This window comes from Mastigoproctus giganteus, chromosome 5, assembly GCF_048544385.1.
Source record: "Mastigoproctus giganteus isolate SK-2022 chromosome 5, ASM4854438v1, whole genome shotgun sequence".
NCBI lineage: Eukaryota > Metazoa > Arthropoda > Arachnida > Uropygi > Thelyphonidae > Mastigoproctus > Mastigoproctus giganteus.
The window spans coordinates 18,224,797-18,368,975 of NC_143579.1; the positions used below are offsets into that span (position 1 = coordinate 18,224,797).

Below are 144,179 nucleotides of genomic sequence, written 5' to 3' on the forward strand. Positions count from 1 at the left end.
CCGCTTAATTTCCTGAGATTTCGGCTGCGAGGAAAAAAAAAAAAAAAAAAAAAAAAGAGAAAAAAAAAATAATATATATATATTTTTGGTAAATTCGATGAGGAATAACGCGAAATTTTTGAAAGGCCGAGTGTGTGAGCGAAAAACGTAATTTGGAGATGATTAAATCAATTCCGACGTGTAGGGCATTCGCTTGCATATGAGTAGGTTGAGTGGATGGGGAGACTGAAGCCTGGGGGGGGGGTGGAAAGACAGAAGTATGGAGTCGAGAGAGGATTGTTATTTGTTTGTTATTTGGTTTTTTAGGAGCATTAGCAACTAAGGCCATATTGCTCCGGGAATATGCGGTGGTCATTCCCTGACCTTTCCGCATCCTCCGTATTTGGTGGTGACGGGCTCGAACCCCGGTCTAATCAAGAAGCGTGTGCTACGCACTGCTGCTCCTTCCCACCTGGCTACGGAGGCGCCATTGTCGAGAGAGGAGGCAACCCCAGGTCACAGTGGGGCATGCATATGCCCCACCAGAAGGCAAAGTGGGAATGGCAAGGAGGGGAGGACACAGTAAGACCGTCTCCTCCCCCCCACCGGGGATAGGGATATTAAAGATGAAGGAGGCTAGGGCGCCCTCTTCAAGTCGCCAAATGGCGTTTGGCAGCTGTGCTGCGTTAAGTCTCTTTTCTTCAATGCCGAGTCGATTTTAGTCCACTCGCTCATGGGGTAAGCCCCATCCTTGTGTTTTTCACTTTCTTGTCTCAGGGTTTTCTCTGTAGTAACTCCACTGGATAATATTTTGTGGTCTTGTACAGTTTAACTTGTGGTGGTCTTTCGTCAGACACGATTCATGGTAATTAGCAGTTTTCTCCCCTCGAAGAGGTCCTGCGCATATTGAGAAAGTGCTCTGTATTCCTCTTCTGTGTCATTGAAGTGGGATTTCAGTCCTTTCGGAAGGTAGTGTATCTTTGTGATCAGAATGCCTCTGAGATCTTCATATTAGGGCAGTCGTAGACCAAGTGATTCCAGTTTTCGACCTCCCCACATGTGCAGTTGGGGTCCTCAGTGTGTTGTTGTGTTGTTCTGGCCGCTTTGCTACTATAAAGCAGCGATCACCAGGAAGGTTGCTTCCCAGTACCCGTCCACGCCACGTGGAGGCGGACCCAACTATATATGTACTAAACTAAATGTAATATTTCCAGCACCCATAGGAATAAGCGCGTCTTATGGGTGCAGCAGTCTCCTATAATCACGTACAGTGGTGAATACCACATCCACTGGAGAAAGTGCAATAGCAATGGATGCCAACAGTTTCCGTACTCAGGGAAGCCCAAATATGGGTACAAGCAGTTTAAAATCCCGTCTCTAATAAACTGGAGACCAGCGAATCCTGTCCTCTAAGGGACTATAAAAAAAAAAAAAAAAAACTGTTCCCAAGGGACAAGCATAATTAACAATTTTAGGAAAAGAAAATTAATGAACAAAATAATATTTTGCCCATTAATTTTTACATTTTGCAATTGTCTGTTCGTAATAATAATATTATTATTACGAACAGACAATTGCAAAAGTGGGCAAGCAAGATGACACGTTCAACAGAATTATCTGAACAGTTCAACAGAATTGATCACCTCAATAAATGCTAAACGCCGATTAATATGGCGCAAGGAGAGCTAATCCTGGACTGTAGAGCAGTGGAAAACAGTCCTATGGGCAGACGATTCGAGGTTCGCACTCTACCAGTCTGATGGCCTTTCCTGAGTGTGGAACAGTTCCTTCCTGACTGAATTCTCCCAATAATGAAGTTGGATGGAGGCAGTGTCATGGTATGGGGCTCCTTTCATGGTTTGGCTTGTGGCCATTAGTCATTATCGACAAAACTATGAATGCTGTGCAATACAAGGACAGCATGGACAATTATGCACTTCCAACATTATGGCAATACTTCGGTGAAGGCCCATACCTGTATTATCAAGACAACGTGCCATGCCATACTACTCGGGTCGTAACAGAGTGGTCATAACAGAGAGTGGACATACTGCTCGGGTTGTAACAGAGTGGTCATAACAGAGAGTGGACATACTGCTCAGGTCGTAACAGAGAGGCGCAGTGTGAAAAAAGTTGGATTGGTTAGTTCAGAGACTGATCTGAACCCTATTGAGCATCTTTGGGATGTATTGGATCGTCGAGTACGTGCACGTTGAGATCGCCCAAAGAACAAGGCCAAACTGGTGGCTGCGTTAAAGGCCGAGTGCAGGAACATGTCACCTGACATTTATTAAAAGCTGGTTTAGAGTATGCCGCGAAGATTGAAGGTCGTCATAAAAGCAAAAGGTTTCAGCACAAAATATTAAATAACACAATAAAATCGTTTTTTTTTTGTTTGTTTAAAGGCAGGTGTCCGGATATTAATGGCAGGGCAGTGTATGTCTAATGTGGACAGATATGTGGATAAGAGTGTTTATTATCCTATACACATTTTTAAAAGGTGTCATCTGGTGGTGGTGTCCACCGAGAATAAGTAATATAGTATTAATCTTTTATACTGGTGAAGCGTTGCTTATTCGAAGTAGTGCAATACGAGGCAGCTCGTTGTGAAGACATTCACATTAGATGTAACAAAAACATGCTATTTCACCTACTTCGGTGATTTACTACGAGCTAAAATGATGCTTTGCACTAACTTGCTAGTCCAGTAAATATCTCGTAGTTTCAAGCTTTCAGCCCTAAACCCTTTTTTAGTATTTTATTTTTGCTTAATTTGCTAAAAGGGATTTTCAACACTGAGTTGACAACACGTGGTGGTGTTATCAAATTACGTTAAAATGATGCTGAGGTCGAGTTGGATTAAGACATTTTGTAATATTATATATATTTTTTTTCCTTTTAAAACATTTTTATCAGTGTTATGTGTTGCTGGATAGACTGAACTGTAACTTTCAAGTGAAACGTGTGATGGTTTGTTATTGTTAATTTTTTTTTTTTAAATTAATTTTTTATTCATATGAGCATTTCTTTCACTGGCCATCCATACTGAATACGACGCGCATGCCAACTGTCATTCAACACTTACAATTATTATCAGCTGTACTAAAGAATTTTACTATTAATTTTTGGTGTTTCTGAACTTGTATGTCTGGAGATTTCAGATAATCTAGTCAAAAATTTTTACTCGTCATCTCGAGGTTTATGAACAGCGGTTTACACTCTTAAGTGAGCAGCTTTCAAAGGCGCAGTTGTGCAAGTGTACTTATTCAGTTTTAAAGAAAATGTGAAAGTCTGGACACTTAATTAAATGATTTTAAAAAGTAATAAAGCCAGTGGGTGGAAACTGTGCCACGGGAATGTACCAGAGGCGTAGTTTCCCACGTTATGGAACTGTACACTAGAAACTGGTATGTCTAGAATTTTTAAATACATTGTGTCCGGCTGCAGGTTTAACAAGGAGGAACCACCCGTTTACCGGATAAGTTGAAATTACATTAGCCTAAAGATAAATTAATGATGCCAACGGTTAACCTACAGGTCTACCGATTATAATCTCATGAACTCCTGATCTCATTGGCTTCACTTTTATTTTGTTAAATTTTTTAATAAACTAGTGTCAATATATAATAGGTAGGTGAAAGTTCAGATTTTTATTATTGCATATATTATTAAATATAAAGTGATTTATTTTCCATTCTCAGACAGGGAAAAAAAATAGTTTCTGCAAATTTTTCTTGTTTGCTAAGCAGATTTGACTGTTCTTTTCCCTTTACTATAACAGACAACAGTTGTGTTAATTTGATTGATTGTAATCAGATAAAACTTAAATGCTAATTATTTATCAGTTATGTATATTTGAGAGTCCCAGTAGCTTTGTATGACTTGTATGAATGTGGTAAGTGAAAACCATCCTAAGATTATATCAGATAGGATAAATATTTTTGTTCTTCACTGTCTGCTATTAATTTTGAACATCATTGACAAGGAAAACTTAAAAGATATGATTGTTTAAGATTGTGTGAAGTAACATTTTGAAGCCACAGCACACCATCTTTAACTATACCTCCATGCACTATCGGGGATGAGGGAGTGAGACAGAAATGTAATTACTAAAATGTAGTTTCCTAACAGTGTGATCAAATTCTTCAAAGGAATTTAAATATGATAAACTTGTCACTGTTATTTACAATGAACAAAGTAAAACTTTCGTCTTGAATTTGGTGAATTATCCATTTATTCTTCTTCTTGCAATATATATTTATATATTCTCTAGCATTCATTCCTTTTGGAAAGGAAAATGATGAATTGCTTGTGTGTGTTGGTTATGCAAGCAAATAACAAGGCAGTAGAATAATGTTCTTGTGAAAAGAGATGAAGGAAATACAAGTAGCACACTTGCAGGAAAATGTATCATCATAGATAAAAATAATTAACAAGTAATAATGAGTGCATAATGATATATAATAGCTTTATCATATTTCTATAAGTGTAAGACATTTTAAAAAAACTTTTTTTATATATTAAAAAGTTCTGTAGCACAATAGTTGTGGAATACGGATTTTACCCTTGAATATAGACACTTATTTTTGATACTAAAATCAGCTGCTGAAGTTATTAGTATTACTAACAGCCGCATGGTGCAAGAAAGCTTATGCTGCACCAACCAAAAAAAAAAAAAAAAAATCCGAACAAAACAATGATAAAAACAAAAAAAAAAAAATAAATAAATAAAATAAATAACTAAATAATAATAATTAATAAATAAAAAAATATATATATATAAATAAAATAAAAAAAATATAAATAAAAAGGAAATTAAACCTATCATCCTATGCGCTTCCCTTACCCGAAAGTACTATCCACTTTTTGTTGTTATACTGTGTTGTAAACACATGCTAGTGCCTTAAAAACTAATGATCTTTGTTTAATACATATAGGCTGAACAAAATCCTGTTTTGGAATAGAAAATTTGCTGAATAGGTCACTCATTTGGCATTATCAAAATTATTTTAAAGAAATATTTAAGAAAATAAACTGAAATTTATTTAAACAATTTTTATTTAGGATAAAATAAAAATATTAACCACAAGTTATATTAATACTGGAAATAGTGCAGTGATTATGATTATACAGGGTGATTATCAATTAATTTCCACTTTTGATTACTGAAATATAATTTGTATCAAAAAATAGTTTTTGCATTTTAATTTGTATATGCGGGATTTTTTTTAAACAATAAGGAATTTAAAATTTTATGACCAGGGGGCTAAGCTGTTTATTCTCTCCGGTAAATGAATTAATTTTTGCATTTGATATAAAAAGGAATGATTCTAAGATCAGAGAATTTGTTTGCTCATTATTCTTGTCCCCAATATAATAAGCTTGAAGGTGTAGCTCTAACTAAGTAACCAATGCCAGTTAAGTTTTTTTTTTTTATAAAAGTTCACCTAAAGATAAACACTTTTAATTAAAACTTTGTTACAAGAATGACAATAATGTTATAACAACCTTAGAGCATATCAAAGACAGAAAAATGTCTCAAGGCCTGTTTGTTTGAGAAGAATCATTATATGATGTGAGACATTTCAAAGGCTTCCTAAGCTTACTGGTTATCCCTTAGCATCAGAAAAAAAGTGATTAAAAGAATTTGAGGTGCAACAACAAGCCTGATCAGATTCGTTGAGATATCTAGTTCACACCATACGTCTCATGTGATGGATATTTCCCGTATTCAAAGACTTTAAAGGTTCCTCCACCTTTCCCTATAAAATTGAATATCTGTATCAGTTGGAACTGCAAGATCATCAAAGCTACCGTGATTTCACCCATTGGATGATTGACATGGTGCTGCTGCTGGAGCCATAATGGTTATTTAACATCCTATGAACAGATGAAGCATGCTCTCAACTTGGTGGATTTGCAATAGGCTTGAATTGCCAAATTTGAGGAATCACTCCACCCATTAAAAGTTATAGTAATGTGTGGACATAGCACATGCTGTTATTGGCTACTTTTTCTCTGAAATAATTAACAATTGGGGCATTTTGAACCTGCACAATTAATGGCATGTTATCCTAGCCCACTGTGGACCAAAATTATTCTAGAGATTTATTGATTTATATGGAAGCATAATTTTTATGTGGGATGGTGCTATGCCCCATATTGAAAATAATGTCAAACACCTCCTCTGAGGAACCTTCACAGAAGGTTGAATTATCAGTTACCATTTTCCGTGCCCTTGGCTTGGAAGATCACCTGACCTAATTCCATCAGCAAATCTTTGGTTGTGGGGATGTATGAAACACCATGTTTACAGAGATTTTCATTTAGTTCTGTCACATTTGAAGGATGCAATCTTTCAGGAGGTAGCATTCCATTATAAATTTTAGGCAGCCATTCAGGATGCAATGCCCCATCTTGAATGCTTATTAGCAAAAAATTCTGGATATGTGGGGATTTCATGTGTTAAAAAATTAGTTCAGAGTTGTTATAGATGGATAAAAAACTGTTTTTTTGATATTACCTATAGTTTGAGCTATTAATTTTTAAAGGTGGGAAAGGACATTATAACCACCCTCTATTTAAAAAAAAAATTACTTTTTTTAGTAAAAGGAAATGGATAAAATGATAGTAAATTTATGAAGCTCTGGCATAGACTTTGCATCCCTTTTTGGCTGCAACCAGGATGAACTTATCACAGTTATCAATGTGCATTGTATTTCAGTCCTCATCAAGAATCTTTCTTTCTCTCTCAGTGAAATGTTTGAAAACCTTGCAAAAACTTTTGTGAAAACCGACCACTCATTTGATTTATGACAGATTAAACTGTTTTGTGGTTGTCACTTACATTAGCTATGTAGTGCCACAACAAGATATATAGTCTCATCTGATAGATGAGTAGTCTGTACTTAAATTTTAACTTTCATTCTCTCATCTCATTCTAGCATCCATGATTTTGTGTTAGCATTGGGCCTTGTAAAAAGAGATGTCTAAGATTGATATTTCTTTGATGGAAAAATTAATATGATTGGGAACTCAATCTAATTCATGAAATGCTAGTGCAGTAAGGATTTTTTATGTTTGTCAACAGAGTGTTGGTGAATGTCAGTTTTTGTCACAAAAGTTATTGAGTACCTGTGTTCTTTAAAAATTTACATTGGTTTGTGTTATCTCTTGTATGTGTGGGAAGGAGATGTGATTGGTGAAAATTCTCAGAACTTGTAGATATGAGGATTAAAATCTCATATCCAAGCCAAAAATTTACAATGTGTGACATTGATTTTGGTGTAATAACATATTCATCATTGATATTTCAACTGACCAGGAAAATATTTTGTTTGGACTATGTTTAAGAGATGTTGGCAGGTTAGAAAAGTTTCTCACTTGAGCTAATGTATGAACCCAAAAATTTGCTTTTAGTCAGAGAGTAGTTGTTGTTGGAATGAAACTTCCATCTGGTGTTTTGGAAGTGGGTAGTTTGAATAAAGATAAGGAAGTGTTAGGTAGATTATTAAAGATGATCTACAAATGATGTGGCTTTTTTATGCTATGTAAGCTTGCTTCCTTGCATCATTTGGCACTGCTAATACTAATTTTCATCATTATGAATCAGGTTGTTGTATGATGATGATGGCATAGGAGTTATAATTTCTGAAGTTAAAGCAGCAAGGTAATTCCACCAAAAATTTTCATTTCCTCTAGTGTAACTGAGTGTTCACGTGTGAGGGCACAAGTTCATATTTTTTGAGTGACCATGTGTGACAAATAAATACAGTGCTGTTTCTCATATTCTACCTTGTGAACTCCTCTGACTATGTGGTTGTCCTGGAGTATGCAGAGAAAGTTAATTTTTTTTTGAAGTTTAGATGAATGTGTGAAACTTTGATTATCCATGCTGTAATCAATTTTGCATTTGATTATCCACACGGTTCTTTTTTTTTTTTAATATTGAACTCTTTTGCCCTGACATTACCATTATTATTATTATTTTTTGTTGCCCTAGAAACTATTGCATAGTTGAATGTTTGCTTGCCATAAAGCAAAAAACACTAGTTTATAGTATTTATTTGTATTTATAAAATAAATATATTTTAGCATTAGCAGTGGCATATGATGCAAGAAAGCAAACTTATACAGCATCAGCCAAAAAAATACCAATTTCTATTTACCTCTCCATCTGCTCCAAAAGTTTTTGTCTAGTTCTTCCTTGAATTTATTTAAGCTGTCTTAATTCCACAATGACAGATGGAAGTTTGTTCCAGCGATCAGCCACTCACTGGTGAAGGCAAATTTCTGCACATCTATTCTGTAACTGTCTTTCCTCAATTTGAATTTATGCTCCCTCAGGTTCATGATCTGAGCAAGAGGAAGAATCCCATCAGCATTGAGCTTGCGGAAACCATTCTTTAAAAATTCTTTAGGACCACAATGTTTGAATTTTTCCTTCCTACACCTTGTGCAATTGTTTTTGTTTAACCGGTTAAGTGTCACATTTGTTCTCTGCTCTGTACAAATCTCTCTTCATTTTAAAATGTTAAATAATATAAATGTGTCATTTTATATTTATGGAAAATTAGAACCAGTATATTGTACATGAAAACAGCTTCAACAGAAAAAATACAAAAGCTAATATCAGATTTTCTGTTTTTGTTTTAAACAACATGAAAAATTAAATTCATATATAGATAAATTTTTCTTGTAGGTGGTGTATATATAGTACTGTACATACAATTTGTTAATTTCCTGTGAATAAATTAATTTCTTTTGTAATTGAATATATATGCCTCTGCTAAAAATTGTGAATTTCTTGTGAATAAATTGTGTATTTGATTAATTGGCATCTTGCTCCCCATCATTAGCACAGATAATCAAGGTTCAACTGTATTTTAAATTAATTTTCTCTTTTTATAAAATCCTTAAGTTAAATGACATTAATTGCTTTCATCTTTAATACAAATTAGTTGACTCCCTATTTTAGGTATGAAGTTTTATTATTTGCTTGAGTTTGAATTGCTTCTAGTTACTTAGGTTGAGGGTACAGTATTATGATATTTTAAATTTTATATGACCCTGACATATCCACGAATGTCCATTTAATTAAATTGTTTTCTGGGTTTTTCCTCATTTTAATGCATATTTCTTTTTATTTATTATTATCTTATTCTATAAAACAGTTTTTTTTTTTCTAATAATAAAAAATTGTCATAAGTTTGTAATGAAGCAATAACTATAGGACATGTAAATATTTGATGTTAAGAACTTATTTTGTGCACAGGAAGTCTGCTATCTACAGGACATCTCATTATGAAAATATCAGATTTTCATGTATGTTGGCTTTAGCTCTTAGTCTTAATGTTTACTTAACTCTTTACATATAAATTTTCATAATGAAATTTATTTTTTCTGATAATGTTTTCTCTTTGTGTAAAGCATAATTTTTGAAGTTGCCATTCTAATTTTGAAGAGGGGCTAAGGTATATGTTGTTAAAATGTAATTAGTTTCATTTGTGATTAATTTGGAACCTTACTACCTTGTGTCAGCTCATGACAAGGGAGATTAGCACTCCTGACACCTCATGGTTCTGACGGACCCTGAAGGAGGAAGGAAGGAAACATTGTACCTGTAACACCCAATTGCACTCCAAGCTTAATATCCATGACTGCTGCAAATACTTCCTAGCTAATGCAGTTCCTCTGTGCAACATACTCTGCATTGAAATTGCTAAGATGTTCAACAGTAAAAAATATAGAGTACAAGCACTGTTGCATTCATTTTAACACGACCAAATTCTAATGGAGGTCTGCCATGGCAACATGTTCTTTTACTCTGCTGATTATTTCAACAGAACTAAAAAAACTCCTAGTGGTTAACACAAAAATAAATGTATACTCCTTCCAACTAAGTACAATTTTAAATTTGTCACTAAATGTTATATATAAATGGTTTATTAAGGCATCTATTGACTATAATACTGTTGTACGCAGTCTCATGTTAGTCTGTGCTTATATATCATGTTCATGTGATGCTGTAATGATTAAAACTGAATAAACGAAGTTCACTATTTTTATGCTGATTGTAGGATTACTGTTATAAAGTTTGCTCATTTGTTCCATTCACAAGATTAGTGAATGGACAAAAGGGTTGCTCTTACGATAAAAGCCTTAAGTTTTGCAAATTACAGTTTCTGAGACTAGGCACCTGCGAGGTGAACTGATTGAGGTGTATAAAGCCTTGAATAGTTTGAGCATGCTCAATGCTGATGGGATTCTTCCCGTTGCTCAGAATAATCGCCTGAGAGGGCATAAATTCAAATTGAGGAAAAACAGTTGTAGGATTGATGTGCGGAAGTTTGCCTTTAGCCAGCAGGTGGTTGATTGCTGGAACAAACTTCCATCTGTTGTTTGAGAAGTTGATAGCTTAAATAAATTCAAGGCAGAACTAGACAAACATTTGGAGTGAGTGATGGATGAAATGAGAAGGGTTTTTTTTTGCCTGATGCTATATAAGCTTGCTTTCTTGTATCATGTGCCTTTACTAATGCTAATAAAATAAATTTGCTTATAAATGCTTTATTTTCCTTAGAATTCCAAATTTATTTTTCTATAAAATTCAGTAAACATTTAATTATTATGGTCAGGAAAGGAGAAGGTTCAATGAGAGCATGAGCACTCAGAATATTTAATAATTTACTTATAAAATATTTGAGTAATATTTTTATTATTTGAATAACATATCTTATTGTATGAAAGAACATGGAGGGAGGGTTTCTGTTGGTGTGAAATTTAAGGTTCATTTTATGTTCTTAGTTCTCAGAAAACAATGCAAGCCTATTTTTGTTAGTTTATGAGAAAGCTCTTTGTATCTTGTGTGAGAGCTGGTGTGCATGCACACCAGCTCTCTCACTCGCACACACTGCTTGCATCACTGTGTGTGTGTGTGTGTGTACAAAAAAGGTACAAAATTTATGATTTATTTAACATTATATTTTATGATGTTTTTATTTGTAGATTATCAACTTAAAAGAAATGAAAAATCCCTCAGAGCACAATTATAAATCTCAAGGAGATTCTTCATCTGTACGAGCTATTTATCCATCATCAGTGTAAGTGTACATTTAAAAAGCTGTTTATAGTGGGCAATTAATTTTTATAGCAATGTATGGTTTGTAGAACCATACATTCATACAATCATTCATATAATAATAAGATGAAAGGTCAAATGGCATTTTATCATTTATCTATGGGAAGTGATAAAATTACATTTCTGTTTATTAAATAAAGGTTAAATGCTTTATTTCAGTTTTTATTTATTTATTTTTGTCTTACACTCCATGGGAGACATTGGCACTTCTCATTCATATTTGAAAAATTATAAGATATGAGAGATGTTTCAAACCAAATAAATATCAGTAGTATTTTTAGAGCATCATTACAATGAAATGGTGTTGAATGAGTTATAGTTTTGAGAGCAAGAGTTAGATGTGTGTGGTATCATATGTTGAAAAAAAACCCATTATTCTGTTTTTTCACAACTAAGGGAGAATTGTATTTTGAGTTTGAATGCAAATATATGTATTATTATAGTCAGCCTCACACTAAATATCATTGAGCCCACGGGGGTGGGGGGAGAGAGTATCATTTTCATAACATAAAGCATATGAGACATGTTTGTTTATATCAGTTTTATTTTTACAAATGCCACTTAAAAATAGCTGATATTTCAGAGTTTGACAAATAAGGAATTGTGGTCTGTGGTGAGATTTTCACATTTCATGTGGAATTATAATTAGTGACATTTATGGAATGTATTACAAAATATACTGATATCTGGAGGAAAATGGCCTTGTTTATTCTACACATGATCACCAGTTCAGAGGAGTTTACAATTATTTTGACAATGAATACAATCTTTAGCCATATTTACAGTTCCACAGATTTGAATCATGGTATGTTGCTGTGCTCTTGCACCTGACAACTCAGCTTTGTCATATGGATAAGCTCCACATGGTTCACCCATTAGTACATGACATCTGTTCTATATAAGGATTGATTAATATTTCTACAGGTGTTTGAGATACGATTACCCTTGTCTTTTTTTAAACCATTCTTGCAAAAATCTTTTGTTGGTATTCTGACTCTCCCTATCTTCAGAAATAGTATGAAATTTGCATTGTCATCAAAAATAAAATACTGTTGATGCCCGTATCAGGGATTCTTTTTGTATGACATTTTTTTATGTTTCAGAATTGGTTTCATATTCCAGCGACACATAATTTCAGTTTAATGGAGGATCAACCATGCAGAAACCTTTCAGAGAATGTCCACAGTTTATTTGTATATTCTAAACTTTACTACTTTAGGGAGGATTGCCAAAAAAAGACACATGATTCATTTGTTTTTGTCACTTACTGTTTTTATACAAAGTGAACTCTCTCTCCACATGTTATGTTTGCTTTATGGCTTAGGAAAAATGTGTTTTTTTATTTATTTTTTGGCATGTTTCCCATGGCAGAGTGAAAATGTAAGTTCTTACTGACTGCTGCTATAATAAGATTGGAAATTAACTGTAGCCTACAACTCCTAAACATAATGTAACCTTGACAATGCATCTTCATACACACCACTCGTACTGCTCCAGTCACTGTTTGGCAGAGTAGAGTCAGCAAGATTATACACTAGGTGGTCTAGATGCCTCCTAGAGAGTTTCCAGTAGGTTTGATCCAGTGGATTATCTAGTGGCTGGCCTGCAAACACCATTTTAGATCTGTACTCTTGAAATGTAAGGAAGATTAGATCTTTCCATGATGCCCACTGCAATTTCAAAAGACACCAGTCATACTGCATGTTGGAAGAGGTGGGGGTTGCTGGAGATTTTCTCTGGAGACTAAATATGGGTTTCACCACTTCAAGCCCCAATAAGCAAAGTAGTGGTATTGCTTTGGTTTATGAGCATCATCTACCACCTAGTATTGCCTGGTGGCACAGTGGGGGCAGCATTCCTCTGTGTGGTGTGGACATCACATCTCAGCCCCTTCTTACATTGAATTCATACCTGAGTGGTAACTTCTGGTAATGTGCAGTGTTTTGGACCTTGATATACCTAATGTTAATAACAGTGCCACCATTACCAAGGTGCAAGCAGAGGATTTTGTTATTGCAGAATGACTGGACTTTACCAAAATTTGGTCCATTAATGTGATTATGAACATCAATAAACACTTTTACATGCATAAGTAAATTGGGGTAATAGTAGAAACTCAGTTTACTGCAGTAGTATTTCAAAAATAATTATACACTAGGCTTAAAAATATGCCACTTTGGATTTTTACACCTGATATTGCTAAGAAAAGTCTAGCCTTCTTAATAGCTGATTTTTTTTTTTTTTTAAATGGTAAGAAAAGACAAAGGAGTTTTGGAACCTATAGTATTCTAATACCATGCATGTGGTGAGAAGGTTAATACATACTGGATTAATATCTACAGATTGTAATTTTCATCAGAAACTATTTATGAAAGAATTGATATGATGTTTTTAACTTGAATTTTTATTTTTATAATGAATTGTATGTTTATTTATCTTTATTGATGTGGTTTTCTTACCTTAGTGTTATTATTTATTTTTGCAGACTTACCCCATATGTTGCTATGCTCATTTTCAGCAAAGCATTTGTTGGCATTTGCTATTTTTTATCATATGACTTATTGAAAGTTGTCCATGTAGCAGAGTTTGTTTTTGTCACAAGAGCATTGTAAGTATTGTGAAATTTTTTTGCTAATTATTTAAAAATAGAGTGAATTCTGATTTATAGTGAAATTCCTATTTATTATTCCTGCATTTAGTGAAATCCTGTATTTAGTGAGTATTTTTTTTTTCTAGTAACAGCAGAAGTTCAATATAAACAATGTATTATTAACATTGTTTATATTTTAATAATACAGTATAATACAAAGCATCTATCCCTTTCTGCTAATTCAGAAAATTGCAGAATTCAGAGAGCTATTCAACTTCTTTAAACAGATGAAGAAGAATGGTTAAAAAGTAAACAAGAAATTCAGTTTGCAGTGAAATTTTATGCACAAAATTTTTCATATTGATTAAAGTAAATTAAGATTAACCATATTCACCCTTTCCATTCTTACCTACATATCCCTTTTTACTTCCTTCATATGCCATATTCAGTTTGTTAAACCTGTGTGTAATATATAGATATGCAAATGTAATTTACTTCTTATTGCTAAGAAACTTTTTACTCCTCCACATCAGAAATATTACAGTGCATCTGATCTGATGCTTAGCCAACAAGTTGAGTTACTTCTACATATTTATGTGATTTTATTAACTTCTTTACATTTTATTTTTCTACATGTAACATACTGTCCGTGGGTCGGTCTTCCTGTGTTGAAAGTAGGCTGCTTATTTCGATTTCTCCAAAATAAATTTTCCTTGCCCCATAAAGATCCTGGTTGGGAAAAACACTCATCACTGGTCTTGATTATGCTGTCCTTTATATGATTGCCACTTGCCCTAAATTGCTTTTGCCCTAAATTCACTTATTATAATTTAAATATTAACCATAAGTGAGCCCATTAATTTTTCCCATACAACAAAGTGATGTTGAGAATGAGTGCATTTTGTGGCCAAGGGAATCAATTCACCCTATCTACTCAAGTTATCACTTAAAAAGCTTCATGTAGTTTTCCATTTGAGATATCAGAAATTGCTATATTGTGTTCATGTATTCAGTATTTTTCATAAAAGAGGTTAGCCAGTAAATATAGTACATTCCTATGATATATAGGAATTTTGCTAGCAGGGAGAAGGAGGTGATTGTCCCTCTGTATAAGGCAATGGTCAGGCCACGCCTTGAGTACTGCGTACAGGTCTGGAGGCCTCATTTTAGGAAGGATGTAGATTTACTTGAGCATGTACAGAGAAGGGCAACAAGATTGGTGAGGGGAATGAAGGGATCCTCTTACCAAGAGAGGCTTAAGTTCTGCAAATTGCAGTGGCTGGAGATTAGGCACCTGCGCAGTGATCTGATTGAGGTGTATAAGGCCTTGAATGGGTTGAGCACGCTGAATTCTGATGGGATCCTTCCACTTGTTCAGATTACGAACCTAAGGGGGCATAAATTCAAATTAAGAAAAGACAGATGTAGAATAAATGTGCGGAAATTTGTCTTTAGCCAGAGGGTGGTTAATTGCTGGAACAAACTTCCATCTGTTGTTGTGGAAGTTGATAGGTTGAATAAATTTAAGGAGGAACTGGACAGACATTTGGAGGGAATGGTGTGATTTTTTTTTTTTTTTGGCTGATGCTGCATAAGCTCATACACTTGCTTTCTTGCATCACATGCCACTATTACTACTACCACTACTACAGTATTGGGCATGACCCCACACAATTTGTCTCATGTCAACTTTGAATTTTCTCTTTCAGCTTCATGTTATGTAAAGGGATTTTTATACCGCTGAAATAATTGAGTATTATTTCAATGGTATAAAATATTATTGAGTATATTCACCAAATGAAATGTAACTTCATCAATGCAGTATTATCACCATTAGTAAAAATTTATAGAATTATCTTTATTTTTGTTTACACATGAATGTGCAGTACTGCTGAAGGTTCTGTCCGAAATTTTTTGGTTGGGGGAGAGAACCCTTGTGCTTCCATTGCATTGATTCTTGCTTGGTTTGAGGATTTCAGTAATGAACCCATGTTTCATCACCCGTAACAATTCTGGAGATGAAAGTTTCAGGATCCCTTCCATAAAGCTATAAATTCTCCTTGCAACACCATACTGTGAATTGCTTCTGCACAAGGGTTAGAAATCTGAGGATCCACCTTGCACTGACCTTAATCATCCCCAAATGTTCATGGAGGATGGTTATAACTGGTCCCTCAGATATGTCATATTCCCTAGAGATTTAGGACACCTTTAAACATTTGTCATTCAGCACAAGGGTTTCCACAGCCTGGCACATTTCTGGAGTTGTTGCTATCACAGGCCTTCCTGAATGTGGATTACCTTCAGTGGACTCTCTACCCCACTTGAATTGTTTTTACCAGAATTTCACCTGATACTCTGAAGGTACACTGTTGCCATATATGGCCACTATCCTTTAATGAATGGCCCTGAGTGAGAAACTTGATGACTGAACAATGCTCCAATTTCAGCAAATCCATAATTTGATACAGTTGTCTTTCTTTCTGTTACAGCAGCACAATCTAAAAACATAGTGGGATCAAAATTAGTATGATTTAAGTTGAGATATGTAGCAACATGATAAATCAAGAATCATTGAAATATAACTATGGGAAATACCTTAGGTAGATAATTTATTGAATATCCCTTGTATTTAGTAGTTTATTAAAATGAATTCTGCAATCTCTATATAATTAAAATTATGTATTTAATAAATTATTTCCTCAATTCAACTTTTAGTGCCTCACTTGCTTTGGTTGCAATTCAGAAACCATTTTCTTCTGGAAAGAGTCTTGATGGACACCAGGTATGTTTGTTATTTGATAATTTTTTCATTTTGGGATAACTTTTTTAAAAATGAGTAAATATTTGCTATTGCGGTTGACATGATTATTTTTTTTTTATTATAATCTCAGTTGGTACAGTAGACTGTCAAAATAATGGCACCACAAATAATGGCACATTGAGATCGGATGTTTACTTACAGCACAGCCTTGCAGTGCTGAAAAAATGAAAATGGCAAGTCACGTGATTACTATATTTGTGTAAATTCACCATTTCGAAAGTGAATTCTGTACTGATATCATGGATTATACCGCTGTTTTACATTTGTTTTAAATTAAAAACCTGTCACTATGGCTCCTAAAGTTAATAAACCTCATACAGAGAAGAAAAGAAGCACAACATTAAAGTTTAGTGACAAACTTGATATAATCTAAACTATTACATTATGGTCACCCAGAAAGTTAATTCATATACCCATATGTATTGTGTCTGTACATTGCATGTGTTCTCTGGTCAATTTGCCTGTTTTTCCGGACAAAAAAAATCCCAGTTTCTGGGGGGGGGGGGTACCTTGCTATCTACGCCTGAGACAGACTAACTCAGCCATGGAGTGAAAAAAGCCCATAAAATTGTGCACAGGTAGCACAATACAGTGGTATTGTGCTACCTGTGCAGACTGGGTTTTATCTCATTGAGAATCTGGGTTTTAATCTCATTGAGAATGGAGGAGTGTTTTGGTCCATTTGCCCACTGCAATCAATAAAGAAAATAGAATGGAGTGTAAATAGGAGTATATTAATGGCACAATATAACATTGGATCGTCTACATTATATGATATTAAAATTCAAAGCACAAACTTTTGGAATTTACCGAACGTTCATTCTGGGTCTTATGTATCCAAATTAACTACCATCTGATGTGTCAAGTTGCCAAGATTTGCAATCCTTGTCTAAGCCATTCCTCTCAACAATTAATGCATTTCACTAATGTGGTTGCCCTTCTTTGATCCTTTTCTAGAAGTTCTGTATATTGTTTTTCAGGTCTTGGAGACCTGAATATGGTATTCCAGGTGCAGTATTACCATTGTCTTATATCAGAGATGGGCTGGTCTGAAAATTCTTTCATGTGGCCTGTGGAGACCTGCCGAAAAAAAATTTGTGTTAAGCTTATTTTTTTTTTTTTATTTCTCAGTTAAAATTTTAAGAGGTAGTGCCATATCCTCTACCAAGTTGAAAAAATCTGTGTTTTAATCTCATTGAGAATGGAGGAGTGTTTTGGTCCATTTGCTCACTGCAATCAAATTAGGGTTGCATGCACAAAAGTAATAGCATCTCATTAATATTAGAGCTTTTTGACATTAATTGAAATGCTTTAATTTGCAATTTTTGTAAGCATCTTTGCCATCCACACTAGTTAATTTCACAAATACAAGGTCTCAATTATAATCTCAGTAATATCCATTTATATCTACAATCATTACCAAGATCCACTCACTTTTTAGGAGTGTTAGCACATATGTATAAAACAGCTTTCATCTTCACCACATCTGTCTGTCTGCCTATCCATCTGCTTGTAATAACTTGCCTTTTAGTGGATAGATTTTCATAAAATTTTGTATTTAGCTCTAGAAATAGAATATTTTTTTAACCATCCTAAATTTCATTAAAATCAGACCGATAGAAATTTGGCAATTATTATTTCTTTCTGACTCTGAGTGGAGAGATTTCCAAGGAATTTTATATTTCATTCTTTTAGAGTTATTTGTTGCACATTAATTTCCCTCATTAAGGCTTACTTCATCAGCAAAACAAAGGGTGTAGGTATTTTATGTGAATGTTTTTTTATCGATTTGTGCATCACTTTGAAAAGACATATTGTTAGCATATCTTTTCATCTTCCCCAATTTCATTAAAATCGAACCAATAGAAATCTGGAAATTATTATTTTTATTTTTTGTTATAAATCATGAATTGTTATTATTTTCTAATGTGCCTGAAATTTAATGCACTGCATACATTAACTAACTTGTTTTGATAGAATGTCAATCATTTACCTCAACCACCATGCATCTCATGTTGTGATTATTTGCTCAATGATTCCTTCTGCTTTACAGGTGATACCTGTGTATATATCCACCATGATCCAATTTTTTAAATTAAATAAAATAAAACATAAGCCAGTAGTATGGCAAAAACTGTAGAGCAAAAATTAACATAAAAATAACCCAAATAAACAATTGAACGAAAAGAAAGAATAGATATAAATAGTAGCCCATAAACCCTTGTATAATTTCGAACTTTAAATCCAATTAAAACTATACAAAATTTAGACTAATGCCAATTATTTATTAATTTAGCGGTACCCCCCCCCCCACGAGAGGTACCAGTTCCGAAAGACGTGAAATATCACCAAAAGAGTTAAAGGAACTACCAGACGATAACAAAATCAAAATAAATTAAAATAAAATAGACTGACCATCATGCCCCATATCGACAGAGGACCACGAGGCTAATAATGGTCATGGAATCGCTGCATTTCAATCGCTATACAAATCGTCGCCATGGTGAAAAGATCGAAGTACCAATTCACCCTCCCTCCTCCGATCGATCCACCAATGCAGAGGATTTGCACGGCGGTGGTCCTTATGCAGCGAAAAATAAAATATAGAACAGACAGCACTCTAGAGCAGAGCCACACCACTGACATACTGTAAGCTGAATCAGCTTATATAGAAGAAAAAAGGAAAATAGATGGCAGCACAGGCGTTGCTAAATTAGCATATCGACCCATTACGGTTGAATTATATTAAATGTTGACAAAAGTTAAATTATAATAAAATAAATAATAAAATAAATAAATAAAAATAAATAAATAAATAATAAATAATTAATAATAATTAAATAATAAATAATTAAAATAAATAAAAAATAAATAATAATTAATAAAATAAATAATTAATTATTTATTTATTTATTTCATTATAATTTAACTTTATTTAATATAATTCAATTGTAGTATATATCCACCATGATATTCTTTGTCAAATACTTCTTAATATAGAATCCTCTCTAAGATTTCTTTACCTCTTTTGTCATATTAAATTCTCCTAATACTGAAAATGTTTTGACATCTTTCTTTGAAACTACTTTTTTCCACTCTAATTTTCCTTGGCAGTTTTAATATTCACAACTCCATGTTGGTTTTCTAGTTGTAGAGGGAAAACTAATAGGATGCTAAATCTTTTACTCAACAACCCTTCAAAGTTTCCTGACTGTGCTTGAGATCATGCTGTTGGTCACGTCTCCAATAGATCCTTCATCCAATGGCCATTTTCACCTCTGTTGCTTTGCATTACAAAAGTGCAAAAAATTAATGATCTCCTTATTTCTCTTCTCACCTTGGTTGGACTATTGTTTTAAATCAGATCCTGATATTTGTCAGATCATATCAGTGGAATTATTTAGGGATGAATTTCTTTATTCTTAATTCTAGTGAGCCCTTTTGGGTAGTTCAGTTGGTATAATCACCATCCTCCCCACACACCTGGTGGAAAAGAGCTGAGTTTGAATCCCATCAGTCATGAGGAATTTTTATGGGTCTTTTTCACATCGTGGTAGTGTTAGTTGGTCTCAGGTAAGGGTAGCATGTATTTTCCTTCCAGAAATGCAGGTTTTTTATCCAGCAAACAGCAAATCAACCACAGAACACACACAATTTACAGACATATTAAATACAGTGCAGTATGGCCTAAGTTGTTGATGTGTCTAAAACCCTGTAACAACCATCCAACAATTCTCATTCTAGCATGAACTTTCAACCTTTGTCTGAATCATTGCTTTCCAGTAAATGCACCACATCTGTTTGAGATGAGACTATAGCATATCACATTGGCTTGTATCCAAATCTCTCCCCATTTTGTGCACATTGTCTACACTAAAGCTTATTCAAATTCTGTTTTGAAGATTCTAAGAGCAGGAAACATTCTTGTCCAAATGGTAGTTGTGTTCTGGTCTTTTTTCCGAAGCTGTTGGTTCTAACTTTTTACCTTCCATACTTTTGTCTCTGTTGCAACCTGATAGTTATGTTGCATCCCCATCTAAAGATAAAGCTGAATTATTAGCATATTACATTTCCATTCATTCTTGCATCAAGAATTTATGTAAATCTCCTTCCTATCATACCAGACACATTCCATTCAATGCCTGCCTTGGTGTGTTCAGTACCTGGACACACACCAGTGCACATGCACACCTGTTCTGACACAATATATACATGATAAAGACCCCAGTGGACTGGCACACTATGGTCATCATAGTTTACAAGGTGTGTCTGAAAAGTTTTAGTACTGATTTTTTTTTTTTTTTTTTTTTAATGATACTGCTACCACCGTACATTGGCCACTGTTGAAACTATTCACTTTCAAGTCTGAACTAACTCTGTGCCAAGTTTCATCAGTGTGCATAAAGGTGTTATACTGGAAAGTCATGTTTAAGTTGGTGCACTAAATCTTGTTATGGATTCAAGGACTGAGAAAAGAGTGGTGATAAAATTTTGTTTTAAGTGGTGATAAAATTTTGTTTTTGTGTTGGGTCCGTTGTTGTTTTCGGTGTTTATGAATGATATTGATGATGGGATATCAAGTTTAATGTCCAAGTTTGCAGATGATACAAAGGTTGGCAGGGTCGTTAAGGACAATACTGACGCTATGCTGCTGCAACAGGATCTGGACAGGTTGAACAGATGGGCTGAGAGGTGGCAAATGAGGTTTAACATCGACAAATGTAAAGTGCTGCATATGGGAAACAGTAACCCCAGAGCAACGTATCAACTCTGCGGTACTACACTGACAGTGGTGGAGAATGAAAAGGACCTGGGGGTAATTGTGCAGCCAGATATGAAGTTCTCTGAGCAGTGCAGACGAGCTGCAAGAGTAGCTCATGGTGTCTTATCAATGATATACAGGAATTTTTCTAGCAGGGATAAGGAGGTGATTATTCCCTTGTATAAGGCAATGGTAAGGCCACATCTTGAGTACTGTATACAGGTCTGGAGGCCTCATTTCAAGAAGGATGTAGAGCTGCTGGAACGGGTACAGAGAAGGGCAACAAGATTAGTAAATGGAACAAAGGGTTGCTCTTACGAAGAAAGGCTTAAGTTTTGCAAATTACAGAGTCTGGAGACTAGGCACCGGCGAGGTGATCTGATAGAGGTGTATAAGGCTTTGAATGGTTTGAGCATGCTCAATGCCAATGGGATTCTTCATCTTTCTCAGAATAATCACCTCAGAGGGCATAAATTCAAATTGAGGAAGGACGGATGTCGGATAGATGTGCGGAAATTTGCCTTTGGCCAGCGGGTGGTTGGTTGGTGGAACCGACTTCCATCACTGGTTGTTGAAGTTGATAGCCTAAACAAATTTAAAGCTCAACTGGACAGGTATTTCGAACGAACGGAGGGGTGAAATGGGAGTGGGTTTTTTTTTTTTTTTTTTTGTTTTTTTTGGCTGATGCTGAATAAGCTTGCTTTCTTGCATCATATGCCTCTGCTAATGCTAATGCTAATGCTAAAGCTGGAAGAAATGCAGCTGAAATAGTTGCAATGGTGAGTTGAGCTTATGGGCTGAACAAACATTTGACAAACATTTTTCACTAGTATGGAAGATGTTCAGGATAATGCATGGTGTGGTTTCCCATCCCAGTCTCACATGGACTCGACCATTAAAATGTTTAGCAACTGTTAATGGAAGATCATTGCCTGTCTCTCCAAATGATAGCAAACCAGCTTCATATCAGTAAGGATACCATCTGCTCAACTGTTGTCAAAGATTTGAAAAAAAAGGAAAGTGTGCTTGCACTTTGTACTGCATGCATTGATGGTGAAACAGGAGGAGGAACGAGTTGCTGTGTTTCGAGATTTCATTGAGTGACAGACTTTTTTTTAAAAAATCATAACTGGTGATGAATCCTGGTGCTTTGCATACAAACCCAAAATAAAAAGACACTTAGCTGTATGGGTTGAAGAAATTTTGCTAAGGCTGAGAAATTCCAGTTCCAAAAGTCTCAAACCAAAACATTGTTGATTTTTTTGACTGGCATGAATTTGTACTGGAAGGACAGACAGGCAACTCTGAATTTTACAGAGGAGTCATGGACAGACTGTTGAAAAGAATTATTTAATGAATTCTGCAATCACTATATCATTAAAATTATGTATTAGGCTGGATGTGGCCAAGTCAGGTGAGTGGTTCTTATTATTTTATGTTCCCCAAAGTGAAATTCCACTTGAAGACATTTTGACAGTGTTTCAGAAATCCAAACCAGTGTGACAAGGGAGTTAAACAGGGTTCCACAAGATGAGTTCCACAGAGCCAACCAGAAGTTGTATGACCATGCAAAGAGGTGTCGAGTTACAAGAACATACTTTGAAGATTAAATGGTAATACATTTTTTTCCTTGAGATTTTGATTTATTATGAATGTAGTGCTAAAACTTTCTGGATGCACTTTGTATGTGCAAAATTTTCCAAAAGAACTATTTGATCCTTTGGAGATATGGCAGAAGAGTAGGCTAGTTAATCACAGTAATTGGCTGCCAGCCACCTGCACCATGGTCAGACAGGATGAATATATTTCAATTATAACGAATCCCATCTGCACTGCTTATGACAGGATCACATTACTTTTTTCTTTGGAAAAAAGTAATGTGATCAGCAAGAAACAGCATGATAAACAAAGTAAACTTTCATTTCAAAGTTAATTGAAATATTTGTTTTTGACTGATTGAGAATTATATAACTAATTAAAATTGCAGATTATGTTTCATCAAAAACTTCCCTCTGATATTCTTATGCGTTATTTTTGAAGTGAAAGGCAACTCTCGGTTTACGAATGTTCGATTTATGATCATTCGCTATAATGAACATCACAATTCATTCAAAATTTCTTAGTCGCCAATAGATAGATTTCCTTATAAAACGAAATGCCAAATGTATAGTGAATATAATTGTAAGATTTAAATAAACTTTTAAAAAATGTATTTATTACAATAATTATCATAAAATTATTATATGATAATTATACTATTCTTGGTTAAGAAAACTAATCTAGCCAGTAAAAAAATGGTGGTTTCCATGCTACGCTGCATACAATGTTAAACTCTGACGAAGATATTGACGAATAAAAGTTGAATACATATGTATGTACAGTACATACAGGGTGTTTCAGTTAAACGTTTCAGAACTTCTAAGAGGGGTAGGGTACATCCTGACAACTCGAAATCATATAGCAATGTGGGGTCGGAAATGCTTTCCTGAAGCGGTGTTGTACACAGAAGCACCATAAAGAAAAGAGACCGTAAGTGAGAAATCGTTTTAATAATACATGAAAAGAAGCAAAAGGTACATGGAAAGGTAAAGTAAGTGTTCGAAGTTTCTTCCACGGGCTACAATGCACGCCTCACATCTCCGACGCATGGACATCCGAACATTCTGGAATACTCCAGGCGAATTTCGAATTTCTTCGGCAGCTACTGCGATTCTTGCAACCAGCTCCTCAGCATTGTCAACAGGGGTATCATAAACTAGCGATTTCATATGACCCCAGAAATAAAAATCAAGACATGATAGGTCGGGTGACCGAGCAGGCCAACGCACGGGACCACCACGTCCGATCCACTGTTGACCAAATGTGACATCCAGGTAGTTACGAACATCTCCGCTATAATGGGCAGGGGCTCCATCGTGTTGGAACCACATTGTCTGTTGCGTCGATGCAGAAATCTGTTCATCTCTCAAAAGTTGTGGCAATACTTGCTGCAGAAAGATCAAGTAGATAGGTCCGGTTAGACGACACGGTAACAGGTAAGGTCCGATGAGGTGATCTCCCATAATACCGGCCCATTCATTGACCGAAAATCGAATCTGTGCTGCACGACGTCGCACGACGACTTCTGTGTACAATACCGCTTCAGGAAAGCATTTCCGACCCCACATTGCTATATGATTTCGAGTTGTCAGGATGTACCCTACCCCTCTTAGAAGTTCTGAAACGTTTAACTGAAACACCCTGTATATTATGTTAGTACTCATTTTCTTTATTTCTGTTTTGTAACTCTTTATGTTTTTAATTAAAATTAACAAGTACGACTTTTTTTTTTATTCTTTTCTTATTTTATTTTACATTACGTATCGTATACGATAAACCGTAATGCATACATACATTATAATAAAACGTATTGTGTAGACTATTCGATGTTTAGTACATGGTTTTAATGCTTTAAAATGGTTGCTAATGTATACGATGTGTATCATAAAAGCTTAGGAATGCAAGATACACATAATGAACAATGTCATGGAAAGGAACTCGTTCGTAAACTGAGAGTTGCCTATATATTAATATAATAGCATCCATTGTTGGGGAATCTCTAAACATCAATAATAGCTGATGCTATCTGAAGGAGATTTTGGTGTGATATCTATAACTGCTTTCCATAGAAATTTATTTATTTTTTCTTATTTTAGTGGTTTCGTGTTTTGCGACATGCTGTCATCAATTCTGTGATTACGCTTCTTTGGTTGTTTGGTCTTGTACAGTGTGGTCCCCTAAGAACAATTTTACTGATAGAGCACAAGGATTTAGTTGTTATCAGTGGAGCTAGTGCCCTATTTACTGGCACAGGAGGTCATTCTAAGGTAAGAAATTTTTGTAGTATCTTATGCAAAATATGAATTTATTTGTACACTGTAATACATGTACACATATATCACACCAAGCATTTCCTAATTCATTTCACAAATATACGTGGTCTCAACTCTAATCTCAACGATGTCCATTTCCACTTGCAGTCTGCCAAACCCCGTGTACTTTTTCTGACAGAATCTCAGTTATCGGTTGATTCAACTACTGCTCATCTCAGATGCCCAAATTATTCGCTGTATGATTCCTTTCGCCTCAAAGGTGGTACTTGTGCATATGTCCGTTCTGATATTCCCTGTCAGAGACTTGGCAATTTGGAATCTCCTCTCTTTGATCTTCTCTGGCTTAAATTTTCTCTACCACATTGTGTCAAATTCATCTGTTGTCTCTACCGTTCTCCCAACTCCACTAATCACTTGGAGCTCTTTGACTTCCTCTCTTTGCAACTTGACTTTCTCCAGTCCAACTTTCCAAACAGTGAAGTAATTTTCCTTGGTGATTTTAATGTTCACAACTCCAGCTGGCTTCTGTTTTCTAGTCACCGACCCAGCTGGTTAAGATGCTGAGGCTTTTGCAATTACTAATGACCTTGCACAGATTGTTCATTTACCTACAAGAATACTGGACAATCCTAATTATGCAGCCAACACGCTTGATGTTTTTCTCACAAACAACCCTTCTAAGTACACGGTCGAAGTGAGTGGTCCTTTAGGCATCTCAGATCACAACTTGGTGATCGTCTCTTCTCCAATGGAGCCTTTATCTCATGGCTATTCCCAACTTCATATTGTTTGGCATTACAAGAAAGCAAAATGGGATGACCTGTGAGATTTCTTTTCTTCTTTTCCTTGGTTGGATTACTGTTTCAAAACTTCTGATGTCAACGTTTGCTCAGATGGTGTCAGTGAAATTATTCATGTAGGAATGGAATCCTTTATTTCACACTCCACTTTAAAATCTCGTCCTTTATCTAAACCTTGGATTTCCAATAACTGTGCTAAGGCTGTTCAAGAGAAGAACGTTGCATATCGTAATTGGCTTGTTTTCAAATCTTCAGATTCATTTTCTGCCTACACCAAAGCTTGCAACAATTGTAAAGCAGTTATTAATCAGTCCAAACTAGATTTTGAGCAGGTTAAGAGTAGAAAACTTGCTTCTTGCCCTAATGGTAGCCGAGCATTCTGGTCTCTTGCCAAAGCTATTGGCTGCAACTTTTGCCCATCTGTGCTCCCACTCTGTCAAAACAAGATGGTTCTGTTGTCACTTCAGCCATGGATAACGCTGACCTGCTAGCATCCCATTTTTCTTTCAACTCCTGTATCAATGATCTTGCTAAAACACCTCCCACCGTTCCCAACACTCCATTCAATGCATCCTGTGGTCTTCTGTCAAAAGGATGTCTGAAGGATTTTGACGAATCTTGATGCTAAGAAAGCTCCAGGTCCCGATGGTATTTCTCCACTTGTTCTCAAAACCTGTGCTCCTGAACTTACTCCTATTCTTTGCCTTTCTTCACTTTCTTATTCCAAAGGTGTTTTTCCTTTTGCTTGGAAATTTGTTCATATCCAGCCAGTTCCTAAAAAGGGTGACAAATCCCTCCGATCAAATTATCATCCCATTGCAATTACTTCTATTCTTTCTAAAGTAAAGACATTTCTTCCTCCTCACGTTATTTCATATTTGTTTTTTTTAATCTATTTGAAATTTTGAATAATGTTTTCGAATGCTGATAGTTGCATCACGGTTGTATTGTGTCTGTAAATTGCTTGTGTTCTCTGGTCGATTTGCCTGTTTTGCTGGATGAAAAACCCCCGTTTCCGGAGGGGGGGGGGGAACCTTGCTATATACACCTGAGACCAACTAACTCGGCCACAGAGTGAAAAAAATCCCGCTAAAGTTTCTCACATCATCGACGGGATTCGAACCCGGGCCTTTTCCACTCAGTGTGGGGAGGACGGTGGTGATACCACTGTGCTACCTGTGCAGACTGGTTACAAAATATAGATGTGGAGCATATAATAGCTCTAATTACACTAAACGATTCCCTCAAATGCTGGGCTGTAGATTTTCGCACAGCCACTCACGTATTAATCGTTATGCTGATATAAGGGTATTTTCTCACAAACAACCCTTCTAACTACACAGTCGAAGTGAGTAGTCCTTTAGGCATCATGTGCGTCATGCTCAATTGCACTTGTGTCATTGCATTCAACAAGTACAACACATGCGCCCAAGAAAAGACGTTTATAACGTCAAGTACAACGCATGTGCATCGGGTTTCGTGATGATTTTATATGAAGATTTCCAGGTAACGTAATGCTTTTTTCCAAACAACACCGGTAAATACGATTTTAACATCAAAACTGTTTCTTACCGAACAATTTTGTCACTTGTTTATGTCTATCTATCATAGTTTAGAAGTTAAATGAGAGTGAAAGTAACCAAGGCGCAATGGCAAATGACCAAAATGTGAGCTTTTTAGTTTTTTCAAAAAAAATTATGTTAAATATCAAAATTTATAATTTTTTTTTGCATATTTGTCGATGGCATTATATAGCTGACAAAATAAGTATAAATTGTTTATACTATCCTCTATTAGTTTCAGAGTTATAACAGCGGTTAGACATTTCACTTTTCGTTACAGCCTGAGTGCCGTAGGGTACCCCCAGCATAGAAGTTATTCACGTCAAAATGTAGCTTTTATATCCCTACATTAAGTCATCTCATTTTGTTCATTTTCAATTCATGTATCATGATTAAGTTGTAGATAGTATGCTTATGTGACTTAGTTCTGAACTGTATTTTCACTTAGTTCTGCCTGTATTTTCACTTCATTTTCTGTTAGAACTGCACGAGCACAAGTGCATAGTGCAGTAAACTGTAAATTTGGACTTTCACTTTCTTTTCAACTTTTTAAATAATAAATAAATAAAAAAGTAGTGTTGTGCATTAATACATAGATAAGAAGAAGTTGGAGCCTAGTTATTGAGGATATGATTGCTAAAGTTTTAAGAAAACTGGCATCTGTAATGCCCTTAACAGAATCAAGGATGATGCTGTGTGAAGTGACCAGCGACAATCACAAATCTGAAAGTTGGATTTGAAGCAATGTCAGCTATGTGTCTTAAGTTTTCTCATTATGATTTATCCATAAAATGACATATTGGTTATGTTATATATTGGATTTGCAGCATTTTGAAAAATTCCCTTCATAACTATGGAAAATTTCTGTATATATGTGTGTATATTTAAAAAAAAATAGTAGAGTAATACCAAAGAAATAAAAATTATAAAGATATATGATAAGAGAAAAAGTGTGTAGTGACCACGAAATATAGCTAAAATTAAGAATTCAAAAGAATAGCAATGGCTAATAATAATTTAGAGCCAAATTATTAAAAAAAAGCTGTTGAAATAAAGCTACTGGCTTAACATAAAATAGAATAGAATGAAATATCACACAATTCAACAGAAAATTACACTTCAAAAGTAATGGGAATTTCAGTCAGTAGAAACAGCAGTTTGATTTAAGTAACTTAATTATGTGGAAGAAAAGTAATATCACCCATCATGGCTAAAAGTTAGAATTAAAATACAAAGATGTTGGGACCAGAACCATCTGATTAAGCAGAGAACTAATTTGTGAAATATCACTTATATAATAAACAGAAAAAGAAGAAAGAGTGATGAATGCTAGTCCATGAATCCCCCATACTTTTCAGATTGCTGCTGAGATATCATGACAGACAAATGACATTTTGTAAATTACTGAAATAAGCAATGAAACTACTTATACTTATGATGAAGAGACAACAGGCATCCCTATATGTTATGCCTCTCCTAGATTTAAAACTATTGTGCTATAAAATTAGTTTCATGCCGACTTTTGAAAATATCCATTTTTAGTATTTTTTTTTTTTTTTTTGCATTGCTTTCTTATGATGTTTTATGTATTTTCTTTCAGCATTTAATGTATACTAGATGTACCTGGCATAACATATACCATCTTTCTGATTATGGCGCAAATAGTTTAATCTAAATCCTTCAGTCTTCACCATTCTTGTTTAGTGGTGATATAATTCTACAGCAGTCACCTGTGGGATATATGCGTATGACTCTATTTGCAGGCGGTTCCCTGTCTTCTCTAACAAATATTGCAGCAACTTCCATTTTGGATGTAGGTGTATTATATCATCTCTTATCTAAGTCTGGGTCTTCTATAAATGCCATGTGCACATTCATTGTTGGATTGGCCTGGTTTTTTGATGCATTTGTTTATATGACTCAACAAATGGGTTAACTTGTTACAGCATCTCGTCCAATTGTTGCATTACTTCAGCCATGCACCCTTGATTTGATTGTTATTCAAGCCGTTTTGTTGTTGCTTCAGCAGAATCAAAAATATAAAGTTGTCCATGTCCTGGCTTGTTTGCCTCATTTAGATATAGTGGTGAGATCAAATGGTAAATCTGGTCATGTATTCTAAAACAGTATGGACCATTTGCAGGTTGTGATTTAATCTCTGCGCCCATTGATGCGAATGCCATTGCTGATTAAATAACTACAGAGAACACATACTCTCGTATATGTTCTCTGTAGTTATTTGCTTTAGATTTGTATCCTCCTGTAAGCAGCTCTCATAATAGAGTAGGTGTCTCAGACAGTGGGTCAAGTGAAATCTTTCCATCATGATAGCATTTAGTGTATTTATTCAATGTGTTTAACTCATGTCCCCAATATCTTGCATTGCAATACTCACAGTTGTAACACATTTCCTATGTCATGCTCTTCCACATTGATTACAGCTTGTTGATTATTTGCACCCTGTACTTCTATTTGATTAGTCTTACGGCATTTTGCTCATCTTCTCATTTCAAGTCTTGCTTCTCTTTCTTCAGTTTTCTTCAATTTTTCTTCAATTTTCTGGTTGTCTTCGTAGTCAGAGTCTCATTTCGGTCCCTTAGTCTATAGATCTCTCCTCTGTTTCATTAGCATTTCTTGTACATTTTCTCAAAGTTCTTACACACTGTTCAGCCATTTTACACTTCTTAAAACTTAGAACGGTTTATTAAAATTGAAGACAGATAAAATAGACTGTTAAAATAAACATACATCAATAGCTTTCAGGCATAGCTTGCCTTTCTTCAGTCGAAAAACGTTAGTACAAAAATTAATAAACAATGCTTGGTATGGTGGTCATGCGAGGTGAACCATGTGAACGGGTGCTGGCAACAATTAGCAGTTGGAAAATTTTGGCAGCATACCTAAGCGTTTTATATGTATAAATTCCTTCAGCATTTATTATAATCATATAATAAAAATGTTATTAGTGTTTTGTAATGTTTGATTTTGTATTTAATTATTAAATATAAAAAAAAAAAAACTGTTAATATAAGTGGAAAAAATTAAATTCTATTTCAAAAAATGCATAAATAGTGGTAAGGAATTGTTTTTGTGGTATGCTTCTCAGGAATCCATGCATCCCACAACCTTTAGCATTTTACTGTTTTTGCCACCCCCCCCCCCCAGCCAAAAAAGGTTTGACTTACCTGCATAAACTCATTCTGGCAAGTTTGAGTAAAGAAAGATGACTGGTAATTTTTCTGAACCATCATTGCCCTCTTAAAAAAGACATCCCTGTACTGATTATTTAAAGACACTTCAGAAATATAATTAACATATAAATCACAACCATATATACCCATAATAATAATAGAACAATAATAAATGTACTATAATAACAATAATAATCTATAAAACTTCCAAATTGACAAATAAATTGCATCAACAATGTGTTGGTGCAATTTATTTGTCAATTTGTGATCACCTTGTATGCTATTTATATATTATATAAAACTGGGTGTGCCGACCGGGCTAGCCGGGTGGGTAAAGTGCCTGCCTGGCAACCCAAAGGTCGCGGGTTCGAATCCTGCCTCGGGTTTGGATCAAAGTACTGCAAAAACCTTGGGAGGTGCATTATGGCCACAGAAGCCGATGCGCCAACAACTACCAAAAAAAAAAAAAAAAAAAACTGGGTGTGCTGGGTGTACATGCCTGCCATGCATGTTGAATGTGTTAAGTCTGAATGATACCATGAAAAATATTACATAATAACTAAATAATGAGGTGCAGACAGATTAAATATGCCAGTTGGGAAATTAAGCACTGATTGCATGAAGTCTTTTCACTAGAATTTCATTTGTCTTGTTATTATGCTAAAAAAAAAAAAAAAAAAAAAAGGTTAAAATTATTCAGATGTTTTCTGGAATAATTGTTTTCTGCTTTTTCAGTTTAGCTGAAAATTTTATTAGTTTTTTTATGAGGATTATTTTTCACCCACACTAAAGAAGCAGAAAAAATTATTCTATGAATAATAATATTGATCTGGTTACTACAATATATTAAGTAGTAAAAAAATTTAGTAAAAAAATTTAAACTTTTCAGGGCCAGTGCTTAATTTTCTGTCCACAGAACACATGACTAGTGTTAACCAAAATGGCTGCTGTAATAATGATGTTATTAACACTCCTCTTACTATTATCTCTTCCATAGTATAAACAGAAACATGCATATAGCGAAATTTTATTATCAACAATAAAATATGTAAAGTAAAATTTAAAATATTTATTGAATACTACTTGTTAAAATGTATTCTGTCTATTTTCAGTTCAGAGGTGCTGTATGCTTTTTAATAGGAGTTTTAGCCCTTTTGTTTCTTGACCATGATGATACTGAAGTAGTTCCGACAGAACATCGTATCCTTCATGGACTTGTTTTGTGTATGCTAAGAGTATGTGCCAGTGTATAACTTACATGCATAATTTTAATATGCATATATTTAACAGTTTTAATTGTAACATAAAATATTTCATGAAGATTATCCTTCCTTATATGAGGATTATATCATAGAGGTTCAGAACTATGGTGTAACACCCATAACCCCATTCCTCTGTGTCAGTATAGTGGGATCATCATTTGTCATTTATTTGAAGAAGTCTGGATTCAAATCCTTCCAGAGACAGGAAGTTGTGACATCCACCAAATCTACCAGCTTCAGTCGAAGCATGCTTAAACTGCTGCATTCAGCCTCTTATCCCAAACCAACTAAGACGTTACAAATTCCAGAAATTTTGTCACTTACAGACAGCATGCCATGAAGAGCCAACATGTTCAAACTGTAGGTGCAAAACGCATACACAAACAGAATGCAAGGCACCAACTCCTCAGTGTCCTAATTACAGGGGCAACCATCAGTATACTCTAAAAATCTGTTGTCAGATTTGAGCATTTGTAGTACAGAATGGCAAGCACTTCCAACATCTCTTCTAAAGCACACTGTCACTGTGACTTTATAGAACAAGTGTTCAAAGTGTAACTGGAGATATACGTAACTCTATGGATACAGCAATTTTAAAAACAAAATCTCCCAATACAAAATTTGCATAATTTATGAATTTTAGTGTTTCCCTTTTAAGTGGATTCCCACTGGTGATATACTGGATTATGTTACTCAGTTATGGACAAATTCAATGGAAAAGTTTGGTGAAACTCAAGCAGGTGCTCTTGACACTTCAAAGGCTTTTGATTGTGTTTGAATAAAAATAAGCAGCTAAGGTAAAGAAAGCCAACACGAGAACCAAGGGAAACTTTTACCGGTTAAAAGCATTTCCCGGTACTGCAGCTTCTCCCTGCAGTACCTGACATAAACGCGTGTCAGTATTACCCACATCCCCCCTAACTAGCAGTTTCCCTGAACCTTTAAGGTATCCTCAATAATACTGGCAAAAACTTTTGCACCACCTTTGTTTAAGTGTATCCCGTCTCTACAAAACAAATTTCTTCTACCTACAATTGTGGGCCATGCTGATAGAAATTTACCCCCTTAAAGCCTTGCAGATTCCTTCAAGTCTTGAGTTAATCCACAAGGCTCTTAACATATAATCCCTCCTATCGTGTCTGGGCAGAATTGCAGACACATAGACATTATGGCCTAGCTCGCGACATTTCCTCAGCATGGTCCTGTATTTTTCCAACAAATCGTCAGATCGTGTACGTTTAATATCATTTGTCCCCACATGAATAATAATATTTTCTTTACCCCCTTTAAAAACTGACAATCTGTTGGTGACATCATCAATAGTTGCTCCCGGCAGACATACCCTGGTTCTGCTCCACCTATCCTTATTACAAAAAATATTCCCCGTTTCCCTGACAATGGAGTCTCCTAATAAAACAATGTGTCCTTTTTAACCAGAGTATTTTGCACTTGGTTTTTCTGTTTTGAGGCTCGAATCGGGTGTGCATCACTTGGTAGATTGCTGGAGTTTTGAGTCCCTGACGAGCTCCCAGATGCATTATTTTCGAGGGCAAGCACTCATTTTTTCAGGGACTCAAATTGTTCCATCAGTGCACCAAATTATAATTTAAGATCGGTGCACTCCTTACATCGATCACAAAGAAAAGAATCCCCAGGTGAGGTAGGATTAGTCACCAGGTCAACCTTGGAAAACATTCCACAGGTTCCACAACGGATTAAATCATTACTCACCCGTAAATCGCCATCTGCTATTTCCGTGTGAGTCACGATACCCTGTGATGTGTTTAAGGCAGATCTCGTAACTACCATTATAAAATTAAATAAATATCAATGAAAGTAACTTTAAAAAATTATATCTATAATATTATTAAAATCAAACAGTTACAGGAAAACCTATAACAAAATAATCCAACAATATCTAAATAAATTAAATATTTAAAAGCACTATCCAAAAGTAAACCACTTAACTGAGGAGCCCTGTCCTAAAGGAGATGGATATTCAAACTAGAATTAAAGTGCCAGGACTGAATTTGTCAGTCCTGGCACTAAAAGAATATCTAGATAATGAATAAGAGAAACTTTTTATTTATAACTGATAGTCAAATAACTTAAGACAGTTTCTTAAGTAGGAATTCAAATGGCAGTTGTCAAGATATGCTATATCTGATATTTTAAACATGGAAAGATTATACAACTTCTTTGTTCTCAGGTTTTTAACAACAAATCAAATGGAAACAAGAATTGAAATTTTAACAAAACTTTGTCACCATTATCAGAATTTCGCTAAACAATAGTGACAGAAGATAAAGCATGGTGTTATCTTCATAACCTGCAGACAAAATACAGACCAATGGGATTTCCAATACATTCTTGGGGGGTGGATTCAGTTGTTTGTTGTTTGTTATTTGGTTTTTAGGAGCATTAGCAACTAAGATCATATTGCTCCGGGATATGCGGTGGTCATTCCCTGGCCTTTCCGCATCCTCTGTATTTGGTGGTGACGGGCTCGAACCCCGGTCTAATCAAGAAGCATGTGCTACGCACTGCTGCTCCTTCCCACCTGGCTACAGAGGCACCTGGTGGATTCAGATTGGCAGGTCTAAAGGTAAATTACGCTAGAACTATTTTTTCACTTTAAATGAAAAATTCATTATGAAATTATACCAAGAGGTCATACTTTGAATAAAACTATGTAGTAAGAGCCTGAATCAAGGAAGACACCTAATCTGTGGGCAAAAAAAAATTGGAAATTACTCCATGGGTGTGCTTTTGCTCTTTTTTTTTTTTTTTTTTTAACATGTAGCAATAATTTCTAAATAATTTCTATCTTACCAAATACTCTGTTTTAAAAACACACATGCTTATTCACCTGTCTTCGCTCATTTGAATTTTATTTTTCCAAAATTAAAGAACCCATAAAATGAGAATTATTTAAGTAAAGAATGTGACAACCACTACAACAAATAAAATTAGGAATTGAAAAACACACACATACACACACATGAAAAGATGTTTTTTTTTTTTTTTTGTATAATACTTAGATTATATAGTACTTAGTACTGTACATGAGCTAAAGGTTGAGATGATGAAAGAAGATACTTGTTGACAACTAATTTGAATTCCTGTAGATTGTAATTTTCAGGAAATACATGACATGTGAAGACGAGGCTGTTTCAGAAAACAGAAACAGGAATAAAATCATAAATCATAAATGAGGAAGAAGAAAAGTTGGTTGTCTAAGTTTGAAATTGGACAGTAATAGGATGGTGACTGGTTGCAGCATATGTATGCACTGGTTTGGAAGAGACAGGGAGAATTATAGAAGCCAATTCAAAAGAACAGTGCCCATGAAAGTATCTATAGAAAAAATCATGTAAAAGAAAAAGAATGTCTATGAGACAGAGTGGAGAGATGCCCTAACTACCCTCTTTTGAATGGAGTCTAGAAGTCAGAGAGGTTATGGGGGCACTGCCTCAAATATGGAAACAATATTTTTGGTAGGTTGGATTTCAGATTTGCACAGAATGAGCAGCTGTTCAGAAGAAAAGTAATGCCAAAAGTGAAATTCCAGTTTTTTAGATGCAGAGAAAGCAATGTTTGTGATATGCTTATGCAAAGAAAGATCACAAGTCAAGGAAATCACTAATAGAGTGATCTTGTCCACAAATCTGAGTACCATTGAAGATAAGCAAAGAAGCAGAAGAATCCTTTTTGCAATATATAAGACAGGACTGGGTTATAGAAGGATTGAAATTAACTAAATTATCTTTGCCCCACTGGAGAATTACCTAGAGATCAGCATTTAAGCATGGTTTTTAAAACTGTGAAGTCGACTGTAATGTGCTAACATCAACAAAAATATGGATGAGATTTCCAGTCAATGGAAGAACATCATTAGTAACAGTAATAGTATTTGCCATATAGTGCAAGGAAGCCAGGTTTTGCAGAACTGGTAAAAAAAAAAAAAAAAAAAAAAAAAAGTGGTAAAAAAACAAATTATATGCTTCCCTCCTCACACAGGTAAGTATCCAGTTGACCTTTGAATTTATTCAAACTGTCAGTCTCAACCACCTGCAAGGGCAACCTGTTCCAGCTATCAACAACTCACTGGCTAAAAGAAAACTTCCTAAATCTAATCTAAACATCAAGCTCTGTAATTTGAATTTATGACCCCTAGTTCTGGAATTCTTTAGAACAGAGAATTCCACCTTAATATACGTGAGGGGAAAAGAATGGGAGAAAGAACTGAACCTTGGGAACAGCAGCATTAGTGGAGAAGTTAGAAGACAAAGAGCGCTCTACCATTACCTGCAGTGAGTAATCTGAGAGAAAACTGGATACCCAATTACAGAAAACAGTTGCCAATCTATAAGATGGAAACTTATTTAGAAGCTTATTTTGTGAAGGTAAAGAAAGCCAACACGAGAACCACAGAAAACTTCAGGAAACTTTTAGCTGTCAAACGCGTTTCCCAGTACCGCAGCTTCTCCCTGCATTCTTGGTAAACAGATGGTGCATGTTATCAGTAATGACAGCAGAAGTCAATAATGATGCATTAACTAGTTTTTTCTCATTATCAAAGGCAGATTATTGGAGTTGACGAGTGTAATGCCTTCACGGCTGAAATTTACTTACGGGTACACCTTCCAGACTGCTTCAATCTTAGGGTGTTTAACCCCCCTTCCCGCTGTTTTAACCCAATAGGAAAACGACTTCAACTGCAACTATCGATAACACACACCATCTGTAGAAGTCGTTTTCGTACAGGGTTAAAACAGCGGGAAGGAGGGGATAAACACCCTAAGACTGAGGCAGTCTGGAGGGTGTACCCATAGATAAATTTCAGCCCACTCATGAACTCCGATAATCTGCTTTTAATAATAAGAAAAAACTAATTAATACATCGTTATGACTTCCACTACCAATAACATGCACCATCTGTTTTTTTTTGGCTGGTGCAGCATAAGCCATAGGCTTTCTTGCACCATGCGGCCGTTACTAATACTAAACACTAAATACTAAGTGATGTACATGATATTTTTGTGCTCCAAGTTTTGTGTTTTTTAAAAATAAGTTAAAAACGACTAAATGTTATATCACAACTCTGCATGTATCCTTCAACTGTAACCCTACTAACTGGAGTCTCTTGGATGTCCAGAGTTAATTATGAAAGTAATCATGAGTTTTAAGATTTGCACCTGTTTTTATATTGAAAGCAACAAAGTGCATCTTAGATTTGAAAGAATGTCTACAATTCAAAAGGTTATTCTGTTATTAGGCTTAAATGAAAGCAAATGCCTAAAAATGATTATTCTGCCCTCCTGTTTTCACGAGTTCTCGTGGTCAGAAACATTGAGGTGTATAAAGCCTTGAATGGTTTGTGCATGCTCAGTGCTGATGGGATCCTTCCTCTTGCTCAGAATAATTGCTTGAGAGGGCATAAATTCAAATTGAGGAAAGACAGATGTAGGATAAATGTGCAGAAGTTTGCCTTTAGCCAGTGGGTGGTTGATTGCTGGAACAAACTTCCATCTGCCGTTGTAGAAGTTGATAGCTTAAACAGATTCAAGGCAGAACTAGACAAACATTTGGAGCGGGTGGATGAATGAAATGAGAAGGTGGGGTGTTTTTTTTTTTTTTTTTTTTTGGCTGATGCTATATAAGCTTGCTTTCTTGCGTCATGTTCACTTGCTAATGCCAATTGTCAGTTCAGCCAAAAACACTCACTTTGAAATTTGTTGATGTTCATTTTTTAAATAAGTTATTAATGTTTATTGCAAACTTTTGCTTAATTTCACAAGTTTAATTTCAGTAAACCTCATTATTGCAGTACAATTTCTTAATTGAAAATTCCAGCAGAGGGTCACCATCACCATGGTATTAGCCATCTCTTTTATTACATTATTACCTGGTTAGGACTTGCCGATCACAAGGTAAGAGGTGTTCAATTCTATATATTGTCTTTAATTTTGAAATATTCATAAGTTTAGCAGCTGTTAAGCTGTTTAAAAATGAATGCCTTCTTTTAAATAAATTTCTTTTAATCTTAATTAAAAGAAATTTATTTAAAAGAAGGGGTGGCAACTAAATCATGTCCAATTTCCACAGACAGTAAAACTTTTATATTGATAAAATTTAGTTTCATTTTTTTATTAGTTATTATATAATCAATTGTTGATGAGTGGCCACAAGTTCCTCCAGGCCTGTGTGTTTTTTTTTGTTTTTTTTAAATTCTGTAAGAGAAAAAAAGGTGTGAGTGTGGTTGATCCTAAGTTCATTTATAGCACAACTGTTGAAGCTAAAAGTAAATAAGGTACTCAGGGCTGGAATTTATTCAATTATGTTAAAAGAAACCACAAAAGAGCTATGCAAACTTTTTGCCATAATTGTGAGAACATTCTTGGATCGAATTGTTCCTACATGATTGGAGATGTGCAAATGTTTCCCCTTACACAATGGAGAGATCAAAGGAGAAAGTGAGTAATTATAACTAATAAGCATGACTTCTGTTCCAGGGAAAATAATGGAGTCAATGGTAAAAGAGGTAGTGTAAGATAATCTTAACAGTAATGCAATTACATGACAATCACAGCACAAATTTGTCTGACCAATTTGATTAGCTACTATGACATCACACTGAATGAAAAAAATAATTTTGACATCATATATTCAGATTTCAGTACAGCTTTTGTTACAGTTCCACATGCAAGACTGCTCTACAAATTGGTGCAGTGCGGAATTAGGGGAAAGTTACTGCTATTGATAAAGAAATGATTGAGTGGCAGGAGACAGAGTGGTACCTAAGAGATACTGCTATTCATGGACTAGTGTTTATTAGTGGAGTCCCTCAGGGTTCTTTGCTGGGTCTCTTATTGTTTTCAGTGTTTATTAACAATACTTCTGAGGCATATAGAGTTAATGCAAACTTAATGTTTAAGTTTGCTGATGATACGAAGGTTGGCAGGGCAGTTACTGATAGGAACCAGGATATGCTGCTGTAACAAGATCCAGAGAAATTAAGCAGAGATGGGTCAAGAGAAGTAGTAATTGAGATTTAACATTTATGAATTCAGGGTACTGTATATGGATAGCACTAATCCCAGGATTAATATGGGCTCACACAAGTGGTCACTTCTAGTATATTCAGTATAGTGTTTTCACCTTGCATGTGGGAATTAGCCCAGAGTTGCTGACATACTTACCATTGAGGATGTAACCAGAGAGTCTGGTTGTTACAGAACAACCAGAGTTTGCTGAAATTCAGCCAACTTGACTCACAAGTAGGGCCCAAGTATCTGCCATCAGCATTTTAGACTTCTAGGTATCAGCCCTAGCTGTCATACCTGGAAGGATATCTTTTACAAAGTTCTATTAACAAATCTTTTCCATAAGACTATAGCTGGATGCCACTTATTGTGATCACTTTAAGCTTAAGTGATAAAAATAACTGAAGAAAGAAGGATGCAACTGTTTAATGTTGTTTATTGATACAGAGCAAAAATATGTACCTAAAATGGTGGAAGGACAGAAAGAAAATATGAAAATCAAGCAATATAAAATACTTTAATTTGACCATGTGCTATTTTTTTTGAGAAAGTCATTAATAAAAATGAAACTGGCATAATGTCAAAAAAAAAAAGAAAATATTAAAATCAAGACTTAGAAAAGGATTAATGCCCTATTGTAGTACAGGTTGGTAGAAGTACAGATACAGTACCTTTTTTCTTGGAGTAACAATACTGACAACTGTACAAAGCAACAGCAGTAACTAGACATGCAATGTGTTAGTGTTCAAGAACAAATCAGGATGTTATATTATTACCTCCACTGCACATGCACAAACTGCGATAAGGCAAAAAAAAATAATAACGTAAACTAAAGCGCTGATTGCAATAAACATTATTTTTTTCTATGTATTAGCATATGTCTGACCAGGACTTCATAAAAGTGATAACCTTACATGAATGATATTTGTGATTACAATATGCACCATACACTGTATATGTTACAGAATTTCCAAAATTCAGTACAGCAGAAACCTCCTTAAGTGTTATTATGTTCAGTGACTGGCCAGGCAATTGCTGATTTCTGTTCTAGGATCACGAATGACCTAGAGGCTGGCTGCTACATAATGGTCTTGTTCCTTGATGTTTCAAATCTTTCATTTCGTGACCTACTTTTCTCTGAAGTAGACCAAATAGGTTTTGATAAAATGTCAACTTACTCTTTAGTGATTATATGTTTGACCTTTCATTATTAAAATTAACCAATACTTATCTAACATGTGTAAGTATTACAGAGGAGTTTCACAGGACTCTCTTTCTGGACTAATTATCTTCATTCTTTTTATCAGCAAGCTTCTGCACGTTCTACTGGAAACTCACCTAGTTGAATATTTGGAGGATGTCTCAGTTCTATTGACGGACAAAACTCCTGGTGTACTTCCAATTAAAACAACTACAGTGCTCACCAAACTGGAGGAATGGCTCATTGAAATCAACTTATTTTCAATCCCAGCAAATCAAATTATATGGTCTTCAGGACAAGGAACCAACCCATAGACTTTGATTTCAAAGTTACTTGGGCAGTGATCTGGAAGTGGTCAAGGATACCAAATTCTCAGAGACTGGCTCAACAGCATGCTAAGCTTGGACAAATAATTGTATATTCGGTTTATGAGTTGAACCTCCCCTTTTTTACAGCCATCATTTGCATCTTGCATAGCGGCATTACAGTAAATCTGCTTTATGATATGCAGTGTACTTCTTAATTCAGTTATTTTTGCTTTTTCTTTTTAAGTTTCCATTCTGGTATTTTATTAATCTACAAAGTACCGTAAAGAAAGTGATGAGCGCAGATCGTAATTTCTTTCTGTAGGCCACAAAGCCAGTAGCTAGAGGCTTAGGTGATATTGCTCTTACTGAGGCTATATGTGGGTAGAAATGAGCCATTCTTCCTTTGACTGTTGATATTGTACTTCATGTTGGCCTCTCTGTAAACAAAATGTCTCAATATGGAAGTGTGTTTACTATAAGAAATTGACTGGAAAACTAAGCTTTTGAGAACTCAGAATAACTCCCATTAAATTCCTTGAACTGTTTTTGTCTGATGAAGAAGATGAACAGCTTCTTTGAATTTTGAAGTTGAGAAATATATATTTGTGTAAAAATATATATGTTCAATAAATTGTAAATATACTGGCATTAATTCTTCACATTTTTCTTAATTCTAGGCACATGCCTTTTTCAAGTTTCTAATTTTATACTTGGCATATAAGTGAACCTTAATTTTAGACAAGTTTTGAGTGTTTCAGAGGTTGACTAACTAAAATTGATGGTAATTGCTATTGGAAACCCCTCGATGTGGGCACCTGTACGTGGTGAGGGGACCTCCCAGTGACGCTGCTGGACTTCCAGACTAGCATCACTGGGATCCAACGCCCACAGCCCAGGTTCCAGGCTTACATCAATGGAATCCGGCATGTTTGCCGTGCGCTGCGACCCGTGGAAATTCGGAAAGGGGGATCCTGGTGGTTGAGGGGCCCAGCTTCAATACACCACTTTGGCCCCTGCTTCGACAAGACGGGTGGTCCTGGAAGGCCCGGCTAGGATCAATCGGCTAGTAGGCTCGCCTGCAAGGGTCAACCGTGTCAATGCCACGCCCCTACCCTCATGGTCCGAGGGACAGGATTCAGGCTGGCGGCGGTGCGGGTATAGTGTCTGGGTAGCCCTGGCGTTCCACTCCCGAGCGCATTTATTGCATGCCGGGTGGTGGGCGTCCCTTTGGGCTCTGTGGTGGGTGGGGAGCCCGGGCACTGAACAACTAAAAACCTATATGAATCCTGATAAACTTACTTCTTCAGGGGCCCCAACCCGGTCCCTATCTGAAAATACAGACGGAGAGACAGATAGCATTATTGCTACAAAGAGGCAGCGAACAGAAATATCATCTGGGCCTGTTCCAAGATTTTTAATTATTCATTCTACCACAGAAAAACCGATTGGCAAAATGTCGCCCTTCTTCATACAGAAAGGGTTAGATGGGTTAGCAGGGTCACCCAAATCGGTTAAGAGGCTCCGTTCTGGAGACCTCTTAATTGAAACCAAAACTGACAGGCAGTCTGAGCAGCTACTCCGTGCAACATCAATCGGAGGAATACCCATAACAGTAACACCACATAGAACACTAAACTCATCGAGAGGTATCATTTCGGAATGGGACCTTCTCGACGTAACCGAGGAGGAAATCTGCTTGGAACTGAAACCTCAGTGAGTTATAGCCGTCAAGAGAATTAGTGCACGTAGGGATGGGAAACTAGTTAAAACCAGGAGTGTTATCCTGACTTTTAACTCTCCCAAACCTCCTGATGAAGCTGGCTACATCAACTGTCCAGTACGTCCATATGTTCCAAACCCTTTACAGTGTTTTAAATGCCAGAAATATGGACATTCTTAAATGGCCTGCCATGGAGTCCTTGCATGCGCTCGATGTGGTGCAAAGGACCACGAAACAACAGCATGTTCAGCCGCAAAGTCCACCTGTATTAATTGTGAAGGTGAACACCCGGCCTATTCACGAGCATGTGAGAGGTGGAAAGAAGAAAAAGAAATTCAACGGCTGAAGGCAGAGCTAAACATATCGTACCAGGAGGCAAGGAAAGCAGTGAAACCTCTCAACATCAAAAAACCTACCTACGCCCAGAAGGTAGCAGGGAGGTGTTCCATTGGAACTCAGACAGACATGTCCATCCCTCCAAAAGAATCATTTACTCCCATCGCACGTTATCTCTTAAGCTCCCAAAAACCTGCACAGAAGGACCAATCAGCTGCCACTCCTATATCAGTACCTGCTAATGCTCCACAAATAACAAAAGCAATCACAAAAGAAAAGAATAAGAAAGGTGAAATACCACCTACAACCCAAGAAAACATGGATGTAGAGCAGAAGGAGGTACAAGAAGACTCAGTTTTAGAGCTCTTTGCTGAGGAGGAAATGGACACTGGACAGCGTCCGTACTTCCCCAGGAAGGATAAATCCAAGACTGAAAAAGGTAAGCCCTCAGCACCTCGGAAGCCTGGATTCCGGCGGAACAATGATGACATCAAGGCCCTTCTGCAAAAGCATGAGCCAGTCTGCTTTTGCTTACAAGAGACATACCTGAAGGCAAATGAAAACCCTTCGCTTCGTAACACTACTATCATTCGAAAGGACAGAACTGACGATGGACCTGCTCATGGGGGTGTTGCTATAATTCTGGGCAACCATACCCGATATCAAACTATTGCGCTCACCACCAACATAGAAGCGGTAGCGGTTCGCCTTACGGTAGGGTTCTTAATAACAGTCTGCTCAGTATATTTGCCACCTGGGGCTGATATCTCCCAGAGAGACCTTGATGATCTCATTGTGCAGCTGCCTACGCCTGTCTTACTCCTGGGCGACTTCAATGGACATAACACCCTGTGGGGTAGTGCAAACGTTAATGGAAGGGGACGTGTCATAGAGCATGTGCTCAATGACAATGACATGTCCCTTCTAAATGTGGGAACTAACACCTTTTTTCACATGCCTACCCGTACGTTCTCTGCTATTGACCTCTCTATATGTTCCCCCTCTCTCCTTCCTTCAATCACTTGGGAGGTAGAGGAGAATCTTTATGGGAGTGATCACTTCCCCGTGATAACCAGCCTACTTAAAGTGACGCCATGTTCACCTTTTAGGTTACCACGATGGAAGATTGATCAGGCTGACTGGAACACCTTTCAACACCTGGTAGACTTTAACATCAGTACAGTCAGTCGGGAGCCTATCAATGACGCAGTGGCGTACATCACAGAAAGCATTGTCCATGCAGCTGCAGCTACAATTCCGAAAATATCTACCCGGTTTCCGCCATTTCCAAAACCTTGGTGGAATACTGAATGCACAGCAGCAAAAAAGGCACAAAATAAAGCTTGGGGGATATTCCGACGATATCCTACCACAGCCAATCTCTTAGCCTTCAAACGTGCACGTGCGAAAGTGCGATATATTCGTCGTCAGAGCCAAAAGGAATCTTGGGTCCGCTTTACATCCACCATTACCCAGTCAACCAGCAGTAAAGCTATATGGGACAAAATCCGGAAAATGAAGGGTAAATATACATTAAACCCTTCATCGGTCCTGGAGTATAATGGATGCGTTATTGTAGATCCAACTGCAATAGCCAATGCACTTGGGGAGACTTTTTCTGCCATCTCGTCAACATCTGCTTACTCCCCAGAATTTCTGGTCTGGAAAGATAAATGTGAAAAGCAGCCAATTAATTTTAAATCAAGAAGGTCTCATCCCTATAACGGGCCCTTTACCACGGAAGAGTTAGAAACAGCTCTAACTCTTACCAAGGCAAGTGCTGCCGGACCAGATCTTATCCATTATGATATGGTCAAACATCTGTCTGCAAAATCCACGGACCAACTGCTTTTTCTATATAACAGAATATTTCAAGAAGAGCAGTTTCCGGATTCCTGGCATAAGGCAATCGTGCTTGCCTTTCCTAAGCCAGGAAAGGATACTAAAATCCCAACGAACTATCGTCCTATTGCTCTGACTAGCTGTCTGTGCAAAATTCTGGAGAGAATGGTCAATGCCCGCCTTATCTGGTATTTGGAGGCTAATGGGTTCCTCTCCAGATTTCAGTGTGGCTTCCGTAGGAATAGGTCAACTTTGGACCATTTAATCAGGCTCGAAACTTCCATTCGAGATGCCTTCTTAAAACGAGAACACCTGGTGTCAGTGTTCTTCGATATGGAAAAAGCGTATGACACAACTTGGAGATTTGGAATTTTAAAAGACCTCTACATCATCGGCTTTAGAGGTAATCTCCCCAATTTTATTAAGAACTTTTTATATCACCGTTCTTTCCAAGTCCGTGTAGGATCTACTCTCTCTCGCTCTTTTAGCCAAGAGGAGGGAGTACCTCAAGGATCCGTTTTAAGTGTTACGCTTTTTGCCATTAAAGTGAATTCCATTACAGAACAACTTCCTCCTACTGTAAACTGTGCCCTCTATGTTGACGATTTTAGCATATTTTGTCATTCCTGCAACATGAGGGTAATTGAGAGGCAACTGCAACGTGCCATTGACCATTTGAACTCATGGGCAACGAATAACGGGTTCAGGTTCTCTCCACAAAAGACTGTTTGTATGCATTTTTGCAGAAAACACAATCTTCACCCTGAACCTGAACTAAGGCTCGGACAAAATGCCATCCCAGTAGTACCTGAGACTAGATTTTTGGGGCTTATCTTCGATAAAAAGCTGACCTTTCTAGAACACATCCGTCAACTACGTGCGAAGTGCACGAGAGGTTTGAATATCTTACGTGCAATCTCCTCACATTCTTGGGGCGCTGACCGATGTACCCTCATGCGCCTCTACCGTGCACTCGTACGATCTAAGATAGATTACGGGTGCCAGGTATACGCATCCTCTAGACTCAGCGTACTCCGATGGCTGGATCCCATCCACCATCAGGCGATCCATATTGCCACTGGAGCATTTCAAACTTCTCCTGTCCATAGCCTCTATGTCGAAGCGAATGAGCCCTCGTTATCGCTTCGCAGGAAACAGTTGTCTCTACAGTATGCTTTGAAACTGAAATCCCTGCCAGACCATCCGACGTGGACACCCGTTTTTGAGCCACGTTGGGAAAATCTGTACAACATTCGCCAGACTGCCAATCAACCATTCGGTATTCGTATCCAAAGGCTACTCAACGATTTGAACATCACATTAGACAATGTTGCCCCATCACCAGGGCAACCTTTTCCACCCTGGCATGCTCGTGTCCCAAACTGCGACTTCTCCCTTAACAACTGGAGAAAGGGTAATACATCATCCAACATCTACCTGCAACTCTTTTTAGCTGAGCGCTCGGAACATGCTGACTTCTTGCCCACCTACACAGATGGCTCGAGGTCAGATATGTCTGTCGGATCTGCAGCTGTTTTTCTAGACACCACGGTATCTGAGCAGATCTCCAACGAATGCAGTGTGTTCACTGCAGAGCTGCATGCGGTTGAGCTAGCCTTAGATCGTATACAGACCACCCACCACAAAAAATATATTATATATACCGATTCTCTGAGTTCATTGCAGGCTTTATCATCGATGAGGTTCAACCCTCATCCTGTCCTGACCCGGATACAGCAGAAGCTTCACTCCCTAGCAGAATTCAAATTTGATGTTCGTTTCTGCTGGATCCCAGGCCACATTGGGATCTCAGGAAATGATTTGGCAGACACTGCAGCCAAATCAGCGAACCTATTTAACTCTTGCCTGTCAGTCCCCTATACAAACTACAGGCAAGTAATTCGAAAGAAACTGATATCCCAATGGCAACACACTTGGCATGGACAGACTACAAACAAGTTATATGAGATTAAGCCTGTAATTGAACATTGGCAGTCTAGTCTGCGCAGGAACCAAAAAGAGGAAGTTGTTCTATCTCGGCTCCGCATAGGACATTGTCACTTGACACATTGCTATCTGCTGAGGGCAGACGATCGTCCTATGTGTAGAAATTGTGACACCATTTTAACAGTCCGTCATATTTTAATTGAATGTCCGTCCTTTTATAATGACCGCCGTTTATGTTTTAGCCATCTGTCTGAACCTTATACACTCAGACAGGTTTTAAATGACAATGACAATATGTCAGCTATTTTTAAGTTTTTACAACTTATTAAATCTAAATAATTCAATCTAAAATATTTTTATCGTTTTATACTACATGAACGTTTTAAATCGTATATTCTTTTAAAATAATATACAGATAATTTAAATTTTATATTCAACATCTTTTTGACTTGGCGCATTATAGCCTTAGATGCTAATGCGCCATAAAACAAACAAACAAACAAACAAGCTATTGGAAACAAGACAGCATCAGTGGAAGGAATTCTTGCCTGTTCAGCAGCCTGGGTAAATTCAGTCTTTCTAGGACAAGTCTTTGTGGCCCTGATCTAGGCTAATGTCACCTATGATATTCTGACATGGGGGAACAAACCAACCATTAGAACCTGGCTAGGATTAATGCTGTTTTAAAACATTTTCTGTTCAGTTTTCAGTCTTTCTTGAATTCATTCATTAACGCACAAAATAAGAAGGCAAACCTCCTTAACATTCATCAGTTGTTACAGAAATTGGTAGAGGTGTGTAAAGTAAGTTGCATTCATGAACAACTTACTTTACACAGCAGGCTTTCCAATTCTTTTTAAGTTTCTTGAAGGTATAATCTGTGATTTGAGGAAAGAATCTGACATGAAGATACCATTGTACAGGAAGTAAATTGTGCAAAAAAGCCAAGTTTCATGGGACAAAAACTTGGAACAGTTTTCCTCTTTATATAAAGACCTCCAATTTGCTTAATAAGTTCAAGAGTTTCTGAAGGAACAATTGTAACAACCACTTAAAACATAATAATGTTGTTATGATATAAATGTATGTATAATGATGTATATATAATAGTATTAATAATAAGTACTAATATTATGGTTGTTGTTATGAACCATACTTGGCAGCATGGTAAGAATGAATATACATCGCACATCACCGAGAGCTTACTCTTCTATTTGTTTAATAAACATGCTACAATACATGTGATACAATATTAGGTTTCAGAGCTTATTAGTCCCTCATCACTTGGGTCACTAGAAACCATCTGCTGTTTGATAATTTTTAAATAAATGGAAAGGCAATTGTTTGAAAATAATGGAGTGCCCAGGAATCTCTTTAAAATAATGGCATTCATTCTGCTGTAAGACACAAGATGATATAGCAGTATTTACCTTGGTTTATAAAGTGGAGGTTACAGTTTATCTGAAAGGCTTCTTAGCAACAATACTACTGTTGTTGGTAATGGGTTTGTAAGTGGTGCTGGAGTTGAGTTCTGCATTTTAGGTTTGATAATAAAAGGTTTTGCAGATAAAGGCAAAGTTGTTGGAAGCTTTGTCTACTGGAATGATGATAAAATGTTCATGTAATTCAGCTAAGTGCTGTTTAATATTGGAGAAGTTGTATTTATTACCCTTTTGCAGGGAGAGAACCTTGTGATGCTAAAGTTTTATAGTTATAGAGTAAGTCAGTAAGTACTGTATTTATCCATATTGGGAAGGCTTCTATGGGGGTGTTATATTTGTAGGATAGCATAAAACAGAAGTTAAGTAGATTTTGATATAACTGCTTTTTGACATTAGCTTTGCTAGTGTCAAAAGGTCCTTGAGGTTGTCACAGACATTCTCTTAGATATGCCAGACAAGCTGTACTTGCTACCTGGGAGTCTAAAACGCTGATGGAACTGATATTCGGGTGACACTCAAGTCAAGTGGACCCAATTTCGGCAAAGTCCAGATGGTCTGTGTCAGCCAAATCCTCTCCTTGCATCTTCATGATTGTGGGACTGTTAGTAATCCTGGGTATAACCTCCATGCACAAGCACACAGTAGGTGATCACCCAGGTATGAACCAATGTAAGCAGGGGTCGAGGTGTGGCACCCACACCACATGGAGGAATGCCGCCCCTCTCTGTTACCAGGTAGTACTACGTGGTAGATGACTCTCATCAACCGGTGCAATACCACCACTTTGCTTATTGGAGGCTTCAAGTGGTGGAACCCATGTTTAGTCTCCAGAGCTAAGTTCTGGTCAACTCTTCCCCATCTCTTCCATCATGCAGTATGATTGATGACTTTTGAGGTTAGGATGAACATCATGGTGAGATCCAGTCTTCCTTACATTTAGAGGGTACAGCAGGCTGGCCACTAGTTAGTACACTGGACCAAACCTATTGGTAACTCCCTAGGAGGCTTCCTGATTAGCTAGTGTATAATCTTGCTACCTCTGCTCTGCCAGATAGTGAGTGGAGGGAGTCCGAGTAGTGTGTATGTGGGGGGGGGGCATTGTCCAGGCCACATTATGTCAAGGATCTGGGTATATTCTTACTATATACAGGGTGTTTCAGTTAAACGTTTCAGAACTTCTAAGAGGGGTAGGGTACATCCTGACAACTCGAAATCATATAGCAATGTGGGGTCGGAAATGCTTTCCTGAAGTGGTGTTGTACACAGAAGCACCATAAAAAGAAAAGAGACCGTAAGTGAGAAATCGTTTTAATAATACATGAAAAGAAGCAAAAGGTACATGGATTAAAGTAAGTGTTCGAAGTTTCTTCCACGGGCTACAATGCACGCCTCACATCTCCGACGCATGGACATCCGAACATTCTGGAATACTCCAGGCGAATTTCGAATTTCTTCGGCAGCTACTGCGATTCTTGCAACCAGCTCCTCAGCATTGTCAACAGGGGTGTCATAAACTAGCGATTTCATATGACCCCAGAAATAAAAATCAAGACATGATAGGTCGGGTGACCGAGCAGGCCAATGCACGGGACCATCACGTCTGATCCACTGTTGACCAAATGTGACATCCAGGTAGTTACGAACATCTCCGCTATAATGGGCAGGGGCTCCATTGTGTTGGAACCACATTGTCTCTTGCGTCGATGCAGAAATCTGTTCATCTCTCAAAAGTTGTGGCAATACTTGCTGCAGAAAGATCAAGTAGATAGGTCCGGTTAGACGACACGGTAACAGGTAAGGTCCGATGAGGTGATCTCCCATAATACCGGCCCATACATTGACCGAAAATCGAATCTGTGCTGCACGACGTCGTATTGCATGCGGGTTCTCGACCGCCCAGATATGGTCGTTATGCGTGTTGAAAATTCTTTCCCTTGTGAAGGATGCCTCATCGGAAAACAACACTTCAGCAGGAAAAAGGGGATTTGTAGTACATTTTCCAAGGTACCACTGTGCGAAAGCAATACGAGGTTGAAGAAACTTCGAACACTTACTTTAATCCATGTACCTTTTGCTTCTTTTCATGTATTATTAAAACGATTTCTCACTTACGGTCTCTTTTCTTTTTATGGTGCTTCTGTGTACAACACCGCTTCAGGAAAGCATTTCCGACCCCACATTGCTATATGATTTCGAGTTGTCAGGATGTACCCTACCCCTCTTAGAAGTTCTGAAACGTTTAACTGAAACACCCTGTATATGCCATATCCAAAAATTTCATTACTTCATACAGTATGTCGCACCCACTTTTTCTTACTATTGAATACACCATGAATTGTAAAACTAATAGAGTAAGCCTATCTACGAAAAGATCTAAACCTCCCAAACACTTCCTAATTCATTTCACAAATATACATGGTCTGAATTCTAATCTCAATGATGTCCATTTTCACTTGCAGTCTGCCAAACCCCATGTACTTTTTTGACAGATCTCAGTTATTGGTTGATTCAACTGGTGCTCCTCTCAGTCGCCCAAATTATTCGCTGTATAATTCCTTTCGCCTCAAAGGTGGTACTTGTGTATATGTCTGTTCTGGTATTCCCTGTCAGAGACTTGGTAATTTGGAATCTCCTCTTTTTGATCTTCTCTGGCTTAAAATCTCTCTACATCGTTAGGTCAAATTCATCTGTTGTCTCTACCATTCTCCCAACTCCACTAATCACTTAGGCGCCTCCGTAGCCAGGTGGGAAGGAGCAGCAGTGCGTAGCACACGCTTCTTGATTAAACCGGGGTTTGAGCCCGTCACCACCAAATACGGAGGATGCAGAAACGTCAGGGAATGACCACCGCATATCCCTGGTGTAATATGGCCTTAGTTGCTAATGCTCCTAAAAACCAAACAACAAACAAACTAATCACTTGGAGCTCTTTGACTTCCTCTCTTTGCAACTGGACTTTCTCCAGTCCAACTTTCCTAAGAGTGAAGTAATTTTCCTTGATTTTAATGTTCACAACTCCAGCTGGCTTCCGGTTTCTAGTCACACTGACCCAGCTGGTCAAGATGCTGAGGTATTTGCAACTACTAATGACTTTGCACAGATTAATTTACCTACAAGAATACCAGACAATCCTAACCATACAGCCAACACGCTTGATCTTTTTCTCACAAACAACCCTTCTAAGTACACGGTCGAAGTGAGAGGTCCTTTGGGCACCGTTAGATCACAACTTGGTGATTGTCTCTTCTCTAATGGAACCTTTATCTCATGGCTATTTCCAACCTCGTATTGTTTGGCATTACAAGAATGCAAAATGGGATGACCTGAGAGATTTCTTTTCTTCTTTTCCTTGGTTGGATTACTGTTTCAAAACTTCTGATGTCAACGTTAGCTCAGATCGTGTCAGTGAAATTATTCTTGCAAGAATGGAATCCTTTATCCCATACGACACTTTAAAATCTCGTCCTTTATCTAAACCTTGGATTTCCAATAACTGTGCTAAGGCTGATCAAGAGAAGAATGTTACATATCATAATTGGCTTGTTTCTAATTCTTCAGTTTCATTTTCTGCCTACACCAAAGCTTGCAACAATTGTAAAGCAGTTATTAATCAGTCCAAACTAGATTTTGAACAGGCTAAGAGTAGAAAACTTGCTTCTTACTCTAATGGTAGCCGAGCATTTTGGTCTCTTGCCAAAGCTATTGACCGCAACTTTTGCCCATCTCTGCTCCCACTCTGTCCAAACTAGATGGTTCTGTTTTCACTTCAGCCAAGGATAAAGCTGACCTGCTAGCATCCTATTTTTCTTCCAACTGATGTATTAATGATCTTGGTAAAACTCCTTCCACCATTCCCAACACTCCATTCAATGCCTCCTGTGGTCTTCCATCAAAAGGATGTCAGAAGGATTTTGACAAATCTTGATGCTAAGAAAGCTCCAGGTCCTGATGGCATTTCTCCACTTGTTCTCAAAACCTGTGCTCCTGAACTTACTCCTGTTCTTTGCTGCCTTTTTTCACTTTCTTATTTCAAAGGTGTTTTTCCTTTTGCTTGGAAATTTGCTCATATCCAGCCAGTTCTTAAAAAGGGTGACAAATCCCTCCCATCCAGTTATCGTCCCATTGCAATTACTTCTACTCTTTCTAAAGTAATGGAGAAATCAATTAACCGCCAACTCTTAAACTACCTAGAAACCTTCTGTCTGATCAACGATCGCCAGTATGGATTCCATCAGTGTCGATTCACTAGTGATATTCAGTCTTATGTTACCATTTATGGACTAATTCAATGGAAAAGTCCGGTGAAACACAAGCAGTTGCTCTTGACATCTCAAAGGCTTTCGATCATGTTTGGCATAAAGGTCTTCTAAACAAGCTTCTAACTTATGGTTTGCCAACTGTTTTTAGTAATTGGTTATCCAGTTTTCTCTCTGATCGCTCACTGAAGGTGATGGTAGATGGCTCCCTTTCTTCTAACTTCTCCACTAATGCTGGTGTCTCCCCCAAGGTTCAGTTCTTTCCCCCACTCTTTTCCTCTTGTAGATTAATGACCTTGTTCTATTGACTGGAAATGCTATCAATAGTTTTGCCGATGGTAGCACATTGCATTCCACTTTCCATTTTGAGAAACCTTGCCCTGCTCAATCAGCTTCAACTTCTCGAAAATCTTCTACCAATTCCTTAAATGCCGATCTCCAAGTAATTTTCCAGTGGAGCAAAGACAACTTAGTTGATTTCAATCCTTCTAAAACCCAGTCTTGTCTTATATCTCGCAAAAAGGATTCTTCTGCTCCTATGCTTATCTTTGGTGACACTCCAATTTCTAGGCAAAATGATATACCTCTTTTGGGGATTACCCTGTCTTCTAATCTCTCTTGGCACAAGTACATTACAAATGTTGCTTCTTCTGCATCTAAAAAACTTGGTTTTCTCTTTCACCCTCGGCGTTACTTTTCTTCGAAACAGCTGTTCACTCTGTACAAATTGCAAATCTGCCCTACCATGGAATATTGTTCCCACAGCTGGTGTGGTGCCCGCAAAATCTCTCTCTCTCTCAGGCTTCTTGATTCTGTTCAGAAGAGGGCAGTTAGGTTAATTAATGATTCATCTCTAATAGAGTCTCTCCACTCACTGTCTCATAAACGTACTGGTTCTGTTGCACAGATATTTCCATGGGCACTGTTCTTTTTAATTGGCTTCTATAATTCCTGCTCTCTCTTTCAAAACAGTCCGAACATGTGCCACCACCTGCCAACATGCATATACTGTCCAACTTCAAACTCACAGATCCAACTTTTCATCTTCTTCTTTTATTCATTCAACTGCCGTTTTCTGGAACAACCTTCCTCCATACATATTTCTTGAATACAGTCTACAGAAGTTCAAGTCCGATGTCAACAAATATCTTCTTTTGTCTTCTCAACCTCCAACCAAGCACGGTACTAAGTACTATAGGTTCTAACACCTCTCGTGTTTGGGGTTTACATTAAAAAAAAATTAAATAAAAGGCTGATATACTTGTGAAGCCTGAATTTAAAGCCATGATGTTTCTGAGTTCTAGGTTAGGGATTATTTCCAAATTGTCAGTGATGATGTGCCCAAAATGTGTATTAACATGGGGCTCTAAGTTGGCTTGGTTGCATATGCAACTGTTGGAGTCTGGTTTAAATTTATCCAAGCTAGTGGATAATGCCTTGTAATTATATAGTATAGATCAGAGAGTCTCAAACACTCTCAGTTCATGGTGCCCTTAGTGTCTCAGTAATTTTTTCACGGCACCCCTAGGCCAAAAGAAATACCTAAAAGTTCTATTTATTAATTAGTTAGGTCCAAACAACTTAATAAGTAATGTTGAAACTGTGAACTGCATACAGCTAGTAGTTCGCCTGGTGTTCAACAGATATTTTTGAGTATCGCTATTTCCCCTCAAATTTAAAATATCCCAAGTTTGGAAACCATTGGTATAGATGTTAAAATCATCGAATTTGCAGCATTAAGTAAATTTAATATATTATTTTTATTTTATAGGTACCTTTGTTTTATTCCATAGTAGCGACTTCCTGTTAGACTATCTCCTCTCCCTTTGCCACATTCCTTATCTACTTATCAATCTATCTATCTATATATATAATATATATAATATAAATATATATTTTTTTATAAATATATGATACCTTTCTTAATCTAATTGCAGATTTGTGCATCTGAATTTTTCTTTTTTTTTGTTTAATAGGGTGGAGTACTCTTATTATTAGTAGTATTATGCCTACAGTCTGGGTTTAACAGTGCAGCAAGGAGACTGTCTGTAGATATAGGAGGGGCAAAGCGTCTTAATGCCATATCAAATTTTGTATCAACAGTTATTTTAGCACCATGGGCATTCTTTATTCATGTTTTTCAAGTGAGTATATAGTTTTTTTCTTGAAAATTATAATTATTATATATTTAATATATATATTAAAACCTCATTAATTGGTCACCTGATAACTTAAAGTATTGGATTCCAAATGAATGGATTTAGTTTTATGTGCTTTATATTATCAGTTATGTGGTTGCACACAGATTTGATCATGGGATGTGAATAATAGTGATCACATATCATCCCATGTCAAATCTGTATGCTGCCATACAAAATACATAGTCCAGTGTTAACTGAGGGCAGTTCAGTTTAGGTGTTATAAAGTGAGGTTTTAAACTCCAGTGGCCTAAGGCTGTCAAAGTGTGTAAAAAAAGAAACTATTTAATATGAAATATTGGCTTTTAATTTACTTTCATTCATTCAGTTTACTGTTCATACTTAAACTTTCCTTGTGTAAATTATTGTAATATATCTCAACTTCCTAAGAAGTTTCATGTTGCCAGTAATTATTCAAAGAAAAAAAAAAACATAAAAGCAAATTCAATGGGAAGGTGCTTTCAGAGAAACTGGTAATAATTAGTGAAGTCAATAAAAAAAAAAAAAAAAAAAAAAAAAAAGGGTATGACTGAAATTGGGAAAAAATTTTGAATTTCATTAGTGACATTGTCCACTAGAATTGATAACCTTCAAATCCTTTCACACCTTTCTGTATTAAAAATTTTTCTAGTGAAGCCTCAAAGTCAGTTGCTTTTTTTTTTGTCTTATCAAACCCTTGTGTAATGTAACTATAATTTATTCACATGTGAAATGATCCAGTGTGATTGTACTGCCAATGCCGAATATTATTTCACTCAACATTCATTGTTTAGCTTGTGTAATGATATAAAATAAATTAAGCTTTTTCAAGTTTTTCTAAATTTCATTTGTTTATAAAATATCAGATTGAGATGTGATTTATTTTTTTTCAGAATTGTTTTTAATTATAACTAGTTTATTTAATAAGTAATTCATATATTTTTTTTTGCAGGCATCTTCAGTTTCTTTAACAAAGCTTATTTTGCCGCTGGTTCTTGTGGCATTACTTGTATTTGTTTTGGACTATTATATAGAAGGTATCTCTGCAGTGCGATTAGACAGTGCCCACAGTGCTAAAATAGGAACCCTTTCAATCTTTGTAGTAGCACTTATGCTTAGTTGGATGTGGAATCATAATTCTATAATACATTGGTCCTCAATTAGTGAATCTTCTTCTCAAGGTGAACATGCTTTGTCTGGTGGTGTCATTTTTAGCTGGATTATGTTTGTATTTGGTAAGTGTATTAATTGTTAATTTTTAGTGTGGTTTATATTTTTGTTCATATAAGAATACAGTGTCCCAAAAAGCTCTTGTGATGTAAGTATACTAAAGACTTTCTTTTTTGCAGTTTCTTGATTGTAGTGATTCAGTGAAATTAATCTGAATGACTAGAAAAAGTGCAATTAGTGCTTTAAAGTGCATCTGGACTAATGCTATATTGTAGATATTGATTCCGTATATCAACATCTGTGATTCAGTAGTATCTGATTTAAACAGCCTGTGAATTTTATAAAGGCCCAGACTATCCACAGTTGTGGAACAATTAATTGGAACTATTTCAGAAGTTATATTACTCTAATTTCTGCAATAATATAAGATAAATATAAAGATCTAACATTAGCCATGATGTACACTCACACAAGTAGTAATTCTTGTATCATTAAAAGGAGTTTTTTCCAACATATTTATGCAGATTATACAGAGAGGTGAATGGAGTTGTGAAAGTTCTTAAGAACTTCATAAAGACATGGCTACTGTAGTTTATTAAAGTATTTTTTTGAAATAAGGTAATGCATATCTTAATGGAAACATTAACTGGCATAATTTCAGATATCGTTATAACAAAATCATTGAAATTGGTTACAAAATCATTGAAACCTATAGCTGTCAGTGTCAGACTGAAGTTTGTATTAAGAAAGTTATGTTTCTTAATATAAACTAAGAATTATGAATTGGAAATGTTCTCAGCACCGTCTACACAAGTTGAATGACCATTTCTGTTAATGATGAGTAAAGAAGTTTTGGTGATGTGGGAGCTTTAAGTGTTCAGGGAAAGTGATAGTTAAGAGAGAATATGCATGGATTAAAAGTTGAACCATTATTGATGTGGGTAACATATATCTTATGGTTTGGTTTGCTTAAAAATCAGCTATAGAGGAATTGTATTGGATTCCATTTTCAACAGATATTATAGGTCAAGTGAAAGAGATGAGTGTAATGATTATCTATGCAGAAAAATAGTAATACAGGCAGCATATCAGAATGTCTTATTATAGAAAATATTAAGTCAGACTTATGCAGATTTTTGCATGAAAAGGTTAGCTATTTTCAAAGCTTATTTAAACAGAAATAAACAATGATACTGACATTTTTGAAAATGCTTCTGTTAAACTTCATGGGATATAGAAAGGTTTCTGAAAGTTTCAGCTTTATTGTATATACAATCATTGTGTGTTTTCCATAGAAATTTCTATGGAATATTGAAATTACAGATGAAGATTACTGTTTATTAGAAAAAACTTTTGCACCTAAAGGCAAGTAAGATTCCTGGAGTTGATGGCATACAGCCAGGGAGTATATTGGACTATGGAGGTTAATTATGAAGGCATCATTGGACTTGGGAAAGAGTCCTTTGGTTCGGAAAAGTGCCAATGTATCAGCAATGCATAAAGGCAATACGCTGGTCTGACTTCAGTGATATGGGAAATCTTGGAGGCAATGATTAAGAGTGCAGTCCAGGATCATTTATTAGGAATGGCATTCAGAAGACACACAGCATGGTTTTGTTAAGAGAAAATCATGTTTAACTAAACTGTAATCTATTTTGACACAGTTACTCATGAGGAGGATGTAGAGAACAATTTTGACATAATTTATTTGGATTTTACCAAGCTATTTGACCCATTCCCTCATGAGAGGTTACTGTATAAGCTGGAACACATTGGGATTACTGGTGGGATTCTAAGATGGATCACAGAGTGGCCACAGGCCAGAAGGTTGTGATTAATGAATATTCTTCACATTGGTGTAATGTCAGAAGTTGGGGCCTCAAGGATTGATTATTGGGATTGCTGTTGTTTCTGAACTTCATAAATGATATTGATGAAGGAATAGAAGCCTTGATGTCAATTTCAGATGATGTAAAGATTGGGAGAGTTGTTAATGATCATTGTTTTCAGGATGACTTGAGCATACTTCAAAAATCATCAGGAAATTGGCAGCTATGTTTAATTCAGAAAATGCAAGGTCTCACACTTGGGGAATAGTGAACCAAAATAAGTTACCCAAATAGTGGGGTTGAGTTAAAAACAGAAAGGGATCTGAGAATCATGATACAAGCAGATATGAAGTTCTCTGAGCATTATAAATAGGCAGCCAGGAAAGCCCATGGTGTTTTAACTATGATTTTTTGAACAATATCCTGTAGAGATAGAGGTCATAATCCCACTGTATAAGGCAATTGTAAGACTGCATTTGGAAATTGTGTACAAGTATGGAGATATCTTTTGAAAAAAGACATTGAGCTTATTGAAATGGCCCAAAGATGGGAACTCCATGGTGAGATTGGCAAAGGGTGACTGCACGAGAAAAGACTTTGTTTATGTAGTCTACAGAGTTTAGCAACCAGGGATCTTAGATAGGACTTGATTGAAAGTTATAAGGCTCTGAGAAGGGGTTAGTAAAGTGAATAAAGGTGGAATTTTCACTGTTATAAAGAATGGTGGAGTTCAACTTGATGTTCCAGGTGCCACCATTCATCAGACACATACTAAGAACAAAGTGCAATAAATTCAAATTACAGGGGAAGAGGTTTATCATTAGCATTAGTTGAGGGATATGATGCAAGAAAGCAAGCTTATGCAACATCAGCCAAAAAACCATCCTATTTCACCCATCCGTTTAATCCAAATGCCTGTCTTAAATTTATTTAGCTATCAACTTCCACAACAAGAGATGGAAGTCTGTTCCAGCAATCAACAACCAGCTGACTAAAGGCAAATTACCGCACACTATTCTACAACTGTCTTTCCTCAATTTGAATTTATGCTCCCTCAGGTTCATAATCTGAGCAAGAGAAAGAATCCTATCAGCATTCAGCTTGCTCAGCCCATTCAAGGCCTTATACACCTCAGTCAATGACCTCACAAGTGCCTAGTCCCCAGGTGCTGCAATTTGCAGAATTTAAGCCTTTCTTGGTAAGAGCACCAATTTGTTCCCCTCGCCAATCTTGTTGCCCTTCTTTGTACTCATTCTGACAACTCTACATCCTTCCTAAAATGAGGCCTCCAGACCTGTATACAGTGTTCAGAGTGTGGCCTGACCATTGGCTGGTACAATGGGATAACCATCTCCTTGTCCCTGCTAGCAAAATTCCTATATATCATTGACAAGACTGCATGACCTGCTCTGGCAGCCCATCTGCATTGCTCAACAAACTTCATATCTGACTGCACAATTATCCCCCAGGTCGTTTTCATTCTCTCCTTCCCTGAAGGTAGTACCACATAGTTGGTACATTTCTCTTGGGTTACTGCTGCCCATATGCAGTACTTTGCATTTGTCAACGTTAAACTTCAGTTGCCACTTCTCAGCCCATTTGCCCAACTTGTCTAGATTCTGTTGCAGCAGCATACTGTCTTTACTGTTATTAACAACCCTGCCAACCTTTGTATCATCTGCAAACTTGGACATATACCTTCATCGATATCCTTAATAAATATACAAAACAACAATGGGCCCAGCACTGAACCCTGGGGGACTCCACTAATAACATTAGCCCATGTAGAGCAGTGTCCATTTATTACCATTCTCTGCCATCTCCCACTCAACCATCCCTTTATCCAATGTAGCAACTTGCCCTTAATGCCATACCACTCTAATTTGTACAGCAGTCTTCCATGTGCAACAGTATCAAAAGCTTTCCTGAAATCCAAGTATATGATATCAAAATTATTTTTTGCATCCAGTTCCTTTGTGACCACATCATAGTATCTAATCAAATTGGTCAGACAAGACCTCCCTTTAACAAACCTATGCTATGTTTTAACTATTACTGCAGTCTTGTCTAGATGGTCCTGCCATGCTTTAAGAAAATTACTCCATTATTTTCCCCAGAACACAAGTTAAACTGGCAGGTCTATAGTTACTTGTTATTATTGTTATTATTATTAGCTATATGGTGTAAGGAAGTCTGAGGCTTATGCTGCACCAGCCAAAAAGAAAAAAAAATTCTGAATTACCCTGAGAGAGAGAGAGAGAGAGAGAGAGAGAGAGAGAGAGAGAGAGAGAGAGAGAGATAGAAGGGAATCACCAAGAAAGAGGAGAATGATGATATCCAGCTCAGGACCCTGGGTGTGCCAAGCCCATACTTACCAGATGTGAGCCCCTGGTGTAATGTGTCACCTTTTGATGAACTCCCTTTGTGATTTGGGGATATATTTGCACACCTCCAGTCCATGGGAACCTCCTGAGTCCAAGGAAGCTCTCATAATTATGACTAAGGGTTTGCTTACTTCCTTTGCTGCCTTCTTTGGTATAACTGGATATAACCCATCTACCCCAGGTGCCTTCTTTATGTTTAAGTTCAACAATTTCTCCTCCTCTTTGCTCTCAGTTATTACAAAATCACTTAGCTACCAGAGATTGATAAACTTTTGGCATTCCAAAAGACACAAATACTCATTCAGCTTATCTGCCTGAGCTTATCTTCCTTAGCTGCCTGAGCAGAATCATCAATAGTCGAACCATCTGTGTTAAGTGGACCAATCTGATTCATCTCTTTCATTCTAGAGTTTACATAAGTAAAGGGCGCCTCCGTAGCCAGGTGGGCAGGAGCAGCAGTGCGTAGCACATGCTTCTTGATTAGACCGGGGTTCGAGCCCGTGCCCACCAAATACGGAGGATGCAGAAAGGTCAGAGAATGACCACCACATATCCCCGGAGCAATATGGCCTTAGTTGCTAATGCTCCTAAAAACCAAACAACAATAACAAACATAAGTAAAGAACTCTTTGCTTCCTTTGCCAAAGATTTTTTGTAATCTCCCTTCACCTGCCTAACCTCATTTGTGACTTAATTACAGACTAGCTTATATTTTCCATAGGCTTACCTGTCACCTAATAATTTACATGCAACCCATGCATTTTTCTTCTCTACCACGAGCCTCATTAATTCATCTAACAGCCATTTTGGCCTAAACCTTCAACAGTATTTCTTAGTTGGTATGAAAAGCATAGTAGCCTCCAAGATTAAGTCCCTGAAGGCTTCCCATTTAGAATTCACCATTTGTAACATCATCAGTTGATCCCACTGTATAGAATTTAAAAACTGTCTGAGACCACTGTAGTCACCTATATGAAAGCAAAAACCCTTTCTTTCACCCTTGATGGTAGTTACATCTTTAAGTAAATCCCACATCAGTACACTGTGATCACTGTCACCCCGTGGTTCTTTATCTGAAAATTCTTAATTCATGAATAATTGCTGCTTATAATCAGATCAAGAGTATTATTCCCTCTGATTGCCTCTTGAACTTGTTTCTATAGAAAACAGTCACCCAATAAATCCACAAAAGTGTTGCTATTGTGTGAGTGACCAATCCACAAGTTCCAGTTAATACCTGGAAAGTTAAAGTCCCCCATTATAAGACATTCTGATTTACTGGCCCACTCTATTTCTCTGCACAATTGTTCATTATACTCATCAGAGTCATTAGGCTTATAACACACACCTACTCTTATTTTTCCTTTCCCAGTGCTTATGTCACACCACACTGACTCAACATTGCATTGTCCACCAGTGTGCCCCTCCTCCCTTCTTGTCCTGTCTGTCCTTTCTGTACGCATTGTACTCTCCAAATTCCAGTTCATCACCACATTTCTGATATCCCAACAATATCTGCCTTTTATGACTTTACCAGCAATTTAAACTCATCAAATTTATTAACTATACTTCTAGTTGTTGTACATGCAAGTATACGTGCACCTGTTCCTACTCTTAGTTACCCTAACACAGCTCATGTATTTACTTGTTCCACGATGATTCCAAGCAGTCCTGGAAAATCCTTAGCACTTTGCTTTCCAGGCTGCTGCACATTCTAATAGAAGCAGTGCAAGAATCACTTTCGCCTCTGCCTGCGGCCACTGTTAATCTTTTAGTTTGCAGATCCTCCCAAGCTAGCAGTTTTCTGACTCTCCTAACACTGGCTTGATCAATAGCATCAGCAAATATTCTTGCACCCTTTCTATTTAAGTGTATGCCATCACTGTAGAAGCAGTCTCTCCTGTTAACAAGCACACACCATACTGAAAAAAAATTCTACACCATGAGTCTTACACAATCTCTCCAGGGCTGAATTGATTTACAAGGCTCTCATCGTGTACTGCCTCCTGTCATGTCTGGGCAGAATTGTAGACACTTTCAAATTTAACCCTAACTCATGACTTTTTTTTTTTCAACATTGATATGTACTTGTTAAGTAAATCTGCAGATCTCCTACTCTTAATGTCATTAGTGCCAGAGGCGGATTTAACGGCAGGCGCACCGGGCGCGCGCCCTGGGCCCAGACTTCTGAAGGGCCCCTCAAAACCCCAACTTTACACTTTTTGAAACCAAATATTGAAACCAGCAAATGAAGCACATATGAAACCAAACTTTGTGTCATTAGACACAAAGTTTGGTTTCATATGTGCAATTTTAATTACGTACAAGTTTACAATCGGCGGTAAAACCTGACAGTATATTTATATTCGCTTATTTTCTTTACTGCGCTGCATACTATGCACATACTGCGGAGATGGGGAAAACAGCTGGTGCCGTTTGAACCCAAACACACTTTACACTATGCACATAGTACGCTGCATAGGCCCCGCGCGGCTGCGGTACCGCTCATCAGAGGAATAGAATCGTATTTGCTCCTTTGTACTTACAAAGTACAAAAGTCTGCAGTGCAGACTTATCGTAAGTCTGCACTGCAGAAGTCTGTTTATCGTAAGTCTGCAGTGCAGACTTACGATAAACGCAAATACGCGTATATCGTAAATTATTGAAATTATATTAAGATAAAATTAATTTATCTAATTAATAAGTATTCTAATTATCAGACTATTAAATTTTATATTTTTCTTTTCATTGATAGGCGGTAGCCTATCAATGAAAAGAAATGGTAGCTATAAAAATTAAACATCTATCAGGGGCTGAAAAAAGACAAATTAAAAAAAGACGGGAATATAATATAATACATATATTATATTAAATTTTTATTGGAAATAAAACATTAATAGTACATAATATTTTTTATTTTTTTAAAAAAATGGTTAACGTGTATTTGTATTTTCCCTGTCTCTCTCTTTTTTTTTTTTTTTTAAGGGGCCCAATATTTTCTTCTGCGCCCGGGGCCTTAGCCGACCTTAATCCGCTTCTGATTAGTGCCAACATGTACTTTAGATTAGATTGTAGGAAATTTTCTTTTAATTTTAGATGACAGAGACAATACATCTGATGTTTTTAACTTTCTACAATCAATTAATTTATACACAGATTTAAATTTGTACTTTTATATTTTGTTGTTAGTACTGTTTTTATATTGACTGGATGCATTATGACTTAAGCTGTCAATGCACAATTTAAAATGAAATCAATCAGTCAATCGATGTTGCATCATTCTCACTGACATCATATCCATCTTTGAAGTGCACGTACCATTCATATATTCTCCACTTGATAAAGCTTTTTCACTGTATACTTCAATTACTTCTACATCTGTGATGCTGATTCAGCAGAAAGCAAGATTTTATAGATTTTTATTCATAAAGCAATATTAAAAACTATATTGAATTACTTTTTGGCTGGTGCAGAATCTTGTTTCCTTGCATCATTTGGCCTGATACTTATTTCTTAACAACAATTAAAAATAAACTTTGTGCACATGCAACAAAAAACTTTACCTAATGAAAAAAAATTCTAGACATTTATATTTGATGTTTTTTAACAAATTCAGCACTGGAACTTTTTTATCCTACTTTGTATCCTATAATCTATCCTCTGATAAGTTCATTTGCTAGCTGTTTGTAATCATATTTTATTTTAGAATTCCATTAAGATTATTAAATTCTTCTCTGCCTTTCCTGTATTAACTATGCTAATTACTGTGAGCTTCACGTGAATTTCATAATGCAAGTTGCATAGTAATTTTTTTGCAGCAACTCCTCCATTGAACTCAAGTGAGCAGCTTTAAGTATCTGGGAAAGATTGTTACAAATAATAATGACCAAGGCACAGAGATTAGAAGCAGAATTGGTGTGGCCAAGGAGGTTTTTCAGAAACTCAAGAACTTCCTTTGTGACACTAAATTAGATTTTCAGAAATTATATCAAATGGCTAAATTCTATATGTGGAGCACCCTCCTATATGCATCTGAGACCTCCGTAATCAGGAAACTGGAAGCTTTTGAGATGTGGACGCTCAGAAGAATGCTCAAAATTCCATGGGCCAACAGATCAGGGCGCCTCCATAGCCAGGTGGGAAGGAGCAGCAGTGCGTAGCACATGCTTCTTGATTAAACCGGGGTTCGAGCCCGTCACCACCAAATACGGAGGATGCGGAAAGGTCAGGGAATGACCACTGCATATCCCGGAGCAATATGGCCTTAGTTGCTAATGCTCCTAAAAACCAAATAACAAAACAAAAAAAACAAAAACAGATCAGGTTACTAATGAGTGGGTCCTTAAGAGTGCAGGGACCACAAGAACACTACTAACTACAATTGCGAGGAGAAAGACTGCCTACCTGGGGCATATTATAAAAGGCCCCCAATATGACCTGTGGAGACTAATCCTACAAGGGAATATTAAAGGCAAAAGAGCAAAAGGAAGATAAAGAAAAAAGTGGCTTGATAATATCAAAGAATGGACAGGGGGTGTCTTACAACACAAGAACATTTTCACAAATCAAGGTACATGTTGGCTGGAAAATATTTGTCTCCAATGTTCAAATTGACCATGGAATCTGAAGACGAAGAATTTTTATGCATGCTTATTACAATGTATTCTGTAGTTGGGATGATTTTGTTAGCAGAGAGTTTTAAAAAAATTAACCGTCTGCTTTTGTAAAAATATATGATTTTAATTTTCTATCTGTGGTGACTACCCAAAAAAATTCTCCCTTTTGCATTTAGTTTTGTAGGATAATATATTTATATACTATGCTAATTTTTAAAGAAAAAGAATATAAATGATTTATTTTATAGTTGAGGATAAATTTTCTTTGCTGGAAAAGTAGTTTCACAACCTGGTATGTAATGGAAAATATTTGTCCTTTATTCTCTACTGTATATATTGCTCTTAATTGGGTTTATATTTCATTTGTGAACTTTATTGAAATTCTTCTTTGAGGGCCAGTACGAAAGTAATGCCTCCTAATTTTCTGCTTTCAAATGTAGTGCCATAGATCATTTTGCATGTCACTGAGTGGTCACTAGAGGTCACTAGTTTCATCATACTGAGTGGTGCTGTGATTGGTCTCATGAGTGCAGCACATGGATAGTTCAAAACGGTGAATGTTACAGATATACGTATCAAGCAAAGAGTGGTGATTGAATTTCTTACCGAGGAAAAGTGAGGCCTATTGAAATCTATAAGCATCTCAAAAATGTTTTAGGGGACAATACTGTAAATTGATGTGAGTACAGTTAGATGCTGGATAAGGCACTCTAAAAGTAGGGAAAGTGACATTGTTGACAAGCCCTGACATGGCCAGCCAATAACATCAGTGAATGGACAACAAGAGCTGGATCAATGTGCTGATAAAGAAGACTGTCGCATCACAACGTTCAAGAAGTTCAAAAGATAGCCTTCTGTCAGTAAAGTCATGGTGACTGTTTTGGGACAAAGATGTGGTCTTGCTTGTGGATTTTTTAGAGCATGGCACCACAATCAACTCAGATCGATATGTGGAAACGTTAAAAAAATTGAGTCTGCATCCTTAGTTTGACTGGATAAAATTCTTAATGAGGTGTTTCTCCATGACAACGCATGAACCTACACCAGTCTGTGCATGATGGAGGCCGTTGCAAAACTGGGGTGCACTGTTCTTCTTCCCCACCCCTCTCATAGTTTGGATCCTGCACCTTCTGACCACCTCCTCAGCCAGCTGAAGGATGCACTCCGTGGAACCCATTTTGTGGATGTCAATCAGCTCAAGCACAATGTTCACATATCCCCCCAGAGCAAGAGTAAGGACTTTTATGGGATTGGAATATAGCATCTGGCTCAGATGGCAGAAATGTATAGAAAATGGTGACATTTTAGAAAAATAACAGTGTGTTTATTAATGATTGATGATTAATTGATGTAAAAGACATAGTTGTCAGAATTAAATTTCTAAGGAAAAAATAGGAGGCATTACTTTCATATTGCTTCTCTATATATATATATATTCATCCTATATATATATATATATATATATATATATAGGATGAATTACTTTAAATTGTTTGTACACTGTGGTCTCAGTTGCCACTGCACTATTATGCCTCCAAACCAAGCATCTAACTTAAATTATTTTAATCATTTAAATTGATGTTTCTTTTTATATAAAAATGAATATCACTTCCATGTCAAAACTAGTATTTTGAATAGGTAATATGCTATTCTATATATTGTATTTGTGAACTTCTCTGTATATTGTTTTGTATAAATTAAAGTTACAAAGTGGTGTATGTGTGTTTCATGGGTTGATGGTTGCTGCTGTTAGTTTTGTTTGTTATTTGGAGCATTAGCAACTAAGGCCCTATTGCTCTGGGGATATGCGGTGGTCATTCCCTGACCTTGCCACATCCTCCGTATATGGTGGGCACGGGCTCAAACCCCGGTCTAATCAAGAAGCGTGTGCTATGCACTGATGGTTTCTGCATTGAATGAACTTTATAATTGTTATGTATTGTAATGTTTCTCTCTTTTTAAATCCCTCTTACCTTGTGCTGTTCAAAGCAGGTCATTTTTCTTTCAGATATTCTGAAAAAAAAAAAAAAATCTTTTTTATGTTTTCAGTTAAACATAAGAAAGACACCTGACCTGGGGTTGATGGAATTTGCCCAGTTATATTAAAGGAGGCAACAAAGGAACTAAGCAAACCCTTAGCCATAATTATGAGAGCATTCTTGGACTTGGGAAGTCCCCCATGGACTGGAGATGTGCAAATGTATCCCCAATTCACAAAGAGGGATCTAAGGCTGACATGAGTGATTACAGACCAGTTAGTTTAACTTCTGTTCCAGGTAAAATAATGGAGTCACTGGTTAAAGATGCCTTGCAGGATCATCTAGACAAGACTGCAGTAATAATTCAGACACAGCATGGGTTTGTTAAGGGAAAGTCTTGTCTGACAAATTTGATTAGATACTATGATGTGGTTACAAAGGAACTAGATGCAAAAAATAAATTTGATATCATATACTTGGATTTCAGGCTAGATTTTGATACTGTTGCGCATGGAAGACTACTGTACAAATTGGAGCAGTATGGCATTAAGGGCAAGTTGCTACAATGGAAAAAGGGATGGTTGATTGGGAGACGGCTGAGAATAGTAATAAATGGATGCTGCTCTACATGGACTAATGTTATTAAGGGAGTCTCCCCAGGGTTCGGTGATGGGCCCACACATGTTTTACATATTTATCAATGATATTGAGGAAGGTATATCAGGCTTAGTGTTGAAGTTTGCAGATGATATAAAGGTTGGCAGTGTTGTTAATGACAATAATGGCAATGTGTTACTGCAACAGGATCTAGAAAATTTGGGCAGATGGGCTGAGAAGTGGCAACCGAAGTGTAACATTGACAAATGCAAAGTACTGCATGTGGGTAGAAATAACCCCACACTGTGCAAATCAGCATGAAAATATGTTTGTGATAAGGAAAACGTTGCATGCTTTATGGTTTGGGAGATAATTATTTTAAAATATATTCAACATAATTAATTGGAAATATTCAACATTGATTAGACATCGAAGAAGGAAGAAGAGGGATAATGGCATCACCTTATGAATAAATTCATTGACTGAAGATATAATAATTACTTGTGCAAATCTAATGAATAATATATGTCTGTTTATATACATAGATGACCACTGGAAACCAGGTGTAAACCAGTTGTAATCAGCCTTCTGCACTAAGTGGGGCTCTGCTGTAGTCACCTTTCCTCTTCAAGAGCATCTCGTGGGATGCATGAGGACTCTTCCTATGATTAAAGCTGGCCCTTTTAAAATCGTCCATGTGGTAGGTAATGGCATACCACCACATTATCTGATGCCATAGAGACCATAACACAACCAAATCCAAAAACTGCTGTTAAAGACCTGCAACTAGGTGGAAGGATGGGATCAGTGAACTTTTGGGTGTAACATTTGGTGATACCGCTCGTATAGCACATAATTGATGCAGTTGGAGGAATTTGTTAGTGGCCACAACAACTCCTCAAGGAACTATGTGACTAGAAGAAGAACAGCACAGGAATGTATCAACTGTGTGGAAATACTCTTAGGGTGGTAGAAAATGAAAAAGACCTGCAGATTGTGCAGTCAGATATGAAATTTTCTGAGCAATGCAGACAGGCCGCCAGTGCAGGTCGTGGGAGATTGTTAGTGATATACAGGAATTTTGCTAGCAGGGAAAAGGAGGTGATTATCCCTTTGTATAAGGCAATGGTTAGGTCATGCCTTGAGTACTGCATACAGGTCTTGAGGCTTCATTTCAGGAATGATGTAGAGTTGCTTGAGCGTGTACAGAGAAGGGCAACACGATTGGTGAGGTGAATGGAGTCCTCTTACCAAGAAAGAAAGGCTTAAGTTTTGAAAATTACAGCAGCTGGAGAATAGGCACCTGCTAGATGATCCTTGAATGGGCTTAGCACGCTGAATTCTGATGGAATTCTTCTGCTTGCTCAGATTACGAACCTGAAGGGACATAAATTCAAATTGAGGAAAGACAATTGTAGAATAGATGTGCGGAAATTTGCCTTTAGCCAGCGGATGGTTAATTGCTGGAACAAACTTCCATCTGTTGTTGTGGAAGTTATATCTTAAATAAATTCAAGGAGGAACTGGACAAACCTTTAGAGGGAATGGTTGTGTGAAATTTTTTTTTGGCTGATGTTACATAAGCTTATATACTTGCTTTCTTGCATCACATGTCACTACTACTACTATTCTACAAATGCTGTAGAATATCTGAAAGTATACAGTTTTCATACAAACAGATCATTAGATTTTACTTTATTATTGTTAACATTATATTAACAGGGTAATTCTTTCCCCCCTCAATATTATGTACAATTTTTGACTGCTTATTTTTCATTTTAGCAACACTTATATTAACAGCTCCAGTATCTCTGGGATCTAAAGGAACATTTGTAGGCTATTCAGCTTCAGGGCTTCCTCTGTATACTTTTACTGGAGAGGCTTTACATCGAACATCACAATCATTTTTAATAGGCATTAAAAATGGGTTGAAACAGATAATTGAAGAATCTGATTCAAGAAGAATATTCTATTTCTTATGTCTTAATCTGGTAAGTGAAACATTTTTTCTTTAAATATATTGAAGCTTATTTCTTCTTTTTCTCCCCTACATTGTTTTAAGAGTATATTTGTGTAAAACAGTGTTATATCTGCAGATAATTACATATACATGAAATTCTGTATTGATTAATTTAAATTAGTAAATTAATTAAGTACTCCTAATAAGACAAGGTGTACACTGAGGCTGTAATACATTGATTACTCATCTAGTAAGATGAATGAATGTGCTTTTATCATTGACTAAAGAGTTTATCTGTTTCTAATTTTGTTGAACAGTAAGATGAGACCAAGATATTCATCAGCAGTCAACAACTGATAATTTGGTTTCTGAAATTTTAACACAAATAATGCTGTTTACAAATATTAATTAAGTTGGAACTAAGTGTGGGTAGATAGGCCTGCCAAAATTTTTGGTTTTCTTGGAAGATTTCTAGAAACTATGTGCTTTTTTCTTGGGTTTACAGAAAGTTCACCTTTTCTGGTTTCAGTCAAGTTTGTGTTATTTATATTGTTCTTATTAACCACTAAATTTACCAACTTGTTTGCTTCAGAGATGCTGTTAGATTGTTTTGTTTGTGTTCAACACAGAATATGATGATCTACTATATGGTTTTGTTTTCCATATATCAGGAAATAGTGGGTTTTCTATATTTATGCCATTATACACTTGTCTAGCTTTTTTTTTTTTTTTTTTTTTTATTATTTTATGTTAACTGTACTAATTATTTGCTGTTGATATGGATATTGGATCGAGGAGTGATTTATTTTCTGTATTTTTTTTCTCTCAAGTGTGTACTGAGCATCAAGTATCTACTACAGAATAAAAAATAAATAAAATAATTGGTTGCAAAAAATCATCTAGCTGAAGCATCATCTCTTCAAATGGATGATATTTCAGCCCTTACCACAATAGAGATGGGTACTGATGCAAAATGCCATGTGGAGTGGATTAAATTTCAAAGTATGGTAGAATATCTGAAATTGTTTTATCCACTCTCATTGTTCCTCACAGCAATGTAGAATGGGAGTGCATTTTCAGTCTAATCAGAAAGAAAAGCATATTCAGATCCTCGGTCAAATGAAAACACTCTGTTGTGGTTTTAAAAGTTAAGAAAGTTGGGTTAAGATATATGTGCCTCTGTAGATTGGATAGAATGAATTGTCATGTGTGTTCTTTTCAGTTAAAATTTAAGAATGTGATGTGATATTATTAAAGCTAGCACATTTTCATAATTCTTGAAATTTTTTAGGTGTTCACATTTTTGTCATGTGTGTTCTTTTCAGTTAAAATTTAAGAATGTGATATTATTAAAGCTAGCACATTTTCATAATTCTTGAAATTTTTTAGGTGTTCACATTTGTTGAATTGATATATGGAATTTGGACTAACAGTTTGGGGTTGATATCAGATGGATTCCATATGTTATTTGATTGCTCTGCCCTTGTTATGGGACTCTGTGCTTCTCTCTTAGCTAGGAAGAAAGCAACAAAAAGTTTTCCATATGGGTATGTATGCGTATGTTTGTTTTAACATTATTTATTGTATTTTGAATAATAAAATATAGACATCATAGAATATTATGAGTATTTGAAATTTCAATCAATTAAAAATAATAGGTAGTATTTCTTGCTCACAGATTTCAATGCTGCCCTTTGCATTAAATGTACAGCAATTTTAAAAACTAACAATAATATATATCACATTATCAGTGTGTGCATTAGTTGCAATCTGTTGTGTTAACTTCAGCAAAGATAAGCACTGAGGCCTTTGCTGTATAATTGTAGTAGTAGTAGTAGCAGTGGCATGTGATGCAAGAAAGCAAATGTATGAGCTTATGCAGCATCAGACAAAAAAAAAAAAAAAAAATCACACGTTCCCTCCAAATGCCTGTCCAGTTCCTCCTTAAATTTATTCAACCTATCAACTTCCACAACGACAGATGGAAGTTTGTTCCATCAATAAACCACCTGCTGGCTAAAGGCAAATTTCCGCACATCTATTCTACATCTGTCTTTTCTTAATTTGAATTTATGCCCCCTTAGGTTCGTAATCTGAACAAGTGGAAGGATCCCATCAGAATTCAGCGTGCTCAACCCATTCAAGGCCTTATATACCTCAATCAGATAACCGCGCAGGTGCCTAGTCTCCAGCCACTGCAATTTGCAGAACTTAAGCCTCTCTTGGTAAGAGGATCCCTTCATTCCCCTCACCAATCTTGTTGCCCTTCTCTGTACACGCTCAAGTAAATCTACATCCTTCCTGAAATGAGGCCTCCAGACCTGTACGCAGTACTCAAGGCGTGGCCTGACCATTGCCTTATACAGAGGGATAATCACCTCCTTTTCCCTGCTAGCAAAATTCCTATATATCATTGACAAAACCTCATGACCTGCCCTGGCAGCCTGTCTGCATTGCTCAGAAAACTTCATATCTGCCTGCACAATTACTCCCAGGTCTTTTTCATTTTCTACCACCTTAAGTGTAGTACCACACAGTAGGTACGTTTCTCTGGGGTTACTTCTACCCATATGCAGTATTTTGCATTTGTCAAGGTTAAACTTCAGTTGCCACTTCTTAGCCCATCTGCCCAAATTATCCAGATCCTGTTGCAGTAGCACACTGCCATTACTGTCATTAACAACCCTGCCAACCTTTGTATCATCTGCAAACTTCGACATTAAGCCTGATATACCTTCATCAATATAATTGATAAATATACAAAACAACAGTGGACCTAACACCGAACCCTGTGGGACTCCACTAATAACATTAGTCCAAGAAGAGCAGCACTCATTGATTACCACCCTCTGTCTTCTCACACTTAACCATCCTTTTATCCATTGTAGCAACTTACCCTTAATACCATTCTGCTCCAATTTGTACAATAGTCTTCCATGCGCAACAGTGTCAAAAGCTTTCCTGAAATCCAAATATATGATATCAAAATTATTTTTTGCATCCAATTCCTTTGTAACCACATCATAATAATCCATCAAATTTGTCAGACAAGACTTTCCCTTAACAAACCCATGCTGTGTCTGACTTATTGCTGCAGTCTTGTCTAGATGATCCTGCAATGCATCTTTAACCAGCGACTCCATTATTTTACCCGGAACAGAAGTTAAACTAACTGGTCTGTAATTACTCGTGTCACCCTTCGATCCCCCTTTGTGAATTGGGGATACATTTGCACATCTCCAGTCCGTGGGAACCTCCCCTGAGTCCAAGGACGCTCTCATAATTATGGCTAAGGGTTTGCTTAGTTGCTTTGCCGCCTCCTTTAATATAACTGGATAGATCCCATCCACCCCAGGTGCTTTTCTTATGTTTAACTTCAACAGTTTCTCTTCCACTTTGCTCTCAGTTATTACAAAATCATTAAGTATCTTGCTACAATTTGATAACCTTCTGCCATTTTCAAACCTTAATAATTCCTCACGTGTGAATGTAGATGCAAAATACTCATTCAGTTTGTTTGCTATCTGAGCAGGATCATCAACAGTTGAACCATCGATGTCAAGTGGACCAATCAGATTCATCCCCTTCCTTTTAGAGTTTATATAAGTAAAGAAATCCTTGCTGTTTTTCTTAGCATCTTTTGCCAAGGATTTATTGTAATCTGCCTTCGCCTGCCGAACCTCCTTTGTGACCTGATTACAGATTAACTTATATCTGCCATAGGCTTCTGAGTCGCTTGATAATCTATATGCATCCCATGCATTTTTCTTCTCTGTTACGAGTCTCATTAGTTCATTTGACACCCATTTAGGCCTAAACCTTGAACAATATTTCTTAATAGGTATGAAACTTTTGGTAGCTTCCACGATTAATTCCTTGAATGCTTCCCACTTAGAATTTACTGTTGGTAACATCGTCAGTTGATCCCACTGTACAGAATTTAAAAACTGTCGGAGACCACTGTATTCGCCTTTACGGAAGCAAAAACCCTTTCCTTGTGTATCAGTTCCATTAGTAACTCGAATTGTTTTTCCAGATGTCTTGGCAAAGCAAGAAATTTTCAATCTGTTTTTTGTATGACTTCTATTTGGGAAGTGCTTCCCTTTCAAATATAATGTAGGTACAGTGAATTCTACTTGTCAGATTTTCACAAATTTCTTCTTGATATGCTGGCAAGGCCCAATCATGAATTTATGGGCTCAGATGACAAGCCATACTCCCCCCTTCCCCTCCCACACATACAACCTTGAAAGGTGTTGTTTAACTTTACTTCTATTAAGACGTTCTTCCTGTCAAGCCAAATGCCTGACATGCAGCCTTTGAGAAACCAAACTGTCTTGATTCCCCCTACCCCTTTACCATTCTACAATTGAATTTTGCACTACCTTTGATTTTTTTTTTTTTTTCTCAAAAAGAGATGAAAAGAACATAAAAAGTGTGAAAAAAGAGTATCTGCAGTTTTTTTTTTTTAAATCAGAACAAAGATTGAACAAAATACTTCAACATAAACCATAAAAATAACACTGAGTGTGCTGCAGGTATATTATATGGGTGATGAAAAGTAAGTTTGAATTTAAAAAATAAAATAAGTCATTTCTGTCCTTTTAATTTACCCATTTTTTCAGATATATCCAATTCCTCATTAAATTTAGATAAACCTACAATGTAGAGTAGGTGTGAGTTTATTCCAACAATCAGTCACTCTTTGACTAAAGGAACATTTTGTTACGTCTGGTCTGTAATTATTCTTTCTCAGTTTAAATATGTGCTCCTATGTGTTATGCAACTAAGCATAAAAATTTCCTTTGCATTTATACCTGGTTTCCAGTCATTGTAGCTTATAAAGCTCAAGATTCTCTCTCTCTTCAATCCCCTCAATGTTGGCACCTCTATGTTATCAGGAGACCTCCTAGTGATGCTGGTCCTATAGATTAGTATCACTGGGATCCAATGCCCACAGCCTAGATTACAGACTAACATCATAGGAATGCAGTGGGTTTACTGTGAGCTGTGACCTCTGGAAACTTGGAAAGGGGAATCTTGGTGGTTGAGGGGCCAACTTCAACACACCACTATGACTCCTTGCTTTGACAAGATAGGTGGCCTTGGGATAGCTCACCCAGGATCAATTGGCCAGTGGTTTGCCCACAAGAGTCAAACATATCAATGACATGCTCCTACCATCATGGTCTGAGAGAAAGAGAATTCAAGCTGGTGGAAGTGTGGGTATGGGTGTCTGGATAACCCTGGCATCCCACTCTCGAACACATTTATTGCTTGTGGGATAGTGGTAATTCTGGGGGGGGTTGGCTCCATAGTGGGTGGGGAGCTTGGGCACTGAACCAAAATAAAACACACTATGAATGCTGATAATCCAAACTTTTTGTCTGGGTTATTATCAAGGCACTCCTGCCAAACACAGTCCCTACCAGAAAATAATGATACTGATACAGACTATATCATGTCATGATATAGTCTGTAGTCTGATACAATCTATATCATGTCCAAAACTTAGATACCTGATATGCCATTCCACTGAACAGAAATCTATAGGGAAAATTTCACCTTTCTTTATTCAGAAGGGTTTGAAAGAGTTGGCAGGCCCCCTAAACTTAAATGGCTGTGTTCTGGAGATATGACAGAACAGCTCCTCCTAGCTATGGGGGAATGCTAATTACGGTAGCACCCCTACAAAGATGTGAACTCATCTTGAGGCATATTATCTCTAAGTGAGATATTTTTGAAGTGTCTGAAGAGAAGATCTGTTCAGAGCTAAAATCACAAGGAGCAACAGCTGCAAAGTGAATTTTTGTACATAGGGATGGGAATATAGTCACAACTAGACACCTCATCCTTTCTTTAAATATGCCATCTCCTAATGAGATCAAAGTTGGCTGTTTGAACTGCATGGTACATCCATATATAAACCTGTTAAGGTGCTTCAAGTGCCAGAAATATAACATGCACAAATGGCCTGCTGTGGCCCTAGTATGTGTTTGGTGTGGTGCAAGGGACCATGAAATTACATCATGTTCAATTACAAAACCCATCTGCATTAACTGCTGAGGAGAGTACCCTACATACTCATGAGCATGCCAAAGTGGAAGGAAGAAAAAGAAACATAGAGACTTAAGGCAGAGTTGAACATATCATACTAGGAGATGAGTAAACTAGTGAAACCAGTAAATAGCAATAAGGTAATATATGATAAAAAGGTTTCCAAGAAATGTTCCATTTGGACTCGAACATAAATGACTATACCACCAAAAGAGTCATTTGTGTCCATTGCCTGCTATTTACTAAATTCTGAAAAATGTGCACAGAAAGAAAACTCAAATCAGCTGCCATTCCAATATTGATACTTCCTACTGCCCCAACATTATAAAAATTCAGTGGTAAAGTAACTACAGAAAACCAAAGTGCTAATTGCAGTACATGAGAAAATGGACTTTGAAACCAAGAAATCAGAACTACTTGAGAAATCAGGCTTGTAACTCTTTGGGGAGGAAGAAACGAACACAGGACACCATCCATACTTCACCAAAACACAAAAATTCAAGACTGAGAAGAATAAGCCCTCAGCCATTTTGAAACCAACTGACAGATCCACTAAGCCTGAATAATGGCTAAACTCCTACAGCAGAATTGTTGTAGATTCCATTGAAATACGGAAGACATCAAGGCACTCCTGCAAAATCATGAATCAGGCCTGCTTTTGCTTACTGGAGACTTATCTAGCAAATGATGATCCACCATGCATAAAGATAGAATCATGGTGGAGTTGCCATCCCCGTGGACAACCAGACCTCATTTCAACCTTTGCTACTTGCAACCAGCATAGAGATAGCAATTTGCCTTACAGTAGGGTTTTCATTAATAGTGTGTTCAGTCTATTTGCCACCTGTAACTGACATCCCTCAGAGAGAGGCCTTGATGATCTTGTAATTCAGTTGCCTCTCCCTTTCTTATTTATTTCTTGGGGATTTCAATGGACATAATACCCTGTGGGGTAGTGCTGACATTAATGGAAGGGGACGAGTCATAGAGCATATGCTCACTGACAATGACAATATCTTCCACATGCCTACCTATACATTTTCTTTCATTTAGCTCTATATTTGTTCCCCTTCTCTCCTCCCTTCACTTGCTTGGGAGGTAAAGGAGAACATGTATGGAGGTGATCACTTCCCTGTGATAGCCTCCGTAGCCAGATGGGCAGGAGCAGCAGTGGTAGCACACGCTTCTTGATTAGACCGGGGTTCGAGCCCGTGACCACCAAACACGGAGGATGTGGAAAGGTCAGGGAATGACCACCGCATATCTCCGGAGCAATATGGCCTTAGTTGCTAATGCTCCTAAAAACCAAATAACAACAACATAGTGGGAGATTGTCTTCCTTTTAGACTATCCTAGTGGAAGATTGATCAGGCTGACTGGAATGCCTTTCAACATCTGGCAAAGTTTGACATCACTACAGTCGGTCAGGAGCCTATGAATGATGCAGTCATATACATCACAGAAAGTATCATCCATGCAGCTGCAATTCCAAAAATATCTACCTAGTTTTCAGTTTTCATCATTTCCAAAACCATGATGGAATTCAGAATCTAGCTATCTAGCTAATGCACAGCACCAGAAAAGACATAAAAGTAGCCTGGGAGATATTCCGATGATAGTTCACCATAGGTCCTTGGTCCTTGAGGTTGTCACAGACATTCTCTCAGATATGCCAGACAAGCTGTACTTGCTACCTGGGAGTCTAAAACGCTGATGGAACTGGTATTCGGGTGACACTCAAGTCAAGTGGACCCAATTTCGGCAAAGTCCGGACTGTCTGTGACAGCCAAATCCTCTGCTTGCACCTTCACGATGGTGAGACTGTTAGTAATCCTGGGTATAACCTCCATGCACAAGTACATGGTGGTGTGAACCAACGTAAGCAGGGGTCGAGGTGTGGCGCCCACACCACACGGAGGAACGCCGCCCCTCTATGTTACCAGGCAGTACTAGGTGGTAGATGACTCTCATCAACTGGTGAAATACCACCACTTTGCTTATTGGAGGCTTGAAGTGGTGAAACCCATGTTTAGTCTCTAGAGCTAAGTTCCGATCAACCCTTCCCTATCTCTTCCATCATGCAGTATGATTGATGACTTTTGAGGTTATGATGAACATCGTGGCGAGATCCAATATTCCTTACATTTCGAGGGTACAGCTCTAAAACGGTGTTCGCAGGCCGGCCGCTAGTAAGTACACCGGACCAAACCTATTGGTAACTCTCTAGGAGGCTTCCGGATCAGCTAATGTATAATCTTGCTATCTCTACTCTGCCAGATAGTGACTGGAGGGAGTCCGAGTAGTGTGTATGCGGGGAGCATTGTCGAGGCCACGTTATGTCAAGGATCTGGGTATATTCTTACCACGTGTACGCCATATCCAAAAATTTCATTACTTCATACAGCATGTCCCACTCACGTTTTCTTACTATTGAATACACCACGAATTGTCAAACTAATAGAGCAAGCTTATCTGCGAAAAGATCTAACCCTCCAAAACACTTACTAATTCATTTCACAAATATACGTGGTCTCAATTCTAATCTCAACGATGTCCATTTCCACTTCCAGTCTGCCAAACCCCATGTACTTTTTCTGACAGAATCTCAGTTATCGGTTGATTCAACTACTGCTCATCTCAGATGCCCAAATTATTCTCTGTATGATTCCTTTTGCCTCAAAGGTGGTACTTGTGCATATGTCCGTACTGATATTCCCTGTCAGAGACTTGGCAATTTGGAATCTCCTCTCTTTGATCTTCTCTGGCTTAAATTCTCTCTACCTCATTGTGTCAAATTCATCTGTTGTCTCTACCGTTCTCCCAACTCCACTAATCACTTGGAGCTCTTTGACTTCCTCTCTTTGCAACTTGACTTTCTCCAGTCCAACTTTCCTAACAGTGAGGTAATTTTCCTTGGTGATTTTAATGTTCACAACTCCAGCTGGCTTCCGTTTTTTAGTCACACCGACCCAGCAGGGTGAGATGCTGAGGTTTTGCAATTACTAATGACCTAACCCAGATTGTTCATTTAGGCGGCATTGAGAGAGGCGGCAAGCGAGTGCATTGAACCACTGAGGCTGGTTATGCGAGCATCACTAGACTCTGGGGAGATTCCCTTGGATTGGAAAAGTGCAAATGTATCTCCCATACATAAGGGTGGCTCTAAAAGTGAAGTGGGAAATTATCGACCTGTCAGTCTGACTTCAGTAGTAGGGAAAATCATGGAGGCATTGATCAAGGGTGGAATTCAGGATCATTTGGATCGAATTGAAATTCTCAAGGATACTCAGCATGGTTTTGTAAAGGGAAAATCATGTTTAACAAATCTGGTTCGCTATTTCGAAAGGGTCACTCACGAGCTGGATTTAGGGAATAATTTCGACATTGTTTATTTAGATTTCAGCAAAGCTTTTGACTCAGTCCCACATGAGTGGTTGCTTTATAAGCTGGAACAGGTTGGAATCACTGGGAAAATCCTTAGATGGATAGAAGGATGGCTTCAGGGCAGGAGGCAGAGGGTTGTGATAAATGGCTATTCCTCAGATTGGGTTGATGTAAGAAGTGGGGTTCCCCAAGGATCAGTATTAGGACCACTGTTGTTTTTAATTTTCATAAACGACATTGATGAAGGGATAGAGGGCGTGATGTCTAAATTTGCAGATGATGTTAAAATTGGTAGAGTAGTTAATGATCACTGTCAAGCTGAGCTTCTTCAGAGAGACCTAGATAGACTTCAAGAATGGTCAGAAAAATGGCAGCTGTGCTTTAATCCAACAAAGTGTAAGGTATTACACCTGGGAAACAGTAATCCCAAAATAACTTATTCACTTGGTGGAGTTCAACTAAACCCAGTACTGGAGGAAAGGGACTTGGGTGTTACGATACGGTCAGACATGAAATTCTCTGAGCATTGTAAACAGGTTGCAAGGAAGGCCCATGGTGTCCTATCGATGATCTATCGAACTTTTGCAAGTAGAGATAGGGACGTGATAATCCCATTATAAGGCCTATGTTAGACCACACTTGGAATACTGTGTTCAAGTATGGAGACCGCACCTAAAGAAAGACATCGAGCTTCTTGAAAGGGTGCAAAGAAGGGTAACTCGCCTGGTGAGATCGGCAAAAGGGCGTCCTTATGAAGAAAGACTTCGAATATGTGGGTTGCAGAGTTTGGAAACTAGACACCTTAGAGGAGATTTGATTGAGGTGTTTAAGGCTCTGAGAGGCATCAGTAAAATGAATGAGGACAAAATTTTCAAGATTATAAATGATGCTAGAACTAGGGGACATAAATTCAAGTTACGCGGGGAAATGTTTAGATTGAACTGCAGGAAGTTTTATTTTAGCCAGCGAGTTATAAATTACTGGAATAAGTTGCCTTCATGGGTGGTAGAGGCCGACAGTTTGGGGAAATTCAAAGGTCATCTGGATAGTACTTTCGGGTAAGGGAAGCGCATAGGATGATAGGATTAATTTCCTTTTTATTTATTTTTTATTTCATTTTATTATTTTTATTTATTTATTAATTATTATTATTTATTTATTTATTTAATTTTTGTTTTTATCATTGTTTTGTTCGGATTTTTTTTTTTTTTTTTTTTTTGGCTGGTGCAGCATAAGCCATAGGCTTTCTTGCACCATACGGCCGTTACTAATACTAATACTAATACCGGACAATCCTAATCATACAGCCAATACGCTTGATCTTTTTCTCACAAACAACCCTTCTAAGTAGACGGTTGAAGTGAGAGGTCCTTTAGGCACTTCAGATCACAACTTGGTGATTGTCTCTTCTCCAATGGAACCTTTATCTCATGGCTATTCCCAACCTCATGTTGTTTGGCATTACAAGAATGCAAAATGGGATGACCTGCGAGACTTCTTTTCTTCTTTTCCTTGGTCGGATTACTGTTTCAAAACTTCTGATGTCAACGTTTGTTCAGATTGTGTCAGTGAAATTATCCTTGCAGGAATGGAATCCTTTATCCCACACTCCACTTTAAAATCTCGTCCTTTATCTAAACCTTGGTTTTCCAATAAATGTGCTAAAGCTGTTCAAGAGAAGAATGTTGCATATCGTAATTGGCTTGTTTCTAATTCTTCAGTTTCATTTTCTGCCTACACCAAATCTCGCAACAATTGTAAAGCAGTTATTAATCAGTCCAAACTAGAGTTTGAACAGGCTAAGAGTAGAAAACTTGCTTCTTGCCCTAATGGTAGCCGAGCATTCTGGTCTCTTGCCAAAGCTATTGGCCACAACTTTTGCCCATCTCTGCTCCCACCTCTGTCCAAACCAGATGGTTCTGTTGTCACTTCAGCCAAGGATAAAGCTGACCTGCTTTATCCTTGGCTGAAGGATGTGCTAGCATCCCATTTTTCTTCCAGCTCATGTATTAATGATTTTGGTGAAACACCTCCCACCATTCTCAACACGCTCCATTCAATGCCTCCTGTGGTCTTCCGTCAAAAGGATATCAGAAGGATTTTGATGAATCTTGATGCTAAAATAGCTCCAGGTCCTGATGGTATTTCTCCACTTGTTTTCAAAACCTGTGCTCCTGAACTTACTCCTATTCTTTGCCGCCTTTTTTCACTTTCTTATTCCAAAGGTGTTTTCCTTCTGCTTGGAAATTTGCTCATATCCAGCCAGTTCCTAAAAAGGGTGACAAATCCCTCCCATCCAATTATCGTCCCATTGCAATTACTTCTACTCTTTCTAAAGTAATGGAGAAATCAATTAACCGCCAACTCTTAAACTACCTAGAAACCTTCCGTCTGATCAACGATCACCAGTATGGATTCCGTCAGTGTCGATCCACTGGTGATATTCTGGCTTATGTTACCCATTTATGGACTAATTCACTGGAAAGGTTCGGTGAAACACAAGTAGTTGCTCTTGACATCTCAAAGGCTTTTGATCATGTTTGGCATAAAGGTCTAAACAAGCTTCCATCTTATGGTTTGCCAACTGTTTTTAGTAATTGGTTATCCAGTTTTCTCTCTGATCGCTCACTGAAGGTGATGGCTTTCTGTCTTCTAACTTCTCCACTAATGCCGGTTTCCCCCAAGGTTCAGTTCTTTCCCCCACTCTTTTCCTCTTGTATATTAATGACCTTCTTCCATTGACTGGAAATCCTATCCATAGTTTTGCTGATGATAGCACATTGCATTCCACTTTCCATTTTGAGAAACCTTGTCCTGCTCAATCAGCTTCAACTTCTCGAAAATCACTACCAATTCCTTAAATGCCGATCTTCAGGTAATTCTCCAGTGGGGCAAAGACAACTTAGTTGATTTCAACCCTTCTAAAACTCAATCTTGTCTTATATCTTGCAAAAAGGATTCTTCTGCTCCTATGCTTATCTTTAGTGACACTCCGATTTCTAGGCAAAATGATATATCTCTTTTGGGGATTACCCTGACTTCTAATCTCTCTTGGCACAAGCACATTACAAATATTGCTTCCTCTGCATCTAAAAAACTTGGTTTTCTCTTTTGCTCTCGGCATTACTTTTCTTCCAAACAGCTGCTCACTCTGTATAAATCGCAAATCCGCCTTGCCATGGAATATTGTTCCCACAACTGGGGTGGTGCCCCCAAAACCTCTCTCAGGCTTCTTGATTCCATTCAGAAGAGGGCAGTTAGGTTAATTAATGATTCATCTCTAACAGAGTCTCTCCACTCGCTTTCTCATTGACGTAATGTTTCTGCCGCGTGCCTCTTCTACAGATACTTCCATGGGCACTGTTCTTCTGAATTGGCTTCTATAATTCCCGCTCTCTCTTTCAAAACAGTCTGAACACCTGCCGCCACCAGCCAACATCCATTTACTGTCCAACTTTAAACCCACAGAACCAACTTTTCATCTTCCTCATTTATTCATTCAACTGCCATTTTCTGGAACAACCTTCCTTCGTACGTATTTCCTGAAAATTACAATCTACAGAAGTTCAAGTCCAATGTCAACAAATATCTTCTTTCGTCTTCTAAACCTCCAACCCAAGCATGGTACTAAGTACTATAGGTTCTAATACCTCTCGTGTTTGGGGTTCACATAAAAAAAAAAAAATAGCTAATTTCATAGCATTTAAACATGCATGCGTAAAAACACATTATATCTGATGTCAAAGGGAAAAGGAATTGTGGATCTGTTTTACTCTATTACCTAGGCGACTAGTTCCAAGGTGGTCTGGGAAAAAATCTGGAAAATGAAGGGGAAATGCACATCACATCCATCATTGGTCCTGGAATATAATGAATGCTCTATTGCTGATGAAACTTCAATATCCAATGCTTTGGTAAACATTTTATAACATCTCAGTGACATAATCATAAATCCTAGAGTTTCTGTACCGAAATGCAAAAGTGAAAAACAGCCCTTAATTTTACATCAAAGGGTTTTTACACATATAATGGGCCATTTACCATTCGTGAGCTGAAAACAGCTCTCATAACGATATCCATTATGAAATGATTAAATACCTTTCACCTAAATTCACGGATCACCTGTTCTTCTTTTACAACGGTATCTTCCTTGAAGAGCAGCTTCCACACGTCTTGCACAAGGCAACTTTTCTTTGTTCTGCTTAGCCAGGAAATTATCCTAAATTACCAACAAACTACTTTCCTATTGCTCTGACTAGCTGTTTGGGCAAGATATTAGAGAGAGAGAGAGAGAGAGAGAGAGAGAGAGAGAGAGAGAGAGAAAAAATGTTTAAAACTCATCTTATGTGGTACTTAGAATCAACTCTCTTCAGCATTCATTGTGGTTTCCGAATGAAAAGGTCCACCTTGGACCACTTAATTAAAATTGATACTTTCTTAAAATACTATTGATACTTTCTTAAAATCCCTAGTTGCCAAGCTTTATAGTGATCAAGCAATTCTCTGAGTGATTTGTAGAGCATTATCTGAAAACTATATTTCTTGTTCGGTTTTAAAAGTTTTTCTTATGTTCCCATTAATTAATAGTAAACCTAATCTTATGAATTGTATGTTTCAGAAAGGAAAACTGGCCTTTTTTTTTTTTTTTTTTTTTAATTAACACACTAACTTTTATACTGCTTGGTCACTCTAACAGCACTGCTTCTGCCTCTCTCTGTGGGACTTGAAACCTGGAAGAAATTCTCTCTTACAGGGCTGAAAGAAGCAAAGATGGATAATAACATGTTTCTATTCTACCTTTAGAACCATCAAGCTTAGACAAATGACACCAAAAAGGACCTTTTTCAATCCAAGAGGTTGAAAACAACTCCTCAAGAGTAAATACCAGCATTCCTCATTTTGCACTCTGAATCAGACTAGTCTATGAGTAAATTATCTCCTTTCCTTGTGCAGAATATATTGCACTCAACTTTGTTCAAAGCTATTAAAGCTGACAACCTTTGGTGGGCATCCAATAAAAGTTATTCCCCATGCCACCTGAAACTTCTGAAAGGGAGTAATAACAGAATGTTCAGAGGAGGAAAGTGTCAAAGAGCTATGTGAACAAAGAGTTATCCAAGCAAGGAGAATCATGTCTCAAAATGATGGTAGTCTCTGTTCCAACAAGAAGCATAATCCTCACTTTTAGCTGTCCTAACTTACCAACATCTGTCAAAGCAGGTTATCTATGATTACCTACTGGCTGAAAGTGTTAAGCAGCTGTAGCATACATAGGATATGCTATCCAGCTGGCATTAAGGAAATATGTCAGCAGTCATGACTTTCTGTCCTAATATATTCTGATTTGCTCAGTGCTATCTTAGCTACACAGGGTAAACATCATTCTCATCTGCTGCAAGAAATTGGCTTTCTAATTAACCTTCATATAAAAAAAAAAAAAAAACACTCTGAAATAGCTCATTGCCACATCCCAGGACACTGGAATAGGAGGAAATGACAAAGCAGATAATGCAGCAAAGTCAGCATCAGGAATACCAAACAAAACAGTGATAGTTCTAATCACTGATTTTAGGCCAATTATTTTTAGAGCAAGTGAAGACGAATGGGCCTAGATAGGGAAAAATCAGACCAACAATAAACTACAGGAAATAAAACATAATCCATAAATATGGGACTCCAGCATCAGAAAAGTTGTAGAGAAGTAGTAATGCTTGCCAGACTCTGAATTGGCCATGCATATACACCTTACACATTATCATCTATTAGCTAATGAAAATCTCCCTCTCTGTGTTCAATACCACTGTCAGCTTTCAGTAAGACACATTCTTTTGATATGCCCTCGATTCAGAAATTCCAGATTCCTTTGCTTCTAGAGTTTATACAATAATCAGAATCCATTTACCCGTCAACAGATATTACGTAATTCTGAAAATCTAGACATTGTTTAATTTCATTTGGCAAATTCAATTTGATAACTGAATCTAATAAATTTGATTTACACTAAAAAAAATGCGGAAAGACCTAGGCCTTTGATGCCCTTTTGTCTTAAAACCCTTAAACAAAGACAACAGCTTATAGTAATTTCTTCAGGAATTTTACTTCCTGTTTGTGCATCCCATTCATATAAAATGTCATTGCTGTGAGTGCACCGTTCTGTCTTCAGAAAGCTCTTTCTTTTCTGAGGTGTTGGCAGTTATTACTTTGACCCGTCTCATCAGATAAATATGTACAGTAAAACTTCCCTTTAACGGACAGCCATGGGGAACGAAAATTTGTCCGTTAGAAAGAAGTGTCCACTAACAAGAAGTCTGAGGGAGAAAAAAAAAGAAAGAAAGAAAAATCGTTAAACGTTTAATTTTAAATTAAATTAAAATATATACAAATTTTGACAATATTTTTGTAAATAATATACAATTACATACACAAGAGATAAAGAAAAATCGTTAAATGTTTAATGTAAAATTAAATTAAATTATATACAGATTTTGCACAATATTTTTGTAAATAATATACATACAATTGTGCCATGCATATTATGACTTTATCTTAAGAAAAATACATACAGTAATCACTTATTTTCTTCTGCACCTTCTTCCGGCTGATAATTTTGTTTTCAACATTTGTTTGGAGTGAAGAAACCATTGAAAGTCCTTCAGTATCTTCTTCAGCGGCGAAAAACATTTTTAAACAATTGATTTGTATGAGCACTTCTATTTTCATTGGTGGGTCGTCATTAATATGCTCTTCGACAGAATGACCGCCTTCCATTTCTTCATCCTCATGAGGAACTTCTTGAAAAATATCGATGATAATGTCGTTGATATCTAGAGCACCATCTGCTGTAGTGGGTCGAGTCTATATCTTTGTAGCCAGGGTCACATGTAGCGGAAGTATCGTACATTACCAATAGATGTTGAAGTTCTTGTTCTTCTTGGTGCTCCACATTGCTGTTCACAACTTCAATTTTTGCGTTTGAGAAGCCAGACTTTACAAAACAGTTCACGACAATTTATTTTCTAATTGCGTTTAGAGCCGACCTGGCTAGCCGGGTGGGTAAAATGCCTGCCTGGCAACCCAAAGGTCGCGGGTTCGAATCCTGCCTCGGGCTTGGATCAAAGTACTGCAAAAAAACCATGGGAGGTGCATTATGGCCACAGAAGCCGATACGTCAACAACTACCAAAAAAAAAAATAATAATAATAAAAAAATAATTGCGTTTACTGAAGAGGAAATCCATTGAATCGCATCTAGGATGCTGAGTTTCTTTGCAAGTTCACTCGCATATGTTACATCGTTCATGTTTGCAATGAGATGTCTTAAAACACTTTTTCTGTAGTGAAGTTTAAAATTTTTTATTATCCCTTGATCCAAGGGCTGACACTCTGCAGATTTGTTTGGTGACAGAAAAACGATTTGAATGTTGCACAATTCAATGTGCGGGTGAGATGCAGCATTATCCATGAAAAGAATAATTTTTCTGTTTTGACGAATCATGTTTTGGTTAAAGTGACTTATCCATTCGCTCATGATATCTCGTGTCATCCAAACTTTTTTATTAGACTTCCAGTCAACATTCAAAAGATTCAACTTTATGCCCTTGAGAAACAACGAGGATTTTGTGGTTTTCCTATAACAAGAGGTTGTTCAAAGTCTCCCAGCATATTTGTACACAATAGTACAGTAAAGCGTTCCTTAGAAATTTTTCCGCCCTGGCACTTTTCGTTTTTTAAACTCATTGTTTTTTCAGGAAGAGCTTTAAAAAACAAACCTGTTTCATCACAGTTGTAAATATCCTTAGCTTCAAAATCACGACATAAATCTTCCAATTTGACGGTCCACTCTGTTACAACCCCAGTATCAACAGATCCACCTTCACCACTTACGGTTTTTCAAGAAATTTTATGCCGAGTTTTGAACTTGTCTAGCCATCCCACAGAAGCTTTGAACTCATTTACTCCCATAGATTTCGCAACCTCCAAAGCCTTTTTCCTAATAATAGGCCCATTAATGGGAATTTTTTTAGCACATGCGTGACAAAACCACTCATACGTAACATTGTCAATTTGAAGTCCAACAGTTTTCGGGAATGATTTTTGAACCTGATCATTTCCATGTTGCCAAAATTGTTTGAGCAGTTCATTTTTTTTCTTTAGGATGTCGCTTACCTGCGTCTTCCCGATTTTGAATTTTGCAGCGAGATTGCGAACACTATTTTTTTGCCGATCATACGCATTAATGAGTTCGACTTTATCTTTTAAAGTTAAATGTTTATGAGAAGACATTGTGCACTTCACACTGAACAAAACTGAAAACTGAAACTCAAAAGATGAAAGGCCGACAAAATTCCCCCCCCCCCTGCACACACCGAATTCATCAGAAGTTTTACATGTGCCTTAAAATTCTTGAAAAAGGGTTTAGGTTAGCGACGTAAGCCTTAATAAAATTCAGAGAATCGGAAATAGAAAATAACACACGATTGAGGCAATACGTGGAAGAAATGTTCCTAGAAAAAGGGCTGTGAGCTCGCCTGCTGTCCGTTATGGGGAGATCAAATTAAGTGCTAATTTAAACGAAACAGTGCAGATTGCCTGTCCGCTAGACAGAAGCTGAAAACACGTTAAAACCAATAGAGGAGAGTTGGGGAATTTGAAAATGTCCGTTGTAGAGAGATGTCCGTTAAAGAGAGGTGTCCGTTAGAAGTTTCACTGTATATGATAACTTGGGAAGTGCCTGAATTGGTGACCAAAGGAATGTGTGTTTTTTTTTTTTTTTTTTTTTTTTCAGAGTTTGTGAAACAAGGTATTTAGTCTCAAATCTGTATGATTTGTGTATTTGGTCTCAGGCATTAAGATACGAGGTACTACCCAAAAGTTCCTGAAATGTATTTATAAAATAAATTGCTCACCCTGAGTCTCATTTGCCACCGTCACCTTCGAAGTAGTCCCCTTGAGAACGTAAACACAGATCCCGTGATTTGAATGCATCCTGAAAGTACTTCATCATAGTGTTCAGCTTGGATATCCTCTACACTGTCAAATCTTCAACCGTTCAGCTTGATTTTCATTCTTGGGAGGAGAAGTCACAGGGGGCTAAGTCTGGTGAATAAGGGGGAGAATGATTGCCATTTTGTTAGATGCCAAAAACTGCACCACAGTGAAAGATTTTTTTTTTTTGTTAGTTGTTGGCACATCGGCTTCTGTGGCCATATTGCACCTCCCAAGGTTTTTGCATTTTCTACTCTGATCCAAGCCCGAGGCAGGATTCGAACCCACAACCTTTGGGTTGCCAGGCAGGCACTTTACCCACCTGGCTAGCCCGGTCAGCAGTGAGAAATGCATGGGCCAGCACGTTGCCATGATGGACCCAGTTCTTTGTGTGCCACTTCTCTTTACATTTCCTCCTGACAGCTTCCTCTAACTACCTCAGGATGTCACAGTAGAACTTTGTGTTGACAGTCTGGCCATGAGAGACGAATTCCTTATGAATAATCCCGTCAATGTCCAAAAAACAGATCAGCATGGACTTCACATTGCTCCTCACTTGTCGGGCTTTCTTCGGTTGGGACAAAAATGGGCTCTTCCACTGGGATGATTGTTGCTCAGTTTCTTGGTCATACCCATATTCCCAACTTTTGTCACCAGTGACGACTGTAGAAAGGAAGTTTTGATCACTCCTGGCTCATTCTTGAAGATCTCTGCTAACTTCCATGCGATGCTGCTTTTGGTCTTTACTCAGTAACTATGGCACGAACTTAGTCGCAATCCTTCTCAGGTTCATCTCGTCTGACAAAATCCGCTGACACGTGCCATACGATTGTCCTACAATGCCACAAATGTTGTGGATGGTCCACCTGCGGTCTTCACAGATCTCTGCCTGAAATTTTGCGACATTTTCCAAGGTGGTGCTCGATGATGAATGCCCAGAGCGATCGTCATCATCAACCGACATTCGACTGTTTTTAAAACAGTTAAACCAGTAGTATGTCTGCATATGTACTAAAGCATTTTCACCAAAAGCTTGTTTCAACTTCTTATAGGTTTCTGCTGCTGTATTGTTAAGAAGGAAACAAAACTTGATGTAAGCATGTTGCTCTCTCACATCAGCCATTGCAACAATCGCAAACTATGTGAAACACACTGCTAAAGAACTGTGCATAAATATTCAATCACTTTATCCAGCCTGATGCCACGTGGCACACTGATTCACAAAGGGTGCATGCAGTGTTACCTAGCGCCACAAATCCGTACTAGACTTAGTTCCCATGCAACATTCAAATTTCGTGAAAATTTGGGTAGTACCTCGTATAATAGGATTTTTCCAGTAGGACACTGAGTTTTTTTTTTTTACTCCACAAAAAAGACTCATTCTTTATACACAGTTTACTGATTAATATGCAAGGTTCATCCTGTCCTTGTTGTCTTTGTGGAAATACTTTGCATGAATGTACATGCAGATTTCATAGTAGAACTTCAACTCACATTAATGATTTCCAATTAAACTGCAAAAATTTTATATGGAAATCGCATGAAAAGAAGTGGATGTTTTTAAAAACAATATTATAATGCATTTAGGATTAATGTATCAAATTGTAGATTTATTTAATCATTATTTTTGTAGGTTTGGCCGTGTAGAGGTTTTATCAGGATTTATAAATGGACTGTTCTTGATTGTAGTGTCATTTATGGTATTCACTGAAGCTTTAAGTAGGTTGTTTGATCCTCCTAAAATAATTACAGAACGGCTGTTGGTAAGTGACATTGATTTTGAATACTGTGTATAATGTGTATATACCAGATGATTCTTAACCCTTAAATATTCATGCACCAAACATTTCTCTAATTAGTTGGGTGCTAATGGAATTTAAATGCTTGTAGTGAAAACTATAAGTTATATGTTAAATATTTCTTGCTAAATGGACTGTAAAAGTAAGATGTCGTTTTCATATTTTGAAGTATTTAAAAAGAATAATAATATTTGCAAACTTAGATGGTAGTTTTGGCAAGATTTGTATCAATGTTTTTGAAGCACTGCAGTAGGGCCCGATGCAGGTATTTCTTGTCAAATTTTTACTATGACTCAGTAATACTATGAGTATGATGTAAATAAATTATATTCATAAATCTGGCAGATATTTCTTTTAGCAAGATCTAAAATTACAACTCAAGACAAACTCTAACAGGAAGATGGTGCCATAAATAAACAAACTAATGAAAACAGTTTCGAAAGCTTATTTTATTCTAACTTCTCACTAACAAAGCATATGAACAAAAGGTTCAAGTTTTTGCAAATAATCGTCAAGTGATATCATGAGCATGGTAACAGAATGGCTCCGTTTGATTGTATGATCAGCTTCCCAATACTTAAGGGAGCTATGAAATAATGACATCTTTCTTAAACTGCTAAAACTAGTCCAGAAACCATGCCATTATGATTTTTGACAGCATTTATTCTTCATTATTGATAGCAGTAAATAGATTGTATTGTTAGCAAAATAAATATTATAAAATAACTGGAAGGTGCCTGTTTGTTCTCAAGAAGTAGCTGTAAAAATATAGGATCTCGTGTAAAGTACTTCAAAGGATTAAATATATTCCCCTGAGAAATTAATTCAGAGGAAAAATGAGTCAAATATCTGACTAATATGGAACCTCATACTGACTGGTTTTACACTATGGCAGCATAAAATGTATACCTCATATTGCGAATATGGGCTGGGATGTAGAAAATCTGCTTTAGGCTGTCTCTCATGCTATTTTTATTCATATTTTTTACTTTGCTACAAAGCATTGTAGTAGTTGCTCCACGTGATGCATTACAATATACATGTTTATTGAAATATCACGAAAGAGAGCCACGCATCTGTTCCATTTTTTCTGATGTTTGTCAAAGTTGTACTTTTTTATCCTGCACCGGTGCTATAACCTATACGTGGTGTGTGTTCTTCTCTGCAGTATATCTTTTTTTAACGTCAACTTTGTTTTCTTTGGTACATATAAGGAGTTCCTTGTGAAGCATGCTTTTCCAGCATATTCAGAAATATCATTTGGAAACTTGGGGCTGTTTGTGTAATGCTGAAGCAGCCATTGACAGAAGATATATAAAGGATTATCAGTTTATCAGCAATGCTTGGATCATTTGCACATGATAGGGATACAAAAACATTTGCTGTTGTTTGGATTATTGTGCATGTCGCAGTGGCTATTTCCCATGGTATTCACAATGCACCTTAATAGCCACAGTTAACACTGACTAGAATAACAGGTCTCTTTTACATTATTAAAAATTTACAACTGTGAAATAACCCTATTACCTTTTGTCTACATGAAACCAATCTAACACCAAATATAACTGTTTCCCTTCAAAACTACATAATACATCTGGAAGATTGTGTTGCACGCAGTCTTTCACATGGAGGGATAGTGCTGATAATCAACTCATAGATACCCTCAAAACCAATCTCTCTAAAAAGAAACCTTGAGGCATTTGTTGCACGAGTCAATGTTAACTTCAATTTCATCATAGTCTCATTATACTTGCCCCCCCTAACCAAAATATAAACTATGCTGATTTAGAAGAATTAATGGTACAACTTTGCAAACCCTACTGCTTCCTAAGGGACCTCGTTAGTTACCATCCTTTATGGGGAAATCAAAACCTGGACAAGCGTAGACAAACTATCAAAAAATTACTTCATCAACACAGCCTAATAACTCTCAGTAATGGAGCACACACTTATATGCATCTTCCTATAGTATCTACTTCAGCTGTTGGTCTCTCTATGCTCAGTAACTGATTATTCTCTATTTGGATGTACTATACACAGCAGTCCACTGGGCAGTGGTCATTACCCTGTGATATGCTGCATTAATACAAGAATTCCCCACCTTTCTTACTGAATTGCCAAATGGAACTTTTCTAAAGCTGACTGGGGCATATAGAAGCAGCTAGCAACACTAAAAGAAAAACAGGTCCATCCAACACCCATAAACCTGGCAGTAGAATGTATATCTAAGCAAATACTGCAGGCAGCAGACAAAGCGATTCCAAAACAATCCATGGCGCCTTCATAGCCAGGTGGGAAGGAGCAGCAGTGCGTAGCACATGCTTCTTGATTATATCGGGGTTCGAGCCCGTCACCACCAAATACGGAGGATGCGGAAAGGTCAGGGAATGACCACTGTATATCCCCGAGCAATATGGCCTTAGTTGCTAATGCTCCTAAAAAGCCAAACAATCCAAAACAATCCACAAAAATATCGGCTCACTCAAAAGTGTAGTGGAATGATGGATGCAAGGCAGCTAAATAAGAAAACAGAGCATGGAACATCTTCAGGAAGTTCCCAACAACAGCAAACTCATCAGCTTTAAACAGGCAAGGGCAAAACGTGTTAGGCAGATCAGTAAAAGGGAAGCATGGAGGCATTTTCTTCCACAATTACAAGAATGACAAAAACTCAAATGATATGGGCCAAAATGGATGACATTTTTTCTTTTTTTAAATTTGATAAATGAATATCATCTTATCTTAACCCTTATCACTTGTAAGACAAATGAAGATATGAGACAGTAATTAGTGCATTATAGCCTGAGTTGCTGATGCACCAACAAATCTGACACAACAACATTACCAAAAATCTGAAACGTGTACTATACTTGTGGCAGAATCAAAAAAGACAATAATACTGAAACTGAAGATTAAAGACTAATATCAGCAGATATTCTTTTAAAATTTGTTCTTATTTCACACTTCTTTTTTCCTTACCATTGTTGACAGGCACTAATGGTTGTTTATTTGGTAGTTGCCCTTTATTATATGAGGTTGATGAAGTTTCTGCTTGGCCAAATGCGCATGCCTTAGCACACTTGTTAATAAAGTTAGCTGTCATGGTTTTCAATTGAGTTGATTTGTAATTCTGTCAATTTTCAGTAATCAAGTGGAAAATATTTTACAATTCACTCAAAGACAGCTGATGACCCAAATTTTAGTTGCGACCCATAAACACTGGGTTAGAGGAATTAAACAACTTTTACAACTACCGATCTACTGTTCATCCATGCATAAAATCGAAATAGAGAAAGACAATAGCATATTGTTCCAAATCTCTTTGTAAAAAAGCGTAATAATTCTCTCTTAATAGAAATATACAGAACACCAACAGACACAGGAGCCATTATAAAGTTTAATTTGAATCACTCCATGAACACAAAAATAGGCATTCTTAAGTTTCATTTTTAGAGCTTTAAGACTATGTAAAGATCAAGCACTCAATAGAGAAATCAGCAGAATTTCCTAAATATATAGTAACAATGGATACCCACAAAAACTCATAATGAAAACAGTTAATATAACAAATGAGAAATATCTCAACACATAGGCATCTAACAAAGAACCAAAAAAAAAAAAAAGAACATAACCAAAAAAGCAAGAGTAAATTAGCAAACAGATCAAAAGCATAGCCAAAAAATGAGTTGTATACCAGATTTATAAGAACTAATAAAAATATGGTAAAAACTCCCTCCCCCCACATCACCCCTGATGAACTTTTTCCACCAAACACCCAGTATACAATTTACAATGCAAATATGCCAAAATCATATATTGGAGAAACCGGTAGAAAATTATTCAAAAGAATTAAAGAACATAAATATGACATAGCCCGTGGCCAAATAACAAAATTAAATCTGGCTTTCCATGCTTGATGCAAGGATCATCAATAGGATTTCAAGAACACCCCAGTCCTGACCACTGATAGGTATGCAGAAACACAGACTATACAAAGTCCTTCATTATAACATATAATATAATGAATATAAAACGACAGCATGATGATACACAATATCCACATACCTATTTTAAAAAGCAGAGTATTAGAGCAGATAAAAAACAAAAATTAGAACGATAATAAATATATATGGAAAAAAGAACTCCATCCTCCCTTCTAACAAGATATCGAACCCATCCACACAGTTATGATGCTCACAAAGGTTAGCTGCCAAACAGATATCTAATCGTACAACATCCAAACTGCTATTCTCATTCTAAATACCCTCAATCTAAGTGAAAAACTAACCTATGATTTGCTCCGGAGACCTTAACTGGAGTTTTAATTCAAAACATTCTTAGTTTGAGAGTACACTACAGAACATATAATGAATTGTAAACTCACTATCTTGGTGAGGCTCTTCTTATGATGGTGTCATAAGGAGAGCATTACAAGAGTGTAAGTATTCATAGTTATCCATTTACTTAATGTTAACTTATTTAATTTTAATTATTAATCTTTAACTAAATTAATAACTAACATAAAATTACTTAAAATTGTTAATTTAATCTTTACCTGATGTTTGCTAATAGCTGCTTGTTATCTAATTCAAGACTAAACCTTAATAAATAAGAAATGTGTAATCAAACTAACAACTTTATGTAAATAAAGTCACCAAAATTTACCTTTATCTGTTGTCTTTACAGTCACTGAAGAAGTAGTACAAGAAGTACCATGAAATGTCAGAGCATAATCTGTAATTCTTTAAGAAATTAAAGACAGATTACACTCTGCGCAGGTTTAAGTGCTCATTATTTCATCAGTTTTCAATTCTTGATATATCTGCATACCATGTTACTAAAAGAATATTTAATGCTCACATTGCCAGTTAATGCTACAGATATTAAGGGAAGAGATTTTCCAAAAAATTTTCTTGTTTTAGAAAAAACAAGATTGACTCATCCGTTACTTGTTTTGGAAAAAAACAAGTAATGGATGAGTCAATCTTATGGAAACTGAAAATTACCACATCTTGAGTTTTCTTTAGTAAAATGCACTGAGAAATTCTGGTAATTTCAAATTGATGTTTTAGGACAATTTCAAATTGATATTTTAGGAAATTTAATATTAAAACAGACAAGATAAATAATTTATTAATTATTTGGATATTTTAAAATTTTGAAAGTAGTTCTAAACCTATATTTCTGTTTTTAGACGGTGTCGGTTGCTGGCCTATGTGTTAATCTTGTTGGAATATTTGTGTTTTGGCAAACACATTCACATTTGCATGGTCATGCACATCAGTCGTACTCTTCACATGGACATAGTCATTCTCATCATCATTCTCACCACCATGCTGATGATACAAATATTCAAGGTATATTTACAGGGATTTTTTTTGATTATTTACAAGTAGAACCTAGATTTTTGGTTTTATTTTCAAGTAATCTTTAAAACTAGCAAATTGTAATTTTATGCCATTCTTAACTCCTCAGCTTTAACAGAAAATTCACTATCAAATTCTTTTCTAAAGGAAATGTTTTATTACCTTTTACATCAAATAAATGACACATTCATATTTTAATGTTTGAAGCAGTGCAGTGCCAAAGTAATTGTTGTGAAGGTTCCCGGGAAATGTTTGATGTGTAGGATCTGTGCCATTATAGGGGAAAAAAAAACAAACATTTTTTATTTTTTATTAAAAACCTTAATTTGTTTTAGAAAAGTAATAAGATGTAATTAGATATGATATTGCACTGTACAAAGCAAAAAATATAAGAAGAAATATACGCTTTATATAGCACAGTGCCACATTTAAAATAATTGTAATTGTCACTAAATTGTACTTTTAAAATGTAATCCCTGCCAGATCACCCTATGTTTTTTTTTTTTTTTTTTTTTATGAAAACCCCAAACACGAAAGGTATCAAAACCTATAGTACTTAGTACCGTGCATGGGTTTGAAGGAGAAGTATGGGGGGAGGGGGATGCCAGAAACTTTGCTCTAGAGACTAGACATGGGTTTCACCACTTCAAGCCTCCAATAAGCAAAGTGGTGGTATTCCACCGGTTGATGAAAGTCATCTACCACCTGTGGACATCTGTTTTCAAGACACAGTGGGAAAATCTTTAATGCCTGCCAAACTGCCAACTGTCTGTTTGGTATTCTGTCCAAGAACTACTCAGAGAGCTTAATATCACAGTAGACAATGTTGCTCAGTTTCAAAGGTGGCTCTTTCCACCCTGGCATGTTCACTTTCCACCATGCAACTTCTCTATTAATAACTGGGGGAAAAGCCAGCACTTCACCATCTGTTTACTTACAACTCTGTGCTGCCCATTGATCTGCTTACTCTGATTTCCTGTCTGTCTTCACTGATGGCTCAGAACCATCCATGGGATCTTCTGCAGTCTTTCCAAAGAGAAAGAACTTTATCTGAGAAGATCCGCTACAAGTGCAGTATATACTCTGCAGAATTGTATGCTTATAGATCTTGCTTTGCACAACATTAAAATTAATAATTATCAAAGGTGTATGGTATACACAGATTCTTTAAGTGCATTACAGGCTCTATCAATGATGAGATATAATCTTCATCCTGTCTTGTCCAGGGTTCAACAGAAGTTTTATATTCTCTTTATGAATCTACATTTGACATCTGCTTCTGCTGGATCCCAAGCCATATTGGGATCATAGGTAATGATCTGGCAGATCACTAAAATCATTTTTAACTATTATCTTTTCCATAACCTGTTTTGGCACATTATAGCCTTATTTACTAATGCATCAATAAAAATCAAACCAAACTTGGGAAATATCAAGTGTAAAGTTCTCTAAGTGAAGAGAAACTTGCATTCAGTTTTAGATACGTGATTTTTTTTTTTTTTTTTTTGTGTGATAATGGAATCCTAAACTGGATTCAGTAACATCACCTATTAAACAATTAATTAGTTTGGTGAATTGAATGTAATAGGTGTTCAGATTGCATATTTCTTATTTAGAATTTAATAAAGTAAATTAATTTGTTAATTCACATGGAGACATAATGTTCATTTATATCCATGTACTGTTAAACAACTCCATATGTCTTTCACTCAATAAACTTTTGTCAAATGAAAATTAAAAACTGGGTGAAAATTTTACCAAACTTTAATCTCAGTATTGCAATGAATAATTATCAGTCACAGATGTAAAGTGTTAAGAAGATTTTAATGAAGATCATGAAAATGGAGTAAATCTTATGCTCAGAAACTGAGAATATCTGAATTCTGATACCATTTGTGGCACACAAGATGTCAACTTCATGATTTTCTTACATAGTGAATGAATGTTAATGCAGATTTATTGCAAGTTTTAAAATATAAGGTAAAGCCAGCATGCCAAAACAAAGAGGCTATGGTCTGAAGCCATATCTATCCACAAAGACAGTGCATTGACAATTAATACTTTGAGAAATCTGAAGTAGATGGTGCTTTCTTACCTACTGTATATGCTGAACTTCATTTCTTGAGATTATCATTTGTTTTGATCATTAAAGAATTTCAAATTAACAAGAAAGTTAGTTAACAAGAAAGAAACAAGAATTTGAGCCACACTTCAGGTTCTAACAACAGTCACAAATTCTTCCCGAAAGGAATTTGGAAGTTAGGAGATAGATTGCTGAATTAGATAAATGGGTAGACTGTCTCAATAAGTAGCAATGTTAGTATTGTTGATACTTCAGCCAATAAAGGCGCCTCCGTAGCCAGGTGGGAAGGAGCAGCAGTGTGTAGCATACGCTTCTTGATTAGACCGGGGTTCGAGCCAGTCGCCACCAAATACGGAGGATGCGGAAAGGTCAGGGAATGATCACCGCATATTCCTGGAGCAATATGGCCTTAGTTGCTAATGCTCCTAAAAATCAAATAACAAACAACAACAATCAGCCAATAAAAATTGTTAAAAAAACTTTCTCATTCATATTTGAGACACCTTGTATATAATTAAATATGATTTGCTTTTTTTTCTAATTAATGAGCATGCAATAGGTTACTGATAGATTTGTCATGTAAAGTTTTTCTTATGTTTATACTGTATATTGTATAAATATTCTTTAGTATATGGATTACCATTCTTTTTTAATTTGACTACCACTTTCAGGAAATAACTAAATTTTCTGGTCCTACCAATTTTTTTTGTGATGCTGCTTATTTTATGAGTAAATGGTGTATATTGTACACTTCATACTACGGTGCAATAATTTGTTGCCACACCAATAATTTTCATATTGGTGTGGCAACAAATGCCACACCAATATGAAAACTGCTGCTTTAGCTTATATTGAATACACAGATATAGGTGTATATGTTTTTTATAACTCATTTTCTTGTTTTAATTTCTAGGTGTCTTCCTACATGTTCTTGCAGATACACTGGGAAGTGTTAGTGTCATTACATCATCACTATTAATTGAACATTTTGGACTGTACATTGCTGATCCTCTTTGTTCGCTGTTCATTGCTGTCCTTATCTTTTTGAGTGTTATTCCTCTTCTTAAGCATTCAGCATGTGTTCTCCTTCTACAAATGCCCAGGCATATGGATACAGTTATTAACAGTGCTTTAAATAAGGTATTTTTTTTTTCCAAGTAATGAAATGGAAAAGTAGTTTTATTTTTGTTATAGAAACTAGCAAATGACAGACACCTTATATCATGTATGTTTAAATTTTTACTACTTATTTGTTGGTTGGTTTTTAATAGTGTAGGAACCAAAGCTATTACTCAGTCTGAAATATATAGAACACCACTGTGTTGAATCATACTGAATTTAGAAACTTTAATTATATAAATGAAATAAATCAAAACATTTTTGGGAAATGTCTCTCCCATTAGTAGCAGTAACAAGCCTTTGGAAAAATAGGGAACATTTATTTATCTTTTGTGTGGCATATTAAAATTTAAATTAAGTTACAGCAAAGCTGGGAGTTCTTAACCTTACATTTTGAACTCTTTTAATGTATTCAAATGTAGTAGTAAGGGAACAAAAAAAAAAAAAAATCATAAAATAAAAAGAAACAACTTGTAAAAGTAATGAGGATGCATCATTAAATAAATGTATTCAATGATGCATCCTCATTGAATTTAGTTGAACATTTTAGTTCAGCTAAAATGAAGAAAATAAAAACCATAAAATTCAGAGCTGCTATGTATACCCTTGGCTTTTGAATTTTTTGTATCTTCAGTCAGCAAAGTAATGCAGTGGAGTATACTGGAATCTTAAAAGGCTTTGTTGCCACATATTCCTCTCACTAATGTGGGAAAGACCCATTGGAAATAGTCAGAATAGAGAAAAAGCTTACAGGATTGCATGTGGCTAATAATAATGATGGGAATTTAATAGAGCAAAGATTTATCACTGATGTTTCATATGTGAGAATAGTGTGTTAGAAGAAAGTTTAATTAACAGTCGGCTTGAAAAATTTTATGAAAGTGACATCTTGCTGATACTATAATTAGAAGACAAATTTAATTTGTGATAATGTGTGCATTTTTTGTTATTAATTTAGCATTACCATTAGTAGAGGCATACGATGCAAGAAAGCAAGTTTATGCAGCATCAGCCAAAAAAAAAAAAAAAAAAACCCTCCCATTTCACCCCTCCATTTGTTCCAAATGCCTGTCTAGCTCAGCCTTAAATTTGTTTAGGCTATCAACTTCCACAACAAAAGATGGAAGTCTGTTCCACCAATCAACCACCCACTGGCTAAAGAGAAATTTCTGCACATCTATTCTACAACTGTCTTTCCTCAATTTGAATCTATTCCCCCTTCAGGTTCTTAATCTGAGCAAGAGGAAGAATCCCATCAGCATTCAGCTCACTCAGCCCATTCAAGGCCTTATAAACCTCAATCAGATCACCTCACAGATGCCTACCCTCCAGGTGCTGCAATTTGTAGAACTTAAGGCCTTTCTTGGTAAGTGCACTCCTTTGTTCCCCTCACCAATCTTGTTGTCTTTCTTTGTACTTGTTCTAGCAACTCTACATCCTTCCTAAAATGAGGCCTCCAGACCTGTACACAGTATTCTAGGCGTAGCCTGACCATTGTCTTGTACAACAGGATAATCACCTCCCTGTCCCTGCTAGCAAAATTCCTAGATATCATTGACAAGACCCCATGACCTGCCCTGGCAAGTCACGGACTGCTCTGCACTGCTCAGCAAACTTCATATTTGACTTCACAGTTACCCCCAGGTCTTTTTCACTTTCCACCTCCCCGAGTGTAGTACCACACAGTCAGTGCGTTTCTCTTGGGTTATTGCTACCAATATGCAGTACTTAGCATTTGTTAATGTTAAACTTTAGTTGCCACTTCTCAGCTTGCCCAACTTGTCTAGATCCAGTTGGAGTAGCATACTGTCATTAACAACCGTGCCAACTTTTGTATCATCTGCAAACTTGGACATTTAATCCTGATATACATTCATCAATATCATTGATGAATACACAAAACAACAATGGGCCCAGCACTGAACCCTTGGGAACTCCACTAATAACATTTGTCCATGAAGAGCAATGTCCATTGATTACCACTCTGTCATCTCCCACTCAACCATCCCTTTATCCAATGTAGCAACTTACCCTTAATGCCATACCTCTCCAGTTTGTATAGCAATCTTCCATGTGCAACAGTATCAAAGGATTTCCTGAAATCCAAGTATATGATATCAAAATTATTTTTGTCATTCGGTTCTTTTGTGACCACATCATAGTATCCAATCAGATTGGTCAGACAAGACCTCCTTTTAACAAACTCATGCTGTGTCTGAACTATTACTGCAATCTTGTGTAGATTAACCAGTGAGTCACTGGTTAATCTACACAAGTTGTGTTCTGGGGAAAATAATGGAGTCCATTATTTTCCCCAGAACACAAGTTAAACTAACAAGTCTATAGTTACTTGTGTCACCTTTTGAATCCCGTTTATGAATTGGGTATACATTTGCATACCTCCAGTCCAAGGAAGCTCTCATAATTATGGCTAAGGGTTTGCTTACTTCCTTTGCTGCCTCCTTTAATATAACTGGATAGATCCCGTCCACCCCAGGTGCCTTCCTTATATTTAACTTCAACAATTTCTCCTCCACTTTATTCTCAGTTATTACAAAATCACCTAGGTCCCTGTTAAAGGTTGATAAACTTCTGGCATTCCCCTAATTGAATAACTCCTGATGTATGAATGTAGATGCAAAATACTCATTCAGTTTATCAGCTACCTGAGCATGATCATCAGTTGTTGTTGTTATTTGGTTTTTAGGAGCATTAGCAACTAAGGCTATATTGCTCCGGGGATATGTGGTGGTCATTCTCTGACCTTTCCGCATCCTCCGTATTTAGTGGTCACGGGCTTGAACCCCCGTCTAATCAAGAAGCGTGTGCTATGCATTGTGCTGCTCCTGCCCACTGTGCACTGTGCTGCTCCTGCTCCTGGCTACGGAGGCACCACATGATCATCAGTAGTCAACCCATCTATGTTAAGTGGTCCAAACTGATTCATCCCTTTCCTTCTAGAGTTTACATAAGTAAAAATCTCTTTGCATCTTTTGCCAAAGATTTCTTGTAATCCACCTTTGCTGCCTAACCTCCTTTGTGATTTGATTACAGACAAGCTTATATCTGTCATAGGCTTCTGTGTCACCTAATAATATATATGTATCCCATACATTTTCCTTCTCTGCCATGAGCCTCATAATTCATCTGACATCCATTTAGGCCTGAACCTTGAACAGTATTTCTTAGTTGGTATGAAAAGCCTAGTAGCCTCCAAGATTAAGTTCCTGAAGGCTCAACATTTAGAATTCAATATTGGTAACATCATCATTTGATCCCACTGTACAGAATTTAAAAACTGTCTGAGACCCCTGTGTAGTCACCCTTATGAAAGCCAAAGTCTTTCCCTTTAGCCTTAATGGTAGTTACATCTTTAAGTAATTCTCATATCAGTACAATGTGATTACTGTCACCAATTGATTCCTTTATCTGCAAATTTTTAATGCATGAATAATGAATAATCACTGCTGATAATCAGATCAAGAGTTATTACTCCATCTGGTTGCATTTCGAACATGCTGTTGTAGAAAACAGTCATCCAATAAATCCAAAAAAGCCTTTCTAGCATGCGAGTGATCAATCCACAAATTCCAGTCGATATCTGGAAAGCTAAAATTCCCCCATTATATGACATTCTGATTTACTGGCTCACTCTATTTCTCTGCTCAATTGCTCATTATACTCATCAGATTCCTTAGGCCTATAACACACCTACTCTCATTTTTCCTTTCTCAGTGCTTATGTCACACCAAACCGACTCAACATTGCATTGTCCACCAGCATCAATTGGATGCACTTCTTAGATTTTGTGTTTCTTAACTAACACCATAACCCCTCCTCCTTTCTGTACACATTGTACCCTCCAAATTCCAATTCTGCAGTGCTTATATCTGTGTGACATGTCTCTGATATCCCAACAATATCTGCCTTTGATGTCTTGACTAGCACTTCAAGCTCATCAAATTTATTAACTATACTCCTAGCATTGGTGTACATGCAAGTATACATGCACCTCTTTCTACTCTTAGTTACCCTAACACAGCCTATGTATTTATTTGTTCCCCTATGACTCCCAACAGTCCTGGAAATCTCCATTGCCTTGCTTTCCATGCTGCTGCTGCTCATTCCAATAGAAGCAGTGCAAGAATCGCTTTCGCCTCTGCCTGCGGCCACTGTTAACCTTTTAGTCTGTATATCCCCCAAACTAGCAGTTTTCTGACCCACCTAACACAGCCTCGATAGCATCATCAAATATTCTTGCACCCTTTCTATTTAAGTGTACCTCATCCCTGTAGAAGCAGTCTCTCCTGTCAACAAGCACATCCCAGGCTTGAAAAAAATTCTACTTCTTGAGTCTTGCACAGTCTCTCCAGAGCCGAATTGATTGACAAGGCTCTCATCATATACTCCCTCCTATTGTGTCTGCGCAGAATTGTACACACTTTCAAATTTAACCCTAACTCGCAACTTTTTTTTCTTCATTGACCTGTACTTGTTAAGGAAATCTGCAGATCTCTTGCTCTTAAGGTCATTAGTGCCAGTGTGTACAACAATATCACCTTTTGTGCCCTTAAAAGATATCTGCTCTACAACATCATCAGCTTTTGCCCCTGGCAGACATACCCTGGTCCTTTTCCACTTATCTTTGTTGCATACTATATTCTCCTTCTCCTTTACAATAGAGTCATTGACAATAACTAGTTCCTGTGGGACCAGGCCCCGAGTGCCAAGCGAGTGACTATAGCGATTTCTAAGCGATTTTGAAAGCGATTTACTTAAAAGAGCGGTTGATTATAGAATAGTGTTATTTTTCTGAAGTTATTTAATTTTGCACTTCTGAAGTAAAGAAGTTAGCTCACTTGATAGAAAGGCAAAACACCTTTCTTTTTGTATATAGGAATAACTTACTAACACACTAACAACTAATCTCTTTATCGCTTGGTCACTGGTGGCACCGCTCCTGCCTCCACGTGGCGGGGCTGGAAGTCTGGGAGAAGAAATCCACTCTCCCAGGGCTAAAAGGAGCAGTAATGGAAAACACAAAACAGTCCAGCTGCGGATCTACTGATCCAGATCTAGATAGGCATGACCTAGATCATGACTTAAACCCATCCCATGCAAAGAAGGGACAGATTATTCTGCTCCTCTCTTTTTAATATTGCATTCCTCCACAGACCAACCACTGAGTAAGTTATCTCCATTTTTGATTCAGAAATGTCTCGAAAATGTGGCTGGCCCTCCAAAAATGGTTCGTCGATTAAGATCTGGAGATTTATTAGTGGAGATGAATGAACATAGACATGCAGAGAGACTCCTGAAAATTTCTATCTTTGGTGGAATTCCCACAAAGGTTACCCCACATGCCACCTTGAACTCCTCTAAAGGGGTAATATCAGAATGGGATCTCCTAAATGTATCGGAAGATGAACTTGTCCAGGAATTAAACAACCAAAATGTAATCCACGCCAAAAGAATTTTGATCAAAAGAGATGGAGAGCTTGTCCCTACTCGGACAGTTATACTGACTTTTAAAACACCAATTCTCCCCACAACTATAAAGGCTGGATACCTCAGATGTCATGTTAGACCATACATTCCCAATCCGGTACGGTGCTTCAAGTGCCAAAAATTTGGTCATTCGCAAACGGTATGCAGAGGTGTAGTCACTTGTGCTGCTTGCGGTTCTAAAGAACACACACATACCGATTGTAACAAGGAAACTCAAAACTGTCCTAATTGCCATGGAAATCATTCTGCCTTCTCTAAGGACTGCGATCAATGGAAACGAGAGAAGAATGTTCAGAAATATAAAATAGAGCATAAGGTGTCATATCAAGAGGCAAAAAAACAATTTACAACTCCTGTCAAATCTACGTATGCATCAATTACTCAACGACTACGCTCAATATCAACTCAAACTGACTGCTCAGTCCCTCCAAATATCTCTATATCTGGTTGGGCTAAATCAGTACTTTCTTCATCAAAGGAACACTCTCCCTTCAGATATGTAACAAAAGAAGTAAATACACCAGTAACAGTTCCTCCAGATAAGAATCCCAAACAGCAACAGAAAGAACAAATCAAGAGCTCTGAAAGAAGTGATAAATACAAACTCAGATCTGATACCATGGACATCGATGAAAAAGCAGGCGATGACGATACAATTCTTGAAATTCATCCAGAAGATGACATCGACACAGGCAGACCAGTATTCTCAAAGAAGGAAAAGGGGAAAATAGACAGGCGTAAGCAGACTACTTCACGGATGTTAGCAGACACCAGTTAAAACCAAACAATGAGTACAGTTATTCAGTGGAATTGCCGTGGGCTCCGTGGTAACGTAGATGACTTTTACGATCTATTAAGTAAATATAAGCCTGTTGCAGTGTGCCTTCAAGAAACCAATCTCACAAATACAGTGTCTATGACAATTAAACATTATACTATATATAGAAAAGATAGAAGTTCCTCTAACTCAGCTCATGGAGGAGTAGCAGTCATAGTGAACTCTGTAGTTCCCTGTAGACCTATCCCCATGCAAACATCTTTAGAGGCAGTTGCAGTTCGTGTCACCATTGGTATAACAGTAACATTAGTTTCGTTGTATCTATCGCCAAACCATTCATACAGCCTTGATGATTTAGATGATATAGTTAAGCAAATACCTGTTCCCTTTTGTATTATGGGTGACTGGAATGGCCATCACCCCCTATGGGGTTCCCAACATCTTGACTCTAGAGGACAGATAATAGAAAAATTTTTAGATAAACATAATCTAACTATTCTAAACAGTGGTGATCACACATACATACACTCTCCATCTGGTTCAAGTTCAGCTATTGATCTTTCAATATGCTCCCCAACAATATTTCCTATCATAGACTGGACTGTTACTGACAACCCTTGTGGTAGCGATCACTTTCCTATCATCTGTACTTTTAGCTCAAGTTCTCCTCCCCAGAGAGAAATTAGGACAAGCTGGAAATTTGAAAAGGCTAACTGGACTAAATACCAGAAAATAGCTCGAATAGATACTGCCGTCATAACAACCCTCACAATTGATTCTGCAGTCAGGTATACTACACGAAAAATAATGAAAGCATCGGAGGCTGCTATTCCAAAATCTTCATCCAAAATCAGGTTTCATCCAAAAATGTGGTGGAATGAAGCATGTAACAATGCTAAAAAAGAAAGAAATAAGTACTGGAATCTGTTTCGAAAATATCCAACTACAGCCAACCTCCTACAGTTTAAGAGAGCCAGAGCTAAAGCTCGTCATATAAGACGAGAGAGTAAAAAAGAAGCATGGGCACGTTTCGCTTCCACCATAAACAGATCCACAGATACTTCTAAAATATGGAAAAAGATCAAACGAATTAATGGCAAATACACACAAACAATTTCTCCTATTCTACTCGTAAGAGGGAAGGAAATTTCTGAACCTCTGGAGATTGCCAATATCTTAGGTAATTCATTTGAAACACTTTCAGCTGTTGCCACATATGAACCAGCATTTCAATTGTTAAAATCCCGGACAGAAAAATACAAACTAAAATTTAATACTGCCGTCCCATATTCGTATAACCTACCTCTGACCATGATTGAATTGCGCAGTGCACTTTCCCAATTAAAGAATAGTGCTCCAGGCCCCGATGGAATTTTTTACACCATGATCTTTCATTTAAGTGAGGATTCATTAACTGCCCTATTACAACTGTATAACAGAATTTTTCTAGAGGAGTATTACCCTGCTAGCTGGTGCCATTCTTATGTGCTAGCTTTCCCGAAACCAGGAAAAGACCACACAGATCCCAGAAACTACCGCCCTATTTCTCTAACCAGTTGTCTGGGAAAAACATTAGAAAAAATAGTTAATGCTAGATTGACATGGTTTCTAGAAACGGAAAACATTCTAAGTCCAAACCAACATGGCTTCTGGAGAAGAAGATCTACACTTGATCTCATTATCAAAGCAGAAACAAATATCCGGAACGCTTTCCTCAGAAACGAGCACCTAGTCATGATATGCGTTGACATAGAGAAAGCCTTCGATACAACTTGGCGATATGGGATTCTTCAGGACTTACATAAATGTGGACTTCGGGGTCATCTGCCGATATTCATTAAAAACTTTCTAGGCAATAGATCATTTCAAGTCCGATTCCATTCATCATTGTCTCGAGCATATGTACAAGAAGAGGGAGTTCCCCAAGGTTCAGTGTTGAGCGCTACACTCTTTGCCATTAGGATTGATGCCATAACCAAGTGTATACCTAATACAGTTGATGCATACCTATATGCTGACGATCTTGCCATCTCATGTCACTCTCAAAATATGCGACTAATTGAAAGACAACTACAAGGTACTATTAACAAAATAGTCTCTTGGGCCAAAAACAACGGATATCGACTTTCTAAACCAAAAACAACAGCCGTACACTTCTGTCGCAAACGTTCTTTACATCCTGATCCAGACCTACAGTTAGATTCTCATCGTATTACTTTCCAGCCTAGTATTAGATTCCTTGGTGTAATTTGTGATAAAAAATTAAACTTTCTGGAGCATATAAAACATATCCGTACAAGTTGTCTTAGAAAACTAAATCTTCTGAGAGTAATTTCCTCCATGTCATGGGGCGCAGATCGCTACATGTTGCTACAGCTATATCGATCGCTGATTAGATCCAGGTTAGACTACGGGTCTCCTGCATATGACTCGGCCAGACCGAGTGCACTTAAATGGCTCGATCCTGTACATCATAGTGCCCTACGAATTGCACTGGGGGCTTTTCGTACTTCACCAATCTTAAGTCTATATACTGAAGCCTATGAGCCACCGCTACATCTTCGACGACAAGTTCTGTTACTAAATTACGCAGCCAAAATCAGCAGTCTTCCACATCATCCCATATGGCAATATCTCTTTATACCCAAATGGAGTAAACTTTATGAAAGTAAACCACGGCTCAATAAACCATCTGGCATTAGGCTTCAAGCTCTTATCACAAGCTGGGGCCTGAATTTTACTAACATTCTTCAGGACACTAGCATGGAAACCCAGCCATGGCAAATGCCCCTGATACATATTGATAGACACTTTCAGCAATGGGGAAAGAATAACCTTCCAGATTCCAACATTAGACAAATTCATAAGACCCACTCCTCTGAGTTTAGCACTTTCATTCAAATATATACAGATGGATCCAAAATTGGTAGTAAAGTTGGTACCGCTGTAGTATTACCAAATATCACCATCTCCAGACAGCTTCCGTCTGAATGCAGTACTTATACCTCAGAACTATACGGCATTGTTCCAGCTCTAGAGAATATCAAAGAAGAGTCGTGTACCAAATCCATCATATATACGGACTCATTGAGTGCTGTTAATTCTCTACAGCGTCAATTCTTCCCTAGTCATCCGCTGGTACAAACAATTTGGGCACAGCTACTAGAACTTCACGGACATGGACAGCTAGTAATATTTTGTTGGATCCCTGGACACGCTGGAATACTAGGAAACGAGCAGGCAGATCTAGCTGCTAAATGTGCTACAAATGTGATACCATCTAATTTCAGGACTCCTTATATTGACCATAAATCCATTATCAAACAGATGTATAAACAACAGTGGACACGCATGTGGCAAGGTCAAGCAAATAATAAACTTCTTGAAATCAAGAGAGAACCCAAGCAATGGCAATCCAGTCTGAGACGAAACAGAAAAGAAGAAACCATCCTAGCCAGATTACGCATTGGTCATACATTCCTCACACATAGCTACCTACTAACAAACGATGATCCTCCACAATGCAGCAACTGCTTATGTTCACTAACAGTAAAACATATCATCCTGGAATGCCCGCTATATCTGCAAGAACGGAAATCTGCTTTCTTCTCTCATTTTCATAACTCCAGCCGGTTATCATTACAGAATGTTCTAGGAGATCGTGAGGACATGAATGACATTTTTCTCTTTCTAAAATTGATAAATAAATATCACAATATATGAACCATATCACGTGTAAGACAAACTAAGAAGATATTAGACAGTAACCAGTGCATTATAGCCTAAGTTGCTGATGCACCAACAAATTTAACAACAACAACAACAACAACATCCTGTGGGACCAGCACATTCTGCCTTAGAGATTGCTTGTGTTGCCTGATGCATAGGAGTGAGCTCTGGCATTGAGTTGGGCAGCTGAGAGCTTGATGTGTCCCTCATATTAATTTCTTCGAGGGCATTTACCCTACACCTAAAACTCTCATAGACACCCATCAGAACTTGAGTTGGCACCTAATTTCTTCAGTCTGCACCCACAAGGACATCCATGACACCTCCGTAGCCAGGTGGGCAGGAGCAGCAGTGTGTAGCACACACTTCTTGATTAGACTGGGGTTCGAGCCAGTGACCACCAAATATGGAGGATGCAGAAAGGTCAGGGAATGACTACCGCATATCCCTGGAGCAATATGGCCTTAGTTGCTAATGCTCCTAAAAACCAAATAACAACAACAATAAGGACATCCTCCTTGGTTAGATCATGCTCTGTTCAGGTCTGCAAACATTTCACACATTGTTTTAGACTGTGATGCGTGGAAGAATCGCCCCCTTTCGGTTCTCCCATGAGCCACAGCACTCTGGCTATTCTGTGAACACTGCTTTGCTGCTCTAGTCTGGGTCATGATTCTGTTTAAGGATAATTTAATTAACAATGAAACTTAATAAGATTAATAAATTTTATTGATGATACTATACTAACCTTACAGATTTCTAATACAATGCTACATATTTCGCTATCTAGTTTTATGTTAAACCTTACGGTATTCAGTATCGTATAACAATGGCGGCAAGTTACAAACATAAAATCTATGGACACTAAGTATTAACTTTCAAAATTGCTATCTAAATTCAAAATAAATCATGGAGCTTGTTTAGAACTATAAAGCTACATATAGAAAATAATTTAGTATAACAATTAAGTGAATAAAATGACTAAATATAAATGAAAACTTAGTGTTTGCCGGAGCTGCAAAAATCTTGACCAACGTGGTAGTAACCTCATACCCAAAAAAAAAAAAAAAAAAATGTTTTTATTCAGTTATTAATGGCAGGCTGTGTTGTTTGTTTCAGTGTAGAAAAAGTGACTTAGTGAAGTATTTAGCCATGCTTTCAAGGTGTAGTAAAAGCGTTTCTGATGGCAAAATTGAGAAATAGTTAGACCTTTCTGAAGGAATTGTGGGAAAAAACTAGAAAACTTTGAAATAAGATAGTTTCTGACTGCTCCACATGGTGTGACTGGGTTTTAGTTTCACTGAATGAACTAAAGGAGTTTTTTGGAGTTAATATCAGTATGGGACTAAATGAAAAAACTGATATAAAAAAATATTGGACTGAAGAATGGACAGGCAGAATTAAATTCTTTGAGAATGTATTTAGCAAGAAATGATTTCTGCAGATATTTTGGATGTTGCATCTCTGCCCACCCACAAAAGGACAAACAAGGAATTCAAAGGAATTCATATTGGACTGAAGAATGGACAGGCAGAATTAAATTCTTTGAGAATGTATTTAGCAAGAAATGATTTCTGCAGATATTTTGGATGTTGCATCTCTGCCCACCCACAAAAGGACAAACAAGGAATTCAAAGCAGGGGCTCTAAAGTAAAAATATAATCAGTTATCCAGCTGGAAAGTTTCCTGAATATTTTCTTCAAATGAAGAACTATTGAATTAGAGCTTTTCCAGTTTTGCCATACTGTTTTCTATATTAGTTGATGTAAACTCGAAAGTAAATAATTTTTGAACATCATTTTAATCAATCATTTTTATTTTGTTGTTAGTGCTGGACTCTGTGGGGAAGACAATGAAAATAATGCTGGACTGCAGAGGGTTAATATAATTGGATAGATTCCATCAGTCCCAGATATTTTGTTCACTAAAAGAACAAAGCACCTGGGACTGATGCATATATTTCCCTTTACCTTACTTTCTTTTATTATAAAATCGCTTAAATTCCAGTCAGTATTAGATTCCTTCTGCTTACCCTTATCTCTAAAAATTCCTTCAAATGCAAATGTAGATGCAAAATATTTGGTCAGATTTAGCAATCTGAATTTTTAATTATTAATAGTTAATTAATAATAGTTATTAATAGTTAATGATTAATAACTAAATTATTAATAGTTATATGGTTCATAATCAGTGCGCCAATGCGATTCATCCCTTTCCTTCCAGTGTTAACATATGCAAAGAATTCCATGTTGCTTTTCTTTGCCCTCTTAGCCAGAGAATTCTCATATTCTGCCTTAACTTCATAATTTAAAGCTCATCAAATTTATTTGTTATACTCGTAGCATTAGCATAAAAGCAAGTGTGTGTCTGTATGTATTTTAAGTTTTGTTGTAGAAATCTATATTGTTTGTTGAAATCACATACAGTAATACCCCGACTTACGCTACCCCGACTTACGCGAACTCGGAGTTACGCGGTTCTTGATTTTTTCGTTTGGCAACGCTGCCGCCCACTATCTTCAAGGTCGTTTTTCATATGTTATCGATATACAGTGCGACGGCGGAGAATGAGAGCGAAAGATGAACAAAATTCAACTTTGTTGCTTTTATGTTTTTTATATCAGTGAAAGGGAAACTGATTTCACCATAATAACGTAAAAACCAACACAATTCCAGCTATCGATATAATCGCAAATGAAATTAGATCGAGTTTACTACCAGTTTATAACAGATTTCACTAGCAGAAACGCAACTGGATTTTTATTGTTTTATGGTAGTAACCCCTAGAAATGCGAGGTGTTAATAGCGTATCTCTGCCTTTATGGTGTTGTTTATTCAGTTGCTACATGCGCGCAGCTTTGTTTATGCGTATCAAGCGTGCCTCCTCGTTTTGTAATTGTGCTTGATTCCCTAAAAATGAGTAAAATACTTAATTAAAAGGTGTGAAAAGGAAGCGTCCTGGTGAAGACACTGCAGATTCAGAGAGAAAAAGAAAAGCAATTATCGATAAACAGAGGCGGACTGGGTCAAAAATTCTTACCCGGGAAAATTTATAGTGGCCTCATACTATGGTTTATTGCCAAAGTCACACTGGCCCACCTTTCCCCAGTAAGGCTTATGGCCAGTCTGCCTCTGTCGATAGAGAAAAAATATGAAGTTGTGAAACGCTTTGAGCGAAATGAAAGACCATGTGATATTGCACGTGCTACAGGCCTAAATGAAGCAACGGCAAAAAGCACATGACAATTGCAAACTTGACAGGTTGAAAACTGAAAAGGGCTCAATTGTAAAGGGCTTAAAAATTTTAGAAAACAGACTCCAACGAAGAACGCGTTATAGCTACAAAGCAAGGAATAAAAAAATTATTAGCTTGCTACGAAGAAATTCTGCGTGAAAAAAAGAACGCGCTGTGTCGTCAGACGAATTTGTTAGATTTTATGAAGCCATCGACATCGAAATAACTTTTTAACGTAAGTCATTTGTTTTTTTAATACATATTTTGTATTAATATGTATAAAGAACTGCAATTTTATTAATATTTTTCTTCTAAACTAGTGTTTTTGTTAGTTCTTGGTCCCAATTAAGCAAAATTTATATGTATTTATATGCAAAATTGTACCCCGACTTACGCGATTTTTGGTCGGACCCACCTATCGCGTAACTTCGGGGTATTACTGTACTCCTTTTATTTTAATAAATAGGTAAATCATCCTCTCTTTCCATAAAGTTATTGCACATTATTTTTCAAATATTGCTGTGATGAAACTGAGAAAACAAAATGCTAAGTTCTGTATGTACATAAATTGTATTGTTATATAAATTTTTATTTCTATTTGTAGTGATTAAATTCTTCTGATCTTTCTGATTCCCACTATTTCTGTTCATTAAATAGTAGTTTAAAAGGGATGATCTACATATTAGCATTATTTTGCTTTCTATTAAATTCTGCTTGTTGATAATAATTGATTATTGATCTTGTTGGTAATTTTTAATCATATTGGGAAATTTGTTTGCAATTTCATTTTATTTAAATTGCCTCTATAATTTAGTTGTGTATATTTTAATTATGATTTTTTTTCTTTATTTTTATAGGCTTATTAGTTATCATTAAATATGTGAAAATATACATAATTTTATGCATGTTGCTAATCTATTAGATTTCAGCATGAATATTTTTTGTTGAAAGGTTTGTGCACTGGAAGGTGTTCTGTCATATAGGGACCAACATTTTTGGCAACATTCAGCAGATGTTAAAGCGGGAAGTATTCATGTTCAAGTTAAACCTGATGCAAGTGAACAGAAAATTATAAACCAAGTAAGAACGTAACACTTTTTGTAACTTTGATTCTAAACTGAGTATAATTACATTAATGATTATAACAAATATTTAATCACTGACATATAACCACATTTTAAATACAGTAAAATTCTCTGCATTTAAAAGACTTTAAATTACTGAACTCTGCGTATAACTGTTTTACTTTATTTTGTTTGTCATTCTTTTGCTACAGAAAAATTTATTTATTTTTATTATGCTCATATTAATGGAGTTGTGGAAAACAAAATATTTATTTATTATAATTTAGAACAAGATAAAAACACTGAACCATGTCCTGATGCCAATATTTTATACTAATTTTAGTTTTAAATTGAAGTATAATTTAAATAAAAATAATGAATACCTAATAATAATTCATACAGTTATATATAGTATGTATAAAGTAACATTCATATGTGTGTAAATTCATATGTATATACATAGTTCATTTAAAAAATTCCCGGAACCGCACGCTGGTATTTAAATGATTTGCACATGGGGCATTGACCTTGGTGCACACACATGCCAAGTGGGAACTGGCTTGACCACTTAACTTGTGTCACATCTGATTGATTACAGAATGTTGCAGTTTGAACAGCATGCTAACAAGTTTTTTAAACTTGGGAAAAGTGCTATAGAGATGCTGCATGAATTACAGAAATTTTATGGTGATAATGTTTTGAAGGAAACAGGAGTTTGACTGCTTAATTTTTACTGCTTAAAAATTAACAGGAAACGCTGGAAGATGAACCCTGCAATGGATACCCTTCGTGTCACAAAACAACAAAAATGTCACAAGAGTAAAGTAACTCTTGTGAAATGATAGGCAAACGACAACAGTCATTTGCCTATCACCAGTGAAACGCTGTTCTATACGCACCAGGAGTCTTAGTTCTTTCCAGCAAAACAAGCCCCTTATTAAGGAACCACAGCCACCTGCCTGGATAGTGTACTTGGCTTGTGCCACACATGAAGGCATCCGTTCGCCTGTTGCACCAAGTATTTGGACTCATCTGACCAGCACATCCTTTTCTAGCCTTCAAGTGTTGTAATGTCAGCTGTTGCACATTGACCTGCCATTGGATAGAATGCACTGCTCCCTTCGCTTTCTGTTAACATCCATCTTGCATGATCCTTTAGAGTTTTGTCAGTGGGAGGTGGTTTGACCCATTTGACTAATTTTTTCTGATCTCCTTCTGATGAAGGTCTGGAAATGCTCATGAGAGCGAAGTCTGAATGGCATGGCCATTATTATGAACTAAACTTTACTCAACATTTCTGAAGAGGGCAAAGTTAAAGCAATAAAAGCAATAAAAATCTGCTGACGTCTAATAGAATATCCAGACAAATCTATAGACAGAAAAATCCTTGCATAACTAATGTTTGAAAGCATGACTATACTGGCAAACAAATCTTACCTTTATATTTTCATATAAAATGTGTATTTATCAGTGCAATTTAATTTATAGTACAGTATGGACTTCAGAAAACTTCCTTTTTCTGAAAATCTCTTGTTTCCTTTTGTGTTTTGGGAAGACCTTCCTTTTGAAAAAATCCTGTTTTTACATCTGTTTTGGCCCAAAAGCTTCCTGTTTTTCCTACCATTTACAAATGCCTAATATCCAGTGTCTGAAAGTCAAAAGTTGGCAGCCATGTTGTCATTAACTTGTTTTCTGTTTTTATGCATATAAGCAGAAAATGGCACCAGGAGTGGTGCTGCAATGCAGGTCTGCATTCAAAATGCACCCAAGAACTGTGCCATAACACATACGAGTGACCATTTTTAAGCTGCGAACCAGTGAGTGCCATAAATGTAAAAGTACATAAAATTAACAACTACTTAATATAGACATACCATTAAATGCTTTGGCTTTTGTTTATAGACTTGACGCAGTTTTTTTGCTTGTGTTGATATTATTTCATGTACATAAATAAACTTTTTATAAAATTAAGATTTGTTCTGATTTACAGTTCAGCACAAAATTAAGTGTTCACTTTTAGCAATGAATTCCAAACATTTAATTTTCAACCATAATGTATATGAATTTTTGGAATGCTGGGGATGTTGGAATTTTTATTTTTTTTTAACATTCTGATAATTAGCACATTGAATGAGTTTTCGTAAGAGCTTTAGCGAACAGTGAATTGAAGAGCTTGCACTGTTCGCTACACCTAAATGTAAATTAAAACTTGGTAAACAGTTTTCTTTCTCTTTATTTATTTCCTGCACTTCAATTCTGCAATATGATATTTATATATGTTATTTATTTCCTCTTTATTTATATTTTTCTGGAAAATATGAAGTACTTTTCAATAACATTACATTTTAGGTAGTTATGAAAAATAATTGGTGCTTTTTTAATCCTTATTTTTTTTCTTTCTTGCAGGTAACAAATATATTTAAAGAAATAGGGTTCACAATGTTTACTGTTCAGGTAGAGAAAGAAGAATATTTTCATCACATGTCAGCGCTTACTGCTAATTATCAGCATGCATTGTTATCATCTTTCCATGGAAAAACTGGTGATTTAACTACTGCTTTAGTAAAAGCGATTTAGAATGTTTGCTGTGAATGTAATTTTTTACAATTTCACAACACTGAGTTTTGTATTTATTTGAATAGATACTGTATAACTTCCTTTCTTAATAGGCATGTCAAATGTCAATTGTAGGTGTACACCCCTTCTTCCATGTACTATAATATATAAATAATTAGTTACTTATTTATACACAATTTTTTTCACCTACATTAATTTTATCTGGTAACTACAAATTATCCTGGGGTCTCTGAGTGCATTAACAAAATTCCAGGCAATTTATTTATTTAGCTAGAAAATTTAGTGAGACAATTGACAATATGCATGAAAAAATTAGCATGTTTAATTATTGAAGCTGACTTAAATACATACAAAATTTATCACAAGGAAACTTTTCCACATTACAGATGTTCCCCTGGCGCCTCCGTATCCAGGTGGGAAGGAGCAGCAGTGAGTACCACACGCTTCTTGATTAGACCTGGGTTCGAGCCCATCACCACCAAATACGGAGGATGTGGAAAGGTCAGGGAATGACCATCGCATATTCTGGAGCAATATGGCCTTAGTTGCTAATGCTCCTAAAAACCAAACAACAAAAAAAAAAACAGATGTTCCCCCACTGGGATAGACAATTTCAACAAGGCTGTTCTATATCTCATTCTAAATTGAATTATATATAGTTCTTTATGACATCCAATTTGATTATCCAGCTACCTCCTAGGCTAGCCATTATCACAGTTAGGATTTCAAAATGCCTTTCTACCTTTTTTGGATTATTTCCTTGACTAGGAATAATAATACGAAACAGTATTTACAATAACTTTCATTTCTCCGAGTTTTTGGACCAGCTGTTTGATCTTCCGGCACTTTCTTTAATAGCGTCCACATCAGATTCCTTGTTATTATCCAAGATTCTCCTTGACCAGACTCACTTTAATGTGGCCTATTCATACTAAACGGCCCAATTACTATAAATTTATCTACTCTCTTTGAACTACTAGTTACATATCTGCACCTAACTACAACTCCCAACCACGACTTCTCTCGACTACTAACTTACTGCTTCCCAACTTGCCAACTCCGAAAAACTCCACTTACTTGCCACCGAACCAGTCCTTATATATCCGAACTTTACCTGAATTTCAACCTGACCTCCCCTCAGTAAGTCGAATGTTCACCGTACTTCTGAGAAATATGGTTTCGCCCTTAGATATTTTCCTAATAACTATTCCTTATCCCATTACAACTGTTCTTGCATGTATAATTGTTGTTCACTGAAATTTTCTAATTATACAGAATGTTCCCATGTTAATTTCGCCCATATACTTTATTATTATTTTAATTTATTTATTTATAAAAAAAATTTTTTCTTTTTTTTTTTTTTTTAAATAAGCTTAAGCTTACAGTACTTTGGAAACTAACAAAAAGTTTGTTGAGTTGATTATAGAATAAAATTAGGTAAACTTATTTAAAATTTTATAAAGCTCCATTCTAAAGTTAGTCTTATAATAATATTGACATTGATGGCTTATTCAAGAACTTATTTTTTATAAGCACTTAATTTTTATTTTCAAATATGTGGTCATCAATTAATATGAAATTATCAAAAAGGCTTCAGTTGTGACATATTATGCTATAACTCAAGCCCATCATCACACATGTTATGTTATATACTGCCTGTGAGGAAGTAGGGCACATGCAAGTAAAACTGAATGATTGAAGTTTACAATTAAAAAAACTCTTTTAAGCAGAATTTAAACCATTTGAAAACGGAAAATCAAAGTAAGCTGTCGATAAATTGAAATGAAAACAGTAATGCGTAAAATTTAAACAAAAAATGGTAATAGCATAGGAACATAATAAAACTAATTGAAGTAATGAAAAAATAATTGCAGAAATTATAAAAAAATGAGAATAAAGTGAAATTTGTAATATAAGAGAAAAATATTGAAAAGTTAGATTGCTTGTAGTTTTTAGCACTATGCAAATTATATATCCCTGTCATATGTATATAAATGGCTTAGGTTTTTAAGCCATTTAGTTCTAATAACTGTTTTCAAAAATCACTATAGTAGGGACTGTTTAGGACATTTTGTGAATAGAAAGTTTAATCTTTACTGTACTTATTGAAAATACATTTTCCGAGGTATAAAATTGCTCAGCATGAATCTTCCAAATCTACTCCTGTGATATATTTTATATTTCTTTTTAATTTTCAAGAGTGCAATCTGTGGATAATACCTTGACAGTTCTTTTACACTTGTAATGTACACTCACTGGCAAAAAATTAGAAACATTTTGTAATTGGCATGAACAGATAATTTAACATAATGCATGCAAATGTAACTTGTCATATGGTATGATCACAAGTTCCTTCCTATCAGATAAATATTCTATGCTTTCCTGGGTCTTCTTAATTGATCCAGTCATGGGACAGACAAGTGATATTTCTAGTTTTCAGAAAGGCGTTATTATTGCAGCACATGTAGCAGAGCCACAATTGAGAAAACAAAGGAAATAACTGGTTTGTTGAAAGCAACTATCTCATAAGGTATACAACCAGTGGAAGGCAAAAAGAAGAATACAGCTTTCCCCTCTCTGTAGGATTTATTTAGTATATTTGCCACCCGGGATCAACATATTCTAAGCAGCCCTTAATGATCTCATTGTGCAACTGCCTGCTCCTATTCTCTTATTAGGAGATCTTAATGGACATAAGATCTCCTAATAAGATAACCTGTACATTTACTGCCATTGCTCTCTCTATATGCTCGCTTCTCTCCTCCCTTTATTCACATGGGAAGTTGAAGAAAATTCCCATGGCAATAATCACTTCCCTGGGATATTGCTTTTGAGTGGAAAAAAAAAAAAAACCGACATGCCAAACATCAAGGATATCTCAGTAAAAATTTGATAAGGCTGATTGGTATACCTTTAGATATCTGGCACAGGTTGATATCACAGAAGTCAGCTAGAAGCCCTTCAGTGATGCAATTACACATATTACAGATGTATTGCACATACAGCAGCAGTTGCACTTCCCAAAATGTCTGAATGGTTTTCTATGATTTCCATAATTTTTGTGGAATTCAGAATGCACATCAGCTAGAAAAGCATAAAACAAGGTATGGGGGATATTCCACTGATATCCTATAGAGAATTTAATATTCTTTAAACATGCACCTGCCAAAGCATGCTACCGACTATTTGTCGGTAGTGTGCTTTCAACCGACTATTTGTTGCACATTGCTTTCCTATTTATTGGCGACATTTTGTAGTTTTATCATCCATTCCAAAGTCAGAAAAACCAATCCGATCTGCATAACTATAGACCAATCTCACTAGCTGCTTGGGTAAGACTGGAAAAAATGGTACACTGTCGCCTACTAAAACTACTATGTACAACGATCAGTTTGGTTTTCGGAAAAACAGGTCTATCCTACTTATGATAAAGGCTGTGGCAAATGTGCGAAATGCACTCAAAGAATTAATATTTTGTCATGTTGAACTTTATTTAGAGAAAGCCTTTGAAACCATGTGGTGCCATGGCATTCTTCATGACCTAAATGCCCTGGGGCTAAGAGGTCATTTACAGTACCATCATTAATTCAGAACTTTCTCGAAGAGCGAATCTTTCAGATCCGTTATTGAAGTACGTTCTCCAGAAGCTCAATGCAGGAGGAAGGAGTACCACAGGGGTCATTCCAGTGCGACATTCTTCACAGTTAGAATACACACACTAACAACACCCATCCCGAATTCTGTAGAAAGTTATCTTTCTATCGTCGACCTCACTATATCCAGTCACTCAAAAAATATGTATTTCATTGAAAGGAAACATCAACTGTCAATAAATAAAACACAGTCATGGATGTTATAAAATGGTTACTATCTCCACAGAAACTTGGCTATACACTTCTGCAAGAAACGAAAAATTCACCCTGATTCTGAATTGCATGTGAAGAATCATGTTATACCAGTCAATGACAATATCAGATTCTTAGGTTTAATATTAGATAAGAAATTAAACTTCCTAAAATACATACAGCATGTACGAACTATTTGTTTGAAGAAAAGGAATATCCTTAGAGTGCTCTCTGCGATGTCATGAGGGACTGGCAAGTACTCCCTTCTTAGCCTGTATAAAACCATAATCTGATCCTGACTAGACTATGGTACACCTTTTTTTTTTTTTTTTATGAAAACCCCAAACACGAAAGGTATCAAAACCTATAGTACTTAGTACCGTGCATGGGTTGGGAGAGAAGTATGGGGGGAAGGAGATGCCGGAAACTTTGCTCTAGAGACTAAACATGGGTTTCACCACTTCAAGCCTCCAAAAAGCAAAGTGGTGGTATTTCACCGGTTGATGAAAGTCATCTACCACCTACAGAGCGTATATGATTCAGCTATAAAATCAACATTACAGTCCCTGAGTACCATTCAACACAATGCCCCTAGAAGAGCTCTATGGCAAGTTCATAGTCTATATATATTGAGGCACATGAACCTCCATTATCACATTGGAGACAGATGCTTCTGCATCCAGACTTCGGAGTCTTCCTTTACATCCTATTTGGCCTTACCTCTTTAACCTGTCTTTCGTAAACTGCTACAGGAATAAATCAAACAAAGATAAACCCGCTAGATTTAGATTGGAGAGTGTAATGCACAATTGGAGTGTTCTACTAGACAATATCCACCTGGACACCAGAAAATAGAGTCACCGTGGTCAATATTCGAACCTTTATGTGATAACGTTTTTTGGAAATGGGGAAAACAGAAACAGGTGCTGGACAACCAAAATGTACAGCAGCTACATTCAGCTCGTTCATCAGCAAAGACTCGGTCTGCAGATACTGATGAATCTAAATCTGATACATGAGTAGTGCTGCGATGGTTTTTCTAACTTGTGTTATCTCTGAAACTTTTCCTTAGTTGCAGTATTTACACTGCTGAACGTGATGCCATCAAAATGGCTATTGAACATGTCAACAACATGTCTAATCAAGAGATAATAATCTAAACCGATTTCTTGAGTGCATAACGGCTTTACAACATAAATATCCCTACTCTCATCCTATTTTGAAAGAAATCTGAGCAGAGTTGATAAATCTCGTAGACTACAACACAGCAATAAGGTTCGGCTGGCTTCCTGGGCATGCTGGAATCCAAGGAAATGAGAAGACAGATCAAGCATCTAAAAATCCACTCAACCCCTTATCTTCACTTCTAGTCTGTGCAGGTAGCACAGTGGTATCGTCACCATTCTCCCCCACACCGGGTGGAAAAGGCCCAGATTCGAATCCCATCGACGGAAAGAACTTTAATGGGCTTTTTTCACTCCGTGGCTGAGTTAATCAGTCTCAGGCGTAGATAGCAAGGTTTTTCATCCAGCGAACAGACAAATCGACTATAGAACACATGCAATTAACAGATATAAGACAGCACGGCAGATGAATTTAATTATTTGGGTGGGCTAAATATAATAGTTTGGTTTTTTTTTATCTTCACTTGCCTTAGTTCCTATACGGACTGCCCATAATCAGCTTTTCCAAATAAAGAAAATGCCACAATACTGGAAATCTAGTTGACAATTAAACAGAAGAGAACTTGCCTTGCACGGACATGCATTGGGAATACCCATCTCACCCACCTTCACTTGTTGACAGGTGAGGAATCTCCTCGCTGTCGTCATTGGTCCTGCTAACAGTGAAACATCCCTGTATAACTTCTTAATCATTGCCTATATAATTTTCCCTATCATCGAAGTCAAACTGCCAGTCTATAGTCATTCAATTCGGTTTTGTAACTGCCTTTATGGATTGGCGATATACTAATGTGTCCAATCCAAGGGAATCGCCCTTGAGTCCAATAAAACCCTCGCAATTCATTCCAGTGTTCAGCACTGGAAAAATATGAACCATCGTTTCCATACTCCATGGTCGTGACCAGAGTGACTTTGTTTTCACTCTCCGGTCCTCAGGATTATGGCAGTTGTTCGTTGGCGGAAAAGCGCAATTTCTGTAAGATGTCAACGTTATGGTGACAGTGTAACTGAAGAAGGTTACAGGAATACTTATCGCAGATTGTTTTACCAGCATAAGATGTGTTATACATGTTGTGGATTTTATGGTCCAAACTTTGGTCAGCCACTGTGTGGTACTTGTCATGCATTCTTATTTCCTGATGACATTAATCATCCTGATGAACCTCCTTTACTCTTTCAAGAAGTAAGTAAATGGATTTAATTTAATTTAATTTTGCTTTTATTTATGTCTTCCAGGTTTCCTTTAATTATATTCAAATTGTTTGTTAATCTCTCTGTTAAAAATTTAAGAAATAAGTTTTTCTTCTAAAAATTTAAAATCTCAATTGTATAGAGGCACCTCCGTAGCCAGGTGGGAAGGAGCAGCAGTGCGTAGCACCACACGCTTCTTGATTAGACCGGGGTTTGAGCCCATCACCACCAAATACAGAGGATGCGGAAAGGTCAGGGAATGACCACCGCATATTCCCGGAGCAATATGGCCTTAGTTGCTAATGCTCCTAAAAACCAAATAACAAAATAACAACTCCAATGTTGTTCCCTCGTGGGACCAACTGATGACCTTACTAACAGTCATGTCTCTTCTTTACTATCGTTAGCTTTTATTTGCATCTCTTTTTCTGTCTGTATTCCTGTTTTTTCTTTTAATTCCTATATCTTTTCTACCCCTTTTCCCTTTCTCGTTTCACCCAAACTGTTTTTCTCTTCTTTCTTTCTTTACCGCGCTCAGTTTATTGGCAGTAATGATCTTAATTACTTATCTGCTAGTTCTTCCAACGTTGTTCTTTTTTGGGGGTGGGAGGGTTTACTAGAAAAACTGCATTGCAGACACATCCGTGATGGCGTTTATATTTCAAGATCGACTATCACCGAGCGGCCTGAGATTTCTACTTTCAGCATTCTTTTTCTCTCTGACAATTACGTGGCCTTCTCCTTCAATCGATAAGAATGCTTTGCCAATCGTATTTACTCCAGGAAAAGAAATACGTCGTGTCTGGCAAAAAGACCTTCAGTTTCTCAGTGGATGCAGAAGTCTCTGGCGAGTGTCACAAACCTGCCACATCGCCTGGTCCAATCTTACTGGATGCAACCAAAGTGATCCACTTCTGACCTCATGAATTACATTTCGGATTTTCATTCAATTTGCGAGTAGTGGAAGGAAGATTTCGTGTCACCAGCCTTTATAGTCGAAGAAAATTAAGGTAAACTCGTTAAACACTTTAAACTTAATTAATATAAAACATTTTGAACTTTTAAAAATTATGAAACCAGATACGATGTTTTCATTAAAGATGCAGAAAGGATATACACTATGAAGGCTGGTTTCTTGCACAAGTTAAAGCATATAACGTATTTATTCGCAGAATTGCCCAATTAAAAAAAAAAAAAAACAGTTGCTTGCTTTCGTATTTCTTATGTTCTGCTGAATAGTTTCAGATACGTTGTTAGACAATTGGTTTAGACAACTGTTTTCAGACAGTTTTTAAATTATATGCAGTGGGACCAACTGATGACGTTGCTGTTTGTAACGCCTTCATAACGTCAAAGACTTCTAAATGGGAAGTAATCATAGAAGCTACTAGGCTTTTCATAGCAACGAAGAAATACTGGTCAGAGTAGTACATATAAATAGTCTGTAATTTAATCATAAAGGAATTTAGTCATATGAGAAGTTACTGGCAAAGAATGAAAAGAACAGCAGCAGAGACTTCAATATTTATATTAACAGTGGAACGAAGGGGTTGGATCACAATGGGCCACTCGATATCAATGTGTTACCTGTTGATGACCCTGCTCAGTGTGCTGATAAATTGAATACGGATTTTTTATCTAGATTAACACATGAGGAGAAGAGTGCCAGAAGTTTATCAAACTCTAACGGGGAGCTAAATGATTTTGTAATAACTGAAAAGAAAGTGGAAGAGAAATTGCTGAAGCTAAACATAAAAAAGGCGCCTAGAGTGGTTGAAATCGATCTAATTATATTAAGGGAGGCAGCAATAAGGTTAAAAAAATTGAGAGAATCCTTGGATTCAGGAGAGGACCTGATGGACTGGAGATGTGCGATTGTATCCCCAATTCATAAAAGGAGATCAAAAGGTCACCTGATCAGTGACCAAGGATGAAAAATAATTTTGATATCATATATCTGGATTTCAGGAGGGCTTTTGATAGTTTCAAATAAAAAGTCTGCTGACCAAACTGGAGTAGTGTGCCATTACGGGCACGTCACTGCTGTGGATAAATGCTCTGACCGGTTGAGTGGAGGAAGACAAGAAATGGTTATCGATGGGCACTGCTATTTGCGGACCAATGTTATTAGTGTAGTCCTGCAGGGTTCCATGCTGGGTCCATTGTTGTTTTCAATATTTTTTATGATATTAATCAAGGTATATCAGGCTTAATGTCTAACTTTTCAAATGGTACAAAGGTTGGCATTGTGGTTAATGACAATAATCAGTGTAATCTACTGCAAAAAGGTCTAGGAAAATTAAGTTAATGGGCTGAGAAATGGCAGTTGAATGAAAAATGCAAGGTACTGCATATGAGTAGAAGTAATCCCCGAATAACCTATCAACTGTGTGGTACTACACTGAGGGCTGTCAAAAATGTAAAAGAACTGGAGGTAATTGTGCAGTGAGATATGAAATTTCTAAGCAGTGCTGCCAGGACAGCTCATGCGGTTTTGTCCATGATATACAGAAACTTTGCTAGCAGCCATAAGGAGGTGATTATCTCTTTGTATAAGGCCATGGTTAAGCCTCATGTTGAATACTGTATTCAGGTCTAGAAGCGTCACTTTAGGAAGGATGTAAATTTGCTGGAACGGGCGCAGAGAATGGCAACCAGATTAGTGAAGGGAAAAAGGGCTATTTTAAGAAGCAATTCTTCATTTCTGAAAATTGCAGCGTCTGGAGAGTAGGCACCTGCGGGGATAACTGATTGTGATGTTTAAGGCTTTGAATAGATTGAGACAAGCTGAATGTGAAGGGCATTCTTCCTCTTGCTGGGCTACACAAATGAAGGGGCACAAATTCAAGTAGGAATGATGTCTGCAGGATAGATGTGTGGAAGTTTGTTTTCAACCAGCGATTGGTTGATACAGCTTTTTTGATACAGTCCTCATGGAAAGCTGCTGTATAAACTGGAATAAGTTTGAGTTACTAGTAAGATCCTTTGCTATATCGCAGTGTGGTTAAAATGTAGGCAACAGAGGGTAATTCTTCAGGCGGACGAGTGCAACAGTTGGGTTCCTCAGGGCACCGAGTTAAGTCATTTCCTGTTTCTAAATTGCAATCGGCAGTAATATGTAGTTACGTTGATGACTGATGCAATATCCATAACGGAAGTAATGAGAAGGGTGTAACATATTGTATAGAATAGTTCTTTACAGACTTTTTTTTTTTGAGTAACTGAATCTGGATCTGCTTGTTACGCAGTATCATACTTGCTCTGCCATTGTAGCATGACTTTCTTTGTATAATTTTTTGTGGCTACCACACTGATTGAAGGCCGTTAGTTAGGACGATAATTTTTCGCTGATTATACTCCTTCTATAGGTTTTTTCATTAATAAACTTTTTGTAATGAGCATCAAGCTTTTGTACGTTGTGCATCATTTCCACTGGGGGAGGAACCTCTCGACTTTTCTAACCCTTCATGCAACAGACTGTGTAGAAGGGAGGAATCGTAAGAAATGCGAGGCTCTTCACTGCCACAATTGCCAAAAACTGGGCTTATTAATTTTGCCAATTGTTATTTTTCTATCTGTGAGTAAACGAAGAGCAAAGATTCGTTCTGAAGTTGAGTACTTCCGTTATCCAGAAGGAAGATCTCAAAATTTTCTGATTTGAAGGCGGGAAGGGTGGTTAACAATTCCAGCCAGGTCATAATTCTTGAAAAGAATGGATCGGTGTATACATGGATCGAAACATTACAACTAAAGTTTAATGCTTCTAAATGTAAGGATGTTTATATGGAGAAAACAGAAATTGTAGATTCAGGTAGTTGTGGGTGGGGCAGCAAACTCTCGTTCAAGACGAAAAACGTTTTACGATTCAATCTGATGTGAAAATCGCTTTCACTTTCGTTTAGACTAAATCGTTTATGATTTAATAAAGCCAGTAGGGAGAAGGACGTCATTATTTCTGTAAGGCGATGGTTAAACCGCATTTGAAACTTGGAACATTGTATTCGGGTCTAGAGAATGCACCTAAACAATAACTTTTGGAGAGGGTTGAGAGATGGACGATCTTTTGGGGATGAGTGAAAAGCGATGCGCATATGAGGAATGGCTTAGAAGGTGCAGACTGCAAATAGACAAATGGAAGTCTGACAAATAGAACAAAAGGGACTGAGTAAGATGAATGAGGGAGGTTTGTTCTCCCTAGTAAATATTACACAAACCAGGGTATACAAATATAAAATCTCAGGAAATAACAGAAGACAATCTTATGGGCGACGAGTTGTCGAACATTGGAATAAGCTGCCTACCAACGTGGTGTAGGCAGTGCCTCTGGATAAACTTAAAGAGGGATTTGGGAGGTTACCTTATGGGAATTGCGAAGAATATTTTATTTTATTTTATGGTTATTTTATTGCTTAATTATTATTATTATTATTAATTATTGATACAGTAAATGTCCGCTTCCTTCCAAGCCCTACTAATACGATACTGATTCTGAATGAATGTTGAAAAGTAATTTCGCTATGAGATATTTTCTGTTCTATTTCTCAATACTCCATTCATAGAGGCTTCGATTGCAGTCAGTGCTACTGCTTAAATTGGTTCACTAGTTTTCTGCTTTATAAAACGTGGAACTTCAGAATGATGACGCCACTCGCAGGTGTATCAGGAAGTAGGTCATGGCGTTGTGCCAATCAATTGTTACCTAATGAAGAGAATAAAGTTATTCAATGAACGAAAGTTATAAATAGGTATCTCAAGTAGCAAGTTTGAGTTTAATGTTACTGAACTTTGTTATTAACAAAAATCTTCCCAAGAGGGATAATTAAACACATTTCGTTGCCACGTTACTAATGGACTTCGTTGCGTTGGAAAGTGATGATGGAGCTTTAAACATTGCAATGAAATGTAGCCAGGAGTCTCGTTTGCTGAAACTTTACACTTACATTTTCTTTTCTTTCATTTCTTATATAGTCACAACAGGCTTGTTAATTTGTAATTTCACTGCTTGACAAAATTAACAAAACAAAATGTTTTTCATTGAGAGTAAATGGGTCTGTTGTACTGGAATCCATAATGTATAGGAAATAATGATAACGTATATATCCAGTAAAATATCTAACTTTAATTATAAATACTTTGGAGCTTTCAAGGCTGAACGTGCCTCTTTATCAACAAATAGAATGGAAACTTTAGAGATAAAAAAAAAATAATATTTTCACGGACACAGAGTTGTGCGTGCAGCGAGGCGTGCGAGGGCACGAAGTAGGCCATACAACCATTAAACTGGTGTTCATTGTTGCTGCATGGACGTGTGTAGTTTTGCCTCCAGCGCTTATCTAGACTTTAAACAGTTGCCTCCAAGATGGGGTGTGGTCTCATACCTTTGCAGCCGTTCATGGCGCTCGAATTACACAATATATTAAGTGACTCTAACCAGAGGCGGTGGCGAAAGTGTCGGGACTGGTCAATCATTTCGTAGTCGCGCTTGGGATTGAGGTCATGGTGAGTCGACCAGGAATGTTCCGCGATTGCGAACTGGTCGGTCTCAGCAAGGCGAATCGATGTGTCGTGTGCTGCAAGGCGGTCTTGAAGACGTCTCGAGGGCTTTCCTATGTAGCAGCTGTCAGAATCTTTGCAGGCTCTGCGATATACTACACCGCTGCGTAAGAGAGGGGTGACCAGAGTATTTAGGTTGTAAACTATAGAACGCAAGTTTCTACCAGGTGGCTGCACGCATTTTATGTGGTATTCTCCGAGGATTTTTGAGATCCGGCCCGACATTGCCCGGATAGTAGAGAATGTAGGCAGTAGGCACATTGTCCTGAGTTGATAGCGGTCTCGGGTGGTTTGTGAGCTCCTGCGCTTGTAATAAGTACTTGTCCAATATGTGGGTTGGATACCCACAATTGATCAAGTCTGTCCTCACTCTGGAAATCTTTTTGCACGTAACTTCATCTGTGCTGGAGTGGCTCGAGGCCCTGGAGAATAGGGCGCGCGACAGTGCTGTTGAGATGGCATGGCCGGATCTGTAGTTGGTGAACTGTCCACACCACATTGACTTACGGTATACTGAGGTTTCTAGATGTGGGCTCTCGCGTTTTACCAGGACATCCAAGAATGGGAGAGATCCGTCTACTTATAATTTTAGAGTGAACTGGATGAACACTGACAAGGAATTGAGATACTCTAGTAATGTATCTCAATTGCTTCAGAGCCATGTGGGATGACGGTGAAGATGTCGTCGACGTATCTGCATCATGTTGGAATAAGTACTGGTGGGTTCAGGAATATCTGTTCTTCCAATTCTTCCATGGCGATGTTGGCCACGGTGGAACTAACAGGGGCACCGATGGCAGTGAGTGCCATGTGCCTGCTGGTATAAGGAATCCTCAAAGGTAAAGACGCTGCCTGAGAAGCACATGTTGAGGGCAGTACAGATGTCGTCTGTGGACAGTGAAGTTCAAACGTCGATGACATCTTCACCGTCATCTCATGGGCAGCTGTACCACAGGGCACTCTGCAACACCTTGTAGAGTCCGTTCCAAAACGTGTAGAGACCGTATTTTGGCCAAAAGGCTGCTTCACAGTTAATAGGTAGGTGTTGCTAAATGAGTGCATTTTATAACTCATTCGAATGCTCTAGACCAGCGATTCCCAACCTTTTTGACCTGCGAGCCCTTTTTAGGATCAATTTCCTTTAGGCTTACCCTATGTTTTCAAGCTAATGGTATTTAGGAGTAGTGTTACAGGGGAGGAAGAGGGGATAGATAATAAGGGAGTGTAACGTAAAGAGATATTTAAACAATTGTACAATGTCCATGCAATAAAATTATATTTTCAAAACTTTGAAATTTGCCATAATATCTCAATTTATTTTTAACTACCACCAATACACATGATATTGTCAAAACTTGACTTAACTTGACAAAACTTGACATTATTGGTGAAAGCAATAATAAGGTCCATACAATAAACTCAGTTCCTCCAATTTAATTATTATATCCAATTCAATTTAAATACATACTCGTTCATTACTTGTTATTCGAAATTTTTATTATTCATAATAGAAGACAATTCCTATTTAATTTTACTAACTACAGTGCAACAGTAAGCCTAAATTAAGACATAAAATAACGTATAAATATTTAATGAGACACCTGTGGTTGTATTTTTTTGCACAGTTTTCTTATTTCAGATTCAATTGATGATAATTGCAGGCGCATGTCTCGTTCTGCATTTAAGCGACTTCTGTATTTTGTTTTGGTACGCATATAGGCAGAAAATCCCGCTTCATATGTAGATATGTTGTTGAGAAAGGCAGCAATACTAATTTTGCTTTCTCAGACAAGATTTTGAATTCATCTTGCAAATGCAACCAAATCTCTGGTAGACTTTCTGAAACGCGATTTTTAGTTCGCTGTGAGATGTCAAATCTATGAGGAGCTCGTATTCTGCTGGGTTTAAGCAAGGTGGTTTTTTGTTCATGTTGAACACATTCAATACCCAATTAAAGTCATCAATCGCCTTCTCTTGAGCTGTCGGAAAATAATGTTCAAACGAGACTTTCAATGCTTCGAGATGCGGCTGAATATTTTTCTGTATTTTTTCTTGAATCTTGATATTATTTTCGTCCAAGAAGCTTTTTGTAAGAGGGAAGCCATCAATATCCTGGAGCGGCCGCGGAGCCCTTGGGAAGTGTACGCGGAGCCCTTAGGGCTCCGCTAAGCACAGGTTGGGAACCTCTGCTCTAGACGATTTCGCATCTGTAAAATTAAAATTTAGTCTCTGATCATGTGACCACAGTAAATTATGCTATCGGTTCAGTTAGCTTTCCAAGTATAGAATACGCACACAACACAAATTACTCATGAATTAGGCTATGAGCATGAATTTCAAAAAACCTGAATATTCAAATATTCGACATGTGCTACCTTCTGGGAATGCTGGATCAGCAATGTTTGTTCTGCAGAGAACTTTATGACAACTGCATTAACAAAAAATTTTAAATTTATACTACTTTACCAAAATATTGGATATAATTTTAGGCAAATTCGCTGCCTCTTTCACTATCCTTCAATATCAGCGCTATTAAGTTTACATAAATTGTATTCTGTCTGCTGTAACGCGTAATATGCAAATAACCCTTATCTGCAAAGAACAATAACGCGATAATACCTTGTGTAAAAATAAAAGCAGTTCTGTCGGTGTTTGAAGATTAGCCTTTAAACAATTGCAATCTTCAGTGAATTCCAATTAAGTCTACCATAGAGACCCGAAATTGTTTTTTTTCAATGAATAAGGTCTATTAATTTTTATGTCCTCGGAAGGCTTAATGAAAGAAATAAAATTAATGAAAAGAAACCATAATTCCAAACTGACAAATTTTATTGACTGTCTACAAATACGTAAGACATTCAATTCGCTGATATTTCTTTAACTGAGACACTTTAAGAAAATCAATTTTCCTGACGAGATTTTTTCTTCTAACGCGAAGGCATCCAAGCGATTCTCGGGAGCAAATTTGGAAGAAAATTTCAATCAATCAAGAATGCTATTAGTTAAACACAGACCGCAGTTATCCCAGCTGCAATCAAATGATATTAGTTTTAGGTTCTTATCAGTAAATGGCTCGTTCTGGTAATGAAACCGTTGATTGAAAAGAGACTTGTTTATTAAATCGATTTTTTTTTTGGCTTCAATGGTTCATATATATTACTTATTGAAAACCGTGCCATGCGAACATTTATTCCAAACGCAGAACTTATCTAATAACGAAGACAGCATTTTATTACTGTTCTAGCATGCATTTCGTGGGTGCATTTTATCTTTAATGGGTTTCTACAACAGAAAGTCGACACAGTGGGTGATTGTTTTCTGCAGCAGCATGTTCGAGAAGCAACCAGAGAGGGATCACAGTGTACTGATGTGGAATTCACTTAAAGGTGTAACTACCATCAAGGGTGAAGGGAAGGGTTTTTGCTTCCGTAAAGGTGACTACAGTGGTCTCAGACAGATTTTAAATTCCGTACAGTGGGACCAACTGATGATGTTACAACAGCAAATTCTAAGTAAGATGCATTCAAGGAATTCATCGTGGAAGCTGCTAGGCTTTTCATACCTATTAAGAAATATTGTTCGAGGTTTAGGTCTAATTGTCAATGGTATAGAGGCATAAGTTGTCAAATGACAGCCATTTAGAGTCCCACAGGGTTCGGTGTTGGACCCACTGTTGTTTTATATAGTTATCAATGATATTAATGGAGGTATATTTGGCTTAATGTCGAAGTTTGCAGATGATACAAAGGTTGGTAGGGTTGTTAATGGCAGTCTGCTACTGCAACGGGATCTAGAAAATTTGGGAAGATGGGCTGAGAAGTAGCAACTGAAGTTTAACATTGACAATTGCAAAGTACTGCACATGGGTAGAGGTAACCCCAGAGGAACGTACCAACTGTGTTGTACTACACTTAGGGTGATGGAAAATGAAAAAGACCTGCAGATTGTGCAGTCAGATATGAAGTTTTCTGAGAAATGCAGACAGGCTGCCAGAGCAGGTCATGGGGTTTTGTTAATGGTATACAGGAATTTTGCTAGTAGGGAAAAGGAGGTGATTGTCTCTTTGTATAAGGCAATGGTCAGGTCACACCTTGAGTACTGCGTAGGGGTCTGGAGGCGTCATTTTAGGAAGGATGTAAATTTGCTTCAGCGTGTACAGAGAAGGGGAACAAAGGGGTGCTCTTATCAAGAGAGGCATGAGTTCTGCAAATTGCAGCGGCTGGAGACTAGGCACCTGCGAGGTGATCTGATTGAGGTGTATATTGCCTTGAAGGGGTTGAGTACGCTGAATTCTGATGGGATTCTTCCTCTTGTTCAGATTACGAACCTAAGTGGGCATAAATCCAAATTGAAGTTCCCCACTTCAATTTGCCTTGGAAGGCACGTGGAAGGTCTTCTGTTGATGCTGTTTGTCAGGTTTTGAGTTCTGTTCAAAATTCTAATTCTAAATATGTCCTCGGTCTCTCTGTTGATTTCAAAGGGACATTCAACACTGTTTGGTGGCCGAGTGTCCTGGCGAGGTCCAGAGAGGCCGGGATCTCTGCTCCTATTTACCGTCTCCTTTCGAATTACTTTTATTCTCGCAACATCACAGTTTCCTCAGGATTCTGCTCTGTCTCCACATCTGTTCTTGGCCCTGTGTGCTGGAACATGGTCCTTGATGGGTGGCTCTCCGTTGATCGAGACAACATCCTTCAGACAGCTAATGCAGACGACCTTGCTATTCTGATTTTTGGTAATTCCCGCCGAGAGCTAGAGTGCAGAGAAAATGAAGTTCTAGAGGACTTGAATATCTGGTGTCAAACACATAAACTTCAAATTTCGACCAATAACACAAAACAAATGTTGCTAAAGAGCTCTCTTGATATGAATAGACCACCTGTTATTAAGTTGAATGGAGATATGATTAGGAGTACTCGGCAGCATAAATACTTAGGAATTTATTTTGATGACCGCCTTAATTTTAATTTCACGCAAAATATGTACTTCAGAAAATAAAAGCTATGACCTATAAAATTATTAAGATTACCAGGAGTACTTTTGGTGTAAAGAAATCTTCCATTAAATTATATTACTCTTCTTTATTTATACCAATTGTGTGTTATGCGGCTGGGACATGGGGATACAGAATCGGCAACTCCTTTGTTCAAAAATATCGTACTCAAGCACAAAGATTCTTTCTTCTCGCTGTAAGTAGAGCTTGTCGAACTGTCTCTACAGTTGCTCTCCAGGTCCTCAGTCATCGACTGCCAATCCAATAGGAAGTAATGTTACACTATCTTTTTTATTGTAGAAATAAAAACGTTCCTGCGATTGTAAATGGTATAACATATAATGCTGACTTACAAGAAAATGTAGACATTAAAAGAATGAGAAATTAATGTTGTAGAGCGTGGCAAAATACTTGGTCTACTTCTACTTTGGGTAGGGAGACCTTTAGGTTTTTTCCCGAGGTTGCCGATTATGATAAGAAAATGGACTGGTTCAATCCTGGCTACGTTTCTATATACCGGTCATGGCAGTCTTAACTCTAAGTTGTTCCCATTAGGATTAAGTAACACTCCTCTCTGCAGTTGTGGTGCTCAAGAAATTGTTGAGCACCTCGTCTTTCGTTGTTCTCTGTATGATGATTTAAGACTGGATTTTCAACTTCTCACAAATGTATTCAATTGCTCTGAAATGCCAAGAGTAGTTACCTGTCCTGAGTATTATGCTGCCTTCTCCACCTATACGGAGAAAATGTTTAAACGGAGGAAAAGAATTCTTACTCCTAGAGGTTCAGTAAAATACTAACTTAATATTAATTGATAGAAAAATACCGCCGTCTGTCGGTTTGTTGGAAAGATTTTACTGTTCTTTTTGGTTTTTTTTTTAACTTTAGATGTAAGGGTTTAGGGCCCTTTTTATTGTTTTGGAAGCCAGAATTGTAACTATTCTTTTGAAGTATAAATCTTTGTAACAATCAGCTGGTTGTTGGGTCTGATAACTTTGGCTTGTTTGTAGACTGTTTCCGTTTTTGGATTCTCTTACCTGATGTACTAATCAGTCTGCTGGACTCGAAAGTCCAGTGTTTATTTTGTATCATTATCATTACCATTATAAATAGCTTTTATGTATCATCATCATTGTAAATAGCCTTTATGTATCATCATCATCGTCTATAGTTGCTTTAAATTGTACACTATGTATACTGTTACCTTTTAGCGGCGGATAGGGAAACCCTGGAGCCCGCAAAACTATAATAAAATACTTTGAATTGCAAAGTATTCACGGTTTTGTTGATAACGACTAATGGGACCAAGGCAAACCATGAAAGAAGCCCCATACCATGACACTACCTCCACAAAACTTCATTGTTGGGGGGATACAATCAGGAAGGAACTGTTCAACTGGCAATCGCCACACCCAGCCATCATACTGGTTGAGTGCGAACCTCGACTCGTCTGTCCATAGGACTGTTTTCCACTGCTCTACAGTCCAGGATCCGCGCTACGTACACCATGTAATCGGCGTCTGTTGAACTGTTGAGATAATTCTGTTGGACGTCTCATCTTGCATGCCCACTTTTGCAATTGTCTGTTCGAAGTCCAGTCTGCATATTTATAGCAGGTTCTGTGACGTGTTGCATGTATAGGACCTGTTTCCCCATCCATGGAGGGGTGTCCGGATATTAATTGCAGAGTAGTGTATATAGTAACTCCAACCCAGGCGTAAACCATTCAGCTACTCTCTTCTCTAGGAGAAACGTCACCTCAGGAAAAGCCACAGTAGAAAAAGAATATGGATTATCAGCTTACATGTATATCCTTCCAAAATTGTTGTTTATTCATACTTTTTAAAACGCCGCCTTTTGTGAATGCATAAATTACAGTTTTAAGCGGTATGAATAAACAACAATTGTGGAAGGATATACATGTAAGCTGATAATCCATATTCTTTTTCTACTGTGGCTTTTCCTGGAAAAGAATAGATTTCTCTATTTTCAGGGAATACAGTATATACAGTATACCCGTAATTTCGTTTTAAGCGTAGCTTTATTAATCAGAAATCAGAAAAGAGATCAGAAAAGAGAAGTAATTTGAGTTATGAAAGCCCATTTTTTTTTCTTCAACAGGTTTAAGAATACTTTTCCTAAGTATCAGAACAAGACTGAATCTAACGTAGCGATCTAGCCAGGCGTTTATTCGAGCTTAATAATTCTATTGGTTCTATTATAATCAAATTCTATTCCATTTCTTTTACAATTGTGAGTAAGTCAACTGAAATCTAAAGGCCGTTTGCTGCAATTTAAATTTTTCGCTCCTTCAGTTACAGCGTCCTCGTGGGTTGTGCTAGAGCTTCCGGGAGGAAAAACCATGCTACCTTCGTAGATTACCACCGTCCTCCCCATTTCATAATTTTTTTTAAGAACAACATAACTAAGTTAGTCGATCTCAGATGGTTGCACGGTGGTTTTTTCTCCCGGAAAAACTAGGATTTTTCGTCCAGTAAGCAGCAAATCGACCACAGACCACATGCAATTTATACTCATATATACGGTCCAATATGGCCTAAGTTGCAGATGTAGCTAAAGCTTTACGTGTACGTAACAAGAAATATAACGCATTTCGACACGTAGGGACAGTATAATAGCCATATAACTGTCAAGAAATACACCAGTGGAGTAGCTACCATGTAGGCAGACAAGAAGGCAATTGCCTCCAGGCCGGGGGCCCTTTAGGGGCCCGACGTCTTTGGCCGTCTCCTGTTTTTGCAATTTTCATTAAGGGCCCGAACATGTTCTTTGCCTTCGGGCCCGAAGAAGGGTAGCTACGCTACTGAAATACACGCCTGGAAATGTAGTAAATTTTTACATTACATTGTTCTCATTGTAATGTAAATTGCAACAAACGGCCTTTAGATTTCAGTTGACTTACTCACAATTGTACCACACCAAATATTTTTGGTGTGGTACCACATAGATGATAAAGCTTGGATTACAGAATCAATATCTTCATAACTTAATAAATCGCACACAGAGATCTAACAAAAAATTAGTCATGGAAGTTTTATTCATAATGTGCAACGTTTAGCAAGAATCACTTCAAGAATTTTCGTTGGTAAATAGTAGACCATATTGAACCCGTAATTCATTCAAGTTTCGTGGGTGCTGTTATGTTTTCAGAAGTCTAAAACGTTCGCTGTAGGATTTAAATCTTGTAGCAAGGTTGGGCAATTTTCCTCATGCCAGTTTAAAAGAGCGGTGCCCACTTTAACATAAAACAGTGAATGTGGGCCTCCACTGTTTTATGTTTAACCGGACAATTATCATCCCAGGATGCAAGAGTATCGATGTACAACGTGATCATCCAGTATATTAGTATTGCCAATCAAATTCATCCTGTTTGGAATTACGACCTTGCACATAGTCTGCATGAAATGCCTCATTGCTCTTCTTACTCTATACTCTAATGATGTACAGGGGTGACATCATTAGAGTATAGAAAAAAAAAAAATTGTTCGACAGACCCAATCATTAACAATCCAATTTTTATGCCATGCCCATTAAAGTCGGGAATGATATAAAAACTCAACAATTTGATCCGCAATTCTGCCTCTGATTCTCACTCTCTAATTTAAATTACCGATCACTCCAAAACAACAGGGAATCCAGCTACTTCTTAATAGTATGTGACTGATGAACCCTTGCTTCTTTAGTGACATACGGTATACCTCTAAATGGAGAAAACGTATTAACCCAATCATTTAATTTCAGCGCCGAAAGCAAACAAGTGTAGAAGATATACGTGTTCAATCTGTTATATACCCTAAATACGAGTGAATATTTCTTTATCTAGCATGTTTTAACATTATTGGTATTTTTAATATGTTTTGTCACCCCTGTCATGAGATTACTTGATATGCAATTTTTGATCCCCAATCTTTCTGTGAGAAATACATTTCTCATTACCATGGGAAAAACCAGAAGGGAGAGCGAAGAAACAGAGATTCTCTGAGATCCTGGTTTTTCCCTTTGTAACGAGAAATGCATTTCTCAAAGAAAGATTGGGAATTTAAAAAAAATTGCATATCAAGTAATCTTATGAGATTTGCAACACCAGATCGACCACAAGCAGTTTACAGAAATGTTATATACTGCACATTATGGCCTAAGTTGCCGATAAGCCTAAAACACAACAACCAATTAAGGAACCTGATTGTTGAGTGCCGTTGTTTGCACATTCATCATTTGCCTAACTTGAAGCCTCCAAGATATATATTCAGTTTATCCGGCGGTGAATATTTTCATAATAAATAATAATAATCAAAATATGCATTAAAAATCCCCGCCTCTCCTCTCCTTCGTATATCTCTTCGGGCAGGATATCCCCTCACAGCACTCACTGAATAACATCATAATGTGGACAAAAGTCAAAATCAAATGTCATTGCAGTGAGTAACCGCGACTGTTTTTAACACAACGCGTATTTTCTCAAAACATTCTTAATAAATGTGTTCATCCAAGCTACTAACCGAAGTACTGAGCAATTCTGCAAAAGAGTTACTTAATAAAGTCTGCGTTACCCACTACAGCTGAAAATGATATTTTCATCCGCAGAGTTGGCAGAGAAACAAACACAATTGAGAAATACGCAACTGCATTAAGGGAGGGGCCCAAATCCCGAGTTCATACCCCTCACCTCACTGCTCCGAATTGGTATGCACTCTGATCCCCCATCATTCTCTGGACAGAATTTCAGATAATCCAAGCTCAGAAAAAGATTTAAAGGGACCTTATATACAGCGAGAAACGCACGCAATTTGATGCGCAGATATATTTTCAGTTATCGCCAGGGCAGGACAATACCTTGTGAAAATACATAAACTGAGTGTATTCAAACAGCAGTTTCTCTGTGTGATAGGAACCGCCCTTGGAACACACCCAAGATCGAAAGAACTATAACACCTCCTGATACCCACTATCTGACTTCTGCTTATATATACCTTGAGTCGAATTGACAATTGACTCCAACCCTGCCACTTTCAAATAATGGCAAGATAATTTTCCTTCAGCTACGGATTTTCTGAAATCGGAGAACACTGTAAAGTTTCACATAAGGTGAGTCGACTTTTATACTTTTTAGTCAGTTGTGACGTCATTCAGGTCCTTGAGGCAAATAAATTTCAAAATTTCCTGTTGGTAAATAACAAGAGTCATTGGGCTAATTGTTGTCAGCTGCATTATTCGATGTACAGGTACCCTTAGTCTTGTTTGAGGGTCAAAAGTGTTAAATTCTGGTCATAAATTCTGATTAACGCCATACTTCTCATTGAGCAATGGCAACCACAGCATCATTTGACTGAATGGCTTCAGCAATCATTTCTCAGATCCTAAGGGGTGGTTTTATGTGTTGCAGCTTCATTCTTTTTCGCTTGAAAGGTTTGCAAAAATAGGATTTATTTCAATCTGTTTAATTTTGTACTTCTCATATGACACATTATCACGCTGGAAAAACTCACGGTATGCACCCGTAGAGACGAATATAACGCTGATGGTAGTGTTATCATATTAAGAGTGTACATGTGTATGAGTAGCCGGTCTATGGTGGCTCTCAGAAATAATCTATCTCCATCTAGTATAACTGTGCTGATATACAGAATTCTGTAAAATGGGCGTGACGTGTGAATTATTGTGTGTGTTTGTGAATGTACTGTAGTGTGTGTTGTTTATGTCAGGCCTCTTTGCCACCAGGGAGCAGCCACCACCTGGAAAATCACTGCCCAGTGCCCGTTCAATTTATAGTTATATAAATATATATAATAATAAAAGAGAGAGAGAGAGAGAGAGAGAGAGTCCAGTTCATTTCCACAAAAACGTCTACCACATATTCCAATTAGGAAAATCTGTTCTCTTTTATTATCCTTCATGCTGTGATATACAGAAATAAATTAAGATTGCTGCCTAAGTAAGTTCACAATTGCTCTCCTTTTCGAAAAAAACACTGGCAGCAAAATTCAGCAAGGAGTTGAAATTTCCCCCGAGAATCCAAAAGGACATATACCTTATTCTCATTCAAATTTGGTACAACTTTATACAGCAAGGCACGGGCCTCTTCATAGATGGGACAGTATAAAATAATATGCAACCAGTTCTCCAGTTCTCCACAAATTCAGTTGACAAAGTAAGGATAAATGAAGTTGTCATTCTAGGGACAAACCAAGCATTCTTTTTATTCACATTGAAATTTACGTCCTTAATAAAAAGACAAGTGACTCTGCTTGCTTCACTTATGTTCCACTTAATCTGCCATGTTGATATGAATTTGTTCCAAATGTTTAGTGTTTCAGTCTTAAATGGAATTACTGGATTTCCAGAAATACCCATGATAGATAGAGACTTTCCTTTCTTTAACCAGTATAATATACCTCGGTAGGCTACAAGCATATCCAATGGAATAGTTCCAGCCAACACCTGTAAGTCATTGTTTGACACCGTTCTTGTAACTCTATTTGTGGCCAGTAACATAGAACGCTGTACAGAGATCAACTTAGTTCTCATTTTAACATTGACAAAATGATGCGCCCAAACACCAGAAGCATATGTCATAATTGGGAGGAAAACTGCAGAGTAATATAAACGCAGAGTTCTTTTATTCAATATCCACTCTGATCTTGAAATCCTGAAAAGAGCAGCTGTAAAAGTTTTGGTTTTTCAGCCAGATTACAAACATGTGCTAGAAAGTTTAGCTTATCGTCTAGGATGATTCCAAGCTATTTCAAATTCTGTACATATGGAACTACTGTAATTTATTTGCAATAAAAAATCTATGTGGCCTTTGATAATTAAACATATTCTTAAAAAAACATGAATTTAGTTTTAGAAGTTGATATTTTCAATTTATTAACCTCGCCCATTCCAGGAGAACATTCAATATCTGATTTGCTCTATCCTCCAACATATTCCTAGACCTGCCGGGTATACAGACTACTAAGTCATCAGCATATGCTCTCTTAAAACCAAACTCAATGTCTTTTGTAAGCCATTGATCCACGTAAATCCGTATGACCACTAAATCATTCCATAGCAAGGGACCAAGAACTGACCCTTGCGGACATCCTCTAAAGATATGTCTTGAATAGATTTGAGTTTGTGCTTTAACCATAATAAGCCTGTCTTTGAAATATGATCTTATCACAGAGTATGTATACTTATAACACTCAGCCATTCTTAGAGACCCGAGGGCACTTTCCCACCATACAGTATCAAAAGCACCCTCAAAGTCCACGAAAATAGCCATTTCATACATCGAATGCGAATCTCTACAGTGACTTGTCAATGCTGTAATAACATCCTCAGCAGAAGAATCTTTCGTAAAACCATATTGTTGAAATGAACAAAGACCATGTTTTATTAAATTTTCTTATATTCTGGACGCCAAGAGTCTCTCAAATACTTTCCCTAAGTTCGAGAGCAAGGAGATAGGGCGATAAGCCTTAGGATTAGGTTTTGTGACTTTCCAGGCTTTTCTAGTATCTTTAACAACGCAATTTCCACATTATTAGAAAATATCCAGAAAGAAAACATTTATTATAGAGATTCAATAACATATTTGGATAGAACTCAACAAATTTTACAATTGCAATGTTTTCTGTAAGATCAATGCCTGGACATTTCTATACATTTAATTTAGAAATAGCAACTGATAGCTGCATTAATGAAAATATTTCCACATCCAAGCCTCCAATGCATAAATTGTTGTCCCGACGTACATCTTGCTGTTCACAGGTATCAAAATCTTGATCATCATCTGGAAATAAATTATTTGTGATCGCCTCAATTGAACTTTTCCAATCTACTGTCTCTCCATGTCCCACTCCAACCGTATAATAAACCTTTGGACTAATTAACTTGTCACGACTAACCCAGTACACAAGACCCCAGGATCAGCATTACCTACAGTCGTCACTATGTTTTTCCAAGATAATAATTTCTGTTCCAAAATCGCTTTATGGTAAATCTTCCGTTTTTCTTTATATTAGCACATTTACCTCCTCGATATGCCGATCCCTATGTCGTTGATAATTCAGCCTGGCAACATTTGCTTGATGTCTTAAACTACTCAATTCCGGTGTCCACCATTTTACGGTCCTAGATCTGTTTATTTTCCTTCTTATAGAGTAGCTTAGAGCCCTATATAATTTATGTTTGCTATCGGATCTAAAGGAAAAGTAATAAATTGGATAATTGAAGTGCAATGTTATTAATATTATATTACCCCTGGCTTGTAGCCGCGAAGGAAGTTGTATACAGCAATGTGCCTTCTGTGTATAATAAAAATAATGTATGTAATGAACGTATTCTTCAATATTTATCCGGTTAAGTTCAACCGAAGATGGCTGGGTAAAATCAAGATCCAGAGACATCTTATATTTCTCCCACTTAACATTTTTAGTCGAAAATCTACGAAGTTCAGAAAGAAATTGAGAGTCAGAAAGTTGAGGAATCTTACGAACTGCAAACATAATAGCTCTGTGATCACTGTGTGAATAGTCCAATTTTACATCCCAATTTACTATATGTCTAAACATATTAGTTGAAGCAACTGTAATATCAATATTCGATTGCCCTTGAGTAGAAGAGAAAGTAAATGGCTTCCCTGCCATATTAACTACATTCCATTCACATGAAAGAATTAATTCCTGCAGAAGTGATCCACGTAAATCCGTATGACCACTAAATCATAAATTTGATTTTGCATTTGAATCCATGCAAATAACAATATTTGCGTTCCACAATGAAACGAAAATCCTTTCCAATGTATTCAAAGCAACTTGAAAATCTTCTGAAGGAGCACAGTACATAGAAATTAAATAGAAAGAAAATCCATAAATAGGTATAAGAGTACAAACCATAAACGGAGTACTCATGCTGGTAATAACCGTCACTGTTAGCTATTCATTTGATATAAGAATCGCAACCTTAGGTTTCTCTTCTGTTATGTACACCGATCTCATAGATTTAGGATATCCTACCAACTTGTAACTTGAGCCACATTGAACACCTATAGCATACGGTTTTTACAATCAGATCAGATCCACTTGACGTTCCACATCCTCAACTCTTATTTCCTCAGCAACTGCTCGTGCACGTTTCGCATTGATTTGCAAAATATTAATTGACGTTGCCAATGAAACTGACCCAATATTAGCATAAAACTCTGTTGAATTATCCATTATTCTATTATTCATTAACAGTCCTCAGCCTAGCCAGTTCTAGAGCTCGAATATATTCAGGGCATAATACATCTCGGACAGAGTGTTCTTAATCTTGTTTCCTACGTTTACAATTCACTCATTTTGGTAGAGCATCTTTATTAGGGCAATCGGCAAGCGTATGCCCACAAGAAACGACTTTCTGTGTACAGTAAGTGAATGAATGTCCATAAGCTAAACATTCAAAACATTTATTTACCAGTACAAATTTCCTAAATTTATGGGAAGTATACCCCAAATAAATTCTGTCATTGATGAAAATATATTTAATAACCGTGGTGACACTCCAATTACCCAATTTATTACTTTTGCTTTAGATCCGGTAGCAAACCTAAATTCCGTCTCATTCTTAACATCTTCATACGTAATTTCAAAATCACATAATTTTTTTCTGGAATAGGTCCTCTATTATGTCCTCTTAAGTGTACTCCCTAGGTACATCATAAATAAGCAGAGAAGGATTGTTATTTTTAGGTTTCTCAGATCTAAGACCAACTGATTGTAATGTTTGCGAATTAGTAATCTTATCCATGTCTTGTTGATTTATTGTCTCCAAAAGAATCCCTTTATTTCGAACTGGTATCATATTTTTAATTTAATAGTTTTGTAATTCTTTCTAATGGTTTCAGCAACTACAATTTTAATTTCGTTACTGGTATTCAGATTAGACTGATCTGTAGGTCTAATAATAACTACTGTGGGGGTTGGTCTTGGTTATTTTGGGGGGGGGGGTGGGTATTATTGTTTTCTTGGTTGCCCTAATTTTCTTTATATTTTAATTATTATAATTTATCCCCTTTTCTATATGTATATCCCCGTAGTCCAATCCTCCCACTTAGCATCTGACTTGTTTGTTCTCAGAAGATTACCAGACCCAAAGGGGACCCCAATTAATTTAGGTATTTTTCCACCGGATTGGCTGAGTTTCGGAATGACAGACTCCAACACATGAATGTAAATTAAAACAATGTTTATTAACATATCATACAGAACTAGCAATAGTATTTAGTCAAACTATATTTGGTTGGTGACTTGTTATTTCATTAACCTTTATATGTGTAAATATCTTGTTCAAACTCAATTGTTTCATCATCAGATATTCTATTCTAATACACATTATTATTCATTATGACATGGTGTCTCTTCATGTTCTTTACAGGGACTTCAATAGGTCGTGTCATACACTTTACATAGATTCTTCCCACTCTTCTTCTGAACAGTCTGTATAATAAACCAACAACTACCAGCCAATGAACTGGCTCACAAAAACCTTCAGAGTTCGTGTCTCAATTTGTAAAAAAAATTGCATTTATTCAATTAGACACCCTTTCTGCATTCAGGTCAACAGGAAATATCAATCAATTCAATTTAACATTACTTTTCAGAACAGTTAATCCTCTATACCTTTATATATCACTTATTAATTAGCCCCTACTCAATCAGAAATACTCTCCACAAATCAACTCATAATAAATTGGAATTTCAACCTTAAATTTCATACATATTATAAAAACCTTTCCCAACTTTAAACAATTCTCAGTTAACTATCATACCCTCTCCTTCCAGCAAGCATTTATATGAGGAGCTTCACTTCAAATTATAGACTACGTCCGTCTTAAATACCTTACACTTTTATTCATATATTCATTACTTAAACTTCCCTCCTTACTATATATATTTATTTCTCCTAAAGTACTTTCCTTAATAAATTAAGTACACCTATGTCGGTAAACTCTCTAGCACTTACGTGTTTGGCCTGGAACTTTCCTCCCTGCTCGGCTTCCTTTCATATCGGTCATTCAGGTACTGGAATGCGGGGGCGCTCATTTGGGGACCTCGGTGATTATGGTGCTTCCCTACCGGGTACTGCACGGCTGGAATCAATCAGTGTCGCATACTCTTTACCGGTCAGCATTTCTTCTTCCGTGGATAGAGGGGTTTTCGAGTAGGTCAATGGTTCGACCACTCATTCGACTGGCTTTGCCTATATAATTCTCAGGGTGTGATTCTTCCTTCTTCCTCACTACGGCTTCCATGTTTACAGGTGAACATTCCTACTGGCTGTCGGGATATGCAGAATTTCTATCACTGTTTCCATCTACCTCAGGTCTGCAGCTATCACCCAAATTAGACTACTGCTCTGCTTTGTATCGTTCTCCAACTCCTTCAAATCATCCTCCAGACCGCTCCGAGAACTTCTTCCGACTCCTCCGAAAACTTCTTCCGAATCTCACGAAAACTTTTCCAGAATGCCACGAAAACTTTTACAGAATCTCCCTCTCAAAATTCCCTCTACTTTCTTCCTGGCCAATAGGAGATCTGCACATCCTTTTTCCTGTGTTCTCATTTGTCTCCTCTCCTCTTCCGTGGGCGGGTCTTCTTTACTCTTTGTGTCCCAACTTCCGTGAACCTCGAACATACGAGAACAATCTAGAAAGAGAGGCGGAAGTTCCGGTCAGCTGAGAAGCGTCACAGCTCCTCCCGTGACCTCACGCGCGCACACCTGGTGACGTCGCCCACCTCTAATGGCGTTTCACCGTGAAATTTTTAAAAGGGCCAGCTTAAGCACTCTTGCCCCTTACTATGGTGCATCTGCCTCTGTCTTAATGGGGATTTGTCATGGTATATTACATTCACTGACTCGTCAAAGAACTTCTATACAAACAAGCTACTACTAAACAGAGAGTGACTGGAAGGTATTTTTGAATTCCAGTGTTTCTTAATCCATGTTGTTTTTACCAGAAAACCACTATTCGTATTACAGTTAAATTCACATAATATTTAACAAATTTCATTAATTAATGTAAGGACGGGTCCTTACACTACACTTTGGGTCTCAGTAGTAACCCGACTAGCTATCGGTTTCTCTTTCACCTCCAAGATCAGAGGCCTTCAAAGAACTAATTTTATTTTCCTCCAATGGAGTTGTCCTACTTCTAGCCACTTTTGCATAAGACCGTCTTCTTTCAGGATACTCCAATTCAACATCCTGCTCGAGGACTCTAACTGCAGCAGTCTGAAAAGACATTAAAACATTTTGCCAGTTCAGCACGCTTTTCAATTTCCTCACTGACAGCTTTCAACCTTTCGTTTTCAATCAATAAGGCAGTGGCCATAGTCTATAAATTTGCCCATTTATCCATAATAATATCTCCAGCTTTTTAGTAACCTTGTTTGCATCCCCCAAAACGAAGCTCGTAATGTCTTTGAGCATCTTCGAAATCTCCTCATACATTGAGGATGCTTACTTCTTTTTTTTTGTTAGCGCATCGGTTTCTGTGGCCATAATGCACCTCCCAAAGTGTTTGCATTTCCTACTCTGATCCAAGCCCAAGGCGGGATTCGAACCCGCGAACTTTGGGTTGCCAGGCAGGCACTTTACCCACCCGGCTAGCCCCGTCGGCCATTGAGGATGCATCTTGAATATTTCAACATCTTCAGTCATGGTACCAGCTTCCTTCGTGGAAATATTTCCACTTTGAATATCTTCCTCATCTTGGATTTCTTCCGCATTAGCAACCATTTCATCTAAAATTGTCTCACGATCTGGCGTTGTCTGCGACTATATACTTCCATATGGTCTAGTTTGCTCATATGTATTGCCCTTGGTGTATACAAATTCCCCCAGCCTTTTAATTTAAGTTAAAGATTTAGTCATCTTCGGAGAGAGTAATGGGAA

General features: G+C 37.0%; 1 protein-coding gene across 1 annotated transcript; it reads left to right on the forward strand.

The window, feature by feature from the left end:
* The first annotated feature begins 2,885 nt into the window (after positions 1 to 2,885).
* LOC150085214 (proton-coupled zinc antiporter SLC30A5-like) lies at positions 2,886 to 114,474 on the forward strand. The gene is made up of 16 exons (XM_090373868.1): positions 2,886 to 2,949; positions 10,987 to 11,081; positions 13,605 to 13,727; positions 16,428 to 16,494; positions 24,991 to 25,161; positions 31,833 to 31,920; positions 37,839 to 37,915; positions 54,057 to 54,224; positions 55,210 to 55,492; positions 68,615 to 68,823; positions 70,182 to 70,339; positions 88,851 to 88,980; positions 94,211 to 94,373; positions 97,379 to 97,605; positions 111,785 to 111,913; positions 114,304 to 114,474. Exons 1-16 carry the CDS (start codon positions 2,947 to 2,949, stop codon positions 114,472 to 114,474), a joined length of 2,262 nt encoding a protein of 753 aa, XP_090229994.1. The 5' UTR covers positions 2,886 to 2,946.
* The last annotated feature ends 29,705 nt before the right edge of the window (positions 114,475 to 144,179 follow it).

What these genes read in the sequence shown, in the direction of transcription:
- LOC150085214 (XM_090373868.1), top strand. An exon ending in AGTAGTTCCGACAGAACATC is followed by an intron (nt 31,921 to 37,838) that starts GTATCCTTCATG and finishes TGAAAATTCCAG; the next exon opens with CAGAGGGTCACCATCACCAT. An exon ending in CTGGATTATGTTTGTATTTG is followed by an intron (nt 55,493 to 68,614) that starts GTAAGTGTATTA and finishes TTTTCATTTTAG; the next exon opens with CAACACTTATATTAACAGCT.